Below are 137,209 nucleotides of genomic sequence, written 5' to 3'. Positions count from 1 at the left end.
GGTATCATGAGTGACTATATTAGAATATGTTATCAATGTAATACATTATGAATAGAAACAAAATGTGCAACATGATTGGTTATGCTTAATTATGCCACTATATTTACATAAAAAAATATAATACCACTTTAATATAATGAGAGAGGTAAAATTGTAATTGTATATATTTTACATAAAAACCTATCTATATAAAATATCAATTTCTTTCTATTTCTCACTTAATTTCACCGTATTAAACAATTACAAATTCCACTTTGTTCTACTTTATTTCCTATAAAATAAAATGCTCATTTATTCTCTCCCCAATTTTATCAATCGAAAAAAATCTGAACCCAAACTCGAACCCGATAAACACGAGTTTTCTCCATCCAAATCGGGATGGGTTCGAGCGAGTATCCACGAGACGGGTTAGATTGTCATATCAAGTCAAAAGTCTTAATCTAGCAATTGCTTTTAAGTTAGATTGTAAGCATGTGATTTTTAGGGTTAATAAACACCATAAAGTAGTACCTGAGTATGGAACCATTATCTATAAATATTGGTTATTACTTGATAGTTTAACAAATTGAAAGATCAATTTTACTTATATACAAACAAATTCAATTGCCCATAAATTGGTTAAGGCAATCAAATCCTACGTTGGTCTATATAACTATAGCTGCATCTCAAATTGTGTTGCACAACATATTATTAGTAAAATCCATTAAATCTTTATTTTTATCAACAAAAAAAATATACTCGTGTCTGAACTAAAAAAAAAAACTCAATTAAACCAAAACCTAAACAAAATCAACAAAAAAAAACTCAATTAAACCAAAACCTAAACAAAATCAACTCAATTAGATATGATTAGTTCAAATTGAAATTTAACCTAAATCCAAATCAAGACAACCCCTAAATACTTATTAAATGATGCTAGATTATTTCCTTAATTAGCACATTTTTTTTAATCAAAATTCAAAAGTAGTACTATGTCATAACATTTTTCTAGATATATACTTTATAACATAGTCCATACAATATTTCAAGGTTTAAATATATTTAAACTATATTGAATTAGGTCGATTTTCATATTACTACTTTTATTTTTTTTTTAAATTACTTGACTAATATTTTTTTTTTCAAATTAGTACCTGACGTTAATTTCCTCTGTTAAATGATGACGTGGCAAATGGACTGTCACATCATTGCCCAACGTTGTATGCCATGTCAGCACACAATGGCCACCTCATTCTCCACGTTTGAGACTTAATAAGAAACTGAAAGAGGGGTTTGAGAATAAATTGAAAAATCCCTAAAAGAAGAAGAACTCTCTCATGGGTTAAGAAACTGAAAGAGGGGTCCGAGTACGTTTGACTCGAATAAATTGAGGAACTTCAATATCAAATTCATCATCTAATCCAGCAGCCCTCTCCTCCTCTAAATCATCCAACCGAACATCCCTCATAGAGTCATCATCACTGTTACAGAAATTGTCCCCCAACAACACCTTCATTGGGCATCACAAACTACAAACATTTCCACTTCCACATTGTTAGTAATTGTAAAGTTTGTCATGTCTAATGCAACACTATCACAATTAATCTCTTTGAAATCAGAAGGACCAAATTTCCACCACAGCCTAACAGAATGTTCTCCATATGCCAAGTCTTCTTTTACAATTCCCACGGCTTCAAAATAGGACCACCTATCCATATCCATATCCATATTCTTCACATGCACTGGCTCGCTGCCTCCAACATAATGCATCACGGGGTCTAACTCAAAACGACCCCCGTGATAAAGTTTCAAATTGAAACCCATTAACATAATTGTAAAGAAACCAAATCTTTGAGTCAAAAAAACCTTAGCAACAGAACAGTTAAAGGCTATCAAATTGTAAACCCTAATAACATAACCAACCACTTACCTTCAACGCAGACGGAGAATGGCAAGGGGCTTTGTCCAGAACAACTTTGGCAGTGCTTCAACAATGACAACAACTACCTCTATTTATGACTACAAGATCTCACCTCCACAAATGGTCATCGAAGAACAGTGCTTCAAACTTCTAACCTAAGGAACAAATAACCACGTACAATGCGCGTTTCCAAATTGAAGGAACACAACAACGGAACAACTTCACGAAAAAGGAGAATGAAAACGAAAATCAAAACGAATTACAACTTTAATATTTTCAAAATCAAAAAGGAACAATTTTCAAACATGAGGTTGAAGATGAATGAGAGAATAGGTTTCTGAGTTCGTAAATTTTTAACATATACGCGAAACTAAATTTTTAAAAAATTTACAAATTTGACGTGGCAATTTACGTGAAAAATGAGGTGGTCATTGTGTGCTAACATGGCATACAACATTGGGCGATGACGTAACAGTCCGTTTGCCACATCATCATTTAACATAGAAAACTAACGTCAGATACTAATTTGAAAAAAAAATATTAATCAAGTAATTTAAACAAAAAATATTTAAAAAATAATAATCTGAAAATTGACCTAATTCAAAATAGTTTAAACATATTTAAGCCATATTTCAAAGTTAACGATTAAAGGTTAATCTGCGTTCATGGGACATATCTTTCACTGATAAAATATTATATTAATACTAACAAAAATCTATCATGAGAGCATGAGGTCAATTCCTATCTCATACTTAATAACAATAAACAATAATATCCATTAACTACAATTAAAATCTAAATAAATATAATTTTGTATAATAATCTATTATCGTAATATTAGGATAAAATTACTATAAAAATAATAATTAACTATAAAAAAATAATAATTTTACTAAAATAAAATCAAATTATTTTCAGCAAAGATGTTTGGATTGGTGCAAGTCGATGTTGAACTAGTTTTTATACCAATTATTTGCAAGACCCCTTTTGAAGGTTGACCAATCAGGTCTAATAACTTATTTCATAACTAAAATCCTTTGTGAATCTTTTGTCAAGTAACTCTAACTAGCTAGTCGACGAAGACAAGAGGAGCCAACAAAAAGGAAGGTTAGCTGATGGCTCTCCATAAACCCACTTATAATAATGGGGTACTACTAAGGGAAAGATTCAATTCTCACCTCACCAGTAATCACCACAAGAGCAAATCCCATTCCTGAAATGATGAAATCGATTTGCATCTCTCAAAACAATCTCTCGCTTAAACACCTTTGATATATATTTGATTGCATTATGGCAATCTCCACACACTCTGAGGTTTTTAATTACCCTTAACGTAGTGAATGGTGGAGTTTTTATGAGCCCATAAGCTATTGCTAGCTTCTCACTATGACAATATAAAGCACTCTCTTTATCTTCTTCTTCTACATCAACAAGTGCAAAGTCCGTATCAGGAACATATCCTTCTTCTCTAATCCTCTTCATAACATACTCCACCTTATTATATATCACATCAGATTCTTCGTGTGATCTATCCCCAGCTACAAACAAATGCACCTTGTTCCTCAAATCTACCCAACTAAACCCTGGATCCTTCTTCACATTTACCTTTCTCATCATATTTCTAGCACTCGCCACATTTTCCCATTGGTTAGCAGCCGCATAAACATTAGATAAAAGAACATAAGCGGATGAATCAGATGGCTCCAAAGCCAAAAGCTTTTCTGCTACACGCTTTCCCGCCTCCTTGTCTACCAGAACCCTACAAGCATTAAGCAGTGTTCTATACATTGAAGCAGAAGCTTCGAAAGGCATTGATGATATCACCTTTTCAGCTTCTTGTATCCGCCCCGCACGGCTCAGGGCATCAACAAGACAAGAATAGTGCTCAATCTCAGGTTCAATTCCATAGTTTTTCTGCATGGAATATAGATTCTCATAGGCTTCGGATATCAAACCAGAATGACTGCATGCAGAAAGAACCCCTATAAAAGTAACTCTATCTGGCATTACACCCCTAGATTTCATATCTTTGAAAAAGTGGAGCGCCTCCTCAGCATTTCCGTGTTGAGCTAATCCTACTATCATGGCATTCCACGAGGCGATCCTCCCCGTGTTCATTCTTTTAAACAAACCACGCGCATCTTCTATGTTCCCACACTTGGCATACATGTCAACAAGTGAGGTCATCACAAAAGGATCAAAAGCACAGTTTAGCTTTACAATATTTGCATGAATCTGTCTCCCTTGTTCCAATGCTGTTAAAAGAGAGCAACCCTTGATAAGGGTAGCAAAAGTATACTCATCTGGCTGCACCCTAGAATGTCTCATCCGATGGTATGTGAAAAGAGCGTGCTCTTCTTGCCCATTCTCCACACATCCTGATATCATAGTAGTCCAGGCAACATCATCTGGTGAGAGTATCTCACTAAAAACTCTGCTAGCACTTTCCATCTCACCACATTTTAGATACATGTCAAGAACTCCACTAATGACAAACAAATCTAAATTAAACCCCCTTTTCACAACAACAGTGTGAATTTGCTTCCCTTGCTGAAGCCCCACCAAGCCCGCAGCAGCCTTAGCTGCATTCGCCAGAGTAATCTGATCCGCTCTCTCCCCACTTTCATGCATTAGAATGTAAAGCCTCAATGCCTTAGGAAAATCACCACTCACTATATACCCATGCATCATAGCATTCCAAGATGCCAAATCAAATCCATCTTGGTTAACAAAAAGAAATTCTGCCTCCCCCATGTTCCCACTCTTGGAATAGACATCAATCAGTGCCGTTGAAACAAACGAATCTAAGACAACACCAGCTTTTATTGCACAAGCATGAATCTGCTTGGCAAGATAGTAACCATCTTCAAGAGAAGAACAAGCCCTCAAAACGCTGGCAATGGTGAACTGATCCGGCAAGAGGCCACTGCGTAATAAATCAACAAACAACCCAGCAGAACACTCCTCCAAACCACTCAATGCACAACCAGATATCACGGTGTTCCACGATATCAAATCCACTTCATCCATTTGACGAAACACCTTTCTCGCATGAGAAACGGAACCAGCCTTGACATACATATTGATAAGGCTATTACCAACATGGACATTTCCATCGAACCCCGACCTCACAAGGACACCATGAATCTGTTTCCCCAGTTCAAGATAGTTCAAACTAGCGACCACAGACAACATTACAACGAACGTCACGCTGTCACACGCAACCCGTGACTTGATCATATCTGCAAAACAATCAACAGCTTCCCAAGCTTCACCTCTCTGAAGACACTGAGACAGTGTCTTGTTCCACGTAATGACATCGGAATCATCATCAGAAGGAAACAATTTAGTGGCATAAGCACGAAGCTGGTTCAAGTGGCGTTGGAAAAGAGTTTTACTTTTGGCAACGCGGGTGAGAGTGAGGACAGTGACGTGATCGGGACGCAGTCCGGTTCGGTGAAACTGAGAGAAGAGAACCAGCGCTTGATCTTGGAGACACGTGTCGACGTAGGCCTTGATCATGACGTTCCAGAGAACAACGTCCCTGACGGCCATTCCGTCGAACAAAACGCGTGCGTCTCTGATGCGTCCGAACTTGGCGTATATGTTGACGAGGGCACCGGCGACGAAGAGGTCCCATTCTAAGCCTATCTTGACGGCGTAGCCGTGGAGGGACTGGGAGGCGGAGGGGGAAGCGGAGAGGAGGCACATTTTGAAGACGGGGGCGAGGGTGTGGCGAGTGGCGGAGACGGCGGAGTGGCGGAGGAGGCGGAAGAGGTGGAAGCCGGCGTGGGTATTGTGGGCGTTGGCGTAGGCGGCGAGGATGGCGTTCCAGGTGACGAGGTCTCTGGAGGAGTGGGGCGTTGTGTCGAACAGTTTGCGGGCGGAGGAGAGGGAGCCGCATTTGGCGTACATGGTGATGAGGTTGTTGGTAAGGAAGCGGTCGTCGACGTTGAGGCCGGAGGTTAGAATGCAGGCGTGGGCGCGCTTCCCGAGGGGCAAGTCGGAGGCGGCGATGGCGTGGCGGAGGAGGGGAAACCATTGGGAGTGGATGAGGTGAGCGCGTGGGGTCCATGGGTTCACACCGGAAGTGGCTCGCAATCGCAGTGGTAAGTGCATCTTCGCCTTCGGAACTCATTCTATTATCATGATGCCTACCAAATACGTTTGGAAAGCGCTTGTTGGGACTTGGAGACACGCCATTCCAACTGAGGCCGCGCGGGAGCAGCACCTAACCCGTCCTCGTGGCTACTTGCCCAAATCTGCTCCAATTTTAGACGAAAAAAACTCATGTTTATGAGTTTGAATTTTCTCCCATTAATAAAATCCAGCATGGGAGAGGAGATAGAGATGTTAATCACAGCAATTATATGATGACTCACCATTATTTGTGAAACTAGATAATATATTTTAGGCTAAATACCTATTTTGATCCCTTATAATAATTATTTATTTCAATTTAGTCCTATTTTTATTTTTGGTTTCAGTTTGGTCCCAAACTAATTAATTGATTTCAATTTAGTCCATAATAAATTAATTGGTTTGAATGTGGAACTTCCGTCCAAATTTCTTTAATAGTGTTAATTGTTGGCCACGTAGATGCATAGGTGGATGCCAATTTTTTTAAAAACACCTGGAGCCAGAACGGCCCGTTCTGGATGCACTCTTGGTGTGTTAATTTTGCATCTGAAACAGGCCGTTCCAGATGCAAAATTAACACACCAAGAGTATAGCAGAACGGTCCGTTCTAAAATCAGAACGGCCCGTTCTGGGATTAGAACGAGCTGTTCGAGATTCAGAACGACTCGTTCCAAAACTGAGAATAGAATATTATTTATTAATTTTATTAAAAAATATAATAATTTTGAAAAATATTTTTTTTGGTAAAAGTTTTAAAATTACTTATTTTTATAAAATACAATTGTCTTATAAATAGAGTAATAACTTTTTCTTTTTCTCTTTCTATCTGAAGAAATATTTAAGTGTTACTTTATAATTTTTTGTAACTTATTTAAAATTAGAGGAATAAAATGATAAAAATTAATAAGATAAACATAATAAAATTATTAATTTATTTTCTTTTAGTGTCCTCTAAATTTTTACATTCATTTAAAACAAATATTTTATATGTTAATTTGAATTAATTTAACGAAGTATCATATGATTTTTAATTTTTTAAAAAAATTTATAAATTTGATCTATACATGAAATTTTTTTTTAATTTAACAATTAAATTCTTAAAAATTTGATATAGAACATTAATTATTAAATAGAATAAATCTATCAAGACTTATTGTTGAAGTAAGTAAATTTTTTCTTATTAAAAATGAAGATAATTTTACCACAAAATAAAAAATAATTAAACAATAAAATAAAATATAAAAAAATATTAATATATTTATTATATTAGATATAACAACATAATTAAAATATAATTAATAATATATATTTTATAAAATTAATATTTTATATATAAAAAAATGAAAAAAAAATTAGTGGAGGCAAGTTCCCCCACTTTGATTAACTTAGATCTGTCCCTGCATATGGTTGTGTTGTGAAATGTTAGTCATGTGTATCCTCTTTCTTTACTTCAGGTTCACTCCAGTTTGAAATGAAATAAAATCTGCTACCATTGTCTTTAGTGATATATTGCATTGTTCTTAATAATACACTGTATAGCCTAACTGTTTAGCAATTGAAGTTATCAATTTTCATTGACAATATTACAAAATTCAGTGTTTGAAATGCTTTGTACCTTGAGTCTTTTTTCTTGCATGATTCACAACCGTGAACTATAATCGTTGATCGCTTATGTTTAGCAGTCTGGAACCAGAACGGCCCGTTCTGAAACTAGAACGGCCCGTTCTGGTTTCACTTTTAGTGTGTTAATTTTGCACCTGGAATGGGTCATTCCGAATGCAAAATTAACACACCAAAAGTAAAACCAGAACAGCCCGTTCTGGTTCCAGTTATTTTCAAAAAATTTGTCATCCACGTGACATCCATCTATGCATCTACGTGACATCCACGTGACGAACAGTTAACTCCATTTAAATAATTTGGACAAAAGTCCCACATTGAAACTAATTAATTTATTAGGGACCAAATTGAAACTAATTAATTAATTTGAGACCAAATTAAAACCAAAAATAAAAATAAAACTAAATTAAAACAAACAATTATTATAAAGGACCAAAATAGGTTTTTAGCCTATATTTTATATCTTTCTCACTCGTATCCTTGCTTGATTCCTTATTAACGTGAGAAGTTTTCGTCTCCCAGATAATACCGCGGCCATGATCATTGCATTGCTGCTAGAGTATTTGTTGCGTGATGTAAATTGTTTGGCATTAAATCTAATAAATTTATTGTTCTATCGCGTAATTGACTTCTACGAGTTACATCTGAATCAAAATGGATAGAATTTAACAATGAAATAAAAATTAGGGTACAAAATTAACAGAAGGAAAATGATCCCATAATATGGGGGTGATGTAAAGTCCTGCTTACTAATGTAAATCTGATTTCGACCCTAAACCTTAATTAATGATACAATTCTACTACAACCCTTCTCTTTCCTTCTTCCCTAACTGCTTTTTTCTCTTTTTTTCTTTTTGCTGTTCTTAGGGCATATACAGATACAACAATGACTAAATTGTCCCTGTGTTCGCGGACTTTATACTGTGTCAAAAAACTTGTACACATTTTTGGCTCAATATATCACAACACGAAGTAGGCCTGGCTGAGGTTCCGTGAAGTCGATGCCCTCTTCAAGAAGAAAACGCTGTACAGCAATTGGAAGTCTCGCAGGAGTGCGGGAACCCCTGGTATGATGACCTGTGCCCACACAAATATAAACCTGTAAACGCTGCTCAGCAGCTATGGCAGTATTTTTCAGCACACTCAACTCATGTTTCAGCACATGAATGGCTTCACTTGCGTGCAACCCATGTAGGTCTATAATCCTCTCATGTCCTCTTCCATTGCCCTGCATCTCTGGAGCAACCGGATTTCTGAAAAATCAACACTTGCTGTGACCGGGGCAGAACCCAACACTTCCAGAACAATGTAAATAAACATTCTGGTTCATATAATTGATATGGCATGGGACTCTAAGTAATTATTCTAGAAAAAACTTTTAGGCAGCCTGAACAGGTGGCAAGAAAAAGGAAGAGCTGCAGCAACTTAGTGCAATATATGTTCTCAATTGAGTAAAAATACTCTCAAACTTCATAAAGTTTCTTTAGAAGTCACCGGATAACAAGTTGGCATGACATTCTATTTGATGGGTCCAGATTGTTCAGTTCACCCCTCTCAAATGAGTGAGAAACAATCATTGTCCTTCTCAATGACAAGTGCATAAAAAATATTTAAAGAGTAAAAGATACATGGGGAAAGTAAAATATGTTTAAAATGAAAAAGGATAGAGCCAGCAAGTCAAACAAAAGGAATTCTTTCATGTCAATAAATGTATGCAGGTTGTGAGGGACAAGAAAATATGTTAACATCATGAAGCCATATAAGCTGTTCTTTAATCCAAACTTACATGAAGAGCAGGAATAAAAGCATTGGGGAACAACAAACCTCTGTCGGTAAATGGATTCTTGAGCTTTTCCATGAGCTGCCTTCATATGCATATTATGCAGTTGACCTTTAGCACTTAGTTCCTTTGCTAGGGCTTTGTTGCCAATAAGATAGGCTTGCCGTGCCTTGATTTCAAATTAGAAACCAATTAAACTCAAAAAAAAAGTCAAACAAAAAACAGATTCAAGAACAAAGGACTCTAGAAGAGGCTTGGTTGCTTATTCTTTAACTGGTATCAGCCCAACGGCTCTTATTAAATCAACCGTCCCAACTTGAAAATCCAAAGTCATGATACACACACTAAAAGGAGCTGAGAAAGTCAAGGGAATGCGTCAATAGAACCAAGCAAGAGGTGTGTAGCAAAGATCATTATTTAAATTCTGATTTCCTGTAACTTCATCAAAGCATGCATGAATTGGAATTTGGAAACCCACCTGCTCAAAATATGCATTACGTAAGCATGCATGATCACGAGCCTCTTCCCGCAGCTCTGAATACATATTTGCTGCCATGCAAAATTGTTAAAGAAAATAGTGCACAAAGAATTCATCCCAAAATGAAGCATATGAACAATAGTATTTACCAACTGCATCACCGGTTTCAAGCCAAATAGGAGCTGCCCGAGCTGAACCACGGTTCTGTAATCGATCACCAAAGTGTGCTCTCCCCTGTCCACCATTGTAGCCACTAGCCAGAACATTTGAACTCCTACTTGAGCCAATAGCAGCATCACCAGAGCCATTTTTATCATATTTCCAAATACCACCAGAATCCTGAGAAGCCAACTTCCTAACAGCTGAAGCAAAGTCAACGACATCTCTAGATGGAACTGGAGAGCTAGATTTGAAAAATAGCACATCACTGTCAGATGATCGGTAAGGATTGCTACTTTGTTGGACATTATCTACCACATATTTTACTGAAGCAGTCTGGCCATCCGGTGAAGTAAGTGCAGGGAAGTCCATTGCACTGAGATTGGGAGTTGACATAGTCTTTGAATTCAGATTCTGATTGAAACTACCATCAACTTGAAGCTACAAATATGGAGGGGAAAAGGAGAGATTATCAACATAAAGTTCCTTGGTTAAAATTTATTACGGGTAAATCAGTAATAATCATAAGAAATGACTATGGCAACCACGGAATGGAGAACAATTTTATTATTTGATCATACACTAAAATATATATATCCAACAAAGTGCTAATAAAATGCCAACGTTGAAAACATGAAGCAGAGGACTGTATCACAATACTAAATTAAAAAAAGAGTGTGGATCAAAATTGACAATTAAAGATTATCTCTAACAACCCCCAATACCAGGCAACAGCAATTCAAAATTGAAAGCTAGGTATGTTGCACTTGAATCACTTCACAACTTTATAGGGAGCCGGATCTTCCCTGCCAAAACAAGGCACAGGTATTGCTCTAAATACTTAGCATCCATCCCATCAGACTTAGTATTGTACTAAGAGCCAAGTTGGATATAATTTAAAATAAACACTCAAAAACAAGAGAAGAAAATAAAATGAATCGTGGAGGTAAAATGTGTCAAGCTTCTCCCATAAAATTAAAATCAACTTACGGAAAATTTAAACAAGGGAATTCTAAAAAAATTGAGGTGCATGAGTTGATTTTAACTCATGGGAGATGTTTGATTCATTTTACCTCGATTCCAAAGCCTTAAAGCATACAGCATTGCTATAAGCAGGAGATAGATATTGTGCATAAATAGAATTGACAACGCATACATTTTCACAGTTGAATAACATGGGATGAAGCTTGTAAGGGACCATAATTTGATCACAAGTCAGTTATTTTATGAAAAAAATCAACCTACCTCTAACTGACTCAGCATCTCAGTGGTCAGATGTAAATCACATCCGTGGGCAAAGTAAACTTCTGCAAGGCTTTCAGCAGCAAAACCAGGGAACAAAGAAGCTAAAAACTCCAAAGGATTCAAATCAGTATCATCCACAATTGCATTTTCAGCCAAAACATCATTTAAATATCCATGGCTAGAGTTGTCATCATAAGTAAGCCCCTCTTGCACACAGCTAATATGCTGGTCAGCACTCCCAATTGCCCTATCCCAAGGCTTTGCCATAGCATTCAAAAAGCTTGCAGAAGACGGGTCCTCCCTGTAGCTTGAATTGGAAAACCTTAATTTATCTGCAAAGCTATTGCCATTAATATGCTGTTGAGATTTTTCCTCCTGCCCATTTATTATAAATTTACTTCCTTTAGAAGAAGGAAACCTGGAGGCTTCATTGTCATCATGTATGGATAAACCTGCTAAAGAAAGATCATCAAGACCTCGAGACTCATCTTCTCCCATGACCTTGAAATCAGGGGTAATATCATCAGGGAGCCGACACCGCCAGTATTGGTGCACCTCATCATCGGAATTATTTGAAATGGATGATTCTGATCTATCTAAAACTGCTTTCCCAAGAGCTCCAGCAGCAGTAAGCGTTGCTGTAGTATCTACCGAGCTGGTAGTTCCAGATAATGATCTGAGGGAAAAAGGAATAAATTCTGCTGCATTTGGATTCAGAGTTGTTGCCTTGCTTGGGCTTAATAGCTTTGCATCCGTTTGGGACACTTTCTTGGACAAGTTCATTATTAACTAGAATATGGTCAAAATAACTACAACATAAACAGACTTTAAAAATAGTAACAGCACATGCCCCCGTCAGCCTCAACCAAACCCTGAAAATGTTTCAATTTAATCATGTTCATGGCTCAGCCAAACAGCTATAAAAAGAACAGGGAAAAAAAAAAAAAGTTAAGCACAAATTCCATACATCATGCAGTAGAAATGACGATTTCAATAATATCCCATATAACATAAAAGTGCCAAATAAATAACCCAATATAGAACAGCAGTTACTACTATTTTTAATATCCCTGCAATGAATCCTATAAAGGTAATAGGAAGGAACCAGCACAAATTTCGGAAACTATAACAAATTTTACAAAAACCAAAATAAGCTAAGGTGAACACTGATCAAATTCAGAACTAGAATGACACAGCAAGAAAAAATTAAAACCCTAGATATTTCGAAGTAAAAAACAGGAAATGTCACAAAACAACTTCAAACAGAAATTAAACAATACAGAGTATTCTCGAACAGCAACTAACTGAAAACCCCAATTACACAAACAAATATATATAAAAAGAAAAACCTAGAAATCTGAAACCCGGATTTTACACGAACATCAAACAACAAACAACAAGCGCACAGAGAAGGCGACCTCCCAATACGGAAGCCGCGAACTTGAAAAGAGATCTGGAGCAATTGAACGCCACAGGAAATAAACCCAAAAAGTAAACAATAATAATAACAGTAATTCCAAAGCAATTGCACAAACAGGAGACAAAAAAGAAATGAATGAGAAGGGTGAGAAAAAGATCTGAAAGAGTATTATATACCTTCGCGAATCAAATCAAATGGATCCATATGGATGGAGATGAGATCAAAAATGAAGAGAAAAAAAAGTGAAGGTATTTAATTAATATTGTGAAAAATTGAGATTGGGATTATCCAATACCATCTCAGGTGCGAGTATGACAATTATCGGGTCGGGGTTTGGTTCTCTATGGAATATGGATTCTGTTTGAAAGCCTCTTAGCCAATACAATAGCAGACACCAACGCCAACGCTAACACCAACACCAACACCACAAAAATACGAAACAAGACACCCAACGATTTGACCTCTCGCAAAATCACACTATTTACTACACCATCACTCTTCACTGTTCACAATTAATTAATCTCCCTTATTGGGATTTGGGAAGAAAATCATAACTTCGTTTTTTTATATATATAGATGGAAACAGACTACAAATTTTCTTTATAAATCCTTCAGTAAATTAGTCATCCGTATAAAATACTTCTAAATATATTTTATACAAATGGCTAGTTATTAATGCTAAGTTAAAAGTTAAGATACATGCATGAGATTGTTTTGGAGAAATTATTGTTGAAACTAGTTAACATACATGCATGAGATTGTCTTGCAGAAATTATTGTTTTAATTATAATTTTTTTATTCATTAAATTATAAAATTTATAATTTTGTATATATTATTCCAACTCATATTTTACTAGGTTGATCATTATATTCGTGTAACTAGTATTTTTGTATATGTTTTTTATAAGTTAAATATTTATTATTTATAAAAATATTATTCAGATAAATAAATATTATATTAAAATATGTAAATTATATTTAAATAAATATTTTTAAACATATAAATTATATTTTAGATTTTACATGAATAATTTGTATTACATTATAAGATTATTTTTAATTATTAATAATTTATTTTTAAAAATTAAAAATTTAAATTATAAATAAATATTATAAATAAAAAATTGAATTAAAGAAGAGAAGAAAAAAATATAAAAATGTTAAATTCAAAAAATAACTCTTAAAGATGTTCTCAAATAAGATAATTTTCACGTCTAATATATAGGTCAATATTTTAATATGTACAATATACATGTTAAGTATTTATTATATGAAACTAAAATTTATAATAAATTGTATATACAAATAAAAGTTATGTTTAAATATGTAAATCATATTTAAAATGTACGTAAATAAATATTTTTAAACATTTAAATTATATTTTAAATTTATAATAAATAATTTGTATTATAATATAATATTATTTTTTATTGATAATTTATTTTAAAAGTAATAAATTTTATTTCATAAATAATTATAATAAATAAAAACTGAATTAGATAAAAAATTTAAAAAAGTCTTAAAAACTATTTCGTCGAAGAAAAACTCTTATAAATACTATCTTGCAACATAAAGGTATGAGTTGATGTTGAAGGTTGATTTAATTCATAAATAAATATAATAAATAAAAATTTAAATTACATAAAAAATAATAATTTCGATAAAAATTTCTATTTAAAATGACTCTTAAAATACTCTCACAATATATATAACCATCTGCATTTAATATATAAGAGTTAATTATCTTTATTAATTGAAGAAAAAATATTAATCCACTCATATTATTTTGTTAATAGTTTAGTTCTTTTTTTTACAAACATTTAAGAAAAATAAATATTTTGTATAATTAAAATAATAAATTAATATTTTAAATGTATAATTTATATTATAATTAAAATTATAATAAATAATGTTTTAAACATGTACATTATTATATTTTAAATTTGTGAAGTATAATTTATAGTTTAAAATATATTTATTTTTAATTGGTATTTAAATAAGATAAATATTTATTTTATATAACTAAAATTTATAATAATATTTTTTTTATATACTTGTCATATTACTAGTACAGAATCAAGCACATGTTAATTTATTTTTAATAATTCCTATCTTTAAACAAATTAATATAATTAATTAGATATGAAGAGTTTGTAAAAAGATTTCATTGAAAAAAAAATGAATGGTGGGTATTTTAGAGAGTGGTAATAAGGGTGAAACAATAAATAAGATAGATAATAGTTTGAGACTAAAATAATCAATAATTTAAAGAGTAATTAAATTTTAAAATGATTTAATTAAAAGAAGGTATTATTTTTTTTTATTAATATAATTATTGTATTGGAGAAGTCTTATAGTTGATAACATACCAGTCTTCAAAGTACTAAATGTTTGAGGATTCAACACGTGTATTTGGTTATTAATAATGTTTAAGATCCAATCTTGTATCCAGTTACTAACTTTGGAACTGCAACTACTAAGATGTATTGCCCAGGATAACCCAACAAGATTATACTCTCGTCATAATTATTATGAAGAGTAACACCCAACCCTTATAAAATAATAAAAATTCTTTAATATGTTTAATGATAAAATATTCAATGATATCATTTCTTTACTTATAAATATATCGATATCATACATTCATAATTTGTAATCATATATTATACACTAAATTACTACTTGACTTTCAAAAATCGAGGATCGAGAAGACGAAGACCGAAGACTTCCTATTGAAAATTTCTTACACTCATTTTCCAACAAAAACAATTAGATATTAGAATTTAAAAAGAAAAAAAAAACACCTTCAAGAAAAAAGGAAAGGAATTGTAGACGTGATGGATAAGTTTTATATATATATAAGGGAGGAAATAAAATTTCTATTAAAATGTATCTCTAATTACAATTTTATATCTCAATTACTTGAGTGAATGATTTTTTTATTAAAATGGTAAAATAATAGACAATTTAGAGAGAAAAAAAATGAAGACAAAGTAGTGCGGACAAATAAAATAGTAAAAAAGTTTAATAAAAAAAATTGAAGATTTACGCATGAATACTACACCAAAACTTTTCGAATATTTATCACTATTATATATATACTCGTTATGTAAATTCAAAATTATTAATTAAACCAAAATAAAGTAAGTATTAATTAATTCACGTTTTTATAATCACATCTCAAAGCAAATCTTTAATTATTTAAGTCTAGAAGATTTTATTTTAACGTTGATTTAAGAGATTAATTTAATATTGATTTTTAATAATGATCAACCAAATTTTTCAACAAAGACTAATTATCAATAAGATGATACTATAATCAATAAAAAAATGCTTTTATTATCTAAAATGATAAACTAACAAAGCTAGTTTGAGAATAAAATTACATTAATCATCAAGAAATTTAGAATGGGAAATATGCTTATATTAAATTATTTAATTAAATAATTCAATTTCAATATTCATTTTACAACTTTATATGATATAGTGATAATGGCTAATTTTTCAAATTTATTTAAATATGAATATTCTTTCATATTGCCGTGGACAAATATTAGGTGATAAATGATAATGACCTGTTTATTTAATATTTAAAAATATTTCTGAAAAAGTACTCTTTAAAAAATAATTATTTGAGAAGTGGATATGAGTTTTTTTTTTTTTAAGTTTAAACAAAAGTTTTTCATTAAAAAATCAATTTATAAGACAAGCACGTAAAAAAATTAAAAATAAGAATTCTTTTTAAGCAAACAAGACTGGTATCTCATCCATTTTCTCTGAAATGTAAATAATTAATAATTTATTTTTGAATCATAAATGCATAATTACAGGAACTAAAAACATATTTGAGTATAAATTAAAAGTATTTTTGAGAATTTTAAAAATATTTCTAAACTTGTGTTTTTTTTTTAAATAATTATATGGAGATCCATGTGGAAAGTGCATAGGACGAGTTTTTGCAACTGAATATAGCAGTGTGGAGTGAGTCAAAAGAAGTGTTACAAACCTCAAGAGCACCTTTCTTAATCCTTCCAGATTTGGAACCCACAGTACTTTGGTAATGAAACCCTCGCTGATACCTTCGTTATGTATACACGCAAATATGCTTCCATTAGTAAATTAAAATATGATTATCCGCAAACTCCAATCTGTATGCAAGTGTTTTGAAATCAATTGTCTAATTATTTATCCTGGATGACTAATTTGAGTCTGCACACAGCACAAAAACGTGTTACTTTACAAAATTTCAATGCTAGTGTGATTATGGTGCTCAAGAGGAAGTATTCTTAATACTTATCTAAATCTTAGTTTCTTCTTTGACACGGAATTTTATCATCATCATTAGCAATTCCACTTGTTTTATTGTTTCAATCTCTGTTAAAGTTCGCCACCTTCATTATTTTCCAAAGGTTTTCAAACAAGTTAAGACACTTAATTTTTTTTATTGATAAGCACAAGTTTAGACACATGATTGTATACTCAAGTACACCGCATGAAATTGCCCAAATGGTTTGCGCATAGAAGAAGATTGAAACATGTTCTGTGAAGCGTTAAAATGCTAACTGAAATAGAAAAAAATGTCAAATAGACATTCCCTAAATCATTTAAGGTCTAAATGATAACTATGTCCCATGTTACTAGAAAATAAAGAGTATTTTATATGTAACTCAATATTTTATTTTAATGTTTGCTAGAAATATATGTTGCTGATTATATATATATATATTATTTTCGAAATGTTTTCAAATTTGTAATACCATATATTTATGAGTAATTTGATAATGATATTATACTGAATAATTGAATAGTATGGAGAAAAGACAGATATTAAAGGGGAGGTTGAATAGTGTGTATCAAAAACTTACATGTTTGTGTAGTGAAAAAAGAAATAACTTATCAGACAAAGCACTAGGGACAAGTCAAATGAAGCACAAAAGATTTTTATACTAGTTTGTCTCAACTACCCAGACCACGTCTAGTTTTCAATCTAACCAGATTGAATTTCACTGTCTTTTAACAAAGTTACAAGTATTCTTTTACCAAACTACTTCTAACTCAATCGTAAGTAGTTTTTGACTAGTCTCTTCAAACAACTACTATGTTTTTTGAACAAGTCTCTTCATGCTTAACATCAAGTATTCTTTCAACTAGGCATGACATTCTAACCTGGTCCCGTGAGTACCCATCCGAACCCACCTTGATTTGGACGGGAAAAATCCGTGTTGACTGGGTTTGAATTTTCCCCGCTTGGCAAAATCAGGGACGAGGATGTTAATATCTGCCCCGCCCCTGCACCCGTTTAATAATGTAATTACAAAACTACCCTTATATACATATATAAACTAAAATTAGAAACCCTAGCCTCATTTTTAGTACAAAGTTCACCTCACGCAGCAGCAAGCCAGCAACTCTCACCTCTTCATCTTTTCATCTTTCTTAGAGTCATGAACGCAAGCCACAACTCTCTCCTTTTCATCTCTTCATCTCGGCTCAAGTGGGATTGGGTATGTTTGGATAAATTGTTGCCATTATTGCCATATTTTTGTGATATTAAAGTTATTTTTTTGCTTGATTCTTCTATTTTTTCCTGTTTAGAGAAGTTGAATCTTCGTGACTTGCCACAAATCACTTGCTTTTACACTCAATCATTCACTCTGGAAAGGCACGTGTTGTAGTGATGGAAATATGCCAAGGCCAAGAAATCCAAGAGGTGATACTTTAAAGGAATCAAGAGGAATGTGATGATTTTGAAGACTTTTTCATATGTTTGTAAATATAGTAATTACTTGTATATGTTTATTTTGCCTTTGTATTTGTGAAACACTTTATTTCATTTTTATAGACCATTGTATATTGTTTCTAGGGTAGGTTACTTGGAGACTTTGACTCCATTTAACCTTGTATTGAAGGTTACTCTTTTTCTATTTTTTTTAGTAGTAGAAGTGGGGTGACAATTAGCAATGCTTGAGGGTGTGACTAGTAATTGGGCTAGAATTGGGCCTAGGCAAAATTTTACATATTAGACTTGTTTTGCTCCTAATTTTTCAAGGATTTGATTTAGCAAGGTTTCATCATTTTTGGATGATCCTAACTAAACCAAATTAAACATTTTTGAACGGATTCAAGGAGCCAAACTAGCCTAAGGTCTCCTAGCTCAAGTCTTGGCAGAATTGCTTCTCTTATTCCTTGAAGCTTTGGGAAGCTTGTAAACATGCTTCCCAAGCAAGCTAAGATAGAAGCTTGCTCCACAAGCCTCCTAAACTAGGTTGAACGGTCAAGCAACCAAACCATGGTTCACTTGAACCATAGTTAAGGTTAGCTTGCTCCATAAGCTACCTACTTCAATAAATTTGTAAACCTCTCATTTTCCCAAACTTTTGAGTATATGAAATCAGAATTTACACTAAAATTCTCTGTCTCAAGAGTCCAAAACCGTGGAGAAGAAGCTTCTACCCTAAGCTTCTACCCTAAGCTTCTCAACAAAGGAATTCCTCCTTTGTTCTTTAGTTCCTCAAGTTTCTTCCTCTTCAAGGAAGAAACCAAACCTCCTCAAGTTGCTTCTACAAGCTTTGGAGCTTGTGTTTGCTTCATCAAAGTCACCATTGAAGACCTCAAGAGCTAGATTGGGACTTGAAGGTGGAGCTTGGAGAGGAACATCAATCACCTCCTCAAGTATTTCCATCATTTAGTTATTTCAAAGTGCTCATCCCACGTGTGAAGGTGAATATGGGGCTGCTTCAATTAATTACATACTTCCTCTTATCTCAAATTTGAAGGTAAGCATCACAGAATCTGCACTCTCAATTTATTTGAAGGAAATTGTGTGCGGAATCTTAAAATTACATGATGAATAATATATATCAACTCATTTTGCAGGTTATAGAACATTTTCGTTTGGTGCTGGTACTCTGTTGTTGGGTTAGTCAAACAGACAATGTGAGAGTATTTTAAATTTTGTCCGTTTAGGTTTTTTTTATCTTTCCTTATCTTTGATAAAATCTGCATATCAGAATTTTGACTTCAAATCCTTGACATTTTAAAATCTTTACATTGCAAGAAAACTAAACTCATATAATATATGCTTTGTTCACAGTATTTTATTTATTTTATTTTATGTTATCTAATTATCTTTTCAAGCTAAAATAGTATAATCTTATTATTATGCTTTCAGGAGACTATATTTTATGTATTTATTTCAATTTGTTAAACTTATCAATTTTTACATGCAAACTTTCTCTTTTATATGCAACTTACTCAATCACCTAAAATTTTCTTTTTTCCTGCTATGAAACTGCATGAGTACTACTTCTTTCTCTAATGCATAGATGACTTCCAAGGATGAGTTGAATTTATTGTTAGTATTTGGTAGATACGCATACTAATTTAGTATTCTTGCTAAATAAAAGCATGAATGCTTGTGAATAAAACACTTAACATAAGCTTTTATTAAATGCAATGCAACTTCATTTTTTTTGTACTAGATGCTTACACAATCGGATCACTTTATCTTTTGTGGGTTTTAACATTGTTGTAATAATCTAATAAATGTGTACCTTTTAAAATAAACTAGGCTAGGCACATGCAACAAGTTTAACACTCTTGTAATAATCCAATAAGAGTAATGAGATTTATAATAAATGTGTACCTTTTAAAATGATGTTGGTAGTGCATATTTGTTGCACGCATGTTATGTTATATACAAAATTCATATTATGTTAGGCTTGTTGCACGCATGGGAAACACCCCACTTTTCTTGTTTCATTTTCTTTATTTTAAGATATTTGTTTCCCCCTTTTTGTCTTTGTCATCTTTGATTTCTCATATTTAGTAGTTATTTTTTAAAAAAATATTCTTAGGAATATAGTTTTTTTGGTTATTTTTATTTTTTCATAAAAAAGGTACTCTTAGATGGATAAAGACAAACTATTTTTATTATACCTACTACACCTAATAATAGGAATGTCTCACATACTAGTTAATTGTTGATCTACTAAATAAGTGCTCTAGTAAATAATTTATAGTATAGTTAATTTATTTGTATAACTATTATAGTGTAGTTTTTATAATGCAGGAAAGTGGATGCATTTTTTTTTTAATTTTTTGACAGATTTTTTTTAAGGAAAGTAATGGCAGGTATTAATATAACACCAGAAAGTACACCTCAATCAATTCTAGAAGGAAGTCGTGATCCTTCAAGTGTTGGTATTACTCCTGCAATTAATGAACATGTTCAAACAATTAAACCTCAACATCAAGATATAATAGGTGATAATATGGAAGAGGCAAGTACACAAACAAGGACAAGTAGGCTTAAAAGTGAGGCTTGGAAACATTTTACGAAAGTTAAAGTTAATGGAGAAGACAAAGCTTAATGCAATTATTGTAAGAAACATTTGGATGGAAAATCAAAAAATGGAACAAAACACTTATAGCAACACATGAAATGTTGGGTAACTAAAAAGATCGCAATGAGAGGAAATAAAGGGCAAACATTTCTTATGTCTAAGGTCATGCAAGGCAAGTAAGAGTTGGGTACGGGAACTTATGATGCAGAAAATGAAAGAAGAAAGCTTGCATATGCAATCATTATGCATGAATATCCACTTGCAATTGTGGATCATCTTGGTTTTAAGATATATTTGAGTGTTCTTCAACCACTGTTTCAAGTTCCTAGTAGAAACACAATGAAGCAAGAGATATTTAAAATCTATGCATTTGAGAGATCAATTGTTTTAAAGTTTTTGGATAGCCTTCAAGGAAGAGTGACTATTACATCAAACATGTGGACTTCAAGTAATCAAAAAAGAGGGTATATGGCAGTCACAACTCATTATATTGATGGGAATTGAAACTTGCAAAGTCGTATTTTGAGATAATAGTTTTCTTTATCATACAAACAATTACATGACAAATAATATGTAGTGCAAATAAGTTAAAGAAAATTGTTACCTCAAAATACGAATTTGCAAGTTCCAATTCCCATCAATATAATGAGTTGTGACCGTCATATACCCTCTTTTTTGATTACTTAAAGTCCACGTGTCTGATGTAATAGCCATTCTTCCTTGAAGGCTATCCAACAACTTTAAAGCAATTGATCTCTCAAATGCATAGATTTTAAATATCTATTTCTTCATTGTGTATCTACTAGGAAATTGAAACAGTGATTGAAGAGTAGTCGAATATCTCTTAAAACCAAGATGATCCATAATTGCAAGTGGATATTCATGCATAATGATTGCATATGCAAGTTCTCTTCTTGCATGCATCATAAGTTCTCATACTCAACTCTTGCTTGCCTTGCATGACCTTAGACATAAGAAACGTTTGCCCTTTATTTCCTCTCATCGCGATCTTTTTAGTTACACAACATTCCATGTGTTGCCATAAGTGCTTTGTTCCATTTTTTATTTTCCACCCAAATGTTTCTTACAATAATTGCATTGAGATTTGTCTTCTCCATTAACTTTAACTTTTGTAAAATGCTTCCAAACCTAACTTTTAAGCCTACTTGTCCTTTTTTGTGTACTTGCCTCTTCTATATTATCACCTGTTATATCCTGAGGTTGAGGTTCAATTGTTTGAACATGTTCATTAATTACAGGAGTAGTACCAACACTTGAAGGATCATGACTTCCTTATGAAATTGATTGAGGTGTATTTTCTGGTTTCATATTAATATCTGCCATTACTTTTCTTAAAAAAATCTATCAAAAAGTAAAAAAAGGCATTCCTATTATTGGGTGCAGTAGATATAATAAAAATAGTTTGTCTTTATCCATCTAAGAGAACCTTTTTTATGAGAAAATAAAAAAAACCCCAAAAAGTTATATTCTTAAGAATATTTTTTTAAAAAATAACTACTAAATATGAGAAATCAAAGATGACAAAGACAAAAAAGGGGAAACAAATATCTTAAAATAAAGAAAATAGAACAAGAAAACTGGGGGCATTTCCCATGCATGCAACAAGCCTAACATAATATGAATTTTGTATATAACATAACATGCGTGCAACAAATATGCACTACCAACATCATTTTAAAAGGTACACATATTATAAATCTCATTACTCTTATTGGATTATTACAAGAGTGTTAAACCTGTTGCATGTGCCTAGCCTAGTTTATTTCAAAAGGTACACATTTATTGAATTATTACAAAAATGTTAAAACCCACAAAAGAGAAAGTGTTTCAATTGTGTAAGCATCTAGTATAAAAAAAATAAAGTTGCATTGCATTTAATAAAAACTTATGCACAAGCACACAAGTTGCTGAGTGTTGAAGTTAATTGATCATAGTGTTAGGTGTTTTATTCACAAGCACACAAGCTACTAAGTGCTAAAATTAATCACGGTGTTAAGTGTTTTATTCACAAGCACTCACGCTTTTATTTAGCATTTAACAAGAATACTAAATTAGTGTGGGTATCTACTAAGTACTAACAATAACTTCAACTCATCCCTGAAAGTCATTTATGCATTAGAGAAAGAAGTAGTAGTCATGCAATTTCATAACAGGAGAAAAAAAAAATTTACGTGATTGAGCAAGTTGCATATAAAAGAGAAAGTTTGCATGTAAAAATTGATAAGTTTAACAGACTGAAATAAATGCATAAAATATAGTCTCCTGAAAGCATAATAATAAGATTGTACTATTTTAGCTTGAAAAGATAATTAGATAACATAAAATAAAATAAATAAAATACTGTGAACAGAGCATATATTATATGAGTTTAGTTTTCATGCATTTTCAATGTAAAGATTTTAAAATGTCAAGGATTTGATGTCAAGATTCTGATATGCAGATCTTATCAAAGATAAAGAAACAACCTAAACGGCCAAAATTCAAGATACTCTCACATTGCCTGTTTGACTAACCCAACAACAGATTACCAACACCAAAAGAAAATGTTCTCATAACCTGCAAAATGAGTTGATATATATTATTCGTCATGTAATTTTAAGATTCCGCACACAATCTCCTACAAATAAATTAAGAGTGCAAATTTTGCGATGCTTACTTTCAAATTTGAGATAAGAGGAGGTATGTAATTAATTGAAGCAGCCACATATTCACCTTCACACGGATGAACACTTTGAAATAACTACAACGTAGGGCTTTCCAGAGTGAACGATTGAGGGTAAAAACAAGTGATCTATGACAAGTCACGAAGATTTCTCTAAGCAGGAAAAAATAGAGGAATCAAGCAAAAAAACAACTTTAATATCACAAAAATATGGCAATAATGGCAGCAATTTATCCAAACATACCCAATCCCACATGAGCCAGGATGAAGAGATGAAAAGAGAGAATTGTGGCTTGCGTTCGTGACTCTAAGAAAGATGAAGAGATGAAGAGGTGAAGAGGTGAGAACTGGTAGCCTGTTGCCACGTGAGATGAACTTCGTGACTAAAAATGAGGCTAGGGTTTCTAATTTTGCTTTATATATGTATATAAGGGTAGTTCTGTAATTACATTATTAAGCGGGGGCGGGTACGGTTGCAGGGGCGGGGCAGGATTTAACATCCCTGTCCCCGATTTTGCCAAGCGGGAAAAACCCGAACTCGGTCAACACAAATTTTTCATGTCCGAATTGGGGCGGGTTCGGACGGGTACTCACGGGGCTGGGTTAGAATGTCATGCCTATACGATACATACAACATATAAGAGATTGGTAGTCAATTTTATTATCCAACATACATCTATGACACGCTTCTACCCTAAATAATTAAATAAGGAAATGAATAATTACTATCAACAAATTTATAAAATAATAATAAACTTCTTCTCTTTGACACTTTGGAAAAGAGTTTACGATACTTTTTTCATAACTTTATTAAATTGAATGAAAACATAAAAAAATGTATAAATCAAATGTTTAAGGTTTAGGGTTTATAACTGTAGACACTCAATTTCGTCCAGGGGCATACAAACGAAGAAATGGACGTCTATTATCAAGAAAAGGAGCTCCCAATCATGGAAATAATAGGACATGACATCAGAAGGCTAAAAGCTCAAAAAAGCTGGTTTTAGTAGCCCTGAACGGGCTGTTCCAAAACTGGAACGGGCCGTTCCAATTTACGAAAAGAGCCTAAAACCCTAAACTAGAACGGGTCATTCCAAAATCGGAACAGACCGTTCCAAAGTTGGAATGGGCCGTTCCAAAATTGGAATGGGCCGTTCCAGGCTCTTTAAAAAAGGCTAAAACATACATTTGGAACGGGTCGTTCCCAAATTGGAACAGGCCGTTCCAAATAACAAAAAAGGCTTAAATCCTTAATTTGGAACGAGCCGTTCCAGAATGACATTTATGTGTTAAACGCGCCTCTGGAACGGGCCGTTCCGATTTCAGAACGGCCCGTTCCAATACACTAAATTAACACGTAACGGCCAGATCCAGAACGGACCGTTCCGATTTTGGAACGGGCCGTTCTGGACCCTGTCTGAAGCCTATAAATAGACAGCTTGGGCACATTTCTGAGGGACTCCAAAATTTCGTCCAAACTCCTTAGAGTACGAAATTTCTCTTTTTTTCTCTCTCCCTCTCTCTTTTGTATTTCTTGAGATTTTGTGAGGCATTGTAGTGTGAAAGGTTGCCACAAAGCACCTAAAATCTTCCTGTTTTGAAGATTCAATAGAGCTCATTCAAGAGGTATTTCAGTTAATCTCTTTCTCCCTTTTTTATTTATTTCTTCTCTATAATAAATAGTTATAATAAAAATAATTATGTAGACATTTTAGGGTTAATTGTATAATTTAAATTTCAAGCATGTAAATAATTATTAATAAAAAGGGGATTTAATATTTTTATTATTATAATTTATAATGCTAACTTCATCATAGAGTACCAATTAAGGGCGCTGTAGGGGTGCTTAATACCTTCCCTACACGTAACCGACCCCCGAACCCAATTCTGGTTATCAAGGCCATTATTGAATTTTTAAAAACCTTTTATTTTCCAATGTTTTGAGTAAAACATTGGTGACGACTCCATGAACTCATTTTTCAAAATCATTAATTAAGGATTAGTTTGGTGTCCGGGCATTCCTTAATTGATGAGATTTTCAAAAGGATGTCTAAACCATTAGTTGCGAGATCAAAAATTTTCGGGTTGCGACAATAACATCAATAACATTTCACACAGATATAAGTATCCTTCCATACATCCATAATAACCATATTTATACACTAACTCCTCATTCATAATTAGCAATTCACTCAACATATATCAATTATAAATTAAGATTCATGGAATGAATGTTATATTCACGTGGTACCAATCTCATCCTCATCATCAAGAATATAGAATAACTTTATGAGTCATGGAATGAGACCATCAAATATTATAGAGACCATCCATCAATAATGATCCCCCAAATCACCTCAACCAGGGGATGTCTATTAGAGGTCGAAATATTACGATTAGTCATGGTAGTCTTCCATTCTCATTAGAGGTTTTCTCATCATAACACCTTTGGGACATAGGTATATGACCTATGATATTCCACCTACATAGATTCACACTTTCTCGCAAACAAAACATGTATGCATTGACTCAATACACACATCACAACAAATACAATATGCATAACTCATATCCTTGAGTGTTAGTCTGCAACACTAAACTTATTTATCTTATATCATCATAGTATTCATCATAATATACATTATCACATCCCAACAAGTCATCCTCATAACATTCACCACAACATACATAATTTTACATCCCAATAATTTCATCACATCAATTCAATAATATCCCAATACACAATCAATCACACATGCAACTCACTCATGACATATATGCTCACAATAAACATACAAAATTCATTTTACTTTATAAATAAGGATTTTCACATAATTCATAGAAACTCATAAATTTATAATCCCAACACTCAATACACAATCAATCATGCATATGACTCACTCATAACATCTTATGCTCATAAGAAACAAACAAAATTCATATTTATCTGAAAACAAGGATTTTCACAAAATTCATAGACACTCATAGATTTATAATCACAACACTCGATACATAATCAATCATACACACACGACTCGCTCATAACATCTTATGCTCATAAAAAATGTACAAAATTCATATTATTTTATAAATAAGGGTTTTCATAAAATTCACAAGTACTTAAATAATAAGATAACTCACAAATTATCACTTTTTATTTTCAATTTTTATGACTTTGTATGATCTAAATGCTATATCTAAAGGTATACTTTTGATATAAATTCGATATTAATTTTATTAGAAAATTAAGATAATTATTTACTTTCATGTTAACCTAAATGATTTATTTTACCATTTATTATGTTTAAAAATTACAAAGGCACAATATTTAAATCTAAATCTGTCAATTTGACATTTACTTACTAATTTGATCATAACTTGAATTTTGTACCTTTTTTTTTTTAGTGATTATAGTGTCATTGAAAAGCTAACAACTAAGATTACAAATTTCAAACTAATCTCAATAAACAACTATTCATTTTGGTCAATGAAAATGTGTCAATTTTTTTTAATAATGAATGACTACATATCTAATAAGAGATGTCAAATAAGAGACCAGCTTTTAATAGATGAATACAATCACAATCACCACATTGTAAAAATTTACAATTTTATAATTTATTGTTAAGTGAAAATATTAAAAATATAATTATGAATATATTTTAATTGAATAATAATAATCTATAATTATTAATAAAAGAGAAATTATTTTGGTATTCAATTTTTTTTTTACTTTTTTTTTTTTTGCTTCTACAAACATCTAACATTATAAAGGTTATTATACATTCTTATTTTTTTCTTACATTTCAAAATAGCAGTGACATTTTCCTTAGAAAATAATAATAAAGATTGATTTTCTTATTTTTATTGTTTTATCTGAACTGAGCTGGCAAAGCTTAAAACGAGAAAGAAAAAAACAATAAAGTATAGACGTGTCAAGTGCAAAAGCACAAGTGGCAAGGGCGGATAGATGAATGCGAAAAAAAACGAATGCATTCCCTCTTTCACAACATCATTCATGGCTTGTCATGCACTCTGTGCTGGGTAGAGGTTGACATCCACCAAAATTACAATATCTTTTAAATTCTCATATATTAATTATATTTATTTAATAACTCAAAATTATTGAATATTTTTTCTTTATTAAACATAAAGAGAATCATTATAACAAGATTTAACATTATTTGTTATTATACTGGTTTTGTTAAAAAATTTAAAACATAATACTCAAACAATTAAATCAAACATTATAAACATTATATAATTATATTTATAATATATCTAACAATTAAACCAAATTTAAAAACAATTTTAATTTTAATATATTACACATGTAAAATTTATTACATTAATTATAGGTGTAAAATTTATTATATTAATCTTACTATTTAATTATATAGATGGGCACTTATTAAAAAAATAAAAAAAAAATATTTATAGAGAAGTTAGTTATATATTTACATTTTCATTTAATCACAATTCACATGTTTCGTGATTGTCCCTTGGTTCAACATGCACTTTGACTTAGTTACTTATTCTTACTCTAGTAATTCAGTTTTTTAACATGTTCAAAATGAAGTTGTTTTCAACGACAACTGGTCATCATGGTATACTCATAGTTAGATTATGTTTTCATTTGCATACGACTTTAGAAGCATTCACAATTTTGGATTGAGTGAAACCTACCATTCTTGCTCAATCGATACTTTCTTTCGACAAAGCCATCAAGGTTAATACAAATAATAATGATTCATTCAGTAATTTCCAATAATGGTTCAGATTAAGTTGGTTTTTGGTGGCACAGTTTGTGACTTGTTGAGAAATTGGTTGTTATGTGGTTATCTGGACAATTATAGGTTTGCAACAAATTTCACAACCTAGTTTTATGCAATATATTATGGACTCCAAGTCTCCAATCAACAAAAATAGTAGCTAGAGGTTATATGCATGTTATGTGTAAAACTAATTCATTTATCTCACTTGAACTCGTTTAGCATGAAGTTTAGGTCCACCATCCACATGCTAGCATTATTGTTACTATACATTCCTTCATGTAATTTTCTTAGGACTTTTTCTTTCAATACACCTTGAGACAAGGACTGGTTGGCTGAAGAGGGAGCTAACTCTTGTTATTGCCTTTTATTTTTAGATGTGTGTCCATCATTTTCTATTGTAGCAAGTGCTATAGACACTTTGTTCATTAGACTTTAGTCTTTTCTATGTAATTGTTTTGGTTACATTTTCGTAGTAATAAAAAAAATCATAATTTACTATATATATTTAGTAAATTTATTAATTTTTATAACAGTTATCATAAAAATCATAATTTATAATAATGTTGTGCCTACAAACTTGAAAAATCTATGACAATTTTTTTAAAAGAACTTAATGTAATAAATATATTAATTATAATATATTTTTTTATATTGAAAGAAATTTAAATAAAGTCTTAATAATAAAAATTGTTTGATATATGTATAAAAAAAGTTCAATGCGAAAAGTATTTTGATACAATTATTTTGAAGTAAAAATTTTAAATTTTAGACTAAATTATACTTTTAGTTGTTTATCTTATTTTTTTAGATTTATTTTAGTCCTTTATTTATGAATATGTTTATTTTGGTCATTTATCTCTTATATTTAAATCAATCCAACCATTTTGAAATAATAATCATTTTTAATTTTATGATGTGATTTTGAATTAATTGTTGACTGATTCAATACTTGAAACTTGTAATATCATTTTTATCTATATAAAAACTATGAAATACAATTAACGTTTGAATCCAAACATGTTATAAACATAGTGAAAATTGTGTGAAAAATATATCTCATAAACAACTAGAATATAATACGAAATTAGATTTTTTAAAATTTTCTATTTTCACCATGTTTGATTTGAACTTCAATTGTGTTTAATAATTTTCATATAAGTGAATCAATAAAAAAAGATTCAAAATGACTACGTTGACTTAAATTTAATAAATAAATGACCAAAATAAACATTTTAAAAGATAAATGACCAAAATAAATCTAAAAACAAGATGAAAGATTAAAGTATAATTTAATCTAAATTTTATAATATATATTATGATTGTATATACATGTATGTATAATGTGTTGTGATTTAGAGTTTTATAATTACTTTTTAATGGAGTTATTAATTATTTAATTTATCTTATTCATTGATTATTAAAAAGTTATATATAATATAAAATATATATTATTATGTAAATTGGATCTTAAGTAGAGTCTTGATCACTTTATTATATATATGACTCTAATTTATAATGGGTTAATAATTTTTATATTAATAATATAATAAATAGAGCATGTTTTAATATTTTGCTTCTATTTAAAATGTTCATAATAATATTAATATTGGTTGTATAAATGGTAAAGGTTTTTATTTTTGACCTTAATAAAATCATATAGAATTTAAATTTTTACTTTAGATATAAATAAGTTATATTGAAAGGAAGTATATATCATTATATCTTGTATATATTTATAATGTTTAAAGTGAATTGATAATTATTTTTATTGATAAATATTTTATATGAATAATAAAATTATAAATAAAAAAAATTCAACATTAAAATTATGATTTTTATAAAATTTAGATATATTTTTAGTCCATTAATTTAAGGTATATTTTTTCCCTTGAATTTAAAATGAAATGATAATAAAATCAAATAATATTCCAAAGGATAAAAATTAAAAATCGACTTAGTGGTGGAATCCTATTATGAAAGAATTCAATTTAGAATAAACCACATGTTTTTCTAAGAATTTCGGGAGAATGGTACACTAGAGAAATTTTCGTCACTGGCACGTTTCTAAGAATAGGAGAAAGGTTGTTGTCGTGGCAGCTGGCAATGTCGATAATCTCTCGATCTTCGATGCGAGATCTATTGTCCCACCTTTCACTGCGAAACCTCAACACTACCCAATCCCATGACCTCACGTGATTATGAACGGTGTGATTCAACGGTGCAGAGATACGTTCCCGTGAGGAAGCATCAGGGTAAAAAGCTTTACGCTGCGTAACATGATACTTATCAACACTTACCGTGTCACTGCCACGAAAGTGCCAATGATTGGGAAATGCTGCTTTGACATTTGTGTTAAACATAAAAGCTTAGAACGAGTACAGATACTCGTCTATAGCCTCTGTATTCTGAAGGCAAACAAACACAGATCTATGTTATATTATATGAACTTCTTTCACTAAATTGGATTCCAAAGAGCCAATTGAGGCTCTGAGATGCACCATACATCACTCCTACTTGTGCTTTTCTGCGGACCGATAATTAATTGCTCACTCGGATATACATTTTATCATCATAATTTCCATTTAATTGCATTGCCTAATATCCTCGGACAAGGTAATAACGCAAGCTTTTAATGCTTAAATTCCTCACTTTTTCAAATTCGAAACATTCTAAACTGTAACATGAACAACTTAATCATTATTACATCATAAATTATTGTTACTATGTTTTCTTTGCAAACATTTTCTAGTCCTGACTTTGGTGTTTTTTGAAAAAATTCAGGTGAAAGGTGTAATGGCAGCGACGGAGAAGACTGTGACGGCAACGGATGCGGAGGCTGTGTGGTCGGTGAAGTGCTACTGCTGCGGGTTAACGGAGGAGTGCACTCCGCGTTACATTAACGGCGTTCGGGAGAGGTACGAGGGTCGTTGGATTTGTGGGCTTTGTGCTGAGGCAGTGAAGGAAGAGGGTTTGAAGTTAAAAGATGATGATGTTAGCACCGATGAAGCATTGAAGCGCCACATGAAGTTCAGATCTTCTACTTCCAGTCCTCCCAACAAACCCACCCTTGACTTGATTCTCGCAGTGAAGCACCTTCTATTTCGCTCTTTGGATTCTCCTAGGAAGGATTCTTTCACCTTTTCGTCACTTTCTACATCCCGCACATGTTTTTCACCTGGATCCTCAAAGGGAGAGCCACAATCTGAGAATAGAGAGGTAATTACTAGTGAGTGAGTGAGTGGTAACTGCTGATTCAATGGCAATGGCAAATTGGCATTGCCTTCTTTTAGTTATGTTTAATGTGTATTTCTAAGTGACCTTGTTTCTTTCTATTTTGTGACGTTTACGACTGAATGGATGATTTGGCAGGAATTTTCCTCCTTTGACTTCAGTTTAAATGTCACTTCTCTGTTTGATAATTCATTACTAGCAATGGAGTTTCCCTTCTTTGTCTATGTGGTTTACCCAATTCAGACTATGTATTACATTGAAACAAATGTTTAAACAAGTTGCTCAATCATGTGCATGTGTTTGTATACAATGCTGGGATTTCAATGAGGGACATTCGCTTTTTTGTTATAAGGCTTTTAAACTTTTAAATGAATTTGCAATGATTTTTATTATATGCTGAAGGTCGAGCACTGACAATTGTCAATGACAGCTACCCCTTTCATCCTCAGTGATCTATGGTATCCTATGTTACGCCACGCTGCTAACTAGCCTCAAAACAAATTAGATCCTTGTATAGTTCCGGAGGTATTACAATACAAATGCAAAGGACTCTTCAAACAAAACAAAATAATGTTGCTTTTTTATTTATAATTTTTGTTCCCAAATCAATGTGGTGGTGCATTTCTACTTGGTTGCGTTGGAGGAGCATAAGTGTTATCGAAAGATGCAACTATCTAACTATCCACCCAATTGCTAGATTTGACGAGGCATGAGAGATATCTAGAGTGTGTGCCAGTGCACCTTCACTCGTATGGTCTAACCCATGGGAAATGTAGTTTTTTATTAGGGGATGGAAGATGGGGTCCTTGTGCACAATGAGAACATTTACTTTATAGGCCCACCACCTGCACAAGATGGAAAGTGCTAAACCTTGCTGATAAGGATAATCAAACCGTGCAATCTTATCTGTAGTCTGCTACATACCATTCTTCTATTTTGGTTTATACATACGGTAGAGTTCAGAAATTGAATGAGGGTGATTCCAAATATATCTTTTGTTGTGTTTTTGAAATTGTCATGCCCCTGGCCCTTGTCAGTCCTTTGCTGCATCAATAATGTTTTGCTAGTGAGAATATGCACCCACCAATAATGTCTTTGCCTCACAAATTTCACCCTTGTTTTAATAAATTACGTACCCTTTTCTTAGTTATCAAAAGAAAACAAAAAAAGCTTTGATATGATATTAGAAGATAAGCTCTTTAGCATCTCGGTTGAAAGGGAATATCATCCGAATTAAAATAATTTCTGATGTGATGTCCATGCATATTCCACATTCTATTTCTCACTCGAGGATCGCGCATGAAGTCATGCTTGTGGACAAGGTGCATTGTTGATTATTCCGTTTGAGACGGAATATATGACATGACGGGTATTACACGATTGCTCTTTCGTGCTGCTTGTCTAGTTGTTCACGGCCTTATGTATTTGTCTGCTTAGTCTCTGTTTATTTAATTAGCTACATTTGACCTTTCTAAAGATATAATTTGTCTCTTTAATCAGAGTTATATTTAATTTATTGATTAAAAAAAATTGTATGTAATCATTTATAGAAATATTTAAATTCATTCGTTTGATTTTTCTAATTATAATTTTTTTACTCTTCAATGAGCCTCAATATATTTTACAAATTTTGATTAAAAATTACAATAATAATAATAATAAAATTTAAATTTAAAATCTTATTTATACTATTTCAACTTCTATCATTAAATTGATTTGAACTATTCAGAAATTTCAATTCTTTGAACGGATTATAAAAACAATCTTTGGTTCCAAATTTAACTATATTAAATTTTTGTGGCCTCTTCCTAAAAATGATTATAATGAATTACTTTACATTAATTCACTTTAAGTGAGTTAATTTTAAAAAAAATCCTCATCTATTTTCGTAGTAATTTTATCCGGTTAAAATTATCTTCATTCTCTTAGTCAGATATTTACTGATTTTTACCGTCTGTTTAAAGTATTTTGGTCAATAAGATTTTAGGTGTCATTTTCTTCTTACATTTTTCTAGATTTTCTTTAGACCTTCATTTTTCTAATTAAAAATTAACATTATTTATTTGAAAAGCAAAATGAATAATTTTCTTCTTTTTAACATTAAAAAGTTTTATTTTAATTATCCGATTATTTAAATTTAATGATAAGTTATTAAGTGAAAAAGGTCTAACATGATACTTAATAGTTAAACATTACATAAAATAATTTTTGGGTGTATCATTTTTCAATATATAAGTTTGAGTTTAACTATGACAAATTATTATTGTATTTTTCACAATATATAATTTTACATTGATACTTTTTTTACGAGTTTAATTGCATGTTTAGTAACATGTAAATCACTAAATCTTAAGGTATTAACTTTTCATTTTGTAGATTTTTTATGTTTTATTCATACATAACGATGCCAATGAATTTATATCTTAAAATCTTATGCAAATTATTTAATCTCTCACTGTTACTGACTTACTCTAGTAAATAATTATATATTTTCACTTCAATCGTGCATATACATATAATTAATATTTTTATTAAAAATATATTAAAGTAGTTATAAAATAATATACTCAACTTAGAGAAAATAACTAGAATCAGTCTCTAAGTTGAGTATATTATTTTATAACTACTTTAATATATATATATATATATATATATATATATATATATATACTAAACTTAAGGAGTAACCAAACTTCAAATCCAAAGCTGTAATATCACACTTGCACGTTGCACCAAAACATTGAATAAAAAATATTTGGCACATATTTTTGGATTTTTTCCCTTTCGGAAGGTAATTTTTTTTTATAAAAAAATCTTTAAATTTCCATTTAATAATTAACACCAAGATTTATAAATATAGATGCAGCTAAAAGTAGACCCTCATAACTTTCCGTCTTTAGAAAAAAAAACAATAAAATAACTTTTTTTAGAGTTAAAAAAAAAAATCCGTCTTTTAAGATTCAGTTTGCCGGATTTATTGATTTTCATATTATATATTTTTATATAGAGAAGGGTTCAAACAACACTGGTATAACTTTTATTAAGTGTTATATCGTTTAATAATTTTATATTAAATGTGAATTTTGAAAATTCAACCGTTAGATTGAAAGTTCATATCTCTTAGATCATATATGTCAAATTTTATTAAAATTAAGCAATAACTTGAAGGTAATTAAAGTGTTTATAAAATTATTGAGCAGTATAACACTTAGTAAAAATTACACCAGTGTCGTTTGAACCCTCCTCTTTTATATATATATATATATATATATATACTAATTCCCAATTCATCACTTACACCTTGGTTACAGATATTTGTAAAAAATAATATGATAAGCAGAGCAATTTTTAACTTTGTTCGGAGCTTACTTCCATATCTTAGATCCGATTGGAAAAGTTTCTTAATAAAATACTTATAAGAAAATAAAATAAAATAAAATAAGTTTTTAATATAAGCTAAAATTAATTTACACATGAATTAAAATCAAATTTTTAGAAATAATAAATAATTTTAATTAGATTCTTTCAAAAATTAAATTTCATTTATTATAAATTAATTTTAACTTATAAAATAAATGTACTTTTAAAAAATTTATTTTCTTGTTTTATATGTATTTTTGGTCAACTTTATTCAAACATGCCCGTGAAGTTTGTCTTGAAATGTTCCTAATTATTTTTTTTAAGACCCCAACATGTTCTTAGTTTCTTATCACGCATTATTACAATAATTTAAGAATAATTTATGCATTGTTATTATGTTGTAAATATATTAAAATTAATTTTTATTGTAATGACATGTCATGTCCCTTATACTTAATTTAACGGTTCCTACATGCAACGAGACAAAATATCATTTAATTACCTAAGATTCATATATAAGTAATATCTAGATATATGTACAATGAGGAGGATTTAAACGACACCGGTATAATTTTTATTAAGTATTACATCGCTCAATAACTTTATATTAAATGAATTTTATAAATTCAACCATTAGATTGAAAGTTCATATCACTTTATATGTGTATGTCAAATTTTGTTAAAATTGAACAATTTAAAAATAATTAAAATATTTATATTTTTTTAATATATTTTAAAATAAATATATTATGTTAATTTCATTTTTAAGGTTATTCGTGAAATTTTATAAAAGAACCAAACTGGTAGTACAAAAAATAAACTAATTGTACTGCACCTCGTCTGAAAAATGGAGCGTACCGTGGAATTTCGAATGAACCAGTTGGTCGTACGTAAATAAAACAATTTGGTACTTCAATGTCAACAATCGAACGCTCTAAAATTCAAATCTCCAACACAGACACAATTATATGACAGTAAATTTTAATAAATGTATAATTTGTTATATATATATATAACATTGATTTCTCAATTGGTGTTAAACTTCTTTTAGTGAAAATTCACTTTTACAGAACTAAATGAAATATACCAGCAAATTTGTTCAGATATCACCTTATATTTTGTATAAGAATTAATCACCTTACACTGTCAGTATAAATTTTTTTTACACTAACAACTAATTATATATTTTAATAGTGTCATGTCAGTTGCTTATTTAATGAAATAAAAATAAAATTAAATATTTAAAATATATAATTAGTTGTCAATATAAAAATCTTTACACTAGCAGTGTATGGATGATTAACTCTTTATATAATATTGTCTACCTCAACATTTCAACTTAAAAAAATTATAAATGAAATAATAATATATAACATACGTAATAAAATTTACATAGGTATTAAAATTCAGATTTTTTCTTACTCAAATATAATTTTAAAAAATGATATTTTTAAAATGATTATTTACACTCAATGTAACCTAATATATTTTCTTTAATTATTGTGTTTTTAACAATGATTGCATGTTGTGATGTTCAAAGGTGTGGTGTTGAGAGACAATTAAGAAACTCTTGAAGAGTCTTTAGATGTTCTAGAAGATTTTTCGACAAAGGTTCAGTTTGACATTGAAAGTAAATCATATAAGGTGTATTTTTGAGAATAGGGCCTTATAAACTCATTCTTAGAGAATTTAGATAGAAAAACTCAGGGAGGGAGAGACTTTGGTTGTTGAACCTTTCTTTTTCTTCTCCTAACTTCCCAGGGGTCTTAGAATTGTGCTTCTAGTAGTTGATAGTTGGTTCAAGGTGTTTGGGTTGAGAATCGAGCGGTAACATCAATTTTATACAAAGCTTCGATGTTAGCTTAAAGCCATCCTTGTTCTTCCTATCCTTTCTCTCTTTGCTCGAAGTCAAGGTGAGGGAGCTAAACTTGATCCTTGTTGAAGTTGTTGGTTCCTAGGATTCTTTAATTTTATGGTTGTATTGATGAATTTGAGGTGGAATATGGTGCATGTTGGGTTTTGGTATCTAGAATTCATGAAGGTGAATTTTGGTGACTTGATTCTAATTGTTGTTGCATGTTTCCATTTTGGTGTATAATGAGTTGTGAAAAATGTTTTTGTATGATATGTTGCATTGCCTATTTGAGATTTGTTGGTTTTTAGGTAGTTTGAGCCAAATTCGCGATCTGTTAAAGTGTAGAATTTACATCACATTAGGCACACCTTCATGACGTCGAACATGGCTCATGTTAGATTCTCTTTTCCTCGCTTATGTTGGGTGCAGGATTAGTGGCATCGGGTGTGAGATAGGGGAAAGTCTTTAACTTGTTCATGCCGAGCGTGGTTTGAATGGCATCAGGTGTGAAGTGAGAAAATTGACTCTACCTAGATTGACGCTGGGCGTGAGGAGAGAAAAACATCTCTACCTAATTTGGGGTCGAGTGTGGGACTACCCAATGATCTCTACCTAATCCACATTAGGCATGGTTTTAATGGCGTCAAGCGTGGGTGAGGTGGATGGCTCCCTATCTCAATGGCATTGGGCATGGGTTGCTTTGAAAATTCTTGTTATTTGTATGATCAAATGGTGATCATGAATATGTTACATGAATCTATTGCATGTTGTATGATGATGAGTGTTATTTATTTTATAGATATTAATCTACGATAATATGTATAGATGTTATAATAGTGGATTGTTAAGGTGCAATTACATTGTAAATGGATTGATGTTGTGAGACCTATATTCATTGACTTGAGGTAATACATATAGATGTATATTATTGGGGTGTGATCCTGATAATGCTTTAGACATGATTTGTTGACCTATTGGGGTGTTGATACTGAGAATGCTTTAGGCATGATTTGTTGACCTGTTAGGGTATTGATGTTAAAAGTGTTATAGACATTTAGACATGTTAATTTACTTAAGACTAGAGGAGAGATTCTGTTTGAAAGTTTGATATCCCATTATATGGATATTGGTATGATCCTTTACAAGTCTAGTTGTTAAAAACTCTCATTAATTAAATGTTATCTCTTGGAGTAGATTGTTGAATCTCTTTTAGATCTTTAGTTGATGTTGGAGTAAGGTATGAAATTAAGGGTTACAAACTTTAACTAATTATCAGAGAGATGTGTGGTATCGCGAGGATAGTTGGGTTGTAATCCACAGGGGACTTGATTAATGCATATCAATGTTGTGCTAAGTCCATACCCAAGTTATATTATATTGATGGTAGTACTAGACTTTCCTAGTTTAAATGACGACACGTGAGAAATTATGTGTAGGGATTGATATTTCAATTAGTTGTTGATCTAACAAACATGAAAGGTGTGAAAAAGATTGGTTGATTCAATAGAGTCAAGTCACTTAGACTGCTTATATTGGTGTAGGAGATCATTGTAGGTGAATACATGACGACGCATTGAGGTATATGCATATGATGTGGTGTTACTTGGTGTTGTTCATATGCTTTGATGATTACATGGTTGTATAGCATGGTTATGATATAAGTTTGATTTATTTGAGTTATTTGCTTTTTAAACTTGTTGATGCCATGTAGAGTGTTGTATGATGTAAGCCATGAGTTACATGTTGGATGGTTTTCATGTCGTTGTCAATAGTATATTACTCCCTCTGTTTTTATTTCATAGTCATTTTGTCAGTTTTATTTTTTTTCATTGTCATTTTACTAAAATCAATGACTTATTAATTTTTTTTCTTCCATTTTTACCATTGATAATTAATGTATGTTTAATGAACAATGTGTCTATTTATTTCTAATGTCTACGTATTTTTTCTCCAACTACCTATGTGAAGTTAATGTTGCATTTATAAGGGCAATATGTTCCCAATGAAATACTATTAAAAAAACAGAAAAAGGAAAGCTATTTACAAGACTCTTTAACTTTAGAAAGGGTAGAAGACTCCATGGATGTGATTGAAGACTCTTTAACTCTACAATATTACCAATAATTAAAATAATAATAATTTGTGAAAAGAAAAAAATGTAATGAACACATAATTCTATACAAATATGATTTGAAATTATTTAAATTATATATTTAATATCAGTGATATTTTTAAAATTAAATTATATATTTATTCATCTAATTTAAATTTCTTTTTTAAAAGAACTCATTTTTGTTTTTAAAAAAATGACCTCAATACCAATTAAACTTCATGGATGTGCCTTCGTACTTAAAACAGTGCAAATGCTCATGGATATGACATGTTTAATAGAGTAACATTACTAAAGATTAAAAGTTTACCTTTCATACCAATATACAAATGAGTTCCTTCATCCATGCTAACATCAGATGGCAAATCATTTAAATCAAACAAAAGTTGAGCTGGACAGGACGTTATTGGAGAATCTGGAACATCGTTGAGATTAGGAATGAAGCTCTTTGCAACATCAATATTTAAATCTGGGAGCCGAGGATGAATTTCTTTTGCACAATTTTGTTAACCATCTTCACTATCCATTTCTAATTGTGTGAATTCAATATTCAAATCTGGAATTTTATTTGAATCCATGTTAGTAGAGATGTAATTTTCTTGAGCTTAAAATGAGATATATATAGTGAAGTTATTACAAATCTTTTGGAGGGAAATAGTAATCTTTTGGAGATAAGCAAATTTTAGATCAATGCATTAATTCATGGACATGTATAATTAAATAGAGTAGGTTACAGTTGACATGTGTAATCAATGCATTAATAATTAATGGAGTAGATTACAGTTCAACATTTTCAAAAATGCAAAAAAAATAAATAAAGGGTAGAATAGGAAAGTAAGTAATAAATATTTTTGAAAATTAAAATATCAATCATTTTCTTAAGTCCCGTGCAAAACCTTAAACGACTATGAAATAAAAACGGAGGGAGTAATATTTTATCTATACTTGTTACATGTTGATTTTTTTTTTAAATTTAGTTTATCATTACATGTTTTCCCGGTGGTTAGACTACGATAATATATTTTTTTTATGGGAGTAGGACAATATTAGCTGGAGGTAAGACATAGTTTTGTGTGGCCATACTGATGATGACAGATTTGATTAGTTGAGACTACTCTGATGTAGTTGCTTTTGGTAGAATTGTTTGACCCACAACTAGGGGTGTGCAAAAAAACCGAACCGAACCGAACCATTTAAAACTGAACCGAACTGATCCAAAAAATAACCGATCCAAACAAGAAATATCCGAACCAAACCGGTTTTGAAAAATCTAATTAACCGAACCATTTTATTGAAACCGGATTGGATCAAAAACAGTTTTAAAAATCCATTTTAACCAAACATCAAAACACGGAAAGCAAGTTACCCAATCCGAATCTCCTACCCAGTACGCGGAGCTATTGGCTATTGCTGCGAAACATAGTCCTGACTCCTGAGTCGGTGAGTCCACGACTCTACGTCCCCAGACTCCCCACCACTGTGCTAAATCCCTATTTCCCAAAAGGCCAAAACCCCTGATTTTAACCAAACGCGGAGCTATTGCTGCGAAAATCCAAACGCGGAACGCTGTTGCTGCGAAAATCCAAACGCGAAACACAATTTGAATGCCTCAAATTTGACTTGAAGAATAAAAAAGAATGTGGAACGTGAAAAGGAATCAGGCTAAACATGTTCACAGATCAGCTGGGTCAACGACTTGCATAGCTCAGACAATGATTCACTCAAATTGGCCCAATCATTCACTTAATTCACTTCATTCTTCTCGGATAAAATTGCCATGACAAAAGTATTTCATCTCATGTTCTACATAGGATAAATGTATTTCTTATATCAGCATTACAATTAAGGTTATATAGTTTTAAAATCTGGTTAAAAAAATCTGGTTAAAAATCTATTTCAAAAAACCGGTTTCAAAAAACTGGTTTCAAAAAACCGGTTTTAAACCAGTTTTAAACCGGTTTTTATCCGATCCATTTTGGAAATGGATTAATCCATAAATCTGGATCAGCTATCCGATCCATTAATTAGGTTCGGTTCAAAATCGGATCAGTAAACTGGATCGGATCAGAATCTACTAAACCAATCCATTTAAAAGCGGATCGGATCGGTTTGGATCGGTTTTTAAAAAAAACCGATCCATGCCCACCCCTACCCACAACTTAAGATTAATATTTAGTGTTGAATTATTGTACATAATTTATATATTTGTGTAGTTATTTTATATCTTTAGTTGTTATTTTAAATTTTACGTGTATATATTATTGTACATGAGGAGAGTTCAAATGACACCGGTATAACTTTTACTAAGTGTTACACTGCTCAATAAATTTATATTAAATGTGAATTTTGTAAATCCAACTGTTAGATTGAAAGTTCATATCTCTTAAATCATATTTACAAAATTTTATATTAATCCAAGATGATTTGATACTTCATTTTTATAAAACAAAATTGACGTAATATATTCATTTAAAAATATATTAAAATATGAACACTTTGATTACCTTCAAGTTGTTGTTCAATTTTAACAAAATTTGACGTACACGTATAAAGTGATATGAACTTTCAATCTAACGGTTGGATTTATAAAATTCACATTTAATATAAAGTTATTGAGCGATGTAATACTTAGTAAAAGTTACACAGGTGTCGTTTGAAAGTTCATATTTAAGATTATTTGATACTTCATTCTCGTAAAACAAAATTAACGTAATATATACATTTCAAAATATACTAAAATATGAACACTTTAATTAGCTTCAAGTTGTTGTTCAATTTTAACAAAATTTGATATATATGATCTAAGAGATATAAACTTTCAATCTAATGGTTGGATTTTTAAAATTCACATTTAATATAAAGTTATTAAGCGGCGTAACACTTAGTAAAAATTACACTAGTGTCGTTTGAACCCTCTTTATATATATATATATATATATATATATATATATATATATATATATATTTGTATATATAACAAGAACCTATAATTTTTTAAGAAACATTGTTTCTTAAAAATAATTTTTTTGCATAAATTTCTCAAGTAATAATTTTCATGAGGTGTTGAAAAATTAACTTTGTTAAGATAAAAATAAAATGTTAATACATTAAAAATATTATATTACATTTATTTATTTTATTCAATACAGTAAAAAAATTTGCTTATCAAATAATATTTATAGAAATACAATCAATCAAATATATTTTTATTATTCTTAAAATATGGTTCACAAATTTATGATTCTTAAAAATCATGATTTATAAGAATGAAAAAGTTTATCGTATTTTTTTTTTTATTTTAAAAAAGCTAGTCTTTTAACCTTTGATTATTGAAAATTCTATGTTTTCCTAACCCTATATTTAACCGAGAGAAAGGAATTAAAGAGAATGAAAACAAATATATGAGAATTAATTAAATAAAAAATAAAAAATAAAATAAAATAAGATAACATTTATAATTAAATAATAGAATAAGATTTAATAATGATCATTATTTTTAATTATATTCGTATTAATAATTAATACAATAATAATTTAAAATTAAATGAAAAGAATAAATTCATTATAGACTTGTTTGTTTAAATTTTTTAAAACATATTTTTAATAAAATAAACAGTTTTATATATTTATATAAACTACTTCTTAAGAAGAAGAAAAAATAGTTTTATTTTTTAACAAATAACTCTTGTCTACTTCTATAAAAAATGGTTTTTAAAACAAACTGAATCTTATTTTTCAGAAGAGACAATAAAATATACAATCCAAAGAGTACAGCATGGTTAATTATACTTAATATATTTGAAAATGGTAATGGAAGTTTATAGATGAAAATGAAATATTAAATAAAGATATTTTACGTAAAATGTAATAATATGTTGTACGCATTAAATATTATTAATAAAAAAACTGTACAATTAATTTTTAAAAAATAAAATAAAAAGTTGTAAAAAAATAATAATATGATATTTGATATTTGTTAATTTAGTTACCTGCAGGAGTCAAAATCGAGGACATTTTAGGAACGGAAGCATCGTGACAGCGTAATAAAGAAGCGAAGACAACTAATAACTGCTGCACAAGCATTGTTGTCATCGTAGTTGTGTTTCATAAATTTCGGCTAAGCTTCGAAACCCAGAAACCCATAGCCAAGATGATGCACATGACCTTTTATTGGAGCAAGAACGTCACTCTTCTAATCGGTTCATGGAAGACCAACGATTGGACCGAGTATATCCTCTCCTTGTTCGCGTGCCTCGTCGTTTCCGTTTTCTACCAGGTTCTCGAGAATCGCCGCATCCGCCTCAAGCTCATCGGCGCCGGAAAGCCCTTCCCGCCGGAGATCGAGACCCCTCTGCTGCGCCGGAAGCTCGCCGGAAACCGCGCCAAGGTGGCCGGAGCGTTTCTCTTTGGCCTCAGCTCCGCGATCGGGTATTTGTTGATGTTGGCCGTTATGTCCTTTAACGGAGGGGTCTTCGTCGCCATCGTCGTGGGTCTCGCTATTGGTTACTTCTTCTTCAGGAACGAGGGCGAAGATTCCCTTATCGTGGACACTTCTTGTGCTTGTGCTTAAATTATATCTTTGTAAATTGTAATTACTTTTAGATCTTCCAATTTCCTATGCTAATACTTGTACTACTTGGTTTTTCATTATTCTGTTTATTTTGTATATTGTAATATTTTATTTTCCTGTTTTAATTTAGCCTTCTTGTTTCTCCAATTTGGGATGTGTAATTTCATATTGTAATCGTAACCAAGATGGCAAGATACAATCGCCAATGGGAACTCTCGATTCTAAAGATGAATTTATTTTGTGGCAGTGTTTTATATGTAACAAAAAAAATCTTGATGCCTCCGTTATTGCTTACTTGACAGAGGGATCTCTATTTCAGATAACTTGTGTAGTTCATGTTTCACCTCAAACACCATTCACTTGCTATACTACAACTCTCTATTCCAGACCAAAATCAGACGCAACTAGTTAATTACTTACATTTAGCTTCTTTGTAGACAATCCCTTACAAACTAAAATGGCAAACACATAATTTTCATTTTTCTTCTTCTTATGCTATCTGCTATGTTTTATCTACGCTGCTGATACCATAGACAAAGGACTCTTTAATGCCCTTTGAGGATATCTCATTGGCTACTTTCACTTACCGCCACATACACAAACGGTCCTATGATGACATCTTCAAAATCCTGAGGTGACTCTAATATCTTTACCACATCACTCATATTGGGCCTTGGATTGGGGTGGTGGCTCAAGCATTTATAGGTCAATGCAGCAACTTTTAAAGCTCCTTTCATAGGAAACTGCCCTTCCAATCTTGGGTCTATTATATGGAGCAGCTTTCTTTGATCTCTCAAAAGAGGCCTTGCCCATTCGACCAGGCTTCGCTCTCGATTGGGTCGGGTCTTGTCCACTACCCTTCTTCCCGTTAGCAATTCCAACAAAACCACTCCATAGCTATATACATCACTCTTGGTGGAAAGGTGACCTAGGAAATTAATCAAGTTACAACAACAGAATAAGGCTTTTTGATTGTAGCAAAAACAAAATTGGTCAATGTTATATAGTAAATGAAATTCTCTCTATACCAGACATGATGTACTCAGGAGCAGCATAGCCTCGGGTTCCCATTATGCATGTTGTTGTTACATGTGTTTCTTCCCCTTCAGGACCATCCTTAGCAAGCCCTAGGTCTGATAATTTAGCAGTGTAATCCTGAATTTGGAAAGAATTTAATTGAAATTACACTGATAATTCTAATTATGGATTGTCACATAAGTGAAAAATTATTAACTTGTTTAATATTTACTTTAAAAATCATATATGTAACGATTTTTAGTTGGATGACTAGCACTAGCAGCTTATCAAAATTAAACTATAACATAAGATAAAATAAATAATCATCTATTGCAAACTTAATTTCTTTATTGCATATGATATGATGATGTAGGCCACTAGGAGACACATCATCATCCTTCAGAATAGAGATTGAGCATACCGAATCTAGTAAGATATTTGAAGTCTTGAAATCCCTGTATATTACAGGTTTATCTGTTTCGTGAAGGAAGGCCAAACCCTTAGCTGCACCCAATGCTATCTTCATCCTGGTTGACCATGGTAAGGCCGCAGAGTATCCTGCTACAACAAAACTTAAGGCTTAGTATACTTTGTGCTATTGGCAAGAATTTAATTTCCAAATATTTATGTGAGATTTTCTTCTCAATATACATCCTCAACAATCACGCCAATTCTCATCAGTATCCATATAAAACAAGTAGAATACTATAATTGAATTCATTAGATGTGCTTGATAATAATTAAGACAAAAAAGAATATCCAAATTATTTTGTCATCGAACTACCTTGATGGTAAAATTTGATTGGACAGAGTTATTAATACTACTGTTATAATCAATCAGAAAAACACGCAGAAAATGATTCTGTGACTTTCTACTGGATTTCACTCCTTGATGGGGGAAAAAGAGAGACAAAAGCATAAAAAAAGGGGTAGAATAAAGAAAAGAAACATACTTCTGAATAGTTGATTCTCCAAGCTGCCTCTTGCCATGTATTCATACACCAAAAGCCTGTGTTCCTCCTCACAACAGTACCCAATTAACTTTACAAGATGTGGATGCCTCAGCTGTCCAAGAAATATAATTTCCGCCTATAAAAGAAAATATTTGGCAAGCTAGTATCAGTTTTGTTCAGATATTTCTAAACCATGTTCTATAGCTAGATTTTATTCATTGGAGTTTGGAGTAGTACTTTAAATTGATTTTTGACTAATATTGGAGATTTGGAATGGGGTGAAAAAAAAAAAAAAACTAACCAGCCACTCCCTGTGACCTTGCAAGCCATCCAAGTCAAGTCGTTTCACAGCTATAGACTGAGCCTTCAAACCAGGTCTAAGTGTGTCATCAACAAAACCCTTGTACACAGGTCCAAACCCTCCTTCACCAAGAAGATTACTCCATGAGAAATTATGTGTTGCTTCCCTCAGCTCATCTAGTGTGAATGTGTAAAGCTTTGGACCAACCAGGGAAATAGAAAGATCTTCAATTGCCTGAGGGGAGCTAGGAATGCTTATATCCGAGAGACATAACCTTTGGAAGGAACCATGTTTCAAAACCTCTTTTTCTGATTCCTCCAAGGAACATTGAGTCTTGTAACAACTTAAGATCAACACAAAAGACTTCCATGTAATCTTTTTAGAACTCATCTAGAATCAGTATGTATGTGCAATGCTCTAGTAAAACCCCTCCCTTTGCTCTTAAATCTAGAGAATTATAAAGACAAGATAGAAGATGGCACTTAAAATATTAAGTGAAGGGTGAGAAATTTATAGCACATACATTCTCCCAAGTCCTAACTACCCTTAGAAAAAAACTTCAGCGAGATTCCTTGACTTCTAGACACCTCTTGAATACGGTTCCCACATTCCCAATTGGCAGAGTTACACTACATGCATGAATGGTTTTTATTTTATTTTATTTTCTGTCACGATATTTTTTATATCATAATTATAAATTGTTGTCTTATGTTCAATTAATTAGATGTCAAGTAACTTAAACTTGCCTACCTGTTGACTTCAATGTTACCCTACACTTCCCCAACCCCTTACAAACATGTATGCATTTCCATTTTGTCTGTCTTGCAATCTAGTCATGCACTTATTTTTGTTTAGCAGTTGATGAACATTCCCGGGAAGGTCCAATAATTTGACATAATTTGCCAGGTGCATAACCAACAATTCCATTATCGAATCTTTTGATGCACTTTGGACGGTTTTATTCATTTATTTATTCAATTGATATTTCCCAGTTTTTGGTAGGTCACGCTTCTCTGTATTGTTATTGTTAAGATGTCAACTTCAAACATGGCAACCCGACAATTAGACGATCCTTTGAAATTTTTAATGTGATAATCGAGAATATATAGCTTCCAGAATTAGGACACTAAGGAGTTGGCATTCATAGAATTCTAATAGAACCATCAAATACATTTGCGCGTTATTAGTTAAGGCATGAGATCACAGAAGTGGCAATCTATACAACTAATTAAAAACTCCAAAAGGGTTTAGACTTTAGATACATTCAAATTATTGAAGGGGCGGAAAAGGAGAAAAAGAGAAACAAAAGAAAATATAGCCTTCGTAAAGGTCAAAGAGAAAAGGTGAACCTATCAATCTAACCATCAACCACTTCCATCCCTTATGGGAACTATGCCAAAACTTTGCATAAGTTATCGTTAGGCTAATGGTTGCATCATTCTTTGACAATTTAATTGTCCTTTCCAAGTGTTACCATAAATATGATTAAAATAAGAAGGGGAAAAAGTTGTATATATAATATAATAGATAGGTTACTTGTGTTAGGAAAATACATTTGCTTTAAAAAAACTCAAGTGAGCACTGAGCAGCCAGAGTTCAGCTACAGGTTGAACAGATGATCACATTATAGTAATGACATATCAGAATTCTCTCACACAAAAAATATGAAAAGGGTGCGAATAATCAGAGTTCTTTAGTAAGAAAAAGAAAATTAAGTGAAACCAATCGCTAATCGACAGTTATTTTATTTGATGGCTTAAGATTAAAAAAAAACACGGAGAAAATGTGACTTAAATTTTTAGAGTAATCTACAAGAATTTTAAGAGTGTCACTGTCCAGTATGCTTTTTTATTCCAAACCAAAAATATTTGTTTTCGTATAAAACAAAAAATACCTACTTCAGTTGCTAGTTGCAAACACTAACGGAACCGGTAGAAAATTCTAAAACGTGACCAAAATTGAACGCCTCCTCTTATAGATTTAAAAAAATAGCCATATAATGAAATTTAATTTGATGAATCAAAGGGATGAGAGAAGGGTCAGCATCCACAAGAGTACTTAACGTGCTTCAGTCTGTAGAGGTCGTTATCAAGGTAGTGAGGTGTATTGAGGATTGTAGTTGGTGAAGTTAGAAAGTTGAAACCAACGTTGGCTCCTCTTACCATAGTCCTTGCCCAAGTACGCAAGGCAGCAGCGTGCATGTTAATGGTGTGGTATGGTATGGTAAATTGGCTATGGAATTCCTAAGTAAGTGTTTTGAATGCATGCCATGTGTTTGTGTGATTATGGGGTTTCATAATTTTCCAGTAACATGCGCAACAAAACTACTGAAGTTCAACGATTGGAACATCATTCTTTTAAATCGTGTCGTAGAAATTAAGGGATACAAACTCCCAGATTCCTTTTGAACCGTTTACAGGTTTTAGATAATTTTTCATCCTTCGTGGAGGGGTGTATTTTCTTTTCTTTTGATCCATGTACTAGATATTTCTTAAGAGGCAGTTTTTATATGATGGGCTATTTCCTTGTATTTATATTCTTTGTTGATCTAAGTACGGCATATGTTAAACACACCTCCACTCTCGTATCAACACACCCCCTTTTTTAAAAAAAATATATAAAATGTTTAAATTACCCTTTAAAAAAAATGAAATTCCTAAATTTACACCTCCCTTCCCCGCATCCCCCTTATCCTGTATAAGCATGTAAACTTTAGTCTGGAACGACATCAGAACGGGCCGTTCTGCAAGAAGAATGACCCGTTCTGCTTTCAGAACGTCCCGTTCTGCAAGCAGTACGGCCCGTTCTGCAAGCAGTACAGGCCGTGCCGCGTCACTTTTAAAATGGCTACTTTATGACTGATTTTAAAACTCCGATTTTAAAAGTCATTTTTGTACTAGTGTTTATTTCCATAGAACAAGTAAGAGTTTTTCTCTTACAAGACCACCTGCTGACATTGCGCACCCTTCTTCTTTCTCTTTGTGGCACTCCTCTTCTTTTTTTTTTTCCCGCACCTCGCACACCCCTCTTCTTTCTCTTTCTGGCACTCCTCTTCTTCTTCTTCTTACTGTTACGGAAAGTTCTTTCCGGAATTATATAAAAATGTTCCGGAAAATACTTTCCATAATATTAAATTCTTATTCCGGAAAGTATTTTCCGGAAATGTTTTGTTACATAATTCCGGAAAGTACTTTCCATAATATTAAAGTTACTATTACGAAAAGTTCTTTCCGGAATTATATGAACAATAATTTTACTATTCCGGAAAGTACTTTCCGGAATGCTAATGACTGTAAAAGTACTTTCCAGAATGCTAATGATTGTAAAAGAGTCTTTCTTATGCTGGTTATGGTGGGGCTAGTCCTTTTTTCTATTCAGAATGACTGTAAAAGTATATTACTTAATGACATTGAGCGGAAATAGACTTTGGGAAGAAGAGGGGTGTGGAGTGTGGGGTGCGGGGAAGGCGGGGTGCGGGGAAGGGAGGTGTAAATTTAGGAATTTCATTTTTTTTAAAGGGTTATTTAAACATTTTATATATTTTTTTTAAAAAGGGTGTGTATTTATATGAGAGTGGAGGTGTGTTTATCATCAGCCTCTAAGTACCGAGGCAGACTCTATGTTACATAAGGGCCAGATATTATATGAGCCCCATTTCCTTATGGATCATTCTCGACTTTCAGTAAATGAGTATAACGGGCCCAAAACAAGAAATTTACATGTTATCGACACCCTTCCTGATTGATCTTTGCACCACCTTTTTTTTTATTATAAAATATTGTGCACCAACAAAATCTAGTTTCTGTTAAATGCATGTTTCATATACATTAGATTATAAGATATTATATCACCATAAATTTGATATTAGTAAATAATAAGAAATCGTTAGATTTATCTCACTTAATAAATATGTTAATCTCATCATCAATATTAAATAATTTTTTTGTTTTATAATATTTTATTATATAATGTATATTGTGTTTAAAGTACGATAACTTTTGTCTGGAGTAATAAAATTAATATATCATATACTTTTCTCATTCTCACACGTATATATATATATATATATATATATATATAGGCTAAAAACCTATTTTCGTCTCTTATAATAATTGTTTGTTTCAATTTAGTTCTACTTTTATTTTTTGTCTCAATTTGGTCCCAAATAAATTAATTAGTTTCAATTTGGTCCCTAATAAATTAATTGGTTTCAATTTGGGACTTCCGTCCAAATTATTTAAATGGAGTTAACTGTGTGGCCACGTGGATGCCACGTAGATGCATAGGTGGATGCCATTTTTTTTTAAAACACCTGGAACCAGAACTGCCCGTTCTGAAACCAGAACGGCCCGTTCTGGTTGCACTTTTAGTGTGTAAATTTTGCATCCGGAACGGCCTGTTCCAGGTGCAAAATTTACACATTAAAAGTGCAACCAGAATGGGTCGTTCTGGTTCTAGACTGCTAAGCATAAACGATAAATGATTATAGTTCACGGTTGTGAATTATGGAAGGAAAAAGACCCAAGGTACAAAGCATTTCAAACACTGAATTTGGTAATATTGTTAATGGAAATTGATAACTTCAATTGCTAAACATCTAGGCTATATAGTTTATTATTAAGGACAATGCAATGTATCACTAAAGACTATGATAGCAGATTTTATTTCATTTCAAACTGGAGTGAACCACTTATTACCAAATTGACACTATACAGTAAAGGATGAAATGACATAGTATTTTTCCTTGAAGTCATTAACGATGTACCTTAACAACAACAACCTGTTCTTGAAGAGATAGAACTTGAAGTAAAAGAAGAGGATACACAAGACTAACATTTCACCACAACTGTATGTAGTGACAGATCTAAGTTAATCATAGTGGTGCCCCCACTAAAAATTTTTTCATTCTTTTTTTTATATATATAAAATATTAATAATTTTATAAAATATATATTATTAATTATATTTTAATTATGTTGTTATATCTAATATAATAAATATTTTATTTTAAATGAATGTAAAAATTTAGAAGACACTAAAAGAAAATAAGTTAATAATTTTATTATGTTTATCCTATTAATTTTTATCATTTTATTTCTCTAATTTTAAATAAGTTACAAAAAATTATAAAGTGACACTTAAATATTTCTTCAGACAGAAAGAGAAAAAGAAAAAGTTATTACTCTATTTATAAGACAATTGTGTTTTATAAAAATAAATAATTTTAAAATTTTTACCATAAAAAAATTATTTTTCAAAATTATTATATTTTTTAATAAAATTAATAAAGAATATTCTATTCTTAGTCTTGGAACGGGACGTTCTGGTTCCAGGTGTTTTCACAAAATTTGGCATCCACGTGGCATCCACGTATGCATCTACGTGACATCCACGTGGCCAATAGTTAACTCCGTTTAAATAATTTGGACGGAAGTCCCAAATTGAAACTAATTAACTTATGAGGGACCAAATTGAGACAAAAAATAAAAGTGAGACTAAATTAAAACAAACAATTATTATAAGGATCCAAAATAGGTTTTTAGGCTATATATATATTATAATTTTATATATCTTATACTTTTTTTTTAGTTCTACTTCATCTATAATTTTTTTTGTTATTTCTTTTTGTTGTATTTATGTGTTCTATCATTTGACTATCATTATTATGAGATTTTTTTTTAGTAGTAATGTTAAAACAGATGGTACGACGTAATGACTAGTTAAACGAGTTTTAAAATAAAATGAAGTTAGTGATACTAATAGACTCATATGATATAATTAGTTATAGATTTAAAAAAAAAGGTATATGATGCATGGAAAGTGTTATGTAATCTCTTGTAAAAAATTATAAATTATTATTTATGATGAATTGTAATTTTTATAACAAATAAAAAAAGCAAAAACATCACATGAAGAATTACATATAATAATTTATTGCAGCCATTATCCGGTAGATTTATACCTACAATTTTATTGAGTTAATGGGAGGGGTATGGTTTTAATAAATGCGGATACCAAATTATTGGGAGAAACAGTAAACCTTACTAATGAATTATAAATTAGTGGTTTGGTGAAAGAGTTTCCGCGGTGGGTCACCCCGCCCCCTACAACTACACCACCAATCCCCCAATCTATTTTGACACTCCAAATATAAATAATTTTGTCAACGCCCCCACCAATAATTCGTCCTTATTGAGCTATTATTAATTGCTAAATAATAATACGTAAATTTCAAATATAATACGAGCGCAACCGTCTTTAAACACACAATAGTTTTGAACGCAACAATCTTTATGAGTTTGGCCTAAATATCTTGAAGCTTCCACTGACGCAACCTAATCAATATAAATTGTGATCTTCCAGAAGAGAAGGGATCAGTTCCAGTGAAAATGGGTCCGTCATTTCTGAGCATCGTGTCCCTGTACAGAGCCTACCTCCGACGCTGCTTCGCGGGGGCAGGACTGTCGTCGCGGACGCTCGACGTGGACAGCCAAACCACGCTCCACTTTTGGGCCCCGAGAGATAAATCGGCCCAGAAGGGTTCGGTGGTTCTGGTCCACGGGTTTGGGCCTGAGGCCATATGGCAGTGGCGGCGGCAGGTCCAGTTGCTGGCCCCTCACTTCAACGTGTACGTTCCGGACCTGGTATTCTTCGGAGGGTCCAGCACGAGGTCGAGCGAGAGAAGCGAGGTGTTCCAAGCAGCGTGTGTGGGGAAGCTTCTAGAGAAATTGGAGGTGGAGAGGTTCCACGTGGTGGGCACGAGCTATGGGGGCATGGTGGCTTACAATTTGGCCCAAATGTTGGGGAAAGAGAGGGTGCAGAAAGTGGTTATTGCTAGCTCCGGCGTTAACATGACTAAGACCCACAACGTGGCGTTGCTGCAGAGGGCCCAATTGGACAACATCCAGGAACTCATGTTGCCTCCCACGCCCCAACATTTGCGAAAATTGATGTCCTTGTCCATCCACAACCCTCCCAAAATTTTGCCACATTTTTTCCTTTCCGACTTCTTGGATGTGAGTTTTCTCTTTCTTTCTCATATGTTTGTGGAAATTTTCTTAGTTACCCATTATAAAGGAATGAATTTTTTCAATTCTTCTCTAGTAATATTGGTAGGAACAAGAAAGCCTGAGAAAAAGGGTAAACCCCCATCCCAATTTTGGGCTGGATAGGTTAACAAAAGAGAGTAAAGGATGTGATAAGTAATACGATAAGAAATACAGAAAGATATCAGAAGAAAAAATCTAGCAAAAATAGAAGGAAGAGAAAATGAATATATGAATTAATTTATTTATATCATTATTATATTAAGGAGATATTCTCTTCAATAATCATTTTGATTCCCATTTTTTATAGGAATTCTTTTATTTTATTTTTCATTTGATTTTCAGTATGACAATTTCTTTTAATTAGACTTTTTTTTTTCTGTACAAAATATATAAAGGTATATGAAATATTTCATTACTTAACTTTAAATGGAATTAATGACACTCTTATTATCATACTCTTTGTTAAGGGAAACTATATGATAGTCTAAGGGGGTGTATTGGATTAGGATTTTAAAAGACTTTTTTAGTGAAATTTTTTTTTGCGGATTTTAAAAGACTTTGCAGGATTTTCATGACTTTTAAGATTTTGCAGAATTCTACAAGATTTAAAATCAGGATTTTAATGGATTCTACAAGACTTTTAAATCAGGATTTTAATGGATTCTGTGGGATTTTGTGGAGTTTTGACATTTGATAAGATTTAAAAAAAAATTCATACATTCAAATTTAAAAAGAGTCAAAGATAAAATAATTAAAAAAAAAACAATAATGTTTAGATAAATAATAATAATAATTCTAAATAATATTCTATCATCTTTTTATAGCATCCACTATCAATTGTAACAATTCATCGGAATCCTCCTTGATCTAAGCTTCATAGTTTTCTTTCTCTTTTCCTTTTTCTTTATTATTTTCATGTGAATCTCCCATTTGAATTACTAAAATAATATATGTTGAAAATCAGTTATATAAATAATTATGGATAAGAGACAAAATCAATAAAATTATATTATTATTTTTAGAAGCACACCAATTATACAAGATCGAATATATCTTGGCTATCCAAATGGATCAAATATCTCAATCATTATAAAAAAAATGTAAAAACGAAAATATCGAAACAAAAGATAATTTTTTATATTAAAAAAATTAGTATATTCGATACTGAGAAAATATTTAGATATATAATCTTTTTATATAAATAGGAGTATTTAGATATAGAGAATATATATATATATATATATATATATATATATATATATATATTTATTTTAGTTATATATTATATGATAATTTTTTAACGATATTTATAAATGTAAATTATTCTAACAAATATTTTAACAATATTTTATTTTTAAAAAAATAAGCTAATGAAGGTATAAATCCTAAATCCTAAAAAATTAGATACTGCAATGTCTTATGTTAATTTTCTTTTTTAAAAATATAAAAAAAATCTTAAATTCACAATATAAAAATAAAAAGAAAAATTCATAGTAAAAAAAATAAAATAATTGTTGAGTCATAAAAGGAGGGATAAGAGTAACAAATTCAAGGGAATGAGAGAGTTCGCAGTTTTTATGCTGAGAGGGTTCTTCCCCCAACTAAGATCCATTTTCATCTCATTCTACTCACAGAAACCCTAACAAATTCATATAGGGAGAGATTATGATATCTATTTCATCTTTCACCTTTTTTTTCTTCTTGACGTATGTTATAAAAAAAATTACCACTTAAAAGTTGAAATTTCAAGCATTTTTTTTGTTATATAAAGGAACAAATTCAACTACATAGAATAAAATAAAGCAAGTCAATTAAAGAGAACGAACAGAAAAATAGAGCAAGTCAATGACACTATCATTTACATATCAGAGTTTCACAAAATAGGAGAATGGGATGAGAACAGTACTACAATATTATATATGAGCAATGAATAATAGTATAGTATTACTAGTAGAGAAAAAATGGAGAAGACAGGAGCATAGGAAAAAAAAAGATGAAAAACCCACTTGAAAATTATTGTAACACTTGAAAAATCACTTCAAACAATCCTTCAAAATCCGTTGGGTTTGGATGGGATTGTTTTATGAATCTGGTATTTATAGATAACACTAGAAAGTCCTTCAAAATCCCTCTCACACAACAATCCTTTAAAATCCTTATATTTTTGAATACCAATGGATTGTTTTTAAGTTGTAAAAAATCTCAAATGAATACCAGTGGATTTTAATGGACTCTTTAAAAAATCTTGAAAATTCATATTGAATACCACTGGATTGTTTTTAAGTGACATAAAATCCTGATTGAATACCAATGGACTTTTTTACTCAAAAAAAGTCTTTTAAAATCCTACGAAATCCTAAACCAATACACCCCCTAAGACTATCATAATATTTACTAATTTTAATATAATACATAACCAAGTATTATTATTCTTTTTCCATAAATTGAAAATATATGATACATGTCATATTAAAATCAATTAAGACAATGGATAAGTGGTGATCTTAGATTACTCACTAATTTCTTTTTTATTATGAGTTAATTTTTTAAAATTACAAAATCATAAATAAGGCCCATTAAATAAAAAGTATAACTCGTAATATTTTAATCACTATTAATTTTTAAAGCAATGTATTTCTATCATTTTTTTTATTGGATTGAAGAATCAGTAAGATAATCACTCATATATTATTTATTATTTATTAAACTTATTATAAAATTATAAAATAATGAGTAATACTCATTAAATAAAAAGTAAGATCCACAATTTTTTTGCGATGTTTAATAAATTTTAACAACCAATACAGTATATTAAAAACTGTTACTATTATTTGTGTTAGTGAAGAGTGTTTGTAATACCTTTTTATATCATACCACATGTAATAATATATATGAACTCACAAAAGTATGAATGTTTGGTTTCAATTATCTCCTCAACTTTATTTTATGGAACTGCCGACACCGACATGGGACTATCTTGTGTGCACCTGTGGGTGCATAAAAGTTATTTTGGAAATTAAAAATTAAGAATTCTATATTTTTCCTTGATACATTATTTTTATGAATTGTAGAAATTATACGCAGAAAATAGGAAGGAAAAAATGGAGCTTCTAAAAGGGTTAACCATCGGAAGGGATAATACTTCAAACATTTCACCTCTTCAACAGGTAAGCATAGTGTATATGGCTATATGCATAAAGCTCGTAATTACGTGTATGACCTAATATACACATTTTAGTATAAATAAAATATGATATTGGATTTTTGTCATGGCTAATTTATATTAACCATACTCAGGAGGTTCTTATAGTCTGGGGGGAAGAAGACAGGATATTTCCTGTGCAAATGGCTCATGAACTAAAAAAGTATGTTTCTAACTGTACGACTACGTGCCTTTGTTTTTCCATAAAAATATGTGTTTTTTTTTCTTGTATTTTACCAAATTCAAATAACATCTTTTAAATGTTTTTATACTCTCCTTTTTTCATTCAAATCTCCTTCAATTATAGATATTGTTATAAAATCTTGGCCATAAGACTAACTTGAATGATTGTATTCTAAATTCTAAATAATAATGTATTGCAGGGTAATTAGTCAGAAAGCAAGACTGGAATTGATAAAGGAGGCATCTCATGTGCCTCAAATGGAAAAGCCAGAAGAATTCAACAATATTCTCTTAAATTTCTTACAGGAGTGCTCTTAAGTTTTTTTTTTTTTTTTTTTTTTTTTTAATGAGCATTGTTGTTAATTTACATTAGAGATATATTATGTCTACATTATTTTTTTGTGAAACAAATGTCATTCTTTTTCATTCCATTTAATAATATATATGATTATTATCTACTCAAGGTGTGGGTGTTAAGGTATGTTACTCGTGATTGCGTTTAGCTTCCTCCTTCTCAAGTCTCAACTAGCATCATGAATGGAGATGCCAGTTCCACTTGTGTCAGTAGGAAGGTACCTACTACAAGAGAAAATGAAAACCAACATCTGCATATATACCATTATGGTGTGTTTGGATGAGGAATTTTTATGGTGTGTTTGGATGAGGAATTTTGATAGGGTAATTCATTTATTTGAAGAATTTCAAATTCCTTGAGGTAAAATGCTTTGTTTGGATGAGGAATTTACAAAGAATTTGAAATCCAAGCATTTGTGAAATTCCTTAAAATAGTAAAATTTCAAATTCTCCCAAAAATGGGAGAATTTGAAATTCCTCATATTTATTTTTCTTATTTCACCTATATATTTTATCTTATCTCTTTATTCTTTTAATTATTGGATATTCAAAAATATTTTTAAAATTATTAAATATTATCTTATATTAATTTTTAAAATTATTAAATATTATCTAATATTAATTTTTAAAATTATTAAATATTTAAAAATGAATTAATATTTATTTTTATAAAATTTAATTTAAAAATCTCAACATATAAATATATTTTTAAAATTAGTTTTACTATGATGGAATCAAATTATCATATTCAACCTAACAATTTAAAATTTAAGAAATTTGAATTGACTCATCCAAACAAAATATTTTAAGAATGATAGAAATTGAAATCAAAGTAATTCAAATACCAAGAATTTAAAATTCTTTAAATTTGTAAAATTCTTCATCCAAACACACCCTTACTCTATATATTGTAACATTCCTATATTTAATCAAACAATTTTATTTTTTTTAATCACAGAACATAAAAATTTTGAACAAATATTTTTAAATATTTCTTCAAAGATAACGTTTTTAAAAATTTTCTCAACCTTTCATTTTTTTATTTATCTTATATTTGTTATTTTATTAGTTTTAAATTAAATTTCAATTTTTAAAATCGTTAATATTAAAAAGAATTATATTACAATATTAAATGTTTATTGAAAATCTATAATATAATTTATATGTTCAAAAATATTTATTTATTATAAATTATAATTATGTAAAATAAGCAAATACCTTATTATGTGATTAAAATGCTATTTTATGTTATATTTATTTCTGAATAATAGGATGAAAAGAGTGAACTTCACTTTTGTAATGTGCATGTATCTCTTGTATTCTTTAATATCAAACGAGTGACTAAAATGAAATGTATATTTTATTTTTAAAATTTAAATAATTAACTTCCCTTTGCATTTTTGTTAATATTTTTATCGATAGTTTTTAATCTTTTATCTCTTTAAATATATGATTTTCATATTTATTTTAATATATTTAAGTCATATTTTCATTTATTTTATTTTTTTAAAAAATAGTATCAATATTTTAAAACATTTTATATCACAATATAAATTATTTATCATAAATTTAAAAAAACTTTATATGTTTAAAATTATTTATTTATTATAAATTTTAATTATAACACCTTAATATATATATATATATATATATATATATATATATATATATATATATATTATACTTTAGAGTTTACAAGTGCTAAAATGCTAGTTTAGATAGAAAGGAATGAATATTAATTAATTGATTTTTTTAGAGAAATTAATTAATTAAATAATGAATTAATTGATTGAATTAACTAATAAGACAATTATAAATTTTATTTAAATATGCATAAATAATCAATTAACAAAAATATCTAGTTATAAATATATTTTTTTAAAAAAATTATAATTTACAGAAATTAAAATTAAAACTTGTTAATTTTGTAAAGATTAAAGGTATATTTAAATCTTAAAGGAATATAAAAAATTATATATTCAAGGAGACAAGAGATTAAATTAATATAAAAGGTTGAGATGAATAATATTTAAATTTTAAAAATAAAAATATATATTTTATTTTGATAGAGTTATAACATGATAGAAAATATATTATTCATTTAATATTAAAAATACAAAAGATAGTTGCGCATTATAAGGATGAAGTTATAATTGATAATTGAGTTATTTATTTTTTAAAATAGTGTAAAATAACTAAATTGAGCTTTTACTGATGAGCTACATACGAGATATGATTGCGTTTCTATAAATGCGCTAATAAGACTATGGTTGTCTTACTTTACTCATTAACAAGTGCATATCGTGATCTGGGAAAGATGGAGAACAAAAGTAAGAAAAGATCTTAAAAATCCAAACCAAAAGTTTAGCATTAATTAAGGGAAGAGGAGTGAGAACCTTACTCTAGATATTATCTAATGGAATCCCATTGTATATGTTCAACTGTGCGAGGGATTAACTTTAAAAACTAATAATAATTACTCATAATTAAGAAAAAAAACTAATTTGTTATTTATAATTAGAACTAAAGATAATAAGATACAAAATAAATTTCACTAATAATTCCATTTTTTATCTCATAAAATTGAAAAAATGTGATAAAAATAAAAACTAAAAATATAAATTAATCTAAAAATTAATTATTTTATCATTTATTCAATATTAAGTTTTGACTAATGTTACAATAGAGAATTTTTTACTCAAATAATATATTTTAAAAAAAAATTACTCAAATAGCAACTTTGTAAATTTATTTCTCCAACTAGCACTATTTACTGTTCACTTTTCTTTTAATTTTTTTCGCGCGTTTGGAACGGCTCGTTCTGCAACCAGAACGGACCGTTCTAAACTAGGTTTTTAGGCCATTTTAGAAGTTTAGAATGAGCCGTTCTGATTTTGAAATGACCCATTATGGGAAAGAGGGGAATGTTATATTCAAAATGTTATTTTGGACCTTTAAACCATGCATTGATGTTTTGCCTTCTGCAAACCAATTGTTCAAGTTGATGGAACCTTTTTATACGGCAAATACAAAGGTACGTTATTGGTCACAGTTGCGCAAGATGGTCGCAACAACATAATTCCTATTGCATTTGCTGTTGTTGAAGGTGAAACTAGCGATGCATGATTTTTTTTCTTAAGAACTTAAGGCGGTATGTAAACACCGCAAGACGAGTTGTGCCTAATTTCTGATCGTCATGAGGCTATTCGAAGTGCATACTCAAGAAATGGAAGTGGTTGGATAGAAAATAATTTTGTTCATGTCTATTGTATTCGACACACTGCACAAAACTTCATGCGACGATTCAAAAATGCAGCACTAAAGAAGGATGTCGTCAACATGAGTAATTTTATCATTACTTATGTTTTAAACATTTAATAATTAGTTTTCATTATTTTTTTTTCAGCCTATGAGATGATTGAACCTAGATTCTTTTACTATTACAACATAATAAGAGATATTAATCTGAAGCAGCCCAATGACTAGACAACATTTCTAGGGAAAAAAGGACACTAGCATGGGACAATGGACGACGTTGGGGACACATGACAACAAACTTAGCTGAGTATATTAATTCTGTATTGAAGAAAACACGAAATCTACCAATTTGTTCCATGGTAATGGCCACATACACTCGTTGCAACAAGTTTTTCATTCAAAGAGGCAGGCTAGATGAAATGTGGTGTGATTGTGACAAGTTCTAGAAAGTTCATATCCCTTATTCGCTTCATGCTTACATGCACATCACAACTATGAAACCTACATGTATCCCATATATACCTTGCAACAAGTTGCAAAGGTATACGAAGGATTAGAACAAAGATAGATATTAGAGAACAACATAGTCGTGTAAAAAATTGTTCCTATTGTCACACTTTTGGTCACATTAGGAAGACATGTCCAAATATTGGTCATGGATTTAGTTCCCGTCACCATTGATTTTATTGTTGTAATGAGTTTTAATAACTTTATTTAGTTATATTTATAATGTTAATATTCAATAAATTTAATTACTTAATGTTACTCTTTGAGACTACGTTGTGTTTGTGTTGAAAGGGTAATTTGTGTTCGCTGCAATGCTAAGTTTGAAGCTAGATTTAAAGGAAACACCTTTAAAGTATGAAACTATAGTATCTTAAACTTAAAAATACGAGATGATAATAATGAGACCTTGTCTTAATAGATTCAAAACTTATACAAGTCAAACTGTGACTGATAATGAAAACTATGGATAACTTGTACATCACACTACGAAAACATGTCCAAATAATGTATAATTATAATAGTTTATAAGCTAAACATTAAAATTCATATTACATTGAGAAAAAAAAAGCATAATGCATAAATTGGCCAGAAGGGATTGTTCTAAAAGCTGAACGGCCTGTTCCAAACTACAAAAGGGCTAAAATCCCTAGCTTAGAACGGGTCATTCCAAAATTTAGGTTATGTGAAAAATTCGACTCTAGAACGACCTGTTTTGGTTTAAGAATGGACCGTTCTAGATGCAAAAATAACACTACAAGACTGCATGCAGAACGGGCCGTTCTGGTTGCAGAACGGGCCGTTCCAGATGCAAAATTTCCAGATAACTTGGACCTACAACGAATTTTTTTATAAAAAAATACGTAAATAATAAATAGTGCTAGTTAGGTAAATAAATTTGCACAGTTACTATTTGGGTAAATATTTTTTAAAAATATATTATTTGAATAAAAAGTTCTACGATAGATGGACATTAAAAGAAATTAAAATTGTAAATTTTATAAAATTGAGGATACAAATTACATAATTAAAAATAATAAAAAGAGGAATTTAATATTACAGTGTAGCAAAAGACAAAAGTAGAGTTAAACGTTTTATTTATTATTTTCAGTCTAGAATCATTATGACCTGGTAATCTGGTAGCCTACTAAGAAGGCGAGACATGCTCGTACTAAAAGGAGTGCATTATGCAGAGTGTGTTGGATTGATTGATTGATTAACAACATAAGTACGAATCGATCGGATTGAAGATGCCTTTGTCATTCAGCCTCGTGGCCGTGTACAGCCGCTTCATCCGGCGCTGCTTCACCGGCGCAGGGCTGTGCTCGCAGGCCCTCAATGTGGACGACCAAACCACCATGCACTTCTGGGGGCCCAGAGACAAAACGGCCCAAAAGCCCTCCCTCCTTCTCCTCCACGGCTTTGGGCCTGAGGCCACATGGCAGTGGCGCCAACAGGTCCAATTCCTGGCCCCTCACTTCAACGTGTACGTTCCGGACCTAATATTCTTCGGAGGCTCCACCACCAAGTCCAGCGAGAGGAGCCAAGTGTTTCAAGCGGCATGTGTGGGGAAACTTATGGACAAATTGGAGGTGGAGAGGTTCCACGTGGCGGGCACCAGCTATGGGGGTATGGTGGCTTACAATTTGGCCCAAATGTTAGGGAAAGAGAAGGTGCAGAAAGTGGTCATTGCTAGCTCCGGTGTTAACATGACAAAGGCCAACAACGTGGCCCTGCTGCACAAGGCCCAATTGGACAAAATCGAGGACCTCATGGCTCCTACTACGCCGCAAAATATGCGAAAATTGATGTCGCTCTGCATTCACAAGCCTCCTCCTATGCTGCCCCATTTTTTACTCAGGGACTTCCTACATGTAACTTCTCGCTCTCTTTTATTTTCTTTTTATAGAATTATTTACACTTTTTTTTTCACTCATCTTTTATATATTTTATCATTAGTTAGATTGTTAAACATTGGTAGTTAATCTTTAGTATCAAATGCTGACCCATTAAAATGACATATCACTTTGTCATATTTGTGTCATATCAATAATTTATATCGACAATCAATTTATTATGTAAATAATTAATTAATGAAAGTTAACTAAAGACATGAAAAAATGTAAAGAATTTTAAAAGTTTATTAGTAAAATGTGTAATTTTAAAAATTAAATAAGTAAATTGGTTTAAATTTAAAAGATGAGTAGTAGAAAAAAAAATGTAATTAAGTCCTTTTTCTTTAAACTCATTTTTCACATCATACCATGTCCTGTTTTAAAATATTTTGAAAATTAAAAAATAGCATTAAAATGAGGAATTCTATATTTTCTCTTAATACGTTATTTTCTTTTATATTCTTATATAGAAATTATACGCAGAAAATAGGAAGGAAAAATTGGAGCTTTTAGAAGGGTTAACCATTGGAAGGGACGATACTTCAAACGTTTCACCTCTTCAACAGGTAAGCACAGTGTATACTCACATGCATAAACCTCACACTTACTAAGTATTAGCAAATAAATAAAATATGATATTTGATTGTTACGGTGTCTGATTTTTATTTATCATACTCAGGAGGTTCTCATACTCTGGGGGGAACAAGACAAGATATTTCCTGTGCAATTGGCCCATGAACTTAAAGAGTATGTTTCTAAAATTCTAGTAGTGTACATGCCTGTGTTTTTCCCTTAATTTTTTTTTTCCTTTTATGTGCCAAATCCAAATAACATATATTAAATTTTATAATTTTGATATAATTACACTTTTACTCTCCTCCTTAGTTTAACGTAGAAGTAATTTTGATTCTCATGATTTTAATCGTTAAATTTTGGTCAGCACATCTTAAAAATGGACAATTTTAGTTTTATTATTTACTATCACCATGTAATTTTACACTATATAAACTTTTTACGAGGTAGACTTCTTTTTCATTCATATATATATATATATATATATAAAGTTCAATTTTTGTTATTTTTTAAAAAACATCAATTGTAGTTTTTTTTATAAAAAAAAAATTGGGTCAAATTTTTATCTTTGATACTAATTTTTGATGCTCTGATAGCATCACCATTTTTTTTTGGGACTTTAAATCGATAAAACTTAACACATTTAAGAAAAAAGACCAATAGTCGGTTTTTTAAAAATGGGATACTAAAAATGATTTTTTTTTTACATATTTATGAAGATAAAAAAATGTTTAATCTACCTTTTTTTATCAATAAAAAAATTGTAAAGACAATAACAATAATGGAACTTAACATTTATGCATAGTTCCATAATTCCTATTGGTCCACGTCACAAAAACATTTGATGTAGCATTAATTATTTATTATTTTGATTAATTAAATTATTTAATATGAACATTAATTGATTTAATGCAAAATTTTAAATTATTTAATGTTTAGTGATTTATTAAATATGTTAATAAAATATTAAATAATTGAACTTTTAAAAAGATAAATAAATAAATAATGCTACGTTACATATTTATGTGACATAAATTGTCTAATTTAGTAAAATTTAACCCATTAAAATGATAACATCATCATAGATTGTGAAATGGTCAGAATCGCGGGTCTTCTTTCTCTTTCCGGAGATATTGGTATAAAGTCGTGCTCTCAAGATTAGGAGGAATTGTTGCATTCTAATTATGAATGTTTTGCAGGGTAATTAGTGAGAAGGCAAGACTGGAATTGATAAAGGATACATCCCATGTGCCTCAAATGGAAAAGCCAGAAGAATTCAACAAAATTCTCCTAAGTTTCTTACAGGAGGAGTCTTCTTGATGTCGAGTATTTTTCAGTTAGCATTGTTGTATACATTAATTGGATACATTATTATCTTTTATATATGAAAATAAACCTGTTCTTACCGGAAATCTGCTGTAGAGCTGATCCGTCCAGTAAGATCGATGAGCCTCATTTGCTGGGTGTATTGGTTCTCCAAGATGGGGGAGGTACCTGCAAAAGAGACTTCGATGCCAAAGTTAGGGTTTGCATGAGTAATAGTCTCATATATATAATGCACGTACCTTGAGGTGATCTAGGTTTGCCTTGGGCTTTTGGGCTTGAGATAAGATATATCATGATATGATATGATATAATTGAAGGACGGATCTGGTCTGGGACGAGATCCTCGAAATCAGGTATGATTCGCTCAAATGCCGGGCTGACGTCATGCACTGCGTGCCCGGGGTTACTTATTTGCAACACTAATCCGGGCTAGGAGCCCGGGTGCGAAGTACGGTTAGTACACTAACCCCCCGAGCTCTGAAGGCCGTAGGTCGAGGAGTTAAGACCGGGTTTGCTAGAGGGGAAAATGGCTTTGCGCGTACGCTAACTGGAGGTCCGCCACGTGTCGCGACTGTTAGTGTTCTGGAGACGTTTGAGTGACGCAATAAGGGCAGTGACGGTTGTGTAATGATGATTTCGCAATAAATGTGTTGTCAGTTGTGCTTTTCAGCTGACACGTGTCGCGTCGGTTTTGAATTTTGGGGGAGAGTTTTTCCTTTTCTTCCACTCGCGCCTCTTTTCTGTCTTTCTTCTGACTTCTCGAGTACGAGAGCTTTTCTTGCTTCCCTTTACCTCCTTTCTCTTTTGCGCTTCCGTCGCCGTCGTCGTTTCCGGTAGTCCCTTCTTTGTTAGGGTTGTTTTCTGAGGAGGAGTACCAGGTACTTTCTTTTTATTTGCTTCTTCTCTTTTTTCATGGCCGGTGGAAGTGGTGCCGGATCCTCTGCGTCTGCCAGGGGCAAGGCGCGTGGCAAGGTGGTGGCCGCCGGAAGGGTCACTGTTGAGAAGAAAGACCCGCCGCCACCTAGGGGCCCACAGCCAGGCGTTCCTAGTTACGACTGGGTCAAACGCGAGGTGGCTGAGGCTCAGAGCATTTTTCGCTCTTTCCTCTAAGTGAATGCGTTTCGGAGAGCGCATAGGGTTTGCGATTCCTCCATTTCCCACATGATTCGGCTTGAGCCCTGTCAGGCTGATGAGGGCGTGTATATGGGGAGGTCTACTGATCCCCCCCATTTCTATGTATATCAATGCTTTTTTAGAGATTTGGGTGTCTGTCTTCCTTTTACCTAGTTTGAGTGCGATTTTTTGAATTTCATCAACGCGGCTCCTTGCCAGTTGCATCCCAATAGTTGGGGTTTTTTGAGGGCTTTTCAGGTCCTGTGTACAGTTCTAGGTATAGAGGTGTCTCTTCGCGTCTTTCTTCATTTATATCAGTTGAAGATGGGCGTTCCGCCTTATGGCATTTTGTCCCTGAGCGGGAGTAGGGATGGGGGCTTGTTTACTCCCTACTCCCAATCGTATAAAAATTTCAAGCAGGAGTTTTTCCGGGTCGCCCTTGTGGGTGTTGACCCTTTGGAAGACGAGGTGTTCTACTTCGGCGGTTTGCCGAGGTTTCCATTCTATTGGTGTCCCAAGCCGTCTAGGTTTCACGGTTTGGGGGATCTGAAGGTGACGGCCGCGGAGACGGCCGCCATTAAGAATCTTGCCGCGCTCCCTCGTTCGTTGGATTGCAAGCTCGTCTTGTCGCTTGCGAATTCGCCTTTCAGGGAGAGGGGCCTAGAGAGTGAGTATTATGTGCTCTGGTAGGTTATTAGGACTTGTGTGGTTGCCCGTTATTAATGTGTTTCTGTTTCTTTTCTACAGGCATTATGGGCAGAAACTTGTGGCGTCAGCTTAAACACCGCTACAATATTTCCGAGCTCGAGGTTCCCGAGCCTCTAGAGGAGGATGCTGCCTCCCTGAAGACCCACCGGAAGAGGAAGAGGGGGGAGGAGGAGGTCGAGGGGACCTCCGCTTCTCGCGATGCCGAGGAGGCGACCTCCCAGGTTGTGGACGCTGTGGATCTCACCGACAGCCCTCCGGTCAAGGAGGCCTCGCTAGTGGCTACGGCAGAGGTGGTGCAGGGTGTCGGGCTTATTGCACCGGACGCCGAGGTGAGTAGCTTATCATTTGCTCGCATTTTTCGTGTGCGTTTCCGGGCAGACCGTCCGAGTTGCCAAGGTGGAAAGTATTGTCTTCTCGGACTTTTCACTCTGCCTTTTTGTTATGTTGTCTGGCTGTTTGATCTGGGTGATTTTTTTTTGTAGGCAGGAAATGCCTCTGGGCCTGAGCTGCAGGCGGGGAATGCCGCTGAGCCTGAGGTGCAGGCAGGGGAATGCCGCTGATCCTGAGGTGCAGGCTTCCGGGCTGGCCGCCGAGGCTGCTGGGGTGAGTCTGGTTTTTTTGTTTTTTGTTTTCATGGCTTTCTCGCATGTCTCCTTATCTATTTGTGATGCGGGACTGGTTTTTGCAGGCGGAGTCGAGAGTCCCTAAGGTGGACTCTCTAGGTTCTGAGCAGGGAGGGCCATCCTCTGCCGCGGGTTTGGCGCCGCAGGCGGGCTCATCGCAGGGGCCTGTCCGAACCCAATATCTGTCCCATCGCTTTGGGAAGGGGATAGATACGGTGCGGCTGGATCACGTGAGCGCGTCCGCCAACATGGATTCATTGTGGAGCGCGGGGGTGGCCGCGGAGAGGTTCTTTCCTCAGGGTTCATTGAGCTCCGAGGACCAGGGATTGATTGACAGGATCGGTCCCGAGAACAGTTTTGATGCTGCCCAGGTCATGCTGCAGAGGGTGATAGGCATAATGAGTCACTGGAAACCCAAGTGGGGCCAGCAGCGAGAAGACTTGGCCAAGCAGGAGCAGGAGCTGGCTAAGCAGGAGCAGGAGCTGGCCAAGCAAGAGCAGGAGCTGGCTAAGGTGAGGGGCCGGCTTCAGCCATGGAAGGAGGCGAACGAGATCCTGAGGGAGGATAACAAGACTCTCACCGCGGCCCTTGATGAGGCGAAGCGGCGGGAGGCTGAACTCTGGACTGCGCGTAGCGACCTTTTGCGGGTGCAGAAATCTCTTGAGATTGCATTGCGGTCCAATGAGGCTTATGCTTCTCGGGTGGGGGAGCTGCAGGAACTCGCCACCTTCTCCCGGGCGCGGGCCCGCTCTTTGGAGGACGAGGTGACGTCTTCCCGTGACCAGGTGCGGGTCTTAGAGGATGCTGTGGCCTCTCTAAAGGGGGAGTTGGCAGCGGAGGCTGAGGAGCGTCTCCGTAGTGAGGCCATTCTGGCGGTCGAGAGGATGAGATTGTTGCGCTGAGAGTAGAGCTCGCAGAGCTGGCAGCGGGGAAGGCGACCGTAGAAGGACGGCTCGCCGAGGTGGAGCGCTCCGTCGTGGCGGAGCATAAGAGGGGCTTTCAGAAGGCTGCTCGTCAGGCACGACTTCTTGCTCCCGGGTTCGACTTCTCTTCGATGCATGTGGAGAAGGTGGTCCGTCGTGGGAGGATTGTTTCAGAGGACGATGTTAACAACAGTTCCAGTGAAAATGCCTCCGCCTAGGCTTTCTTTGTAATTTTTGTTTCTTTTTTCTTTGGCTTGAATTGATGTACTGGATTTTGTGAACTTTGTTTGTATACATATATGTATGTTGCTCTATTTTGTTCGTTTTTGCGTTCAATTTTGGCTGTTCGCGCTGTTTGAGGCACATGTTTGGTGTCTGTTATATGCTTTTGTATCGGGTGATACTTCTACCTTGAGCTGGTGAAGTCGAGGTTCGAGGCCGGCCTTAGTTTTTTGCTTAGTAGGGTTTTTCGTGGGAGTTCGAACTCGGCCGTAAATGAATGTGTTAAGATTCGTATTCGATCTCGAATTTTGACCAAGTAATTGTTGTGAGAGTTCATAAATGACCCTAGGCTGGAGTCAAGGTCAGAATTCGACCCTAAGTCGGTCGTGCCAGGGTTCGAATTCGACCCTGGTATCGAGAGTGGGGTGTGCTTTGCCAGGGTTCGGAGTTGTCCTCAGGTTAGTGGTTTGGACTCGACCTTAAGTGAATGATTGGATTAAGGTTCGTATTCTGTGTTGAGGTTCGTATTCGACCTCGGATTTGAATTAGGCGATTTGGTTAGGTTCAGACTCGACCTTTAAGCGAGGACATCGAGGCTCATACTCGACCTTATATGCTAAAGGAGGTTCGGGCGCGACCTCGGACTTCTGTTTGGGTGAGTGTTTCTGTGAAGGTTCGATGACCTCGATTTATTAGCGTCGAGGTACTGAGCCGACCTCAAGCCGGAGTGTAGTAAATTGGATAAGTGGTCCATGTCCGCCCTTAAGTTTAGGGTCATGTATGTTTCGTCATGGATCGAACTCGATCTCGGATATGTGGTCGGGACTCGGCCTCCGAATGAGTTACTAAGGGTCGAACTCGACCTTTGACAAGAGCGTCGAGGTTTGTACTTGACCTCGTAATTTGCGAGTTGGTTCCATTAAGGTTTGGACTCGACCTTTAAAGAAAGCGTCGGGGTTCGTACTCGACCTCGGATTTGACGTTTGATTAAGGTTCGAACTCGACCTTGTGGGGATATCGAGGTTTGCGTTCGACCTTGAATTTGCATGTTGGGGGTTCGTATACCCCTTCGGGTTTATATACTGGCTGATGGGGGTTCATGCGAATAATTGGGTTAAGGTTCGAACTCGACCATCAACGAGAATACTGGGGTTCGTTTTCGACCTCGGGTTTGTGTGGATAATTAGATTAAGGTTCGTATTTGATGAGAATATCGGGGTTCGTTCTTGACCTCGGATTCGGTTAGGTTAAGGTTCGTGCTCGACCTTTACCAAGGATACTGGTTCGATGGTGGAACCTTTAACGAGAGTACTGGGGTTCGTTCTCGACCTCGGATTTATGTGACTTAATTAGCTTGAGGTTCGTACTCGACCTTCAACGAGGATACCGGGGTTCGTTCCCGACCTCGGATCTGCGCGAATGATTGGATTAAGGTTCGTGCTCGACCTTTAACGAGAATACTGGGGTTCGTTCTCGACCTCGGATTTATGTGACTTAATTGTCTTGAGGTTCGTACTCGAGGATACCGGGGTTCGTTCTCGACCTCGGATCTGCGCGAATGATTGGATTAAGGTTCGTGCTCGACCTTTAACGAGAATACTGGGGTTCGCACTCGACCTCGGATTTTCATGAATGATTGGATTAAGGTTCGTATTCGACCTTCAACGAGAATACCGGGGTTCGTACTTGACCTCGGATTCGCGCGGATGATTGGATTAAGGTTCGTACTCGACCTTTACCGAGAATATCGGGGTTCGTTCTCGACCTCGGATTTTCGCGAATGATTGGATTAAGGTTCGTGCTCGACCTTTAACGAGAATACTGGGGTTCGTTCTCGACCTCGGATTTATGTGACTTAATTATCTTGAGGTTCGTACTCGACCTTCAACGAGGATACCGGGGTTCGTTCTTGACCTCAGATCTGCGTGAATGATTGGATTAAGGTTCGTACTCGACCTTCAACGAGAATACCGGGGTTCGCACTCGACCTCGGATTTTCATGAATGATTGGATTAAGGTTCGTATTCGACCTTCAACGAGAATACCGGGGTTCGCACTCGACCTCGGATTTTCATGAATGATTGGATTAAGGTTCGTATTCGACCTTCAACGAGAATACCGGGGTTCGCACTCGACCTCGAATTTTCATGAATGATTGGATTAAGGTTCGTATTCGACCTTCAACGAGAATACCGGGGTTCGTTCTCGACCTCGAATTTTCGTGAATGATGGTGGTTCAATTTCGATTTTTACAGTAGGTAAGAAAGTAGTAGTTGAGAAAGTAATAGGTGAGCAAAATAGAGAATGTTATTAAATGATTTTGCGTGCCTCGTTAAAAACCCTCTCAGTTGGGAGCTGAGGCGGGAAAAGAGTGCACGGTTTCGTTTGTACAAGTGGGGGAACAGAATCTAATGGGGAGCGGTGGAGGGACTCCCCTTGCTTTCCTTGTCGGATGAGGAAATCCTCAGGCTTTCGGCGTAGCATTGCCGAGCTGTCTTCTGGTTTGCTCTAACGGAGATGATCTTTCCGTCATTCCCTGGGAACTTCATGGTGAGGTGCGGAGTGGATACCACCGCACCGAGGTGGTTTAGGGTCGGCCTCCCGATGATGATGTTGTAGGAGGTGTTGGCCTCCACGAGGAGGTATCGGACCACGATCCTCCTTGTATCCGGAGGTGTTCCAAAGGTTGTCAGCAGGTCCACATATCTGCGGGTGTGGACCCGTTCGCCGGCAAAGCCGACTAGGGGCTCGGTGTGTGGCTGGATTAGAGAATGGGGGACGTCGAGCCTGAGGAATGTTGGCCAGTACAGGATGTCGGCCGAGCTCCCTTGGTCGATGAGTGTCTTTTGTACTTCCCAGTTGGCGATCTCTACTACGATGACCATGGGGTCATCTTGGTTAGGGCTGATTCCCGCATAGTCCTCATCGGAAAAAGAGATCGGTGGCGAGCTCTTGTGCAAGATCGAGCCGGTGGAGTGGGCGCAGTTGATGGTTCGAAGGTGTCTTTTCCGGGCCGAGCTGCTAGCGCCTCCTCCGGCGAAGCCGCCTGTGATTGTGTTAATGATTCCCCGCAAGGGGGCTGCTTCTGTCTCCTGACTTATTTCGGCCTGTACTGCGCCGTTAGCATTTTGCTGGGACCCTGTGGGTAAGTCTGTGCGAGGTCCTGACCCGCGACCTCTCCCGCGTCCCCGGCCTCCAGAGCCACCTCGGGGACCTGGCTGTCGCTGGACGTAGTGGCCAAGGTGGCCCGCCTGGATAAGTTCTTCGATGCGGTCTCGGAGCGTGCGGCACTCGTCCGTGGTGTGGCCATAGTTCCTGTGGTACCGGCAGTGCTTGGACTTGTCAGCACTGTTTGGTGTGTGGCCGGGTGGTGGGAGGTCTAGCAGGTTGCTGTTACTGGCTTCTTCCAGAATGTGGACTCTTGGGGCGTTTAGAGGGGTGTAGAAGTCGTACCTCCCGGCTCTGTTTGTCCTGGCCGACTTCTTGAATTGGCTGTCGTTGTTGACTTTAACCTTGTCTTTGTGGCCCTGTTCTGGTTTGGCGGGGCCCTTATCGCGAACCTGGTCGTGGAAGGCTGCGTGCTCCTCCATTTGAATGTAGTCGGCGGCGCGGGCGCGCAGTTCGTCCATATCGCGGGGGGCGTCGCGACACAGGCTATCGACGAACGATCCGGGTTTCAGTGCCATGAGCATGGCGTGTAGGGCGACTTCCGGGTTTAGATTCTGGATTCGGACTGATATGTTAGAGAAGCGCTCCATGAAGGCCCGTAGGGGCTCGTCGTCGTTCTGTCTGAGGTTGGCCAAGGCGGCCGAGGTTGTGTGGTGAGGTCGGGTGGTGGCGTACTGTGCCGTTAACCGTCGCACCAGGGTGGCGAAACTGTCGATGGACCCTGCCGGCAGTTGGGTGTACCAATGGAGCGTGGGTTCTTTAAGCGAGGTCGGGAAAACCCTGCACAGTATAGCGTCACTGTTAGTGTAAAGGTTTACCTGAGTCGTGTACGCGTCGACGTGCTCATCGGGGTCCGTAGTGCCGTCGTAGCGGTCAAGGTGGAGGGGCTTCCACCCGCGGGGTAACGGAGTCTCCATGATGCCGTCCACAAAGGGATGATGGCGGAAAGGCTCTTGGCCCTTAGAGACATGAGTGGGGGCCTTGCTGGTGCCCTGCCCTGATCTGTGCGTTGATGCATGAGACTGGTGCGTGGCGGGCCGTGAATGTGGTGCCTTGGTGGTTGCTTGGGAATGGGAGGCTGAATGCGCCTCCTCCTCATGGTCACCGCTGTCGTGCGGTGGTTGGCCGAGGCGATGCCGGGGGATCTGGGCGCGGATGCGCTCGTTCTCGGCGCGTAGCGCCGCTAGGTCTGCTTCGTTAGCGGTGCGCATCGCCGCGAGGTCATTCTCATGCTGGACACGCATATTCTGGAGGTCGGCGTCGTGCTGTCGCCGCATCTGCTCGACTTGTTCGACCAATCGCCTCAGGGTCGCGGTGTCGCTGTCCATGGTAGTTGAATTGCTTGTGTTATCTGTTGCTCGTCTAATATGGCTTCTGGTAGAAACCATGCAGGTGGCCGATGAGAGCTTGGTCTGATCGGCCCCACGGTGGGCGCCAAATGTTCTTACCGGAAATCTGCTGTAGAGCTGATCCGTCCAGTAAGATCGGTGAGCCTCCTTTGCTATGTGTATTGGTGCTCCAAGATGGGGGAGGTACCTGCAAAAGAGACTCCGATGCCAAAGTTAGGGTTTGCATGAGTAATAGTCTCATATATATAATGCACGTACCTTGAGGTGATCTAGGTTTGCCTTGGGCTTTTGGGCTTGAGATAAGATATATCATGATATGATATAATTGAAGGGCGGATCTGGTCTGGGACGAGATCCTCGAAATCAGGTATGATTCGCTCAAATGCCGGGCTGACGTCATGCACCGCGTGCCCGGGGTTACTTATTTGCAACACTAATCCGGGCTAGGAGCCCGGGTGCGAAGTACGGTTAGTACAAAACCTAATTTAATATTTAGAAGAAAAAGTTATGAAATAATTGTTTAAAATTTATTACTTGAATGGCTATTTAGTCTTTTCGAAGGTATAACTTTATAGAAGTAGTTACATAGCATGCATGTTAATTAATTGCGGTAACACGTATCTACTGATATTTAGAAATGAATTGCTTTGGAAACGTAAGGTTGAGATCATATGAAAATAAGTTGGTATAACAAAGTGTTTTTCATACTATAATAATAATAATCCGAGAGATGCTGGTAGCCGTGGAGTAAAAAAGGGAAGCATTATGTATAAATGGAAATGAATGAGGAATGGATGCATAGGAATTAGGAATTAGGAATTAGGTATGTGAAGATGCCTTCGTCATTTAGCCTGATGTTCATGTACACGGGGCACATCCGGCGGGCGTTCACGGGGGCGGGGCTGTTGTCGCAGACGCTGAGAGTGGACGAGGAAACGACGATGCACTTTTGGGGCCCAAAAAGCGAAATGGCGGAAAAGGGTTACCTGGTGCTGATCCACGGGTTTGGGCCTAGCGCGACGTGGCAGTGGCGTCGGCAGGTGAAGTTCCTGGCCCCACACTTCAACGTGTACGTTCCGGACCTAGTGTTCTTCGGAGGCTCCACCACCAAGTCGAGGGAGAGGAGCGAGGTGTTTCAAGCAGAGTCGGTGGGGAAGCTTGTGGACAAATTGGGTGTCCACAAGTTCCACGTGGTGGGCACCAGCTACGGGGGCATCGTCGCTTATAACTTGGCCAAGATCTTGGGGGAAGACAGGGTCCACAAAGTTGTTCTTGCTAGCTCCGGTCTCAACATGACTATTTCTAGCAACGTTCACATGGTGCATGCTGCTCAATTCAACAACATTGAGGAACTCATGCTCCCTAGTACTCCCCAACATCTCCGTAAATTGATGTCCCTCTCCATCCACAAACCTGCCCAAAGGGTCCCCGATTTCATCCTCAAAGACTTCTTAGACGTACGTTACGTAATTAATTCATTCACCTTTAATCTCGTCACTTTCTTCTTTCTTTTTATATATATATATATATATATCCTTTCCAGGAATTATACGGTGAAAATAGGAAGGAAAAAGTTGAGCTTCTAAACGGGATTACCATCGGAAGGGATCAAACTTCACACATCTCACCTCTTTCCCAGGTATATACATTCATATATATGCATAAATTTACCACATACAATTCAATTCTTATTAATCCTATATATGCTCAGGAGGTTCTTATAGTCTGGGGGGATCAAGACAAAATATTTCCCGTGCAATTAGCCTATGAACTCAAAGAGTATGTTTCTAACTTTTTTCTCTTCTATCTTCCAAATCCAACTCACACCTATTAAATGCTTCTTTTTTAATTTTCATCCAACTTTTATTACATGATTAACTCTATTAATTAGTAAATAAAAGAACACTACTCCTTGTTAACAGATGAAAACCTACATTTGATATTCATTGGTATACAAAAGATATACCATTTATATTTTAGATAGAAGAAGAGAGACGAGGGAGAAAAATTGATGTATGTAATAAATGATTTGATGAAAAAGGAAAAAAATAAAAGTTGAAATGAGATGAAATAAAATGAAAAACAAAGTTAATCACTGATATAAAGCGTTACTAACACAAATTAATATTTCTAATTAACTCATTGCAGGATAATATGTGAAAACGCAAAACTGGAATTGATAAAGGATGCATCACATATGCCTCAAATGGAAAAGCCACGAGAGTTCAACAACATTCTTCTCAAATTCTTGCAGGAGCACTCTTGAGTATTTTTTTTATGAGCATTGTTTGTTGTATATATGCATTAAGAGCATATAGTGTCTGTATCATTATTTTTTTTGAGATGTATATTAAGATGTATATTAATTCAATCCATTTAATAATAATTAACATTCATTAAAAAAATAACATTATTTATGTCATGTTTTCAAATTTTCAACTAATGTTAAATTGTTAATAACAATATGGATCAAACTGACTTGGTAAGTTGGAAAAGTGATTGTAGAATCCAGGGGAAGATTAGTGTATAATTGCCATGACCCGTCACAATTAATAAAAACTAGATATATATTGAATCACGGGATGCGCGGATTCATATATAAATATATAAGATATATTTTTAAAATATTAAAAGTATTTTAAAATTTTTACATGAAATTATAAAATAATAATTTTAAAATATGCATTGAAATAAGAAGAGTATAAAGTTTTTATAAAAGTGTATGAAGCCACTATAATGTCTGAATTGAAATATGGAATATTATTTTATTAATAAAAAAATAATGTAATTGTGATAAATTTAGGATAAAATTTAATCTTTTGTCATTGGTATAAGCGACATAAATTTTTTGTGACATTTTTAAAAAATTATGAGTAAATACCAAAAATGATTTTTTATGTTAATAATTTTTTACATATTTTTTATACCTATCATTTTTTATATATTAAGACAATTTTATAATTAACCTTTATTAATTATAAAAATAGTTTGATTTTGATTAAATCAAACTAGTCTCGGAGTATTGTAAAGAAATAGTTACAAATGAGTCATTGAATTTGCTAAAAGTAGTTATAAAGAAAAAAAATTATAACCAAGAAGTTAAGCACTAGTGATCTTTGACAAAAATAACCTTTGTCCATATTTTATTTATTTTTCGATCAAGTCAGATTAGTTTAAGGTGAAATCTTAGTACACTAATATAAAATAGGCTAAAAACTTATTTTGGTCCCTTATAATAATTGTTTGTTTTAATTTAGTCTCACTTTTATTTTTGGTCTCATTTTTGTCCCTAATAAATTAATTGGTTACAATGTCGGATTTCTGTCCAAATTATTTAAACAGAGTTAACTGTTGGCCACGTGGATGCCACATAGATGCATAACTGGATGCCACGTGGATGCCAGATTTCTTGAAAACACCTGGAACCAGAACGGCCCGTTCTGAAACCAGAACGGCCCGTTCTGAAACCAGAACGAACCGTTCTGGGTGCACTTTTGGTGTGTTAATTTTGCATCTGAAACGAGCCGTTCCAGATGCAAAATTAACACACCACCAGTACAACAGAACGGTCCGTTCTGGTTTCAGAACGGTCCGTTCTGGTTTCAGAACGGCCCGTTCTCGCCGTTCCAGATGCAAAATTAACACACCACCAGTACAACAGAACGGTCCGTTCTGGTTTCAGAACGGCCCGTTCCAGAATGCCAACTTATTAAGTAGAGACAATAGAATATTCTATATTAATTTTATTAAAAAATATAATAATTTTTAAAAATATTTTTTATGGTAAAAATTTTAAAATTACTTATTTTTATAAAATGCAATTGTCTTATAAATAGAGTGATAACTTTTTCTTTTTCTCTTTCTGTCTAAAGAAATATTTAAGTATCACTTTCTAATTTTTTGCAACTTATTTAAAATTAGAGGAATAAAATGATAAAAATTAATAGGATAAATATAATAAAATTATTAATTTGTTTTCTTTTAGTGACCTCTAAATTTTTACACTCATTTAAAACAAAAATATTTTATATGTTAATTTGAATTAATTTAACGAAGTATCATATGATTTTTAATTTTTTAAATTTTTTTATAAATTTGATCTATACATGAAAAGCTTTTTAATTTAACAATTAAATTTTTAAAAATTTGATATAGAACATTAATTATTAAGTAGAATAAATCTATCAAGATTTACTCTTGAAGTAAGTAAATTTTTCTTCATTAAAAATGAAGATAATTTTACCACAAAATAAAAAATAATTAAACAATAAAATAAAATATAAAAAATATTAATGTATTTATTATATTAGATATAACAAAATAATTAAAATATAATTAATAATATATGTTTTATAAAATTATTAATATTTTATATATAAAAAAAAAAGAATGAAAAAAATTTTAGTGGGGGCAAGTGCTCCCACTATGATTAACTTAGATCCGTCCCTGCATGTGGTTGTGTGGTGAAATGTTAGTCCTGTGTATTCTCTTCCTTTACTTCTGGTTCTACCTCTTCAAGAACAGGTTGTTATTGTTGGGGTACATCGTTAATGACTTCAAGGAAAAATACCATGTCATTGCATCCTTTACTGTATAGTGTCAATTTGGTAGTAAGTGGTTCACTCCAGTTTGACTAACAATGAAATAAAATCTGCTACCATTGTCTTTAGTGATACACTACATTGTCCTTAATGATACACTGTATAGCCTAACTATTTAACAATTGAAATTATCAATTTTTATTGACAAAATTACCAAATTCAGTGTTTGAAATGCTTTGTACCTTGGGTCTTTTTCCTTCCACGATTCACAACCGTGAATTATAATCATTGATCGTTTGTGTTTAGCAGTCTGGAACCAAAACGACCCGTTCTGAAACCAGAACGGCCCGTTCTAGTTGCACTCTTAGTGTGTTAATTTTGCACCTGGAACAGGCCATTCTAGATGCAAAATTAACACCCCAAGAGTTCACCCAGAACGACACGTTCTGGTTTCAGAACGGGCCGTTATGGTTCCAGGTGTTTTCAAAAAATTTGACATCCACGTGACATCCACCTATGCATTTACGTGGCATCCACGTGGTCAACAATTAACTCCGTTTAAATAATTTGGACAGAAGTCCGACATTGCAACCAATTAATTTATTAGGAATCAAATTGAGACCAAAAATAAAATTGAGACCGAATTGAAACAAACAATTATTATAAAGGGACTAAAATACTATTTTGGCCTATAAAATACAAAATAAAAATAAAAATAGCATTATTTAAATGTTTGATTGGTTTATTAATATCAATTGTTATAACTGTTTTAAAACTTTTTATCATGAGTTTATATATACACATAAGTCTCCATTGGTAAAAGACTTTTTGGGAAGTAATCAAAAATAAAATTATGAGGACTTAAACTCAAAGTGGACAATATCTAAAAAATGTGAAGACAATGTGTGTATGAAAACCCTTTGGGTCAAAGTGGACAATATCTAAAAAATGTGGAGACAATGTGTGTATGAAAACCCTTTGGGGGCACAACATGTGATATAAGAACCAATGGTCAATCAAGTGACATATTCAGTGATGCAAGTACTCAAAGCGTGACTGAACTTTATAGGTCACCATAAGATATATTTGTACACTAGCTTCCATTGTAAAAGACATTAAATCATGATCTTTTGTTTGAAGAAAAAATTGTTGAGATATAATCAAAGTTCTACATTGTTAAAAAACGAGGATGGTCATGAACTTATATGCACACACAATATTCTCATTGGTAAGAGGTTACCATTAAATATATTCGTGAACTAGCTTTCATCTAAAATGGAGTTAAATAATAACCTTTTGTTTGAAGGGATAATTGTTTATATACAATTAAAGTCTCACAATGTCTTCATTGATTAGAGACACCATTAATGAGAGTTAAATCATGATTATTTATTTTAATTTTTTTTTATTAAATTATAATTAATTTATTCTTCAAATAAGATACAATATCTCCTTTGGTGAAAGATTTTTGAAAGATGACAAAAAAAAAAAATCATATGAAATTAGACTAAAAATGAATAGTATCTTCCTATAACATTAAAAATAAATAATGTGTATGAAAACACGGTGAACAACAATAACTAATGATAAAGTGTAAGGAGTAGTGAGAAATGAACTTGTAAGTGCCAACTAGTTAAACTAAACGCACGCAGATGTGTCCTTTCCTGTCTCCTTTGACTGTCCTCTGCTCTGCACCTGCACCTGCACACAGGGAATCGCAATTCTCTCTCATTTCTTTTACTTGTATTGTATTCTTGTTGTTTCTCAACAACACATGATTATGAAATCCTGCATGCCACCAATTACCAATTGGCCTTCGGTCAAAGTAGCTACTCAGTCAGTCATGCAGTTTCAGACTTGGAATCCAGTGCAATGACACTCCAACTTATTCTAACATTTTATCACTATCATTGCTTGGTCTTGGTTAAGATGTTGTTGGAATTGAGACAGGCAGGCGGAGAGAGAAAGAGTTTGTGTGTATTTTATTTTCCCAATAACACATTAAAAAAGTGCCATTGCTGTGCCTCTTCCTGCATTCTTCTGTCTTTTCTAAGCTCAACTTTGACCCAAGAACCCTCACACCTTTCGGCGTTCTTTTCTTTTTTTCTTTATTTTTTAATTTCATCATGTCTATGTTCACTTACGCATTAGTCATACTCCTCCTAACCCATTGGTGTTATCACAATATTATACTCCATTATTATCATTATCTTAAACTAAACAACAATCATTATTCTTACTTACTATACTAGTACGAGTACATGTACAGAACTTGAATACTATATTACTATTTACTATACCATATCTTCTTAATCTTCCTCCACAAAGAAGAACACCAACTAAACTCGTTGCTTTCTAGTTTCGCTTCACACTTCGCACTTAACGTATCCGCCAAATCTAGGGGGATATTCCACCTCCACATCTCTGCAAAAGATACCCTTTTGCTTCTTTTCAGGTAACAACTCTTTCTTCTGTTGCATTCCCAATTTCTCTCTCCCAAGATCCTTTTTTTTTTTTTTTTTTTTTTTTGATGTTGTTGTTGATAATTTTCGGAGGGTGAATTTTGGCTCAAGAGATCTCTGTGTTTGATGTTGCATATGCAGATCGAGATGCGAATATGTTCTCCTTTTTTCTCCACTTTTTGTCTAGTTTTTTAACAGTTGATTTTTTGTACCATTTTCAACTAGATTCTCTTTCTGATGTAAACTTTGATGATGGGGTGGTTGGTTGTACCCTGCATGCTCTTGCTTTTCAGTTTCATGGTACTTCCAACTGCTAAACTTTCATGCTTCGTGCGGAGGGAATTAGCATTCAAAGCATGAAATAATTACCTGAAAAACAATAGAAAAGGACCATTGTTGCCCCTATAAATCAATTGATTACTTAATGATTCATTGTTTCTGCTCCATGCCCGAAATTTTAGTAATTCTTTGTAACAGTCACGGGCATCTTAATTATATATCCTCGAAACTGCGGTATCTCTATCCTTAACTTTGTATCTGGAGATGGGGTTTAGCTATTTGATGAAAATCGAGTTTTAGGTATGTAACCAAGCAATTTCTCACCCAAAATATAATAAATAAATAAATTAAAGTTGCAGGTGATGGCCACATCGTTTCCCATATGCGAGGAGTGGAATATTCCAATGTTTGTTAATCTAGCATTTTTGCTGAATAACTTGCTCAGAATAATCATTAACTTCAGATCTGATGTGGGCCGGAAACTACTCTGGCTAAAGAGTCAATTCAGAGTTTGTTTCAACCTACTCCTGCTATTCAGCTGTGCCCTTGAGTCTTTTTTTGATTTATTCAGTTGTCTTATTCTAAGGATTGAGAACCTATTGTTTGCATATATTATTGCAAGTTGCATGAAGTATTTGCGCATGGTTGACTTGAACTTGAGATATTCCTTTCAGGTGTTTGTTTCCTCTGCTCAAGTCCATAGAGGGTGTGTTTGAGTAAACACCTTAATTAATTAAATGTTTCAATATGCTCTTGTCAAATTAACACTTGTTTATAAGCCTGACTGAGAAGCCTAGTGCACAATTAGTTGCATGAAGTATTACCATGAAGCTTATTTTAAATAGTTTTACCATAATAAGCTACTCCCATAAGTCCAGATAAGCTTTTCTAAAATGCCTCCTAATGCATGTATGCATTAAAGGTGTGCATTGAGACACTGATTTCAGGTGGAGCTTGACTAGTGCATCTTCTATTGTACTTTTTGTAACAGAATATGGGCTTAGTCTGCAGCAGAAATCGCCAATATCGTGATGCTGATGCTGAAGAAAATGCTCAGGTCTTTTGTGCTTGATGAATTGTGTAAATTGTTAAATGACAAATAAAACTGTTAAATAGGCATCAATTTGATGAATGTGGCATGCCGCATTTGCAGGATGCAGAAATTGGAAGGAGAATTGAGTTAGAAACAAAGGCTGAAAAGCATATTCAGAAACTTCTGCTACTAGGTGTGTTTTACTAGTTTTGGCTTTCCTTATTTGTATATAGCAATTTATAGAAATATTTTGAATTTAGCATGAATGCATAATGTGGTTATACTCCCCCGAGTTTTAAGGTATGATATGTGCCACAATCTCTTAAGTTTTTTCTTTTCTGTACTTATCTGTGTAAGTGTCAATGTCAACGTTGTTTAGGTTCTGGAGAGTCTGGGAAGTCTACAATCTTTAAGCAGGCAAGAAATTGTATCTTTTCAACTGCTTATGAAAGTATATGATTGATAGATTATTGATATTTATTTATTTGTTGATAATATGCAGATAAAACTCTTGTTTCAAACTGGCTTTGACGAGGCTGAGCTAAAAAGCTACATACCAGTCATTCATGCTAATGTGTATCAGACAATAAAAGTACGCAATACTTGAAAGGGTGTGTTAATTATTTTTCTCTTAAAAATACAGAGTTAAAGTGTCCACTGTTTAAAGTTTTTAAAAAATGTTTCTTGTGAGTTGAGTTTAACAGAGCTAGCTTAGAAAACTGTAATCCTTAATTTGTACATGATGTGCTTAAACAGATACTGCATGATGGGTCAAAAGAGTTGGCGCAGAATCATGTTGATTCTTCAAAGTATGTGATATCTAACGAAAACCAGGTAGTTCATTGTTATCGCCTCTTATATTTCCAAATATGGTTGCTTAAGTAGTTTATGGCCTGGTATGTTGTTACTAAGTTTTTTTTTATAAAGAACTATATAGTGATCAATTGTGTTTAGGCTTCTTTCATCTGGAGGGGTCTGTTGCTCTGTCAAAGTTATATGCCAAAGGCTACTGAATTCAAATAGAAATTATTTTTTCTGGTAGGACATTGGTGAAAAGCTCTCAGAAATTGGTGGTAGGCTAGATTATCCGCGTCTTACCAAGGAGCTTGCACAGGAAATAGAGACTCTGTGGGAGGATGCTGCAGTTCAGGTGGCCAGATTGCACCCTTGTGATTGCTTTACCTTAATCCATACACAGTTACTTTTTGTCACCAGTTATTTAGTATGTATGTCTCATATGTTCTACTTGCTGTAGGAAACATATGCCCGTGGCAATGAACTCCAAGTTCCAGATTGTGCCCATTATTTCATGGGAAATTTGGAGAGGCTGTCTGAAGCAAATTATGTTCCCACAAAGGTGTCCAAAATCTACCATTTTATTTCATTGTTTACAAAGATACAAAAGCTAACTCCGAATTTCTGTTTCATTTGCCCCTTTATATTATGAACCTAAATTTTTTGTTCCAGAGGGTGTTCAGGTGTTGTATTTTGGATTTTCTATTTGTTTCAATTGCGAGTATAAAAATTGTTTTCTACATGCATTTTTATTTTGTTAGTTTTCATCAAAACAAATGTTGAAAAAACTAATGGCTATTTACTGAGGTTGTGCTAGTGTGATTTTTTAGAAAATAAATAAATCAAGTGATCGTATGATTCATTATTTATCTCAAACAATTAGTGGTTTGTAATTCTACACTGAATGGCCTTGCTGTTCTTTACTTCTGTTTATCTATACATCAACTTATTTTCTAGAATTTACCAGCATCAGCATATTTATGTTGTGAATTGTGATATTATATGCTAAGTCAGCACATCAAATACGCAATTTGTTGTTAGAAGTTCACCGTGTTTCTGCTTCGGTTTTGATTTATGGACCCTCAAATTTGAAGGTGATGTATGCTTTAAATCTCAATATATTCTCACTATTTGACAACTACAGGAGGATGTTTTGTATGCAAGAGTTCGTACAACTGGTGTTGTTGAGATCCAGTTCAGGTGAATATGCTGAGCTGACATGATTTTTTGTACTGAAATGATATGATACAGAATGTTTTTATTTATTTTTTGTCCTTAATCAATTTAAAATGGAGAAATGTCTTTCGTTTTTTTTTTGGTTGGGGGGGGGGGGGGGGGGGGGGGAATGGGGAGTAGCATGTGTTGCATTTGTTTTTTGTTACTTGTGTTCTATTTTCATCTACTATATGTTACTAATCATTGTGCCTGCCAACCACCTCCACCTTCTCAAATATTCTAAAATCTATTTAGTTAAAACTTGAAAGTGACCTAAATTTTTTGCTGCATATGCTTAACTATTCTTTTATATGGTTTTCCAAATGTTCTTTGCCATTTTATCTGAAAGGAAGAACAAATCTTGATTTTCTTATCGTGTGTAATTGGGTATATCAAGCCACCTGTATTACTTGATGCAGAGTAGGCTCCTGTTCCATTGCATTTTTTCAATCATAATATTAATATGATAAACTCATACGTTATTAGTATGATTTTGCTATTTTGACAGCCCTGTTGGAGAAAATAAGAGAAGTGGCGAAGTCTATAGACTCTTTGATGTTGGTGGCCAGAGAAATGAGAGGAGAAAATGGATCCATCTTTTTGAAGGAGTTACAGCTGTAATATTCTGTGCTGCAATTAGCGAGTATGGTCTGCCATTTGGTTGCATATCTTAATATGGCTTATAGTAATTGTGATAAAATCTCTTTGGACTATTCCATATTAAAGAAGTCGCCATGAACTAGTAAAAATATATGAATCTCAAAAACACATATCAATTTCTTGTCTATATATCTATTTGGATTGTGCTGCACAGCAAATTCGAAGGTCAAAGTCCAGTTGCACATCCACAGTTACAATTAAACACTTCTTATGTGATGTTCACTTTGACACTTTCAATGCTTGACGATTAGCAAAAGGATATTTTTATTGAAAGAAGAGAAAGATAAGCCCATTCTAGTTCTGTAGCTGTGCATGTTTGACGTTAGTTACGAATGTTCAATAAAAAAGGTTGAGTGCATATTATTGGCAATAAACGTTTTATGTTGGTAGACAAAGACAAAGTAATTCACGTATCCTTTAAGTCATGCTGCAAGAGATTTATAATTATGAGTTTTGTAAAGCTAAAATGTTGACTTTATATTTGCCGTCCAGGTATGATCAAACACTTTATGAGGATGAAAACAAGAACAGAATGATGGAAACTAAGGAACTTTTTGAGTGGGTCCTGAAACAACCGTGTTTTGAGGTTTTCTTTTATGCCTTTTATTTTTAAATTTTTAACAGCTACATATGCATGGGAAAAATTTATATCAACTCTTTTTTTCCCGTTTCCTTTGTGTTGTGCTTAGGGCTTTATACTATATTGGCAATTAACATTTGTATTTATCTCTGAATAATAACTTGCATCTCTTTTATGGACAGAAAACATCCTTCATGTTATTTTTAAACAAGTTTGACATATTTGAAAAGAAGATCCTGAAAGTAAGAACCGTCCAGACCAATACACTTTGTGATAGATGGAGTCTATTATCATTTCAGTTTAATACCTTGCATTGTGCAGGTTCCGCTTAATGCATGTGAGTGGTTCAAAGATTACCAGCCAGTTTCAACAGGAAAACAAGAGATTGAACATGCGTACGAGTAAGCAACTTCTTTATTATCTCAGGGATATGGAAAGAAGGGTGTTGCTGACTGCAAACTAGTTGGTTGAGTTCTGACCAGTGGAAGCATTACAAATTCGAACGTTACATTTTGATACTTATCTAAGCAAGTATAGGTTTCAAGTGCTGGATGATGAAGATTTTATAACCTCAACAATTTGATGTAAACTGTGTCTGCAGGTTTGTTAAGAAAAAGTTTGAGGAATTGTACTTCCAGAGCACTGCTCCTGACCGTGTAGATCGTGTCTTCAAGGTGTATCGGACGAGTGCCCTTGATCAGAAGCTTGTGAAGAAGACTTTCAAGCTTGTTGATGAGACTTTGAGACGGAGGAATCTCTTTGAAGCTGGCTTATTATGACCATGCAACACTATAATATGTTTAAGAGGGATATGATATTTTTACATTGGAAGGGTCATCTGATTTTGGGTATATTAGAGGTCAGGTATACAGCAATATAAAATCGATTTGTTGATTTTATGTCAAGTAAATCCTGGGTGGATAGGGAAAGCTTTCTGAGCACTTGATCATAACATCCATCTTTAGAAGGAAAATTAGTTGCGCTTAAATTTTCAGAGACGACATCATGCTTTGTGATTATAACATTGATTGAAAGTCACTAATGATATATTTCATATCCTTTATATTTATGTTTATTAAACATTAATCAGGTTTAGCCCATGCGACTGTGTGTTGGCATGCGTGCTCTGCATGCAAGTTAATTTTGGGTCTCTATGCCCTGTCTTTGTTCGAGTTCATATAGTCTTTTGAACACTTGCACTAGACTTCATTGATGCTGGCAAGTGAAAGTGACTACTATACTTAACTGTCTAGAAGAGATGTTTTTGGCATGCTTGACTACCACAACTTCATTGAATCCGTGTAAAGGATTTTTTATATTATTATTCAATAATTATAAGTGAAAATTATTAAATTTTGAAACAAGTAGTTTAGGTTAATTTTCAATTAGTCAACTGTGAAAAAGTTGTATATCTATTTATTTATGATATAAAAATTGAGTTACTATTACGTCGATATTTCATCTTAAAATATATTGTCATGACAATAAAAATGTTTGTGTCATTTTATAATTTATCTTATTTTAATATAGAATTTCATAATCACAAATCTTATATTTTCATATTTACAAATCCTAAATATTTCTTTTATTTTTATATATACAAATTTTAAATATTTAGATTAAGGAGTTTCATAGTCTTTATACTTTTCCATCTGGGATGACTCACCTCTTCTATCATTCCATAATTATTATTTTCTGTTGAAATGAAAATTAATGATTGCACCTCTATTGCATATGTGTGATGATCAAACTCAATTCAACCTACTTCTCTGTTAAAGAGAAAATTGTCATTGCATAATAATATAATTATCCGTTTCTTAATATTAATTGTAATAAACTATAATAACATAATTATATTTTATAAAAATCTAATTGAAATAAAAATATAATTTTATATTTGCTTTATATAAAATAATAACATAATTTTATTAATCGAGGAAATTAAATAATAAAAATATATCTAATAATTGACATATCAATTAAATTAAATCTTTTAATTACAAATTAATTAATAATATATAACTGCTAATTTTAGAATTTTAAATTATTAGTTAATGATAACAAATTATAGCAATATTATCATATATAAATTAACATTTATTAATATTAATTACTCAATTCAAATTCTAATATAATTTTGTTTTATTGTGATAACAAACTATATTTATAGATCAATCAAACATTGATACAACAATTTTTTTTTTATAAAACTACTTTTAGCAAAGCCAATAACTTATTTATTAGCTTTTATTTATGATGCTTTGATATGGGTTCGATTTGATCAAAACTCTATTAAAAGATTGATTATAAAATTATCTTAATTAATATGTAGAAAATTATTAGCATACAAAAATTCTCATTAGTGACAAAGTAATTTACACATTTTTAAAAAAGGTTTAGTGACGAAAGATGAAGTTTTGTTATTAAATTTATCATAATTGAACTCATTTATTGTATAATAACAATATCATGCTAGCATAAAAATCTAATCATTATTATATTTCTTATGTTTTAATTCAAATATTATTAACCCACTTCATACACTTATATATGAAATAGATGTAATTATATATATCATATTCATTTTACATATAGACTTTATACTCTCCTTGTTTCAATACATACTTTATAATAATTTAATTTTATAATTTAATATAATATATTTTTTTTGAAATACTTGTAATATTTTAAAGTTATATCTTATACATTTATATATGAATGTGCACATCTCACGAATCAATATCTAGTTGAATATTGAATTGAAACGAAATCAAATATGAATTTAATGCTGTTGAAAACTTATATTGGTTGAAGTTGATCCTTGGACCATTCTTATTAACAACGGAAAACTCGTTTTGTTTGTTGATAACAAGTGAATTAAAGCAAGAGAGGGAGAATAAGCGGTGCATCTTCACTGGCCAATTTTATCTTTGATTTCCTCTCCGCATTGTTAATGAGGTGATAACAAGCCATATTTCCACCGCATGCCAAGAATAGTAACGGATAAATTGGGTTGAAAATGGACGTTAGAAAATCCCTACTAAAATAACAAAGGCTTTGAGGCCTCTTTCTCTTGCAACCATCCCCTAGTTTCATCCTCTAAAAACCAACTCCCTCAGTTTGCAAGGAAAAAACCAAAAAAAAAACCCCAAATCTAAGCACTTGTTGCAACTTCTTGGTTCCTTTTGGAGACAAATCAAAACAACTTTCCAACCATCAACCTAACCAGTTATTTGCATTTCTCTATAAATTCTCTAATCCCGAGCCATCTTTACAAACACCTCACTCTCTCTTTCCTCCACTTGAAGTGTGTAAATTAGAATCATTGGCTTCATCATGGGTACTAAACTAGTATATTGGGCCATCATTGTATTATGGCTTACTTCATTTGAAGAAAATATGTTGCTTGTTAAGGGTGGTGGTTTTAATTACAAGGAGGCTCTCACCAAGTCCCTTATCTTCCTAGAGGCACAACGTTCAGGGAAACTCCCTAAAAATAATAGGGTGCCTTGGAGAGGAGACTCAGCACTCGATGATGGAAAGCACGTTAATGTATCTTTCTATCTCTCTTTTTATTTAGACAAATTAACAAACAGAGAAAATGAAAATTTTGGGTTAACATATATATGTACGTGTGCATGTAGGTGGACCTTGTTGGGGGATACTATGATGCAGGGGACAATGTGAAATATGGTCTCCCCATGGCTTTCACCGTTACTACTCTATCATGGGCTGCAATTTTTTACAAGTCAGAATTCCAAGCTGCAAACGAGTTGAATAATATTGAGGATGCCATTCGTTGGGGCACCGATTATTTTCTTAAAGCTAGTTCTCGACACAAGAGATTATATGTGGAGGTAGTGCCATTCTTCTAATTACTTTTATCTTAAAAAAAAAAAAGAAGCATGATAACATTAATAGTAATGTTATGTATAGGTAGGGGACCCGGAAGATGATCATCATTGTTGGGCTCCACCGGAACATATGAAGACAAAGAGAACGGTTAAGAGGATTGATAGTAATACTCCCGGGACTGAGATTGCAGCTGAAACTGCTGCCGCAATGGCTGCTTCTTCCATTGTTTTCAGGGCCAAAGATCGTAAATATGCTCGTCTCCTTCTCAACAAAGCTAAATTGGTATGTTCACATCAAATATAACATTTATTTTTATGTCTAATTAATTAATTAACTTTAGGGTGCACGATGACTCATTTTTTCTTTGTTCCACATTTCTTGCATGCAGCTTTTCCATATGGCTAAAGAACATAAAGGAACCTACGATGGAGAGTGCCCCTTCTACTGCTCTTATTCCGGCTATCATGTAATTGATTACCCGTATAAACTTTATAGAGAAATTAATTTATGACATGGTCTAGGACTATATATATGTGTTCAGTATGTGACACATTGTTCAATTTATGAGACATGGAGATTATATAATCTGGCATGGACCTCATGAATTATATATGAAGCTTTAATTTCATAATTGGTGGGATGCAGGATGAACTGATGTGGGCATCCACGTGGCTATACATGGCTACCAGGAAGCCTATGTACTTGAAGTACATAAAAGAAGACACCATAAGTGCTAGTGTAGCAGAATTTAGTTGGGACCTTAAATATGCTGGAGCTCAAATCCTTCTCACCCAAGTAATTAATTTTCTGTCATCATTACTATTTCTTTTTCATGTTAATTAACCAAGTCCTAATTAACAAATGATATTGTTGGGCAGTTATATTTCGAAGGTGAAAAGAATATGGAAACATTCAAAAGCCACGGCGATAGTTTCGTATGCTCTGTCCTTCCCGAAAGTCCCTACCACCAGATTAACTTGTCTCCTGGTCAGTATACTTATTACTTAGTACTCTCCCTTGTTGTATATGCCACTTTCACTTTAGACTTGAAAGAGTTGGTTAGAAATAGAAATAACGTTGCACTAATATTGTAGGTGGGTTTATTCATTTGAGAGATGGGGCGAACACGCAATATGCCACGAGCACGTCTTTCTTGTTAACTGTGTATAGTGATTTGCTTGCGAAACATAAGGAGAAAGTGAGTTGTGGAGACAAAAAGTTTGGGTCGTCGCATCTCCTTAATTTCGCTAAGAAACAGGTTAGTGTATATATTATATAGAGTATATAGACAAATGGAATATTGATTAAATTAAAATAGAAAATACTTATGTATGCATGCATGCATGCAGATGGATTACATACTAGGGAAAAACCCTGAAAAGAGATCGTACATGGTGGGATTTGGGAAGAACCCACCAACGCAGGCTCACCACAGAGGTGCTTCGGTGCCAACGTTGAAAAAGGGAGAAGAGGTGAATTGTGCGTTGAGCTTCGCGCAATGGTTACATAAAGATCAACCAAACCCTCATGAGCTAACTGGAGCCATTGTGGGTGGGCCTGATCGCTCCGACAAGTTCAACGACAAACGTTGGGACTCACCCAAGACTGAACCATGCACCTACGTCAATTCCCTCGCTGCTGGAGTTCTAGCCAAACTCGCATCCTTGCCTTGATCTTATGTTTCAAAATTACTTTCTATATTGTAATTAGATGCTTTCTGCATTCACCACATCAAAATAATTAGGTTGTACATTGCAATCAGTAAATAGAAACATACATGGATTTCACAGCGTTTTATTTTTTAGCTTTAATAATGTTTACTATTAAGAATACCGTTGGATAAATTCCTTAATCAATTATATATAAAAAGAAAATTATTTTTTTTATAAATTAAAATTAACTTATATATATATATGTTATATTTTTTAACTTTTTTATATTAATTTGTCTGGTAACTTTTTTTAATCTATATATAAACTGGTTTTACTTCATGAAAATTAATTTTATTTTTTTAATGAGTGTTTATAAATAAATTTATAGAAATTGCTTTTAATCAGGTGGGAGAATTGATCGAATTAATCCCTTTGCACTAATTTCATTATAGTACGACACCCTATAAAGAAATATGATCAAATCTTTGTTGTTCAAAGTAAGGGAAAAGACTCAATGCAATATACAGTATGATACAAAAACAAAATGGAAGTTTTTAAAAGGTTTAATATATCATTTGTTATTTAATTTTTTTAAATTATGTCTCTAAACTAAATAAAATGTATTTAAGTTTATTATTATTATTATTGTTGTTGTTATTATTGTTATTATTATATTTTAACTTTGCAATTTTGTCTGTGAAATTAAGTGTTTGTCTGTGATTCGTAAAATTTAATAGGATATTCTTTATATTTTTTGTAATTAGTACAACTACATAAAATTATTATCCATGTCAACACCCAACTTTAGGTTTTAATTCTTACCTATAAAAATTCTTATAAACTTCCTAATCATCATAATTATGAGATAGTAGAAAATTTTAATGAGTAGAGAAAAGAACTTGATACATATAAATGACAACATGAAATAATAATCTAATATAATTGTTGATGAATGAAGATATAAAAATTATTTTGCCAAATTTTATAGAATGTCTCAAGAATTAAATTACAAAATCATAAAAAGGAGTCAATTGCAATTTTATTTTAGATTAGACACCTAATTGAATTTCAAAAAGTTCTGACCAAATTAATGTATTTAACTTAAAAACAGAACGGGAGTTTAAGTTAGTTCAAGTACAAGATATGCCTGTTTAATTTACTTCGATATATAACCCCTTTTTATCTTTGATTTCAGACATAAAATGTTTGAAATTTTGAGGAAGAACACTTTTCCATTTCTTTCTTATTCTCCATCTTCTTATTACCTGCTAATTAATTAAAAATAAAATAATATAGATAAATGACCAGTTGTGACCTATTAATTAATTACTTATTTATTTAATTAGTAATAAGTATCAGCCAACTTAATAACATCGACTTGAGTTTGTAAATTTAAACGAGGTTCAAACTTTATTACTGTTATCGATGTCAAGAAAAAAAATCTGGATTTAAAAAATGATTGATGCAAAGGTTGATTTTAAGCAGAATATATCATTATATTATTTGTTATATTTTATATTTTATTTAAAATGTTTTCTTTTTAATATATTTTTTTTACTTGAAATTAACTTTAAAAATTGATATTAACCATTTTTTTTAAATATATATCATTATCCCGGAGACTGATGCACCTTTATCATGGAAATTGATATTAACCAACTTTTTAATTCGAGTTAAATACGGTGACAAACAAGTAACATTTTCTTTAAATTGGTGATTTTAAAATTTGAATATTTAATATCATAAATAAATTTTTCTTAACTTTATAGTATATTTTTACCAAGGCAAAATACTATTAGGTATTAGTTGATAAATATTGTTCATTTTTTTAATTTTTTAATTTTTATGTTTTTACTAGAATCTGTATGAGAGTTTGATCATACTTGAGTGTTAATTTTTTCTCATTAATTTCGATAGTAGAGATACTTGCAAAAAGAAACTTAAACGTTCAAGTAAGCAGTGATCTTAAAAAGATATATAATGAATTAGGTTTAAAAATTGTATTTGTACACCCTTAAATAAGTGTAAAATCATTATCTTTAAGATAAAAATATTTTAACTAAGTTACAACATACCCATTGTTTGTCTTAAACAGTCATCATGTAAAGGTAATAATAGAGCTAGGCTGAAGTGTGGCTCGCACAACTTGACCTAACCACATTTTGACCCACACGGATAATACACTTTTAATTTTTTTAAAAAGAAAATGAAAGAAAATATTATTATCATAATAAAGTATAAAATCACATTGAAAAATATTCAACACATATCATAAAAAAAAAAAAAAATTGCACAGGTAACATAATTCTAAACAAACTATAACTACTACTCCACATTTATCTCTTATGCTAATTTTTCCATGTTTTAAATTCTCCAATTAAATATTTGTTTAAAATTTTAAATACTCTTTAATATTAGTAGTTGTCAAATTATTACACTTGTATCATTTAATAATATTTTCCAAATATATATTTCACAAATTTAATTGTTTAATTATTTGATATTATTTTCGTGCTCATATATATTAAATTTAATATATTTTAAACATTTGTTAGTATGTTGTTTGACATTTATCAATTAGTTTTTAAATAATATATTTTACATTAAAAATATAATAGTGGGGTAAAGTATCAATTTATTTTTCATTTATATTAATTTTATAAAATTAATATATTTTATAATAATTTTAATTGGATTAGTTAAATTTGTATTTTTTAAAATTATTAAATAGTATATGTGTAAAAAAAATTGACATCCATCGTCAATTGATCCCTCTTTTTTTTCCTTATTTTTTTTTTAAATTGAAAAGAAGTAAAATATGATGTTTATTAATTTTTTTCTTTTTATTTATATTAAAACTAAAAAAGGAATAATTATTTTCTTTTATTTTCTTCTATTTTCATTTCAAATGGTACATCATTATAGTGATTTGAGTTAGGAGTTAGCTAACCTACGAACACAAGGGGTACTTGACAGTTGATAATGACTCTCAATCACATAATTCCAAAAATGTGTAACACGATAAGTTAAAGTACATGCGGTATCAATATTAAAATTTGAGTTAAATTATATTTTTAGGCTCTTTATTTATATTTAAATTTTAATTTAATTTTTTTAATTTTAAAAAAATTAATTTGTTCTTTTTATTTTTAAATTTTGTTTAATGTTATTATTTTATCTAAAATGGCACAAATGATATTAGTGAAATTAAATAAAATGATAATATTACTTTTTTTTTTTTTTGAAAATTAGAGAATCAATTTTAACATTTTAAAAATAATATGACCAAATTGAATAAAAATTTATCTAATATTTTTTAAAATAATTTTAATTTTTTATTTACCTTAAATTATGAATGATAACAAATTGAGTATTTAGATTTAAAAAAATATCATAAAATAAAGAAATTGTCTAATAAAATAAATTACTAAATAAATAAAGAAAATTCAAATTTATCTAGATAAAAATATGTTAAACAAATCTTTGTTCAATTTAGTCATTTGTTTATGAAATGTTCACTTTTGTCTCACTATTTTTAAATAATTTAATTTAGTCCTCTAATTTTAAAATGATGTTTAATATTGTCCTTATTTTATTGACATTGTCGGTATCGATCTAGATAGAGGAGTAATATTGAATATTTTTAAAAAAATTAAAAGATCAAATTGAACCATTTGAAAATAATAAGATTAAATTGAATCTTAAAAATAAATAAAAGGAAAAAATATAATTTAACCTAAAATTTATAATCCTTTTGTTAAAGAAAATATTAAGTAAATTGAATAATTCAAAGTAAGAGAAGCTTTCTTTTTTTATTCTTTGTTATTACATGTTGAATGTGTTGTTGATTTGTCAATGACAAATTATATTGATATTTGGAATTGATCGGAGATTTTTGAGATTTTAGGGAAAAATCTTAATTTTGTTGATTTCATATCCAAATTCTTATTATAAATTGTGTTTGTTGTTAGAAATAAAATATTAATGATGATCAGATGAGTTTTGATAATTTAGATTTGAGATCAGAACTTGTCGATAAAATATAGATGAATTAGAAAAGTTTGAAAATCCCAAAATGGTGAGCAAGAAAGGTGTAAAATCTCCGACGTTATCCTGTGACAAGGTAGCTGGAACAGAAGAGTGTGGTGTGATTTGAAACATAATAAAATGAAATAGGGAGCGAAAGAACAGTTAGTTGTTTATTCCCATCCATGTCATGCACTTCTTCTACGTTCTACCTCACTCTTTCCAAGAGTACTATTTTAACCAATTTTCATCATTTTAAATTACGAAAAAGACTCATCAAATAATGATATCCACATTATTTTGTGAATTTTAATTAATATTTAAAATAATGAATTGGAATTTATAATTATTTTTTATATAGAGACACATTTTTAAGTTGGCATACGGAAACTAATCAAAGTATAGTAGTACTGTAATAAATAATTTGAATTTTATTGTAAAAAAATGTGCTCGAAGAGATAGTTATTCAGATATATATATATGTGTGTGTTACATTAAATATTAATAACATAATTATTTATAATCTATAATATATATATATATAAATATTATCGACATAGAACTACATAAGGTCTAAAACTGACTTCGTTGAAAAGAGAGAGACAAGTTATTAAGTATGTACACTTTTTAGATAAATTTATTTTTAATTTTTAAATAATAAAAAATAATATTAGTTTAAAGATCAAACATATCATCAATTAATTTAATAAATATTAAATATTTTTAAATATTTTTATTAAATAAGATATAAAAATATGAAATATTTCAATTCCATTAATTACAATAATAATCATAAATGAATTCTGATAATCTCTATGTTAAAAAGAAACTGCATGTATGTAGATAAAAATCTTAAATCAAAACTAATAAAATTTAATATTAAATATTAATTTATTGTATAATAAAATAAAATGAGTGAGATTATGCAGTTTTACTAAAAAAAAATTATAAAGGATTAAAGTCTGTGATTATTCGTACAAATAATATAATTATAAAAAATTATATTTATGGTTTTGTCTAAACTCAAAGTGTTAAGACTAACCTGTACTACCCCGACCCTATTACAAAATGACATTTTGCAAGATTACAGAAACAGCCATTTATTTCATCATTAAAAGAGTTACTCGTTGTGTCAACAGTATTAACAAAGTGGATTAATACTGTCATTAATTTGTGTAAATGAAAAAAGAAATAAATGATAGATCTAGTAGTCGACTTGCCCTGCTCTATTTAATCACAATCCAATTTAGGCAAGTTGTATTAATACATGAAGCTAAATTCTAAAACAAAACGGTTCAACTAATTTTTGACCTGTAGGTTTGTCAAAATTTCCAAATTGGTGTTATTTAAAAATAAAAAATAAAATATTGTATTGATTTTTTTAAAAATGTGTCGTAAATACATAAGTTAAAACAAAAAATGTTTATTATATAAAAAATTACAAGTTATTAATGTTTATTTTTTAAACTAATTTAAAACATTTAACAGGATATATTTGATTTATGATGCTGTGTTTACTGGCGCACAATAAAAATGACATGTTTTTAATAATTTTTGTTTTAAATGTAGTATAATAGTTTTAAGAAGAAAAATGGGGGAACCGAAAACGTGTTTTTTTTTTTGGATGTAGACAAGAGTAGGTGTTTGGCATGAATGAATTAAATGAAAAGCAAAGTAGAGAGATTTAGATATTATAAATAGGGAAACATATAAAGAAAGGGCATACCATGATAGCATGAGTTGCAGAGTTGTCTTTGATGGAAGGCCAAGCATCCACCTTGTTTAAGGCTGATGAGCAGTGCTCATCTTCTGCTACTTCATCCATCGGGAAGGACAGCCCAGACAATGAGAGTGACAATGATGTTAACAGCTCCTATACATGTCATCCACCTTTCCACAACATCAACTCCCTTCACCTGCTTCTGCCCATCAGGTTCTTCCCCTTCTCAAATCACACTCCCTTACCTTTACCAACTTCCTATTCTTTTCTTTTTCCAACTCATTTCTATCACTTTAAAATAAACATGTTTCAATTTTAAACCAAAAACACCCATTCTAATTTCATTCACTCTACTAAGTTTGGCTGTCTGTCCAAGCTTTTAAAGTTAAGTATATTGAGAAATATATTAGTAAAAAAGACATCATGCCTTATGATTTTTAGTTTAGTTAAAATATGATGTTATGTTTACTTGTGTAGTTTATTTATCACATCACTCATTTAATGAAGTTTTCCTATATATATATATATACACGTGTTTTTTTTTCAAGGTGGAAATAATTACGTTGTGTAGCTTCTATTTTTGATGAACTAAAACTAGGTTTCCTTGTCTAAAATTTGGCGATTATATGGTGAATTTAAGTTATAAATTCTATGCTACCTAATGCTAAAAATAGTAATAAAATGTGTGGCCGACAGAAGGGGCATCTCAAAGTATTATGATGGCAAGTCCAAGTCCTTTACAAGTGTGGCGGATGCTGGATCTGTCAAAGACATTGCAAAACCAGAAAATGCTTACACGAGGAGGCGTAGAAATTTGATGGCCTTCAATCACATTCGAAACATGCCTTTAAGGAGTAATAGTGGAGGCATTTCTAAAAGAACAATAAGCTCGAGCACTTGCCCAAGTGCTGCGGCTCTTGCTTTCGCCATCAACTATGACAGCAGCAGTAGCTTTGCAAGCGAGGACTCATCTTCAAGATCAAATTCGAGGTCGACCCCACCTCCATCCAGTTTCTCAGCCAGGCGATTCTCCTCCTTGGCTGATCTTCAAAATTGTGCCACTGCTGCAACAATAAAAAATGCCTCTGGGAGTGGCAAATGAAGCAGCTCAAACCTCTTTCCTTTTGATTTAAGTCCTTCAAAATTTATAGGATTATTGTGGTGAGTCATCTGCTGGACTCCCTTTAGAAAGTCATACGGCTTACTTACTCAATGAAACATTCATAGAAACAATAAAAAATTGTGAGCATTTTTTTTTTTTTGAAATGAAGTCGCTGCAAAAACCATTGGCGGTCCATCCTCCTCCGTTAAGGCAAAATAATACCAAAAAAATTGTGACAAGTCTAAAATCAAAGAGACATCCAAAGTCTTCCAAAGATGCCCCATAAACTTTTTTTTTTTTTTTTCATTTTGGCGCGCAACAATCATATTGAAATTAGAACTCACGACTTCATATATATACTACTCAACCCCCACCAACAAGCTCATTCCCCATTATGAAGTGATGTATTCCAATTTTTCAGAGAAAGCATCACCACGATATTTTAAAAGGAAAAAATAAATTGCAACTCGTAAGGCTGAATCGATTTTACATCAATGAATAAAACTTTTAATTTCTTTGGCCAAGGCTCCGATTACAATTGCATACCTACATAGAATACACAGCATAAAAAACTAAAAAATAGGTACACGTGAGGAGATGGGCTGCATAATAATAGAAGCAGCACGTCAAGCCTATACTGTTATATCCTATCTTTAGATAATTACAACTTGATGGTTTAACTGTAACTCAGAGAAATTACAAATCAAACCAAGAGAATAATCGTTCTTCCATCTCTGATCGGTGATTAATATGATAACCAAATGTATTCGGTTAAGAGACCAATACATCTGATGGCAACGAAGATTGCTGTCCACTTGAATGGAAACGTTCCCGACTGGGTTGCACTGTCATTTAATTGCAGGGATCAAATATGAAGCTAAGTTTCAAGGTTCAGCAACGATTTTCCATATATAGACCAGTTACTTCTCATGTAAAATAAGAAACTGGGCACACGGATATTCACACAAAAATGCTGGGAGATCAACATCATCAGTATTTATAGCAGGGATTGCCATATCAATATCTTCAGCAGAAAAAGGAATGCTGCAAGAAAAACTGAAGGTTAAAACAAGGGGAGCAAATGGAATTCCAAATATATTATCGGCCCTATGGAAATATTTTACCACAGGAAATCCCATGATTTATATTCAAGAATAAGCATAGAAAATCCAACACAACAGTGACAATGTGGCAACTGTCGTTCTTTGTCAACCCAAAGAAGAATTAAGTATGCAATGCAATTTAACCTAGAAATGCTACATGACAATAAATTAAGCAACTAGAATTTTCCTTGTTTCAGAACTACATAGAAGGTTATTAACAACTAGAAAATTAGAAGCAAAAACATCCTAGAAACAAACTTTGCTTTGTAGCATGGCAATAATAAGAACACTAATCACTTGCTAAAACTGCAAGGAACTGAAAAGAACTCAGATGGAAGGAAAGAAAAGCACCTCATATCATCATCCAACAAGAATGAATTAGAGGTCAAATTCTGATTGTCCTTGCTCACAATTTCCCTCATTTCACTAACTACCTGTTCACCAAATATAGTTCAGAACTCCAAGGAAACTACCATCATCATAAAAGTATTTATAAACACAACTTGCCTCATTGGACACGCTCAGGGTTCCATACTTGTCATCCCAGTACATTGTACTGATTCGATAAATTTGCCTCACAGTTAACGCCTGTTAAAGAAGTGAACTATCATTTCAGCAAAAGTACAAATGATAATATTGCACTAGTGATGCATTTAAAACAATAAGACATATACTTAATCCATATTATTAAATCAGTTAGAAACAAAACTAGAATCAAACAACTCATGGGTCATGATCATAAGTTACTGTGATTGTATTCCCCCAAAAAAAGGTTCAATTTCTCTCGCATCTTCATGAAATGACAGAATTTTAAAATAAATAATTGGAAAGTAATTCAGTATCAATGTGTAATTTGCAATCATTTAGTACACTATAATATAATGATTGTCATACCGAACAAAGATCCTGCCGAATTTCTTCCAAAGATTTTTTCCTCTTCTGATGTATTACCTGTACAATTCAAACAAATGCAAGAATAAATATGGTATAGCAGTGCTATTTGAGACAAAAGTACAACAAAGGTAGTGCTTATACCAGAAACCCAACAGCTTGTCTTATATAGTTCAGTTCATGCCAGGCTGTTCCTGCATTCTACATTTCAGAGGCACCCAATTAAACATTGAAACTAAAATCATGAAGTTATAGCAAGCTCAGTTTACCTCCTCATTTGCATTAGCTATCCATTTCTCCAGTTCTGCAAGACCAGACTTCACATATTCACCATTTGAGAAAGTACAACATTCACGCCGCAACAGAAGACTAAAAGATATAGAGGAAAAATTAAAATTAAAAATTAGATGCTGAACTACAGAAAATGAATTCAATAAACGAAGCAAATTAGTAATTTGAGGCAACAAAAAACATCATTTAGTAAATAGGGCCATTACCTGTTGAAGAGTGTCATATTGATGAAGGAAAAAACCTGGGTAACTAGCTTGCGGATGAAGAAGGATGGAACCTGAGAGCATACAGCTCTTGGTAAGTATTAGGGTTCAGAGAAATTGAGAGCAGAAAAATTAGAAGAAAAAAAATTCTGGTATTGAATGAGTCAATTAACATGCTGTTACAAAGATGGTATTTGTACAAGGATTGACCTAACTAGTGAATAACTAGCTAAGAGGTTACACCAGAAAGGGAAATTAAGCTAACTGTTGACAGCAGTCACTTTGACAGCTGTGCAACTGTAACAAGGCAAGTAACTACACTCGCGCAGCAAAAAAAATGAGGGTAAAAAAATAGATCATATTGAATGATTGATACTTATTAAAATAGGCAGCAAAATTTATAGCCACAAATCATGATTATTCATTTATTTTCTAACAGAAATGTGAATTTTTACAATCTCAACTATAACGTATATAACAAAGAAACACTGGATATCTCTGCTTTCAAAACACTATACTTATACCATTTCAGCTCACCACTCCAAAGCTTCAAAACTGAAGTTTCAACTAGTAAAATGACAATACAACTTAACCAACAGGAAACAAACAACAATGAGCCAATGGTCTGGTGGCACAACTGTGGAGGTAAGTGTTCGGACACCCTCTCCCAAAATATAATTTATCTAAAACAAATAAATAAAATAACCACAGTATAAAATACTTATACATCAGGTCATCAACTAACCCTTTTCATACAACTTTACCTTAACATCAAATAACCGTTTTAGATAAGAAAATAATTTATTAATATATAAAAGTAAGATACAAAATTAGGATAAGAGATCTTCAAGAACTAGAGACGAGACAACAAGAAAGGAAGAAAACATAGTATCAGTGCATGCAAATCTCTTTGAAGATAATGAAGACATTGAACTAAAAAGACCATGAGCAAAACACCACAAACAAGCTAGATAAACTACTTAGTCCCAAATAAACTTAATTGAAGATTGTCAATATTTTAAAAAAACAAACAAGTAGGATCACGGGCTCAAAAATAAATGATTTAACTGAAACTGAACCGGTAATAATAAAATAAGATTTATCAAAATTTTGCTACAACATACTAAAATAATAAACAAAAAAATCATATTCATAACTTCATAACACTAAAAAAGTAAAAATTAGACACCACATATAAATGCCAAAACTCAATAACACTAACATTCAAAGCTTTACATAAAGTCAAATCAAATATGAGAACATTTAAGTTCAACAATACAGTAATATCCATTAGCAATAGTAACATCTACAAATAGAAATTAAATCATATAACTATCAATAATCATAAAATTCAATGAGGCTGACTCCATGTTCAAATATGCTGCCACTTAAAAAAAGTGTTTCTGAAGAACTAGTTAAACTGGTTGAACCACTGGTTAGCCCAATTTAAGACCACCTTTACCATTTTTCATTTGGTTCTTTCATGGAAGGGTTCTGTGGTTGTTTTGGACAGAGTGCTAAGCCAATTCCCAGTTGGTCTAGTCTGGTTTTGATGATCATAGTTCAAATAATGACACTGTAAATTCTTTGTCACTCAATCTCCAAACAAATGATCACAAAGATTGGACCCCAAAAAAAAAAAAGAGTACAGATCAAATACTGTGACAAACAAATCAATAAAACAATAAATAGCATACATGATTTGCACACAGGCGGTTCATGAGTGAATCCAAAAATTTGATGATGTTGTCCCATTGAGCAATAGGTGATTGTTGAGGAAGCCCACCAGGAGATCTAGATGATTTTCCACCTTGTACTCGTCCTGTTTTAGGTGCCTAAACAGTATCATATATTATAAGAAAAATGATTATGTAAAATATCATTTAAAAATCCATGAAATTAAAGCTTGACAACAATAAAAGCACTTTACTAATAAATGGGATAGGCTACATGAATCAAATCACCATTGTGTTCAAACATATACCAAGTCTTCAAAAAGGGAGACTAACATCAGTCCCTTTTAATTAGGGGTGACAAATCAATCCATTTATCCATCATCCATCCAATCCATCCATAAATAAATCCATCCAATCCATCCATTGTAATAAAAATAAATAATGGATCGAATCTAATCCATCCATTTAATTTTATGGATGGTTAGTGATCCATCTACTACTTTTTCAAAATCCATTGGATTACAATATGAGATGCTTATTGAATTGAAATTTTAAAAGAATATTTTGACATTTAAAAAAAAAGTCTTGCAAATTTTAAAAGATTACATAAGAATATAATGACTTGTAAAGAAAAAAGAGAGAAATAAAATATTTCAAAAATAAAATTATTTAATTTTTAAAACATTACTTTTATGGATGGATTGGATATCCATCAATGAAAAAATTGTTAATGAATGGATTACATGGATTTTTATGTTAATTTTTAATGAATCTAAATGGATTAATGGATTATTTTTATCCTATCTATTATGATCAACTAAAAAAATTATCCTATCCATCCATTTGTCACCCCTACTTTTAATTAAATTCCAGTTTAGATGTCTCTTACAATTAATATAAAACTATTACCAAGAGTCTAAACTTCCTAAGAACAGAAAAGGTTTTTAAGAGTTAAAAGGATACATGAATAAATGATCAATTGATTTATAACTGCAAATATTCTTGGCATTTTTACATTATTAGTAACGTAAGAATATGAGAGTAGCAAAAAATATATAGCAGCTGTTGAAACACAACAGTCTCCAAAGCAATAAAACTGTCAATGCCAGTAATGGGTAAAATTGGTTCCAAAATGCAGGTTTGAAAATCACTGAGGAAAACAAAGGCCTCTCACCCTGCCTAAACCTTCCCCTAGGTTTTTCCCACACTCATTTTTCACACCATCACAGTGTCACCAGAAGAAAGAAGTTAAATATCAAAATCAAAGTTTGTTTCCTTGTACAAGCAAATAAAAACAACTGTTCAATAAAGAAAACAGTTTCTTTACAATCCCTCTATAAACTCTAATCCTTAGCTTCCCACAGCAAACACCTTTATGAAACTTAAATTCAACTCAAGTGATGAAATCAGGTTGAACAGCCGATAAACAAGGATGCTAAATGGAAAAAAATTGATTTAAGTAGAGAACTAATATAAACTTCAAAGTCTAAATCAATGCAAGTTAGTTCAGAAAGTGAGACATTGCATTAGTTTGCGGGTTTATTAAATCCCTACATCCTAGGGTCCCAAAAAAAGTTTTAGAACTATTAAGATTATCATAGTGGAACCTGTTGGAGGGTCCCACATTGTCTGCCACAATTCTGAGAGTACAGTGTATATATATGTCGAACAATTTCACTTAATGTTATTTAGTTTTAATATGAAATCTAACAGAACCAAGAATAAAGCCAGAATGATTAACAATATATGACTTTGCATTCAGTGACAAATTACTTGAATTCCCAAAATATCAGTAGGCGTAAGAAATGCCACCTGAATACAAGATGCCAGAAGTGGAGAAAGCTCCTTTTTCAAATTATCACGTATAAGGCCAAAAATCTTCTCTACGCAAGCAGTTAGTTGTTGTTTAAAAAGAATTGCCGGATATCTTGCCTCCACAAGTGATGCACTATCATCATATCCAATAAGCTTCAATGGGGACTTCAGTCCCTGAAAATGGCATCAAATAAACTAAATAAGGAAGTAGATAAAAGCAGGGGATGGGAGACCAACAACTTGGGTGAAATGCAAAATCTGAAGAGGGAAAAACCTCATGGCACCAAAACCAAATAATCAACAGATAAAAAACAATATAATAAACAACACAACCTTTAAAAGAATCAAATAATAGTTGTTATTTAATTATTGTCTTAATCAGTAATTGAAATTTGAACATACCAAAAAAGATCAAAATCATCCAACATTCTTAACAATAAAAGAAATAGGTTGTTCTCCATTTTCGGCACCATTGAGCTTTCTCATGGCAGATTTCATCAGCATAATGAGAAAAAGCTTGTTTAAAAGAGAAATCTTTAGAGAGAAAAAATAGCAAGGGTTTCAAAAGTGTTTGCCCGAGACCAGTCATAGGGCTTGTGCACAAGATCATGATGAGATGTTAAGATCCAAGGTAGGGAACTTCAGTCTCACATTGGAAGTATAAGATTCTAGTGTGGGGATTTATAAGGCCTTGAGCTCTCCAATTACAATAGCTAGCTTTTGTGGTGTGGTTCTCCCATGATTCTTATCAAAGTCTCACATTGTTTGCCACAATAATTGGTGCAGTTTATATATATATTGGGCAATTACATTTAATTCCATTTGGTTTTAAGAGGGAATCTAACCAGGCAATATATGTTATATCAGATTTCCTGCACATCTTTGCACCAAAATCCAAATCCATTTCTTTTGGCATTTGCTTTGTTTCGTTTCCCATGTTGACTTTCAGTTTCCTCCCAAAACCAATCCACTATCCAACAAGCTTCAATATTACTTGGGATTCCATATTTCTTGGAATTTCCCTTTTCCACAGGAGCCTCAATGATAAAGAACTTACAAATTATAATCCTTTTGTTCTTGCAAGATATGAAATCAGAACGGAAGAGTACGGATGCACAGCACGTGTTTGGATAATTGACAGACAATTATTTTCTAAATAATTTTCTATTAAGTATTATGATAATTACTTTTGAAATAATAGCAGTTCTTTCAGAATATCATTTCAGACAGCCTAAAAGAATACAAGTAATCCTAATACTTTTTTCCACAAGACAAACGTATGCCAAACATAACTCTACAAGCCAAAATTTGTTCGTATAGTCAGAAATCATTATGTGGCTCCAAACCATGTTTCATTTCCCACCTCTGCAAATAAAAACAACTTCCTTCTTAATAAATTATTCTAGGAATCTGAAACCTCCTTCATTAGGTCACAAGAGATAAATTAGATTAAAACTGATACTGATGATAAACAAAGGGACTGGATAGCATGATTATTTTGAAGTTTTCATAACAGAGGTGATTGATTTGATTGTAGCTTTCTTTAATGAGGATATCCTACTCTGCTTTTCTTGCACTTCCCTCAACTAATGATATTCCAATTTTATACCCGAAAAAGGACAAAATAACATGCTGCAAATTCACCCTACAAAGTTTATTCCAGATATATGTCTAATTTGTAGGTTCAGCTAAAGCTGTTGCTCATTTGTTTCTACATTTATGTTCATCTACTGCTACTTATCTGGTAGCCTTTCAATTGCAACAGTTTCTGTCTAGCCTTTGAGGTTTACTAGGACAGAGGGAGAGGTTATATGAAAGTGTACTATCTACTCAGCTTTTTGGTGTATTGCCCCATCAGAGAACAGCAATTGTTTGAACCAAGTCAATCATTACCCACAGTTGCTGAAAAATCTTTACAATGTGCAAATGGTGGGGGGCAGGGGGGAATCCAATATCAATATTCTTCATAACTCACATTCCCTATTCGGCGGGTCAAGCTAGATGATCTGGCATAACGTTGAGCAGTGGCTGTTAAAAAGCCATTTGAATGCAAGTTCCTTTGTAAGAGGCATAGAAGTGCAGAGGTATTGGACAGCCAATATGGCAAGACAATGTCATCGTCTCTAACCTGAACCAAATGCCACTGTAATGAATAAATCTCAAATAAAAATTATAGAAGCATCCTACAATTCAGTACTATAACATCAAATCATTTACCTTTATGATATCATTAATTCCCTCAATTATGTAATCAAATATGGCTGTGCGCTCAGATTCAAAGGCATGCCAATGATGAAGACATTTGTATATGATACTAGCTGCCAGAGGTTTACCATTTTTGAACCCCAAATCCTCTTTGATACACCTAGAGAGGAGTTCATAGTTATCCTGACCAACACATGGTATCAATAAGCATACAAGGCACAATATTTGGCAAAATGCAAAGTATAGTCAATCATAGCTGCTGATGAATATATTCAAGTATAAGAATCTTTAATCTTATGATAATGGGTCTGTTTGTTTAAACTTTTAAAAAAAAATTCTAAAGAAGTGATTCTTAAATAAGCAGAAACTGATGTGTTTGTTTACAATCCTTAAAAAAAAAACTTTTTTAATTAAAATCACTCTCCTTGTTTTTTTACCTTTTTTCTTTCTCTTCTACCACAGGTGCTTTTTTGAGAAGTAACTTGGAATTGCTTCTAAAAAAAAAAGCAGTTTTCTGCTTCTACTTATATAAAAAAAGTTTATCCACACCTAAGTTGATTGATTATTACATTTCTCGTTTACCATTTTATTTAGCATAGGGATAACTAGATAAGGATAGCAGGACCAGTGAAATCGCCATAACAAATGGTTCATGCTCCAACTCAAAATCCAAATCTGCATCCACCAGTAATATTTTTGGGAAAGGAGTCCAAGTGGCAATCATCATTTTAGTCAGTGATACTGATAGTGTATCTCAGACCATGAATCTGATGCCTGTTAATAAAGATTGCCAACCCTTAGTAGAGGCTTCCAATACTGTTAAGCAGTTATCTTCCATTTAGGTCTGTTACAGTTGTCAAGCAGTTATCTGTTTGTTGGAGCTGTCACAGTTATACCTAACCGTGGATGTGACAGTTGGATAGATCTCAGGCTTGTAGCATCAAACTTGTAGTGCAAAATAAATATTGTATCAACTTTCAGAATTAATACAGCAAGACAAGGCAACAAAAGATAATTTAAGCAAAAGAGTCATCTGAAATCTGAAGCAAAAATAATACCTGGTGTCTCTCTGCTGTTAATTTTGATCGACGAGAGTCTGAAAAGCCATGTGTAAAAGAAGAAATAAGTTTTGTAGGTGTGGGTGATTCCTGTATCAAATTGGAGAAAATGAGAAACAAATATATTTGTGTTCAGTAAATATTTACAACAGAAGAAGCCAAAAATGTAGCATCTTAATCTTACAAATGTGGGATTTTGCTCCGTGTGGGGGGCTATTGCACTTGAGTATTTCTGTTTCAGAAAAATAAATTAGATAGATATGTCACTGTGCCAAAACTAAAATTTTGTTAAACATTTGAAACCTATATACCAGCTGTCCAGGAAATGGAAACCCGAAGACACAAATTAATAATATGCATGAGGAAACTTACTTCTGAAATTGACTTTGCCAAACCTCGATGGTTACTCTTAGGAGATACAATTAAGGCTTTTTGACGAAGCACATGATTTTCATCCTCTAAACTTGATAGCTTTTCTTCTAGACTACATTCAAATACAAGTAGAGAATGAGAATTACAAACGAAAAACACCAGCCATTTAAGTAGACCATTGCACATAAACCAACAAAACACAATCTCGGAAAACGGGAAGAATGGGAAGAAGCAACACTTTTTGACATTCAAACTGAATCAATTTGTAAAACAGGAGAAATGAGAGCAGAAAAAAAGGAACCTTTTCACATTTTTCCCAAGTTGAGAACACTCATGTTCAAACTCCCTCATTTTCTTGATCATTTCATCATGGTCTTTTCGAGCATTCACAAGCTCAAGCTCCAAAGCTGTGCTCTTCTTTTCAAAAGAATCCAATGAACCCTACACATTTCAGAAAACAAATCCTATGTAACAGAATTTATTAGAAAAAAACAGCTGAACAAGAAAGTGACGTGAGGATGAAGAATGTCATGAATCATTCTAAAAGCTTAAACTATTAAGTGAAAGCAAATGAATGATTTCATATCTAACACACGCCTTCAAGCAATTAGTTAAAATGCACAAGCCCACCCTATCAATGCTGAAGCTGAAATTAATTTTTATTCAGAAGAATGGAGACAAGGATCAAACTAGAGACCACATGATCATAAATGCTCTAAATATCATTTCAAGAACCAATTATCCCAAAACTTTAATTAGTTTGGTAAAATCATTTAAATGGTTTTATATGTAACTAGAGTAGCAACAAAGCATGGAAAAGAAACAAAAGCATTTGAACACTGATGAATTTAAAAAAAAAGAACTACCAACTAGTTCTCTCCTAATTGTACAAGGAAAAGGCAAAACTTAAAAACATAACAAAATTAAAAATACCTATAAACACTCTATCCATGTTCAACCCATAAGCCAAGAACCTGAAGATGAACCAAGTAAAACCACTTTTCACAATCAATAAACCTAAAAATCAAGAGAAGCATTTCGCACACATTGTCCCTTGCTATCTCACTCAAGTGAGGAGCAAAACTGAAATCACCCACTTCAGCCTTTAATTAATAAATCCAAACTCAATGTTTAACCACTATTTTGACCAAGCCCAGACATATTGCAAACTTTCTAACGAGTTTCATTGTTCATGCAGCAATTCAACCAAACTTTCCACTTAGGCTTTCTACCAGTAACCCATCTTCAAATTTTTAAACCCATCCCACATCACCATAACCATGCCTCCTTTTTTGCAAATTATAACAAGAATCTGCATTAGAGAAGAAAATAAGCCAGGCCACATATTGGGGGTTTATGAACTAGCCACATCAGGCCTAGGGTAGATTACACCTATTTGCTATAAATGTCAAGCCAAAACCCTTCTAGAAGCCTATTTAGTAAAAAAAAAAAAAAAGATTAGGCTTTGGTTCCATTCAAATAGCCTTTAAGGCCTAACAATCGAGCTTATTTAAATCAATACAAATAGTATACTGATAACAACAATAATATTGTTATTATTGTTGTATTAATTTTTTACTATTACATGTTGAAATTATATATTTGTTAGTCTATTTAAAGACTTAAACTCGCTGACCAACATTTAACTGTAACCTTATTTAATAGGACCAACCATAAAGAAAGCTTTTATAAGCTCATGCAAAGCTAGGCCTCAAAACAAGCCTTAAATATGGTAAACAGGTCAATATCAGGCTATTAATTTAGGCAACAGGCCAAGTTCAGGCCTTGTAAAGCCTAGCCAAGCACATTTCCATCCCATTTTGCATAAATCATACAAATTAAAAACAGATACTTGCAGAAAAACAATATCAAGAAAGAGAATGAATTTGCAAAGTAATTCAAGAATTCTAGACCACACTGAAGTAGAAAATTCTTGCCATATAAATCGCAAGGCGTGAATGAAGTTCACATGCATTGTCAAAATCAAACAAACTCAATTGAACACAACTATTCAACATGAAGCACCTTTAACAGAGCATTTTCCTTTCGCACTTCATCCATTGCAACTAGCTCTCTTTCTAAATCAGATTTTTTCTTAACTGACAATTGCAACTGATTTTGCAGAACTGCATTTTTGTTTCTCTCATTAATTGTTGCCAGTTTAGCTGCATCTAATTCAAGATTCACAGCATCCAATGCCTTCTGCAGTTTGGAAATCTCAACATGTTTAGCCTCTTCATTTGAAACCTACATGAAAATGAAGAATACATTATCACATGTTTCCCAAATATCACCTGCATAAATTAAAAATAAAAAAAATGAACTAGACAGTTCATCATGCCATAGGTCTGAAATTTGACAAGAAAATATAAAAACAAAACCAATAATTTGCAGCAAAACTTGATAGACATGCATGAGGACAAGTATTTTTTTAATAATGAAGGATAAAGAATATAGCAGAAAATAAAAACAAAAAGAAATACACAAATCATGATTGAAATCGTGAATCATGAATTGTAAACTGCACCAAATCATAAGACTCAAACAATAAAAAAAAAAAGCTTAAAATAAATATCATGCAGATAGTGTTCAAACTCATAATTTTAAACTAGGAATTGACAAAACAATAAAAACATTAATTAAAAACCAATAACACAGAATAACCAACTGCACTCATAAGTCACAACTCACTGCATTTCCCTACTATATGGGAGTTCATCCATAGAACACAACACATTACGGATATTGGACTTGGTGCATAATCTATGAAGATTGCTAATAACACAATTTCCAACATATTCTCTACAACTAGCTGAAATTTATTGGAAACAACGAAATTACGTGCAAGACTCATTAAATAGGAAGATACGTTTTACAATAAATTCCAGACACTAGTAAGGAACATGTTTGAACAAGGGTGTCAAAGTAAGCTGCTAGCATTTCTCCTGATCTATTATTAAGAGCAACACAATGATTTGACCAGCATTCTTCTTCCCTTTCTTTACCTTAAAAGCTACATAACAATATTGCATGAAACCCATGATTTAGAAAAAATAAAACAAAGCCATGATATAGCCAAATAAAGTGGATATGGAGTGAGGGCAATTGTTTGGAGCCTTTGTTTCAAAAGAACGAGAGGGTGACTAACTATATGAATTCCCTATTTTAGAGGAATGAAAACATAGCAATGGAATAATCAAATTAGTTGTATTTACCATCACTCCAGTTCCCTTTTATTTCAAAATTTGAAATACTGAATTTTCTACTTATTTGATGAAAATTAAAGAAAACAAAGTGACATATAAGTGTTTTCATTCATGAATATATTGCATAATCCAAAGTAAATTCTGATTCATCACGTGATACAAATCATTGGCTTGCAAAATCATATTGAATCAAGACATTCAAATTGTAATTCATGCAATTCTAACAATAAATTACAAATAATATTCATATAAAACTTAAGATAAGAAAAATCAGAAGAGTTGCTGAATCTCTATATGACCAGAATATCTATCCCCGGAAATAAGCCATGTGTTGAATACCAAGAGAAATCATATACATAATTATATCACAAAGCAAAATTAAAAGCAAAGATAACACTTGAATATATGAATATTCCTTTCAAAACATGCAAAACCACAAAATACCATACATATGAGGATAACTATTAGCAATGTATAAGACGACAATACCAATATATGTAGCAGAAACACTACTACCCTACAAAATCACAAATCAGCAGTTTGTCCTTTAAATCATTTGAATTCCAAAAAACAACATATTCATGACATTAGCAAAATAAAAACTTAGAATGTAAGGCAGCAACAAAATATCATGTCTCAAAACACTTTCCATATACAAGGAATCAAATTTGAAAATAACCAAGCTATGACATCTCTTCTTTCATGGAAGAATACCCTTATTTTTTTCTCAAGATGCAAACGCCATGTAAGCTCTTCCAATTGTTTCTCAAGTTTATTCTTAGCTAAACGCAAGGCCCCAGCTTCATTAGCCTCCTAAAAAATATAAATTGAAAACAATTAAGGTAGTGAGAGCAACTTCTTATGCATTCTACCCACCCCATAGAAAAAAGATAGAAAACATTACTTGTTTAAGTCTGCGAAACTCTCTTTTTGCTTGTCTACATCGCCAAAGGCATTGTATTGCTACAATTGAATTTTGATGTTGTAGGAAGGCAGAACGAACCTTGCACATCCTCCAATGTGCCTATATATCAATGTTACATATTATAAACAAAATAATACATCAGAATCCATCTTGTGAATCACATAAAAATGCCATGCAATTGAAAGTAATACAAGGAACAATTGAAACCAAATAATGTATTATCATGCCTTATAAGCATTCATACATGAGAGGCGAAACCATAAAACTAACACAATCAGTGAAAAATACACAAAGCATAATTAAATGCTATGAACATTAAATGCAAAATGAAATCAAATTTATTAAAACGAAGAACATGCTATTGCTTTAACATTTTAGAGATAGTGTTACAAGTTACAATGCCATCTCTTGATAAAATACCTGAATAGTAGTGGCAGCTTTATGTTTTTTCCTATGCAAGAACCTTTGACGAGTTGTGTAACCACGAACATTGGATTGTAAAATAATAGCAGAAGAATACAATTTCACATAAGCATGCCTCATCAGACACATACGGATATATTTCTGAATAGAGATAGCTGCTGCTGTCTCCCGTATAGAAGCAAATATCTTTCGGCCAATGCATCCTATAAGAACAAAAACTGATTAGAACCTGGACAATTAATTATAAAGCAGTAACCCCTGCATCTACTGATTGGGTTTCTCTAAACTAAAGCGCACTTTAGAAGATAAAGTGTAGTTTTAAACTGTTGATTAGAAAATCAATGGTTATGTAAAACAAACTATGAAGTTATGGGGAAAAAAACAAAATCATTGATTCTCTAATTAATATTTATAAAACACATACAAATATAGTTCTGAATGGCAATAGCTGTTGCTGCTGCACTGTCCCCACTTTAGAGAAGCAAAATCCTAATGTGTTTAGTAAAAAAGAAGGAAATGGGAGACGAAGAGAAGAAAATAAGTGAAGAGAAGTAGACAAGAAAAACAGTGAAAATAAAGGTTATTTGGTTGAAGGGAAATAAAAGAGAAATAGAATGAAAGTTAATTTTTTAAGAAGTTAATTAATTAAAAATAAAAATAAAGATTATTTTTATTATAATAATAAATAAATACATTTTATATTAACAGCTATATATACATGTAACAAATTATGTTAATATATATATGTATATATACACACACACATATCAATGCACTTCCCAACCATGTAAGGGAAAATTATTTTGGTGAGCCCCACTAAAATTATTCCCACTTACTCTTTACCTCCTTTCTACCAAAATACCCCTCAACCGACTTTCACTCACTTTTGTTCCCTTACCCAACTACCATCCTACCAAACGGGCTCTAAATCGACATGAGATGCTTGCAATAACAACTATAGTTGAGTTCATTAAGTTCTAAAAAGGCCTATAGCCGATGCAATGCAAATCAAGCATTACTATCATCTTGGAAAGGAAGCAAAATATTTGACATATTACGGACAAAAATACACAAAAGGCATGTGTTCAATAAAAAAAAAAAATTACAACTGAGAAATAGTTATGGACCACAAGTTTTAAAAATAATTAAAGCGGAATTATTTTATATGTTAATTTAGCATCAATAAAGCTAACCCCTGCAGCATGATTGAAGAGAATGTGCAGCAGCTCGGATTGAGATGAAATCCCTGCGTGCAATAAATGTTCGCAGTCGACGCTGAATACACTTTGCAGCACTGTCCAAAACATCAGCACGTCTAGAGTCTAAAATGCAAATCTGACCAGCCCTGAGAAACACTTTGGTCCTACCTAACTGAATAATAAAAAAAAATATTTTAAAAAAACCAAAATATGACCAACATAAATTCATTTATTTACACCCCAAGTTTATTTATGAACAGCAGTATGCATGGTTCCAAGGAAGCAGACCTGAAAATTCTCAAGCTTTAGCTTTTGCAATATTTTCAGAGTTACAGCTTTATCATCATAACTGTCAACACAAAAAGTACAAGCAAATGTCAATGAGAAGAAAAAAATTCATCAAATAAAAAGCTTCTATTGCTGCACTTGCATTCATATAAATAAAATCCAAGTACAGTCAATTCAAATAATCCAATCCATGTCGCAAGATAAAATTTCTACAAACGAGAGCATTTTCCTATATTGAATGAAAAGGAAGAATCACAAATTTAAATAAGAAGTAAAACCAACTTGTTTTATCTTTCCCTTTTGCTTCAGTAAATTAAAACCACCTATAAACTTGCAATTATCAAAACCAATATTTATATAACCAGACCAAGTTTGCTATTTCAAGCATATAATAGAACTGGTGTTTGATATGGCCAAGTTAACAGGTGAAACAACTTTTGTAATAATCAAATAAACAAGCCAATCTAGGAGTAAATAAGAGATGCAATTCCAGGTTTTATGGGAATAATTCAAAAGCATACCACTTCACTTACAAAAATAAAAAAATAAAGATTAGTAAAGATTGAATAATTATATAATTAAACTATTCTATTAATTTAACAAAATTCACCTTCCATCCATAAATTCGGGAGCTATTAATCCAAAGCGATCTACAAACTCTGAGTAAATTCTTCGAGTGGGATAACCTGCCAGACTAATTCGAACAGCCTCAAGAACACCCTAAATAAAATACAGCCATAAAAAATAAGTTAATAAATGTGACCATTCCGTTTGGTTATTTTGTCAGTTTGTTTGATCAGGATATATTTTTATAAAAAGAGGGTTATATCTTGTTATTTTTATCAAGGCATTTGGGGGCAATTGCACACACAACTCCACAATAGTAAGATATTGTCCACTTTAGATTTTCACCCTCATAATCACTCAAAAGGCCTCTAATCAATGAGGTAATCGTGTGCCTCATAAACTTTTGTTTCTCTTCCTATTCTAACGATATGGGACTTGATTTGTATCCCAACAATCATCTTCTCAAATAAAGAACCTAATTTCCCATTTGGCAGAATCTATCTTTGTATATCATTATATCATTTTTTGTTATAATCATGGATTATTGGTTGTCTCCAAATCCAACCTACAACTCTAATACCACTATTAGAGTTATGTTTTTGTACTTGTTTGAGAGGGTATATTTATCAAGAAGAGGGTTATATCTTGTTATTTTTATCGGGGTATTTGCACACAACTCCATAATGATAAAATATATTCACGTGGGGTTTTCATTTTCATGATTTTACTTTTAGTCATCACTTAAAAGACCTCTAACCAATGAAGTATGTGTATGCTTTTATTGCTTTATAATGCTTTATTTCTCTTATTGTTCTAACGACATAAGACTTGTTTTGTATCCCAACACATTCTAGGAAGTAAATCTAGCCCATGGAAATTTTGTATGTATATGAACACATGTAGACAAAAGTCTGTCAATTTATATTCATAGGAAAAGAAATTCATAGAGAAGATAAATTAAGTGAGGGAAGCACAAAAAGAAATTCAAATAAAACAATAAATCAAACTGAGTGTCATTAAAAATCTTTCAAATTATTTGACCAGCAAAAAAAAAAAAAAACTGAATCCACTTTACTCAGGCAGATCAACAGATCTTCAGCTCAATTCAATTTACTAACACAGACAAAAGACATCCACCACCATAGAAAAGGAAAAAACACAAAAGTACCTGATTTATACAGTAAAATTGGGTAAAACTAAAAACAAGTGCTTTGACTGACAAAGTAATCAGCAAACAGCAATCAAGGGGAAAAAACTTCAATAATTGACATACCATCAATCAGCGCTTTTATGACTTTAGATGAACAGTAATAGTAAAGAAGTTGGAATATCTAACTACTGACCCCACAGCGTAATTGGTGAATGACACTAGTATTCTCAAACTTTTGTGGTTGATTCAAAGAATTTGGCTTGACACACCGAATGTAATGAGGCTCCGTTGTGTTAAGCGTTTCCATGAGTGCTTGAAGTTGTTGCTGAAGTCCCCATCCACCAATGCCACACACAGGACAAGAAACAAAAAGATCAGCAGAATAAAATTAATGTTCAAATACTTTAGCCTCCTATACTACATGTTCATTATAATGAATCCCCTTAGATTGAGTAACTAACAAAAGTAAATGGATATTCACACCTTAAATCTGGAGGCCACAGAAGAAAACTTGTATGATGACCTTGAAGATTCCTCTGTAAGCAAAGGAAAAAGTGCCGACACAAAGGGGCATTTTGAAGAAGAAAATAGATTACAATGTTCTACGACTACATAATCACGATTTTTGTCTAAGAAGGTGTCTGTATGGTAAGTGACCTGCATAAAAGTATTGGAACTTGGAAGATATACCATTAAAATATTTCATTTTCAAAACAGGAGAAAGTACTGCAACACTATACCTTTCCAGCATAATGAGAAAGGGTAAAATCTGTTTCTGAAAACTTCTCCTTTTCCAACCTGGTGTGCGACAGGAAGTGCTTAAACAGCTTGGTTGAGAATGTTTCATGAGTTGATTTTGGAAACATGCTGAAAGGAGACAAATTCAGGATTAAAGATAATTAGCAAGAGGGCAATGTATACATAAATACACGCCAATTCAGGTTAACTTAAATTGTACCAAGCTTCATCTAACAGAGCAATGATACCGATGGGTTTCTGCAAAAGAATGTAACAAGTCCATAAGAAAATGAAATCCAGAGGCGAAAAAATGACTTAAACATAACAATGATGAAAGTACAAGAATTTAATTTTCAAATGAAGCTATATAGTATTCATTTAGCATGATTATGATTAAAAAAATCCTAGATACATAGATCTTACCAGCTTATTCTGTAAAAGAACCCAATCCAACACATTTTACAAACATTATGTCAAAATCATTTATATGAGAGATCCAAACATTAGACCAAAAGCACATAATAAGAGAAAAAAGGAATTGATATGATGTGGTCTAGTTACGTAGTTGTTTTCTATTAGAGAGAAGTCTATATACCATGTGTATCCTAGGGCTGGTCAATCAACCAGCCACACATAGTAATGGTAGGTAGCCTTTACTTTATGATTTCAGTTCCCTGGCACTCAGTCAGTTGTAACTGACAAGTTAGTTAGGCTTTCCGTTTTAATAGAACCAGTACTTATGATCCTCTGTAAATAGAGTCTCGGCTAATTGTAATTCAGTTTTTCTTATCAATAAAATCAGAATTCTCTCTCTTTCTGCTCATGCTCTTCTCATCTTGCTTGGTTAAAAAAAAATTCTAATACTTTCTAATGCAAATTTTTCTTTCAATTTCAGTATCGAGTCCTACAGTTATAAATTGACAAAAGACATAGCTTGTTCACAATTCTTTAGCCATCAACATTTCAGACACATTATCCTTGCCACATATTGCACATGAAACAAGAAATTTGTTTGAAATGAACAATACTACATGGAAACATAGAAACATGGAATCAGAAAACCCCCATTTAGAGAAGCAATTTAGCAAAAACCTTTTCAATCAAATCTAAAACATCTTGGTTGTCTATAAATTCAATGTAACTCCAGTTAATTTCTTCTTTGCTGTACTCCTCCTGCTCCATCTTGAAAACATGCTGGAAGAGAAGACAAGCCACAGACAAGTTAAAAGAAAATTTAAAAAATCTACAAATTCATATTAAGACACCTAGGCATTGTGTGTTTGGCAAGACAATTGAGTAAGTTGCTAATTAGTCAACTAGCTTATTTGACAAAAATAATAAGCTACTAGAAGTGTTTGATTAAGAAGCTTTTTGAATAAGTTATTAACTTTAAATCTCTAATTTCAAAGTTAAAAGACCTGTTTGGTGGACAAAATATAGGATCCGATTGGACAAATTATCCTATCTTGTTTTGATCAGTTGTTTGGTGTATGGACAGAATATGATTTTACATTATACGACTATTTATTCTAATTTCCATTTTGTTGATCCAGTGCATTTTTTATCCTATAAAAGAAATAGTGTTAGGAAACAAGATAGAATAGTTTGTGAGTATGAAAGAATTGTACATAATACTATAACATATAGTAATATAAATTAGTTTATGTACATATACATGCAAACATATATATATAATTTATATTGAACATATTTCTTACATGTATTTGTAAAAACTGACATAAAATTAACATATATCATTAATTAAAATTTAAAAAGTTAAAGTAAATAAGTACTACAACATCTCATTAACATTTATCACACATGCATATGTTTCTTTTTTATCTTTTATTTAACAACTTATTATAAAATCTCTGATGTTAATTGTGTCATCAATCTTTTAGCTAATTTTGCATAAATTTTACAATTTTAAAAATGAAAGAGTATAAATTCAAATAATAAATAGTAAAGATATTTTTTATATAATTTTTATAAAAAAGGAGTAAATGTGAAAAGTTTCAAAAATATTTCAAATTAATTTTGAAAAAAAAATAATATACAAATAGAATAAAAGATTAACATTGCCATACACAAATATATGCTTTTTAATCATATCATCATATCATTTAATCCACCTCAAACTTTAGATAGACTAAAATATACTATCTATTATCTAACAGATTATCTGGTGCGCATCAATGTTGAATAGTATAAGAGCTTATCATGGTCATATTCTATCATACACTTCTCTAACTTGTATACCTTATCTTATCCTATTATTACTACCAAACGAGACCTAATAAAAGTGGCGCATGACTTATATGCTACGTGTTGCATGATAATTTTTCCGATAATGTCACTATTAATTTCTAAGAATGATAGTTTTTTAACATCCCTTAATTAATACCATTAGTTTCAATAAATTATATGTGCATACTTAGTTTTCCATTTTTTTCATGAAATATACCTTACCTAATAATAATTATAATTTCTTTAAAAGTTATTTAAGTTTTAAATATACATAAATTATCATATACTTTCGTGTCATTTTATATGTATCAACTAGTCAATCAATTAATTTTACCAACACTTTTTCAATCCAATCAGGTAACTTGTCAACTTTCAATTTTGAACTCCCAACTTCTAATTCTTGCAGTTTAGCTTTCAACTGGTTATACCAAACATAACCACTGACTTGATGAAAGCGACCTAACATATAATAACAAACCCGCATACCTGATTAAAATGCTGCTGAAGCTTTTCATTTGCAAAATTAATGCAGAATTGTTCAAAACTGTTGCAGCAAATATTATTGGATCAAGCAAGGGAATCATGTCAACAAAGTAACCAAATTCAAATACCATAAGCAGAAAAAGAAAAAAAAAACAATTTAACAATCAAAACACAACAGCAAAAAATCAATAGATGGTGCTAGTCAAACTCAAATGTCTGAAAACAAATCATATTTTTCTACAAGTGGAAATACTAAAATTTACAAGAGCACTAGAGTAGTAAGTTTTCACAATAATACATGTCTGACCCACACACCAGGATATATTTCAATACTTCAAAGTTAACCCACTCTCTTCAACTTTCCACAATTCATATAACTCCAAAAAAAAAAAAAAAAGAAAAATTCAAACTCTGCCAAGAGATATTTAATTGACAACAAATTACCTATTATCTTTAAAACACTCAAAACCATAAATATCCAAAACTCCAATTTGCATCTGGGAATTGCTATCTTGCCCGACAGAACTATTGATCTTATCAACAAGCCTGGAAGAATAACAATAATTAGTATTTTCACCCTAATCAGCACATTATAAAAAAAATGTTTATCAATTCTGCATTGATTATAAGCATACCAATCAAATAACCGAGCATAGACAGTTTTTGCCAAAGCATCCCTACCAGCAACAGCAGCATTACAATCAAGAGCTTTGATAATATTTCCTTCTCGTGTTTGTATTGAACGGGTACATAATGTTGCTAGCAATAGGTTCAAATCACACCTAGAGATGGAAAATTTGCAGCCATTCCATTAAGTTTAACAGAGGATGAAAAAATAAACTTCTACAAAATTATGTCTAGTCATTACATCTTAAGAAAAATAAACTGTCCAACTCATTTTGGAATTTTTATTATTTTCTCATACAAGTAGCAGTGTAGCACTACCTTTTCACACAGAAACTCAATCTCTCACAGACTAGAGAAGCCAATGGCTAATAATTTTAAAGCTTGGTCTCTTTCTTTGGACATACCAGTTCTGAAGACCTAATACTACCTATCTTAGCAAAGCCGATACCTAATAATAGTTTAAAATTGCATTCTGTATACACCTTAGCATTTCCTAGTCATTCTTGCCATCTTATACAGTTTTACAAATAAAATTAAGTAGCTGACACTCTCCTTCAGTCCTTCTCTAGATGTGAGTATTACATTGTTCTCCCATCTTATATTAAAATACTAAGATGTATGTAACTTTACTCCATTTTTAATATGTTAGCGAAAATTCCATTAGTTTCAATTAAAAAACAGTTACCAAAATATCTTTTACACGACCATCCACTACAACATGCAGCTATTACACCACTTTCCTCTCGTGTGTTATATATTCTCCTCCCTAGACAGATGTAAATATATATTACACTATACTCTATTTTTAATTTTTTCATTAAATATAATTTTATGATTAAAATATCATTTATACTGTCTTACCTTGAGAGATTTAATTATTACATTTTTCTCTTATCTTTTTCAAGATATGCAGCTTCATCCTTAAATAAATGAAAATACACAACAATTTTCACCATTTTTATTTTTCTTAAAACACAATAGTTCCCATTAAAAAAAAATGTTTGGCCAGAAAACTATTTGTTTTAATTTTTTCCCTTCTTTTACCAAAAATATATGGTACCAAATTATATGATTCTTATAGGTCACAAATTATTTCTCTAATGAGCATCATTTATAATTTTTATAGATGCTATTAATAACAAATTTGCTTATATGTTTTATCACTCCCAAAACATTTACTTTACCTGCTAACCCTTGCATAGAGAAACAATATTGATATGTAGATAGGAAACAATATTAGGACATAGGGTAAGTGAGGAATAACTTGGAAAGTTAAAAGTATTTTAGTATAATTTTAATTAAAAAATAATTTAAAATCTTTTAAAGAATGTTTTTTAACAATGTTAAGTTAAATACACTAAACTGTATATTTCAACATAAGAGTGGAACATAGTATAATATTTGCATTTCTCAAGGATGAGAGTGTAATTTCCTTTAACATTGTTAACTTAAATGGAACCCACTATATATTTCAACATAAGAAGTGAAGACAATATATTACCATATCTCTCACAAAAGAGGAGTGTAACTTAATCTAAAGAATTCATTATCCCCTGACTTCCCTGTCATGTATTAATTTTATACAATGCTCATGCACTGTATAGTCATATCATATTTTTGAAATCTTATACAGAAATATCACGACACTTAAAAAAAATAAATTAATTTGAAAGCAAATTCAAATGAGAGAAATGAAATTAAGCCAAGTAAAAATATAATTCATATAAGTTAAATAATGTTCCCAACATAAATCACCTACCTGAAAAGATTAGCAGCCATCTGCAAATGAAATCTTGATTTCTCATCTTTTATTATTGATGAGTCATGCTCTTTTCCAGGAGAAAATTCAATGTTTCCCAAATGTAAAATAGCAGCTAAGGTGCAAAATATTGCTTCCTGATAATGGAAAGAAAGGATAACCATAAGTATAGGATAGCAAATCAACAAAATTAATCGAGAAAGCCTACAAATAAGCAAGAGATGCACAAATGGGAAGCATCATTAAACCTGATCCTCATGACTTATGCCCACAATACCCATTGCTCTCCTTGTCTTCATGTATTCTTCAGCACTGCTTACACCATCTAATTCATAGACTTTACTTTGATTCAAATAGTGGAATTGGCTTGGATGTCCCAACTTATACTTCTCTACATCCTAAAAAAATGAGGCATTCCAATAATAATGTATAAAAATAACATGACATACTGAAAACAGAAACCTGCACGTGCACAATGCAAAACATAGCTTTATGCTGCATATTAACACCTAAACAAATAATCAAATACTTCACCAGAGATTGAATACCCTTTCAGATGCACACAATTGATAAAAGCAGTGATAATTTCTTTCTGGATCCGTTATCTGCACTACTCGCGATCTTTCAAGCAAGTAAGTCCTAATTGCAGCACCAGATATTCTACCATTTGAATCAAATTGAATTTCAACAAACTTCCCAAAACGGCTGCAACCAGAAATATAGAAATAATATTAGGCAATGAGCAAGACCAATTTGAATGGAGTATTTGACCTGATAAACTGTAATTACTGTTTCATTAAAATGTTAAACCCTGTTAAGACATCTATAACAGAGAGCCTGATTATCCATCAGATGCACATTTTTTTAAAATCCAAGTTATTTAACAAACCAAGACAAACCTAAGCAGTATTCTTCCACTTCACTCACTTAAACCTCAAACTTAAATCTCAAACTTCAATACATCACCATTCCTATTTTCGATTCTTCTGAATCTGATTCCTAGGGTATACACAAGGGTACCAGGTTGCTAGGATGTCATAGAATTCTCTTCTCACATATTTTGAGATTTTATGCTACAAGGGTGCAGTCTCCATTCACTATAGTAGCAAATTTGGGTCCCTAAAATAATTGACATTCCAAAAAAATGTCACTTTTTTAATTACATAACTATGTTTCCATGAAGTCAACTTAACTATGGTTTTGGATGGATTGGATAATAGACCTGATTATGTCATAACTACACATAGCATGCCTTAGTTAAACAAAAGATAAGAAAACATCATAAGATAGCCCAAAGAAAAATTAAAAGCTTATTTCTTAACTCTAACTGGGGAGTAAATAATTAGCAATTGGCAGAAGATATATAAACTACAAACTATAAAGAACCAAGTTCACCTTGAATTATCATTCCTGACAGTCCTTGCATTGCCAAATGCCTCTAAAAGTGGATTTGACTGAATCAAGCAATAAGTGAAATTAGCATCCCTTATTGATGCCTAAATGAAAATTAAAAGTGAACTAATAGCCAAACTTGTGATCAATTGAATTCAAGAGTAGCCTACTTCAAGAACTTGTTTTTCAACTGTTCTATCATCGCTAGCAGCACGCCCACCAACAAAGGTAAGATATTGCATAATCAATTTCGTTGTCTCAGTTTTCCCGGCACCACTTTCACCGCTGACCAAGATAGATTGGCTTTGACCTCCATTCATCATGGCTCTAAATCATGCCCAACAGAAACTCACTAACTTGCAACATTAATAGGCAAGTAGTAAATATGACTAAAAATCAAATAATACACCAGACCAAATGCATACTAACCTATAAGATGCATCAGCAATAGCAAATACATGTGGACTAAGCTCACCAAACGGAGCTCCCTTATACTGCTCCATCATATGGATATCATACAAGTGAGGAAGCTTGGTGAATGGATTGACAGCTATTAAAATGCTTCCTGTATATGTCTAACAAAGACAAACAAGTCATGCAAAAAGCATAAAATAGTACACAATGCAATGCAAAGGATAAACGTAACAGTCCCCGCAAAAATAAAAACAAAATTTAAATCATCAAGTATTGATATATTAAGTAAAGTTCATTGAGTGAAATGGCCAAAGAGCAAACAAAAGCGTTATAAGCTATTGATTGCATATTAATTTAGTATGTATTGTTTTATGCATTTTGACAGTATGGCTACCCAGTCAAGTAAGTAAAGTGCCTGAAATAAACTACCATAAAAGCCCTCATAAATGAAAGAACTAAATATTTAACTTCACACATAAACATAGAGTGACAACAAGGTACATATGTCAGCTTATTGCTTGCAACTCATTCAAATACTGGCAGAGTGTGAAGTGACTAAGAGCATTAGTTCCATACCAGAATGCAACTTTCCAATAATAATGAGTTTCGTTGTCATGTAGTGTAAAAAAAAATTAAACCATCGATCAATAAAAAAATAACCACTGGCATGAATTTTAAGATAGTTATTTTAAAAGTCAATAAACTAAACACACATGACCATCTGTGATTAATTGCCATTGTAAAAAATCATTGCATACTCAACGCATTTCAATTAAATTCTAATAACAAATGTTACAATGATAATCTTGTACAGAGAATTAGATATTATTTCACCAATGTGCCAATCCCGTAATGCCAACTCCGCTCACTTAACAGTCAAACAACATTAGACCTTTTCAATTTCACACAGCGTATCAATTCACGTGCTTCTCGTCAACAAACAACGATTTAGAACACGAATAAACCCTTATTGTTCATCTAGATAGCAACGAATTCCCCTCCATAAACACTCACATAAATATCATTCAGCGCGTATCTTCTTCGGAGATTGTACAACACCCCCGGTTCATTCAAGTAAGCCAACATCGTCATATCTTCGACTCCTCCGTGCTCGTCTTCATCCGCATCCCTGGGAAACACGTTCTCCAGAAGAGCTAGAACCTGCAAGCACACACCTCACAGATTCAACATCCGAATCGTCCACAACAATTGGAAAACGAAAGCAGCGCAGATTATGCAGAAACATAAGGGTCACCTTGTTGCCAGAAGCGGTGGCAACGCGGACTTGCTTCCTCGAATATTCGAGAACTTGAGCAGGGAGCCAAGCGGAATCCGTGTCGTGGACCCAAACCTTGGTGCCCTGGCGCAGATGCATGGTTGGTTCCTGCAAAGGGGAAAATGAAGGAAGAAGATGAATCCGAAGGTGAAATGAAACCCTAGAGAGAGAGAGAGAGAGAGAGAAGGAGGAAAGAGTGAGAGTTACGGGCATGAGAAAAGAAATGAGATTGAGGTGGTTCTCATCAATTTGGGGTTCCCGCCCTATCGGGTGTGGACTAATGAGTCAAAAATGGTGAAACAGTACAGTATTTATACCGTATTCGACACGTCACCACCGTACCCACTGTCTGTGAACTGTGATTCTGATTCTGGTTTTCTTTCACTTTTCACTCCCGCTTTCGCTTTACCGTATTCCCTTCCTTCTTTTTTGGATATACTTTCCCAATTGCCACGCACGGACCAAATTACTTTTTTATAATTCTTTTCTCCAAATACCCTACTACATAATAAAATACATGTGTAATAATAATAATAATAATAACTTTTTCATTAAATTTGCTGCATACAAATTTTTAAATTATATATAATAAAATAATCAAATGTATAATATTTTTGTTATACAATAAATTATAAAATACTCATATAATAAATATCATATAATTTATTTAAATTTAACATTAAAAATAAAATAAATTAGACAAATCAGTGCATCAATCTACCATTTGATACAACACACGGAGGAGTTAAACAACACATGTCCAACGAACGGGATAAGATACCCAATCTGACTACTTTTGGCGGAACAGGACTCATTTTATCGTTTCTACAAAATTCATAAGTTTAAAATGCAATTATGAATTTAAGACGAATAACGTAAATTTAATGGAGAGTAACAGTTATAAACTTTTTTATAAAATAAATAAAAACATGTCAAGAAGAATATATTAATTCAAGCATGAAATCACCTATCTCACGTTTTCGAATTTTAGAAGTAACAGTAAAAATCATGTCTTTGCTTGAATGAGAGAAAATGTTGATTATCTAAGTGCATGTTTGGATTGAATTTTGAAACTTGATTTTACACTCTCTTTCCATGTTAAAGATGAATTTTACGTGGAAGCAAAATTTTTTTGCTTCAACTAAACGTGAAAATTCACGTTTGTGTTGAAACCCAAACATGCACTAAATCTCACATTGATTTTAATAAAAAGCATAAATGTACATTTAATAAAACCTTATTTCCTTTTTCTTTATTTTTTATTATATTTTTCTTGTATGCATAAAAAATATCATATTTCTCTTATGTCAAGCATTTACAAAACTTTCTCCTTTTTCACTCGTTCCTTTCAACTGAAATTAGTTATTTCATTTTTCTTCTTCACACCAAACAAAATACACTGATATCATTATTTCATATTTTTAATTGCTAATGAATATCAAAAATCTCATTTTATAAAACAAAATATAGAATTTTTCATTTAAGGCAATATATATACTTTATCCAAACATTTATTAGTGAATATGGATTAATTATTATGTAATTGTTTAACTTTACAAGTGATTTTAAATTTAAATATCAAATATATAATTATATTGAATATTTTAAAAATAATAATTTTAAGGCACGTACCAAATCTTATTCCATTTTTTTTTTTTTTTGCAAAACCTCATTCCAATTGTTATTTAATGTGAAAAGATATATGTGTAGCCTCGTTCTATAAAAAATTATTTTGTGCAATAATGTTTGAATTAAGTTTTACAGATTTTGAATTTGAACTCTTTCAAGGTTTAGTAAATCAACTTCTCTTGTTGGGTGGAAAGGGATTGAGGTAGTTAGAAGTATGAAGACTTAGGTTTAATCCTTATTGCGACCATCTTTGTAATTTTTTTTATTTTTTAAAAAAAAATTACAATAAGCAACAAAATTCAAATTTAAAAATTTATATATCCTACTTTAATTTCTCACCATTAATTTGTGTCTAATAATTTTAACGGTAATTAGTATTTAGATTAGAATTTAAGTATCTCATGCAAATTATTAAAACACTCAGCAATTAGACTTAATATGCTTTATATTAAAAAAAACAACTAATTTATTAGGACCGACTTAACGGTAGAGTGGGATAAGAATTTAAATTTGTTTTTTTACTATAATTATAATTTTTTATTGATAAAATATATATTAATTTATCTTTGAAGAACAACAATATTTATATTTATTGTTATTAATATGTTCTAACAGTATATTTTAATATATAAAAAATTAATATTTTTTCATGGGTAAGCCTCCTATATTTATAGATACATACAGGATCCCTGCCGTACACTCAAGGTTTTCTTTTAATTATTTAACAGTAAAACCAAACAAAACAATTATCAATCGTACAACGTATAAGGGAAGCAAAGGATAGTTTTTCTTCCTTCAGTTTTGTTTCTCCTTTTCTTTACGTTTCATCGCTTTTCATTTTAATTTTCACCTTTTACTCAACTTGTTAGTTTGGTAAGAGATTAAATCACAGGAACATTTCCTGTCAAAAAAATATATATATCACAACACTTTTCAGTATAATTTTACTAATAACAGTCATGCACTATATCATAAATATCTTACCCAAATTTAGTCATAAAACTAACCTCTATCCAATATCAATTGATACTCTTTGTATATAAAATACAGATGTTGTTAGAGTTTATTTACCAACTTATTTTAGAAGTTTTTAAACTAATTTAATTTTTTTATAAAATTATATATCTTATATTAAAGATAATTTGATTATGTTTCCGCCGTAAAATTTTATTTAATAATTGCTTTGTGAGACTCATATATGAGGTAGAAGTATTGTCCATTCTATCATTAGCCTTCGCATTTTTTTCATTTGAAAGATGTCTTCAGTTAAGGGAGAAAAAAAAGGTTTATAACTTTAATTTTTAAGTTATTTTTAAGTAAGATGAAATAATTATTCTCCTCTCTCAATCAAGGATCCACACATGGTCTATGACCATATCTAACATTATTATTTCAATCTTAAGTTTGTTCGTTGTGATGCTAAATTTGTATATGATATCTGCATCAACTCTGTAAACTTTCGAAGTTTTTGTTTTTGACTTATTTTTAAACAGCGTGAGACATTTTAGTTTGATGAATATTATTTTTGAAAATTTCCAGGGTTTACAGACATTGATTAAAATTGAGATCAAAGTATTTTAAAAGTATTTTTTTTTTCTTCTCTTAATCTACCAAGACATTTTTTTAAGATAAAGCCACGAAGGTTCCATTAAAAAAAAAAACTAAATCAGACAATACCTTCTACAATAAACTTAACAATATAAAAAACTCAAATGTCAAAATATAGTATACCACATTTATTGTTAACGTATTATTACGCAAGTATAGTATTATAATTGTATAAACCTTTAAATATAACTGTTGCATGACTTTTTCAATTAAAAATTATTTTAATACATAAGACAGAATATATATATATATATACACACATACCACTTTACGTCTATCAATTAGTTTATTAGTTAAACTTTTTATACACTTTTCATAAGTTTATAATTTATAAGTGTTTACTTTTACAACTCATAATTTTTAACTTAAAAACACCTTTCAGTTAATATAATATAATTGTTAGGTACATAAGATTGGTTGAATTATCACAACCATGTAGAGCCATCTAAAGTTCTAAACCATGTTAGAAAACCTTGATCAATGACTTGCATGGAAATGCCCTTAGCACGTGACATAATTGTCCAACTATCAAGCGAACAGAAAAATATAAATCGTAGTTTCCCGTCACCTTTGGTACGTACGTATTAAAAATTAAAAAACTTAAATAACTTGCAACGTATACGAACTAAAAACCATGTGTCTTAAAAGTATTAATAACAAAATTAGTTACATCGCTTACCGAATAATAAAAAAGATACCTTAAGAAAAAGTAACATACTTTATGTTAACTTCAATTTAAAACAATAGAAATGATATAATATTTAGTCATTTTTCATTATCCCGCTGAACTGATATTTTACTGGTCTTCTGTTCTTTGTCCATTCTTTTCAAATTGCTTCTATGGTTTATTCTAACCGAACAATAAACCGGTTTCCAATCGTTCTTGCGAATCTAATTTTGAGAATACATGTTCAATTGCTACAAAAAGGACCTCTAAATAAACGTACAATTAATGTAGTGTAAATAAATACTACGCAAGAGACTACATACTACTCGTGTGATTTTTCCTAGTTTATCCACACGGATCGTATAGCATACAAAATATTTGACATTTTTCCTTTGGGGGCTTAAATGTACATTGATTTTCAATTTTCAATTCGATTCTCATCAAAATCTTCACTCACTGTTCTGAGATATTACTTCTCCGAATTTGCGGAAGAGTTGGGCATCAGAGGTGCTGATGGATGGACAATTCACCAAGTGTGGAGTTTGAAGATTTGCATATTCATCCTTGTAGCATAGCATATTTGCAGAAGGCTGTGAATCAGGTAGCAGTGCTTGTGTTGGAACATTTTGTTTTGGTGGAGTTATGGATGTCACTAGACTTGCTAGCACACGTGTCACCTCATGCATAGTGGGCCTATCAACTCGTTGCTTCTTAGTGCATAAAAGAGCAAGCTGAAAAACCTTTTTCACTGCTCCCATGTCCTTGCATGTAGCAGTAATATCTGGATCAACGGTTTCCATTACGGCATCATTAGCTGTCTTGGACAAAATCTACGCAAATAAAGACTATTAGTTGTTAGTGTAAGAAAAACATTGAGAATGAATGAATGAGTTAGGTGTATATCATAAATTATTGACCAAGGTAACACAACACCAAAGGGTCAAATGAAAAAAGTGTAACTATCTCAACAAAGCTCAAGACGGGGACAAAAAAGATAAAAGACATTAAGTGTTTAAAATGAATAGAATAGTCACCAGATGATGAAGGTTTGATTCGTTGTCAACAGCTTTCTTCCCAGTTAGTAGCTCTAGCAATACGACACCGTAGCTATACACATCAGATTTCTCATTGAGCCGGGAAGTTCTGGCATACTCGGGGTCTATATAGCCAATTGTGCCCATTATGTTAGTTGAAGTGTGGGACTTAGAGGTGCTCAGACTTTTTGCAATGCCAAAATCGGTGAGATGGGGCTCAAAGTCTTTATCTAATAAAATGTTAGATGATTTCACATCCCTGTGAATGATTCGTGGACTGCAATCATGGTGTAGATAAGCCAGCCCTTGAGCTGATCCAAGTGCTATTTTTAGACGAAGATCCCAATCAAGCTTTTTCTTCTTGGTAGGTCCTGGAAATAAATGTACATAACCAAATCATTGCTGGGATTTAAAGTGTTTTTTTTTTTTTACATTTTGCTGATAGATTAATCTATTGTTAGGTTCATATACAGGCAAGTGCAGCTCCAGGTAAAAAGGCATTGATTTAGAAAGTAATAGATTCTTCTAACCATTTTTAAGAATGCTAGAGATACTCAATCTAGCATTCTTTTAAACACTTTCTTTATTATTGATAAAAATTTATTAAAAATCACAAATTTTGTGAATCTCGCATCTTATCTAATAAGTATTTCTCCGAATTCACGAAAATCTAAAATTTTCAATTAATAATAAAGAGAATATTAGCCAGAAAGTGTTAGAAAGAGTGTTAAAGGGACATATGTAGAAAACTAGATGCAAGACACAACAAAAGAGCATATGGTCACCTCAATTAAAAAGACATAGATGCAACTAGAAAGTAGAAACCTCAATATGCACCTTAGAACGATTGCTCACATTACTAATACAGCACTAATTTGGAAGAGGAGAATATGGGAAATTGGAAAATATTGCTAAATGCAGGGTTGAATCTACATAGTAGATACAAGATATAGTTTGTACACCAAAGCATGCGGCATAGTACATCAGCAAAAGCTTGAACTTACCATGTAGAAGATCCCATAGACTGCCATTTTCCATGTAGTCATAAAAGAGAAGGTTCCCAAATGGAGACAACGAGTAGCCTTGGAGACTGACCAAATTCCTGTGCTTAATGCGGCCTACTGTCTCAAGCTCGGTCTCAAACTCTTTTAAAAAATATGAATAGTGGGAATAGAGTTTCTTGATAGCCACTGGCTTGCAATTCTTAAGAACACATTTATAAACTGTACTCGATGCACCATACCCAATTATATACTTCTCACTTAGGTTTTCAGTCATCCTCATGATATCATCATACACATGAAGCGCCATATTCATGTTAAGAATCACTAGCTTCGGAGGTGAGTAATTAACTGTCAATTCTCAAGCATGAACAATCAGTAGAATATCATCTTCATTTTCTATAGGCAGAGACAGTTGTGATAAAGTACCTGGTTTGTCAAAAGATCCATCAGGGAAAGGAGCTGGAGGATTGTGTGGTCGGAAAACTACTAGCAATATCATAAGAAAAATCCCGAGGGCTCCTAGAGCCATTCCTATAATAGCTGCCTTAGACAAGGTAACTGCAAGGTCAATATTCAATAAAACATATTAGCTCTTTCTGCATGTCAGCCCAAAAACCCTTATTTAGCTATATAAGGAAAGAATCTCATAGGAAGAACATCGCACCTACTGTAACATCCTCATTCCTCGACAATCATTTTGAATGATATACACAATCATAGAAAAATAAAAAGATACATATGAAACCTTGCTTTACACTTCAAATGCTCCTATTTAAACAAGTTCAACACTAAAAATTAATTGACACATATTGCATTCAGTCAAATGAATCCCATCTCAGAACTCCAACAATCCCTTACTGAACATATTCTCCCAGGCATAACAATCAAAGATAACAAGGAAAGATCTTTTCCGGGAAGAGCTAAAGATTTTCGGGTGCTTAAAGTATAAGATACAATAAGGCATAGATGGGAGGGAGCAACAGGATATTCCTGCTAGAAAGTTCAGCTGACCTCGCTCTTTACGGTGAGACCTATGACAATACAAACCCAGCCAATCATTACAAAGACCAGGGTTTCCAATGAAACTGCAAATAAAAGATAACAACAATAAATCAATCGATCCAAGAGGATATGCTGATGGAAAACAACATGAGTTGAAAAATAGAAGCAATTACGGCAAACCTGTCAGGAGAAAACCTGTAAAAAATGTTGCTTGTGGGAATAACACCAACTAAATTGTTATAAGAGACATTGCTGCAAAATTTAAAGCCCATAATTAACTTGTTAGGTAAAAGTCACTTGATCTTTCCAGAGAATTATTATACAAAATTGTTCAAAAATTAGAAACAAAAGAGACAAATCTTACAGCAGAGAAAGACTAAGGCAATTTACAAGCGAAGACAAATCCCCAGATAATTTGTTCTTTTCTAGTCTCCTGTAGAATTTTAAACCAAGTGATGCCATTAAAAATAGTAAGAATTGTAGTAAAATTCAGTATATCACGACTGTCAACCAAAATTTACAAAATAAGCACAGCATGGAACAAACTAATTCCGAGTCTAAATCAAGGGCAATTAAAGAGAACCTATATAGATGCTCAACGGAATCTGAGGAATACAAGATTTCGGAACAATAGTTTTTGAGCAATTCAAAAAAGAGTGTAAATTACAAAAAAATTAAAAATAAATAAATAAATAAAAACTATTATTAAAAATCAGTTAGTAGAATTTAAGGCAGTCAGTTCACTGTTAAAAGAGATTTGCCAAGTCTACAAAATACCATCAACTTCTATTAACAAAAGCATAAGGAATATAAAACAAACAAACACTGAATAAGGAAACGAAAAGGAGCTTACAAAGACATCATGTTCTGAAGCTGACTAAATTCTTTGGGAATCAAACCAGAGAGTTGATTATTTGAAAGATCACTGAAATATAGAATCATGAAAAGCGTCCGTGAAAAAACCAACAAATACAATAGCCTTACCTCACTAGTCACAAGATAAGGTCGGTTACGTGAATACACAAACATCATTTGGCTCGGTAAAACAAATTTGCAGGGATATTATATACCATGGTCAGTGGATGATAGTCAATAAGAAACAACTCAAGATTTGTTTTATTTTCATCAGAAATTTAATGGACTTACATATCCATGACGCTTCTAAGATTACCAAATTCTGCAGGAATAAGCCCTGTTAAATGATTTCTGCTCAGATTCCTAGCAAAATGATTACTAGCAATCAGTAAGAAGTAACATTCTAGATTTTTTTTTAAAAATAACTAGATAAAAAAAAAAAAACTCACAACTTCAGAAGATGTTCCAAGTCACCAATGGAAGAAGGAATGGAACCAATTATATTATTATTTGATATATCCCTGGAAGGAAAATATCAATTAGAAAGACATCACAGGGATTGATATCAGGAGACATTAAATTATTCGTACTTACAGTGTATCCAAATTACCAAACCGTGAAAGTTCAATTGGAACGGAGCCTTCAAGATTGTTTGAAGAAAGGTTCCTAAGGACGGCAATCACCATATCATGAAGGAATAAGAATCAATTAAGCAAAATAGGTTAAACTTTGAACTGTTAAGTATTGGCCAAGCATGCTTGAGAACTAATCACAATAAAATTACGGATATGTTGAACAAATGTTCTATTAAGTCAAGGTGAAACTTACAGATAGGTCATACTCTCCAAGATCTGAAAAGCTGAGGGGACTGTTCCACTCAGCTTATTCCCATGCACATTGCTGAAACATGACAATAGGAAAATCCATCACCTTAATTTAATATAAAATTCTATCTTATGAAGTAACATACAAAGCTAATTGCTTACAGGCTGTTGAGGCTTTTACACAAGCTAAGATCGTCAGGAATAGGACCCTCAAGGTTATTGTTGGCAATGTTTCTGCAAGAACAATGTGTGACTCATAAAGTTACTTAAAAACTAACAAGCTCGATGCTTCAAATTAATGACACTTACAAGTCAAACAGAAGAGTAAGCTTTCCAAGCTCAGGTGGGATATGTCCACTTAAATGGTTATCATTCAATTCCCTGCAGGGGAAGGTGAATCATTAGAGGACAATTTTAAACCAAGTTGCACCTCTTGGTAGGCGCTCTTCGTAGCAAACAAAACCCTGCTTAGAAAAATTATAAAAAGGGCATGACAGAAGGTTCGTTCTGAAGTTGTAATATTCAAAGTGAAATGATTAGCTATTGTCAGGAAGCCGCTACTTCTGATTTCAAGAGTCCAGAAAAGAAATATAAGATGCATATGGTCACTGATTAAAAGACTAAAGCATCTTACAAATAGTGAAGCTTTGTCATATTTCCAAGCTCTGGGGGGATGGGGCCAGTCAGCTTGTTTCCATTCAAAAACCTTCAAACATTGCATATTTAATCAAATAAGTCTAAAAAATTTCTGATATAATACACACTTTAAGGCAAAATCAAACTTAAAGATATAAAAGAAACTACTAGCATATACTTACAATTTTTCTGTGAAGGTCAAATTTCCCAGTATAGGAGGGATAGGTCCACTTAACATGTTACAACTCAAATCTCTGTAGGAAATGTCGAAAGAAGAATTAATAAAGAAGAGAGAAAATATCAAGTCAACAAAGAAACTTCATAAAGTTTGCTTTAATACAATACTTACAAGACAGTGAGAGCTTGCATCAGACCAATCACTGGTGGAATATGCCCTGAGAGTTTATTGCCTTGCAATGACCTGCCAAGCTCAAACAAGTTTAAAGGGAACTTCCTATATAAGGAAAGTGGAAGACCACATATTATTCTAGTAAAAAATATCTGAGAAAGGATAATGCAATACATACAGTGTTGCTACTTGCAGAAACCCAATATTGTATGGTATCTCTCCGTTTAGCTTGTTGTGGGATAAATCCCTGAAATCAATAGAATATATTAAAACAGTAAAGAGAAGACATGTTGAGGCAAAATCTGTCACACATACAATTTGATATACTTACAAGACCCCGAAAGTGGTACAATTGCCTATGTTTTCGGGAATACTGCCTGTCAAGCTGTTGTTTCTCACATCACTACAAAATGGTAGGACAAAAATAATTACAGTCGCTTAGGAAATGTAAACTTCCATGACTTGAAATAAAAAGAGAGCCAATGCTGTAACTTACAAATACCACAATCCAGTTAACTGGCACATGTCTGGAGAAAGTGAACCCACCAAATTGTTATCTCGCAAGCCACTATGATAGCAAAATGAAAAAGACACAAAGAAAGATTGGCAGCAAGATCACATCAGATTCAGACTCTAAAGGGAGAGAAGTAATGAGTCAATTAAGCAATAGATTTCATGCATAATAGTTATACTCACAGATATTGCAAAACTTCATTCCAGTATATAAGCCTTGGTATCTCCCCACTAAGATTATTCTGCGCCAGGTCTCTAGAACAGAACCAGTTTAATAAAAAAAATTGTGAATGACAGCTACAGATACAATAATTATCCTTATGAAGAGAACAAGAAAACAGAAAAATAACTTACAGAGTCTTCAAGTTAGGAATCTGAGAGAGAGTTGAAGGAATTGGTCCAATAAGTTGATTATCTTTCAAAATTCTGAGAACACATTCAACAAAAACAAAGCCCCGTCATGACCGTACTTAACACATCCTAGGCAAAACAAAACCTCAAGTCCTCAACCACAAGAACTCACAGATTTTCCAGTTGTTTCATCTTCGAAAATGAAAACGGTATATCTCCCCGAATCTCATTAAACGACAAGTCTCTGTCAACACAGTAAAATTCAAAAGTCCCCCCTTAAGTCATTTTCACTTGTCAGTCAATTCAAATCAAAATTATCGATCGAATACAGCTCTTCAGGTACGAAACATACATGGTTTTCAAAGAGGAACAATCACCAAGCTCATCAGGTATCTGGCCAGACAATCGGTTTTCCTTGAAATCACTGTTCAAGCAACAAAGAGAAACAAAACAACATTAATTTACATAGCCACAAGAAGCATGAGAAATGCCGATGAAAGAGACTAAAAGTGAAAAATGCGAACTAGTAAGTACATAGAAAGCAAGCTGTTAAGACTCCCTATTGCAGGCGAAATCTCTCCCTCCATATTCAATCCCGAAAGATTCCTGCAAAAAAGAAAAAATGAAAATCCTTATGGTCACTGTGACTTGCATAATGCACATACACTACTCATGAGTGAAGAACAGTGTGTGTTAGTACTTACAATGCAACCACATTGAAAGTGAGATTATCACATGTAACCCCTCTCCACACACAATAATCGGAGGAAGCGGAGTGAGTCCAGTCAAAGAGAACGTTATCCACATCTCTAAACGACTTCTTTATCTCCAGCAACGTGGCTCCTTCAATTGAAACATTATCAAACAGAGTAACAAAGAAAAACACGGCGTTTGAGTTTGGTTAGAGTGAAGGACTGACCGTCGTGCGAAACCACGGAATTGATTGCATCCAGAGAGAGAAGAAGAAAAAGCGGAAGGAGAAAGGCCATGGCGATGGCGATGGCGCGTGGAAGAGAAATGTGATAAGGTTTGACAGAAGAAGCAGAGCTTAGTTTGTGCAATCACATCACATGAGGCTCTCTCTATAATGCAATGGTGAATTGCGAATGGTAACAGAGAGAGAGAGAGAGAGAGAGAGAGAGTGGAATAAAGTTAAAACTATCTGGCAGTGGCAGAGGGTCTGCAACACTGAAGCATAGTCTCTATCTATCTCCGAGTTTCTCTCTCTTAACTATTCGCTGCGGTAGCTGTATTCCTATTCACTATTCTCACTCACTTGTTACCTTACATTACAATGCTTTTAATTCAGATCGCATTCGCAAGGGGTCGCTTTCAGTTTCTCCTTCTTTGTGAGAGAGAGTTCAGAGCCATTTCAGACCAACTGACAAAGACACTCTCTTTTTCTTTCCTTCTTATTTATTTGGAGGTTGGAGCCTGGAGCCTGGAGCCTGGAGGGAGCTACGTTTGCTACTTATTATGCCTATGGATCCCATCTTAAAATCTTCTTCACTCTAAATCTTTCTCACATTTTATAAACTTGGAATCAAATCAAAACTACTATAGTAACTTTTTAAAATGTTTCCCTCCTTGCAACCCCTATATCTTCTCCTAATGTAATTTCCCACTATCACATATATCCCACAATCTTTTTTTCTCTTGTTTTTTTACAATATCTTTTGCCATCAAGATTCATTAAATCAACGGTAATCCTAGTATTTTGGATGAAAAAAATATGGACATCGTCACATTTCATGTAATCAGGCTATCTAGCTATGAACTTAATTTGTGTGTGGATTCTTTTTGGTGCTAAGTAGAGAGAGATGCACAGAATAAGGTTGAGTATTAAATTCTCTCTTGTTGAAAAATGAGGTTGAGTGTTATAAAAAAAAAATATTGACCATTCAATCACTTTTTATGTATCTCTTTTATTGAAAAAATTTAGTTATTGAGAAATTACATATGTTTTTCTTTTTGGTGGTGAGAGAATAGACTTTGATTCCTTGTACTTTTGTATTTGGTACAGTACGAAAATTATAAAAAGACAAAAAAAATGTGAGATAAAAAAAAAAAACAGCCACGGATAAATCATAAAACTCGCATTAATTTTCTTACGACGCCCACAGTTTGTGATTTGTTTCCTATGCCACCAAGGAAAAATCTATAAATCATATCAACATCTCATAAAAAGTAATACTCTTATAATTTTTTACACTTTTAATTTACTTTATTACAAATTTTTATACCTTTTTCTTTTTCATTTATTAAATATTTATTATCTAGTTAAATTTATTTTTAAAGTAATTAGTTCAACTTTAATTAAATTATAGAAAAACAAATCCATTTAAGATTTTCTTACAATTTAAACTCAAAAAATGTATATGCAAATTACTTTTCTTGTTTTTACACATTAGTCTCTAAATTTAAATTTAATAAAAAAAATCATGAATAAAGTATAACATGCAGGATGAACATTTTGCGCCTAAACACGTTAATATATCAACTACTGTAAAAGTTGTATTTCATTATCATTTTTTTTTTGCGTCTTTTTTATATAATTCATTATTCATTGTTGTAATAGTTTATAAATTAATGAATATAATTTATTTTTTTATTTTTTTCACCCTATTAATTTATTGAATATTCTATACAAACAAATTTACACTTTTTGCCTAATTAATTTACATTTAGTTACATGATTAAGAAAAACTATACTCATGTATTTGTTATTATCTTTTCATGTAAAGTTAATATCTAAAATCAATTTTTAGACAAATCATTACAATTTATTATCTCCCCACTTAATTAAAATATTAAAAGAATAGTTGGAAAAATTTATTAATATAGAAATATAAATTTGATATACAATATAACCCATAGGGATGCATTTTTTACGGAAGCAAGTAGGAAAATTTATCCTTAACTCCTAGAAATAAATGATTTAACTGAAAGAATATTAATATTCTAAATTATTAGACTGAAATTAAATTATTTAAAAATTAAAAAAACACAAATATTATATATATATATATATATTAAAGAAATTGTAGTTTTTTAACTAAAAAAACTCAATTAAAGGTAGTGAATTTAAAAATATAAAAAAAATTAAAGAGTAATTTTTTTTAACTTCCGTATAAGATATTCAATTACAAGTGTTCTTAAAATATTTTCATAAGATATAAATTAAATGAAAAATATATTTCATTACAAAAGTTCTTTTGAAAATATTTTCAGAAAATATAAGTTAGATAAATATAATTGAAACAATTGTGTATATGTTATAAGAGTTTAATTTATATATATTAACAACGTAAAATGTTTTAGAAAATACGGTTATTATAATTTTTAAAGTAATTTTCATAAAAATCAACAAACTCGTCTTATATAATAATTTATGATTAGATGATATAATAAAAAAATTATATTATAAATATATAAACTGTTTATTATAAAAAAAAATATAATTTGCACTTAAATCATATAAATAATATTGTGCAAGTATACAAATTAGTTTTTTTTATCAATATTAATTTACATAAGTGTAAAAAGTTATATCTCTTAATCAAAAAGTCTAAAATTAAATTTCAATTTTAAATATGAAATAAATTATATTAAAAAAATGTCTACTTTGTGATATTTCATATTAATATTATAATTAAAAAAGAAGTGTGATGTAACGTTTAATTAACAGAATAATAATCTTCTGTATTGTAGTAACTGATCATTGTGAAAGTTTCTATGAGTTGGGACCATATAAATTATGCTGTCACGACAGTGACAACCCCATCTTAATGCCTTGTTTGATATGCAAGAAATCTCATGAAAACGAAAATACGAGGCCTTGTTTGATCTCCAAAACTCTTGTGTCTTGTATAGGTCTTGTTTTTTTGTTCGGTACAAACCTAAGAGAATGAGAATCGAAAGTTGAAATGGCTTGTATACATTATTTTTTTTATCTGTTCTTTGGTCCGCGAGATTGTGAAGGAACGCGTATAGAAACTAGAAAAAATGATAAAGTTATCTTATAATTATTATTGCGACTATCGTAATGTTTCCTATTTTTATAAAAAAAAAAATAATACTTTTAAATTATTCTGAACCGAGTTCAAAATTAAACAAT

The 137,209-nt window shown here is 32.4% G+C and overlaps 13 protein-coding genes across 17 annotated transcripts; 8 read left to right on the top strand and 5 right to left on the bottom strand.

Moving 5' to 3' along the window:
* Nucleotides 1–2,885: 2,885 nt before the first annotated feature.
* LOC109816115 (Tetratricopeptide repeat (TPR)-like superfamily protein) lies at nt 2,886–6,229 on the bottom strand. Its single transcript, XM_020380987.3, has one exon. The coding sequence runs from the start codon at nt 6,017–6,019 to the stop codon at nt 3,080–3,082; it is 2,940 nt and encodes a 979-aa protein (XP_020236576.1). The 5' UTR covers nt 6,020–6,229; the 3' UTR covers nt 2,886–3,079.
* Nucleotides 6,230–8,305: 2,076 nt separating this feature from the next.
* On the bottom strand, nt 8,306–13,247 carry LOC109816116 (polyadenylate-binding protein-interacting protein 7). Of its 2 annotated transcripts, none has more exons than XM_020380988.3 (6): nt 12,919–13,239; nt 11,323–12,194; nt 10,068–10,518; nt 9,919–9,989; nt 9,485–9,609; nt 8,306–8,913 (listed from the first exon to the last, which is right to left on the bottom strand). In XM_020380988.3, exons 2-6 carry the CDS (start codon nt 12,103–12,105, stop codon nt 8,613–8,615), a joined length of 1,731 nt encoding a protein of 576 aa, XP_020236577.1. In that variant the 5' UTR covers nt 12,106–12,194; nt 12,919–13,239; the 3' UTR covers nt 8,306–8,612. The 2 variants fall into 2 exon arrangements, with proteins under 2 accessions (XP_020236577.1, XP_020236579.1); XM_020380990.3 differs by having other exon boundaries at nt 8,630–8,896; nt 12,919–13,247.
* Nucleotides 13,248–30,761: 17,514 nt separating this feature from the next.
* On the top strand, nt 30,762–32,103 carry LOC109816118 (uncharacterized). Its single transcript, XM_020380993.3, has 2 exons — nt 30,762–31,158; nt 31,327–32,103. Exon 2 carries the CDS (start codon nt 31,339–31,341, stop codon nt 31,777–31,779), a length of 441 nt encoding a protein of 146 aa, XP_020236582.1. The 5' UTR covers nt 30,762–31,158; nt 31,327–31,338; the 3' UTR covers nt 31,780–32,103.
* An 11,034-nt stretch (nt 32,104–43,137) lies between these two features.
* LOC109816111 (copper transporter 5.1) lies at nt 43,138–43,818 on the top strand. The gene has a single exon (XM_020380982.3). The coding sequence runs from the start codon at nt 43,252–43,254 to the stop codon at nt 43,669–43,671; it is 420 nt and encodes a 139-aa protein (XP_020236571.1). The 5' UTR covers nt 43,138–43,251; the 3' UTR covers nt 43,672–43,818.
* Nucleotides 43,819–44,056: 238 nt separating this feature from the next.
* LOC109816110 (EPD1-interacting receptor-like cytoplasmic serine/threonine-protein kinase 5A) lies at nt 44,057–46,845 on the bottom strand. Its single transcript, XM_020380981.3, has 5 exons — nt 45,943–46,845; nt 45,642–45,777; nt 45,110–45,246; nt 44,700–44,826; nt 44,057–44,599 (listed from the first exon to the last, which is right to left on the bottom strand). The coding sequence occupies exons 1-5, from the start codon at nt 46,330–46,332 to the stop codon at nt 44,238–44,240; spliced, it is 1,152 nt and encodes a 383-aa protein (XP_020236570.1). The 5' UTR covers nt 46,333–46,845; the 3' UTR covers nt 44,057–44,237.
* A 5,342-nt stretch (nt 46,846–52,187) lies between these two features.
* LOC109816123 (uncharacterized) lies at nt 52,188–56,839 on the top strand. Its single transcript, XM_020381002.3, has 4 exons — nt 52,188–52,958; nt 56,063–56,158; nt 56,289–56,356; nt 56,577–56,839. The coding sequence occupies exons 1-4, from the start codon at nt 52,332–52,334 to the stop codon at nt 56,692–56,694; spliced, it is 909 nt and encodes a 302-aa protein (XP_020236591.1). The 5' UTR covers nt 52,188–52,331; the 3' UTR covers nt 56,695–56,839.
* A 4,860-nt stretch (nt 56,840–61,699) lies between these two features.
* On the top strand, nt 61,700–64,365 carry LOC109816094 (uncharacterized). Its single transcript, XM_020380963.3, has 4 exons — nt 61,700–62,366; nt 62,858–62,953; nt 63,067–63,134; nt 64,160–64,365. Exons 1-4 carry the CDS (start codon nt 61,743–61,745, stop codon nt 64,278–64,280), a joined length of 909 nt encoding a protein of 302 aa, XP_020236552.1. The 5' UTR covers nt 61,700–61,742; the 3' UTR covers nt 64,281–64,365.
* Nucleotides 64,366–73,127: 8,762 nt separating this feature from the next.
* Nucleotides 73,128–74,805, top strand: LOC109816133 (uncharacterized). The gene is made up of 4 exons (XM_020381014.3): nt 73,128–73,849; nt 73,936–74,031; nt 74,104–74,171; nt 74,541–74,805. Exons 1-4 carry the CDS (start codon nt 73,226–73,228, stop codon nt 74,656–74,658), a joined length of 906 nt encoding a protein of 301 aa, XP_020236603.1. The 5' UTR covers nt 73,128–73,225; the 3' UTR covers nt 74,659–74,805.
* A 3,918-nt stretch (nt 74,806–78,723) lies between these two features.
* Nucleotides 78,724–85,020, top strand: LOC109816124 (guanine nucleotide-binding protein alpha-1 subunit). Its single transcript, XM_020381003.3, has 14 exons — nt 78,724–79,388; nt 80,666–80,731; nt 80,828–80,900; nt 81,087–81,124; nt 81,210–81,299; nt 81,464–81,541; nt 81,750–81,857; nt 81,963–82,064; nt 82,647–82,702; nt 83,226–83,360; nt 83,870–83,963; nt 84,140–84,199; nt 84,279–84,358; nt 84,559–85,020. The coding sequence occupies exons 2-14, from the start codon at nt 80,669–80,671 to the stop codon at nt 84,734–84,736; spliced, it is 1,155 nt and encodes a 384-aa protein (XP_020236592.1). The 5' UTR covers nt 78,724–79,388; nt 80,666–80,668; the 3' UTR covers nt 84,737–85,020.
* A 2,046-nt stretch (nt 85,021–87,066) lies between these two features.
* On the top strand, nt 87,067–89,609 carry GH9A4 (glycosyl hydrolase 9A4). Its single transcript, XM_020380969.3, has 8 exons — nt 87,067–87,509; nt 87,602–87,814; nt 87,894–88,094; nt 88,201–88,278; nt 88,458–88,607; nt 88,691–88,799; nt 88,907–89,070; nt 89,162–89,609. Exons 1-8 carry the CDS (start codon nt 87,294–87,296, stop codon nt 89,483–89,485), a joined length of 1,455 nt encoding a protein of 484 aa, XP_020236558.2. The 5' UTR covers nt 87,067–87,293; the 3' UTR covers nt 89,486–89,609.
* A 5,579-nt stretch (nt 89,610–95,188) lies between these two features.
* On the top strand, nt 95,189–96,496 carry LOC109816125 (protein OXIDATIVE STRESS 3 LIKE 2). Its single transcript, XM_020381004.3, has 2 exons — nt 95,189–95,423; nt 95,907–96,496. Exons 1-2 carry the CDS (start codon nt 95,248–95,250, stop codon nt 96,310–96,312), a joined length of 582 nt encoding a protein of 193 aa, XP_020236593.1. The 5' UTR covers nt 95,189–95,247; the 3' UTR covers nt 96,313–96,496.
* Nucleotides 96,497–96,796: 300 nt separating this feature from the next.
* Nucleotides 96,797–123,037, bottom strand: LOC109816119 (myosin-15). 3 transcript variants are annotated; one of them, XM_083077473.1, is made up of 39 exons: nt 122,938–123,037; nt 122,600–122,728; nt 122,359–122,505; nt 121,360–121,505; nt 121,101–121,257; nt 120,934–120,992; nt 120,087–120,243; nt 119,787–119,936; nt 119,539–119,675; nt 117,788–117,934; nt 117,597–117,698; nt 117,156–117,213; nt 115,515–115,616; nt 114,643–114,680; nt 114,425–114,551; nt 114,168–114,341; nt 113,878–114,009; nt 112,578–112,687; nt 111,968–112,028; nt 111,674–111,851; nt 110,478–110,683; nt 110,037–110,156; nt 109,847–109,945; nt 107,952–108,173; nt 106,228–106,367; nt 105,927–106,038; nt 105,739–105,786; nt 105,555–105,644; nt 104,509–104,679; nt 104,267–104,419; nt 102,289–102,465; nt 100,498–100,635; nt 98,804–98,874; nt 98,576–98,675; nt 98,451–98,507; nt 98,310–98,366; nt 97,919–98,003; nt 97,767–97,845; nt 96,797–97,356 (listed from the first exon to the last, which is right to left on the bottom strand). In XM_083077473.1, the coding sequence occupies exons 2-39, from the start codon at nt 122,717–122,719 to the stop codon at nt 97,233–97,235; spliced, it is 4,551 nt and encodes a 1,516-aa protein (XP_082933599.1). In that variant the 5' UTR covers nt 122,720–122,728; nt 122,938–123,037; the 3' UTR covers nt 96,797–97,232. The 3 variants fall into 3 exon arrangements, with proteins under 3 accessions (XP_082933599.1, XP_082933598.1, XP_082933600.1); XM_083077472.1 differs by having other exon boundaries at nt 122,828–122,982; XM_083077474.1 differs by lacking the exons at nt 122,359–122,505; nt 122,600–122,728; nt 122,938–123,037 and having other exon boundaries at nt 121,101–121,282; nt 121,360–121,498.
* A 3,690-nt stretch (nt 123,038–126,727) lies between these two features.
* On the bottom strand, nt 126,728–134,552 carry LOC109816121 (LRR receptor-like serine/threonine-protein kinase ERECTA). Of its 2 annotated transcripts, none has more exons than XM_020380999.3 (27): nt 134,012–134,552; nt 133,797–133,935; nt 133,627–133,698; nt 133,445–133,516; nt 133,265–133,336; nt 133,096–133,167; nt 132,925–132,996; nt 132,725–132,796; nt 132,560–132,631; nt 132,407–132,475; nt 132,229–132,300; nt 132,062–132,133; nt 131,878–131,949; nt 131,553–131,624; nt 131,406–131,477; nt 131,248–131,319; nt 131,014–131,085; nt 130,869–130,940; nt 130,711–130,782; nt 130,418–130,489; nt 129,929–129,997; nt 129,760–129,816; nt 129,574–129,647; nt 128,989–129,120; nt 128,563–128,910; nt 127,559–127,929; nt 126,728–127,354 (listed from the first exon to the last, which is right to left on the bottom strand). In XM_020380999.3, exons 1-27 carry the CDS (start codon nt 134,079–134,081, stop codon nt 126,974–126,976), a joined length of 2,934 nt encoding a protein of 977 aa, XP_020236588.1. In that variant the 5' UTR covers nt 134,082–134,552; the 3' UTR covers nt 126,728–126,973. The 2 variants fall into 2 exon arrangements, with proteins under 2 accessions (XP_020236588.1, XP_020236587.1); XM_020380998.3 differs by having other exon boundaries at nt 129,745–129,816; nt 134,012–134,551.
* Nucleotides 134,553–137,209: the final 2,657 nt, after the last annotated feature.

Source organism: Cajanus cajan, chromosome 6 (genome assembly GCF_000230855.2).
Source record: "Cajanus cajan strain Asha chromosome 6, NIPB_CcT2T_4, whole genome shotgun sequence".
NCBI lineage: Eukaryota > Viridiplantae > Streptophyta > Magnoliopsida > Fabales > Fabaceae > Cajanus > Cajanus cajan.
Note: the sequence above shows the minus strand (reverse complement) of the source record. Positions and strands in the feature narration are given on the sequence as shown.

Excerpts from the sequence above, each read along its gene's own strand:
- LOC109816121 (XM_020380998.3), bottom strand. The coding sequence starts at position 134,081 with ATGGCCTTTCTCCTTCCGCTTTTTCTTCTTCTCTCTCTGGATGCAATC. Across the intron at positions 133,517-133,626 it reads CTTAACAGCTTGCTTTCTAT|TGATTTCAAGGAAAACCGAT; the intron begins GTACTTACTAGT and ends TTGCTTGAACAG. Across the intron at positions 129,998-130,417 it reads CTTCAGAACATGATGTCTTT|GAGACTAGAAAAGAACAAAT; the intron begins GTAAGCTCCTTT and ends AAAATTCTACAG.
- LOC109816133 (XM_020381014.3), top strand. The coding sequence starts at position 73,226 with ATGCCTTCGTCATTTAGCCTGATGTTCATGTACACGGGGCACATCCGG. Across the intron at positions 73,850-73,935 it reads TCCTCAAAGACTTCTTAGAC|GAATTATACGGTGAAAATAG; the intron begins GTACGTTACGTA and ends TATCCTTTCCAG. Across the intron at positions 74,172-74,540 it reads TTAGCCTATGAACTCAAAGA|GATAATATGTGAAAACGCAA; the intron begins GTATGTTTCTAA and ends AACTCATTGCAG.
- LOC109816124 (XM_020381003.3), top strand. The coding sequence starts at position 80,669 with ATGGGCTTAGTCTGCAGCAGAAATCGCCAATATCGTGATGCTGATGCT. Across the intron at positions 83,361-83,869 it reads TTCTGTGCTGCAATTAGCGA|GTATGATCAAACACTTTATG; the intron begins GTATGGTCTGCC and ends TTTGCCGTCCAG. Across the intron at positions 84,359-84,558 it reads GAGATTGAACATGCGTACGA|GTTTGTTAAGAAAAAGTTTG; the intron begins GTAAGCAACTTC and ends CTGTGTCTGCAG.
- GH9A4 (XM_020380969.3), top strand. The coding sequence starts at position 87,294 with ATGGGTACTAAACTAGTATATTGGGCCATCATTGTATTATGGCTTACT. Across the intron at positions 88,608-88,690 it reads CTCAAATCCTTCTCACCCAA|TTATATTTCGAAGGTGAAAA; the intron begins GTAATTAATTTT and ends ATTGTTGGGCAG. Across the intron at positions 89,071-89,161 it reads TTAATTTCGCTAAGAAACAG|ATGGATTACATACTAGGGAA; the intron begins GTTAGTGTATAT and ends GCATGCATGCAG.
- LOC109816094 (XM_020380963.3), top strand. The coding sequence starts at position 61,743 with ATGCCTTTGTCATTCAGCCTCGTGGCCGTGTACAGCCGCTTCATCCGG. Across the intron at positions 62,954-63,066 it reads ACGTTTCACCTCTTCAACAG|GAGGTTCTCATACTCTGGGG; the intron begins GTAAGCACAGTG and ends TATCATACTCAG. Across the intron at positions 63,135-64,159 it reads TTGGCCCATGAACTTAAAGA|GGTAATTAGTGAGAAGGCAA; the intron begins GTATGTTTCTAA and ends AATGTTTTGCAG.
- LOC109816110 (XM_020380981.3), bottom strand. The coding sequence starts at position 46,332 with ATGAGTTCTAAAAAGATTACATGGAAGTCTTTTGTGTTGATCTTAAGT. Across the intron at positions 45,247-45,641 it reads GGAGAATCAACTATTCAGAA|GATACTCTGCGGCCTTACCA; the intron begins GTATGTTTCTTT and ends TTGTTGTAGCAG. Across the intron at positions 44,600-44,699 it reads TCCTGAGTACATCATGTCTG|GTCACCTTTCCACCAAGAGT; the intron begins GTATAGAGAGAA and ends TTAATTTCCTAG.
- LOC109816115 (XM_020380987.3), bottom strand. The coding sequence starts at position 6,019 with ATGCACTTACCACTGCGATTGCGAGCCACTTCCGGTGTGAACCCATGG.
- LOC109816116 (XM_020380988.3), bottom strand. The coding sequence starts at position 12,105 with ATGAACTTGTCCAAGAAAGTGTCCCAAACGGATGCAAAGCTATTAAGC. Across the intron at positions 10,519-11,322 it reads AGATGCTGAGTCAGTTAGAG|CTTCAAGTTGATGGTAGTTT; the intron begins GTAGGTTGATTT and ends CCATATTTGTAG. Across the intron at positions 9,610-9,918 it reads GTAATGCATATTTTGAGCAG|GCACGGCAAGCCTATCTTAT; the intron begins GTGGGTTTCCAA and ends TTTGAAATCAAG.
- LOC109816125 (XM_020381004.3), top strand. The coding sequence starts at position 95,248 with ATGGAAGGCCAAGCATCCACCTTGTTTAAGGCTGATGAGCAGTGCTCA. Across the intron at positions 95,424-95,906 it reads CACCTGCTTCTGCCCATCAG|AAGGGGCATCTCAAAGTATT; the intron begins GTTCTTCCCCTT and ends TGTGGCCGACAG.
- LOC109816111 (XM_020380982.3), top strand. The coding sequence starts at position 43,252 with ATGATGCACATGACCTTTTATTGGAGCAAGAACGTCACTCTTCTAATC.
- LOC109816119 (XM_083077472.1), bottom strand. Across the intron at positions 114,681-115,514 it reads TTTTAGATTTGATTGAAAAG|AAACCCATCGGTATCATTGC; the intron begins GTTTTTGCTAAA and ends ATTCTTTTGCAG. Across the intron at positions 111,852-111,967 it reads TAAAGCTTGAGAATTTTCAG|TTAGGTAGGACCAAAGTGTT; the intron begins GTCTGCTTCCTT and ends TTTATTATTCAG.
- LOC109816118 (XM_020380993.3), top strand. The coding sequence starts at position 31,339 with ATGGCAGCGACGGAGAAGACTGTGACGGCAACGGATGCGGAGGCTGTG.
- LOC109816123 (XM_020381002.3), top strand. The coding sequence starts at position 52,332 with ATGGGTCCGTCATTTCTGAGCATCGTGTCCCTGTACAGAGCCTACCTC. Across the intron at positions 52,959-56,062 it reads TCCTTTCCGACTTCTTGGAT|AAATTATACGCAGAAAATAG; the intron begins GTGAGTTTTCTC and ends TATGAATTGTAG. Across the intron at positions 56,357-56,576 it reads ATGGCTCATGAACTAAAAAA|GGTAATTAGTCAGAAAGCAA; the intron begins GTATGTTTCTAA and ends AATGTATTGCAG.